The following is a 121,960-nucleotide window of genomic DNA, read 5'->3' as shown; positions in this document are numbered from 1 at the left end:
AAGATATTTTAACATTTTAATTTTTTTACCTGTTACTAAATTTTTATTTCATTACGTAATAGGGTTGATGACTTGGAAAGCTAGCTAAAGACTTCTTCAACCTCAACAACGTAGAAGAGACATTTTCTGCAACAGATTTTCCTAAGCAGATTCATTTTACAATATAATTTCTTTCAATGAGGTAAAGGTCAGCGTGAGGCTACAATAAAGTTAATTTGCATGAGGTATGCACATGAAATGTGAAAATAATATAATATGAAATGTTCATAATTCAAGCTTTAAAAAATCAATCTGGAGGCTGCAAAAGCAATTATGACAGGAAATGGCCCAACACTTAACAACAAACTTTGTGATGCTGGCAACAAATACACTCTCATTCAGATGGACGGAAGAGACGGCCTTGTAGGACAACAAACTCTAAGAATTTGCCACCCTTTGTGTTGTCTGGTTCACATAGTCACTGGTTTTAGCAGTGCTACATGTGACAACCAGCTCCACAAATCTCTGTGCACTTCTACTAGTCAATTACTGTGTTTCATGTCAATTTTCTATTCATGCTCATTATCTCTTTGGAACTCATCACACTTCTACTAGTATTTTTTTAAAGCATGGCAACCGACACACATTGCTTTCCCGGCTATGTCCCATGTTTATTTATTTGAACAGGTTTGAAATTGCATTCTTACAACAGTGTGGCAGACATCGGTTGATGCGTTTATCTTAAAATCAAATTACTTTAAGAAGAGTGTCATAGAATTACAGTCTCGCCTATGATCGCTCAGCTGATTCCTACCCTCTTCCTTTCACATAAGAATAACTAATAATTTGCTCCATTTCTTGATAAAGAAGTCTGATTTTCTTGAACCTTACTGAGCATATAAAAGAGTTTCTTGAGATTCCATAAAGGAGTCTACAAACTATTAATTCAGAGACATGCTCCAATTTCTCTGCTGATCTGAATTGCCGTAATGCCTGTAAAAGCAGCGCATTGCATGGCAGGCACGTGGCCCGGCCGGTTACTTCCTGTAGCATTTGGCTCCTGGTATTAAAAATCTCGGATGCCTCTGCCTCCGGCAGCTCCCTCTCTTCTTCCACAGTCGCCCCCGTCTGCTTGGGTACTCCTGACCTACAGTGTGATTCCTAGTAGTTTGTTGGGCTTTGAAGTCTCTGCCTAGATGAAAAAAAAGGGGTGTTGTGGATATAGTGAGTACTTGGGGCAGGAGACATGGTGATCTGAACCCAGGAAAAGACAATCTTGTGGCTATCTCACAACCAGCCCTTGGCATCTGGAGAAGAGATTGCCAATGCTTCCTTTGGAAGAACAAAACTCAAGCTATGACAAAAACAGAGCATCTTCTTGCATAATTTTAGTGAGCTTCTTTTCTGTGAGCTCAAAGTCGGGTTATGCCACTAAATGAAACCTGGGTTAAGTGCTTTTTTTCCATGATCTTCTTTCTTCAATAGAACGCAGACCTTACCCAGTGGTGGTTTGCTTCTATTTCAGTGTTTATGGTTATTTGAAGAGTTTTTCTTGTTCAGGGCTTTTCTTAGTGTACTGAGAAGTTGAGCAGCATGTCGACAGCCACAGACAAACAGAAGTGCCTCTGAATGAGGACTTCTTTCCCAATTTGTTTATTTACATTCCTCTGGTATATCCTGGAGGGGTTCTAACACAGCATGGCAACAGTGCCAGTTAAGCAAATGTATGCATTTGTGTCCTTTTGGTTTTTCTACACCATTTTCTTTTCTAATAACCCTAACCAATTGAATTAATAACTACATTTATTGAGTGTATATGTGTTAAGCATAGTATCCGATCACGGCCTCGTACCAGGGTTTTGACTCTGACAAGTAATTTCTTTGTGCCTGTTTTATAACAATAAAAAAAGGGTAACAATAACATCACCTCTCTTACACAGTTTCTAGAGGATTAAATGAGCGACTGTATTGGAAGAATCTAGATGAGTGTCTGGCAGAGAATAAGCACTCAACATATGTTAGCTCTTATTCCATGAAACAGGGCAATTTCCCCAGGGCTGAACTACAGGCAGAAAGGAACTGTGAATCCTCTTCCTCTAACCCTGTTCCTAGAAAGAGATGGCAGTGAGGAAACAGTAACAATGATTAAATGAGGATTTTCCTTAATTTTGCCTGTGTGTGTGTGTCACGTTCCTTGGCCTTTATCTAGTCATCATCTCATACTATTTCAGGTATGAAATATTTATTGAACAACCATCATATATCATAAACGTATGAGAAGGGCTGGGATACTTGAACTGATGACAAATTACACGTGATTGACTACCCCTGTTTAAAATGTTGCACCCCAAATTGATCAAATACATCAGACAACTTCAGATCAGTGCAAAGTTCAATGGAACCATTGATCTGAGGGTATACTTTGAGTCAGACAGAGGCAGCCATAGATTTAGAGGGCTACTTATTCAATGTTAGGTCATTTACCCCACAGAGAATTTCTTTGTGAAACGATGTTTTCAGAGAGATCTGTTTCATTTTTCACAGAGTTACTGTGAAGTAGTCCTACAAAGATATTAAAAGTGCACTCTAAGCTTCTTGAAGAAAGCACACTTTGCAAATTCAAAAGAGTACAATTAACTAAAGGCATTTTAATGATCTTATTTATAAAACCACCCTTACCCAAATATATTGCCAACGTGTCCAATTTAAGAACAGACTTAATTTTTAGTTATTTCATCCAATATCTTTCCCCATCTTTTAAAATGTTAGGCAATGATTAGTGCTAGAAGTGAATATTAAATGACATTTTATAGGCATCATTTTAACCTTATTTTCAACAGGCATCATACTCAGAGTTGATTATGGTTTCATAATTTCAAGAGGTATAGTAAATTAAAATACAACCATATATTTGATTTTAACTTTAATATTCACATTTAAAATTATCGAGACAGATCTCAGACTGAAGTATTGTTAACTTAATCACTGTATTATTGTTTTAGCACCAATTTCTATATGCCTCTAAAAGAGACAACTGTTATATTGAAATCTAATTTCCAGTTGCCTGCTGCCATATTTAATAATCTAGGAAGAAAACCCCTTGAGTCAGGATGCAATTAGAGAAGGGAAAAAAAGAACACAGTACAAATAAAAAATAGATGCACACCTTTTCAAAAATCCAGTGAAACCTGACTACAATTTGATTTGGAAAAAACATTGGTAAAACCCTTGCTTTTCATATCAGACACATACATACACACCCATCTGCCTTTAGCTTGAAGGAGAATAGTAAAATGTCAATTACAAGCTACTACTGGTGTTATGGAGTGAATCTCCACCAGAAAGCAGTTGACATTTCTAGAAACATCTACTGTAATTGTGATTTGGCGACTGATACATAGTAAAAACTATTTTATAAGTAGCTTTCATGACACTAAGCATGTGAACTTCTGAACGACTCTTTAATGTCCACTACAATTACTAACATTTTAAATAATTCTATGACCTCTGCAAACAAAAAGACAGACACGAACTGAGGAAGCAAACATCTTTCGTGTAAAGGCCTGTTTCCCTAGTCTTTTTGAACATTATCCATTTTTATCTTGTGACCAAAATGTTGTCTTGCCCACTGTTCCCCCTTCTCTATGGTTTTGCTTTCCATGGTTTCAGTTACCTGCGCCCAACTACAGTCCGAAAATCTGAATGCGTGATATATGTTTAGAAATAAAAAATATTTTCTGAAGTGCTTTTCTAAAAATGTATTGAAGATAGAGGGTTCAGGGGAGGGTATGCTGCTTTGAATTTCAGTATTTCATTTGTAAACTGAGAGTTTAGAACTCAGATTTTCCCAGTGATATAGTTCATGGAGTAGCCTATTTAACACAAAATATACATACTTCTATTCAAATATATACTATATTTGCACTATGTCAGCAGAACTACATACATGTTGTACTGAACTATTGGTAACTGAGTAAAAATGAACCACATTTAGACTGAGGGGATAGAGGTATCACCAGATGTACATATTGAAATGCTTATGTATTTGTTTATAAAGTGTCTCACTTATGGATTTTATATATGGTATATACTTATGCGTTTATATGTATTTAACTGTTTAAGTAGCAGTATCTAGATTTTTTTTTTAATGTGGGTTGCATTCATCTCATTTATCCTTCATTGTTTTTTGAAAGTCATGAGTCAAAATAAACTAATAGATTTATGCCTAGACCAGATGGACTGCAAGAAATCGGTGACAGACAGATTGGACGGAGCAGATAAGGAGAACCCTTTACAGAATAATGACTCAAACTTCTATTTCCATACAAATGAATTCACGTAATGAAGAGAGTGTGAAAGCTTTCTGTAATAGTTACGACTGAGCTAATGACCAATCAGGCTCACAGTCCCAACCCGAGTTCAGCTGTAACAATCAGGTAGGGTGGCGACCTCAGAGCAGTGAATTATCAAGTGTGAATCAGATTATTCTTGCAGTCCAGCCAACACTGACTGGCCCGTCATTACTTTTACTTGGTTTCTCTGCTTTGCGCTCTAGTTCTTTAGTGACAAGTACAGCGCTGTGCCTATAAGTATCACGGCATTTGAATTCCCTTCCTGGAGTACATGGGCACATGTCATGGTTGTAAGCTTTGAAACTGGAATATATGGAAGCTGACCTCAAACCTCTATTCTCGCACTTCATTGCCGTGTGAACCGGTCCAAGTTGCAAATTACTTTTTACTCCTAAATTTTCTCATCTGTGAAATGAAAATAATTATTCCCATTTCATTTTAATTGTTTGGGGGATTAAATGAGGTAAGACATTTATCCAATTAATATTTGTTTAATATCCATTGTGTTCAAAGCTCATAGCCCTTCCTGAGTACAGGCAAGTTCTTTTATTTTGTCATTGAGAATATTATTTTGATTGTGTGGCCTACTTGACATCTCTTGATTTTTGCCTTTGTGATGTACTGCTGGAATTTTTTTCCTGCCTTATCTCAACCCTACTCCCTGACTCGTGAAAACTGGGCAGTGTTTGGCACATACTCCGTACTTTCTATTCTCCAAATAGTGGTGCATATCATTCTTTGAGACTCCCCATCTCTTTTCTTTTGTAGAAATACTACACATTTCTCAGTGTAAGTATAGTGATATCCCCCTTTTCATACTTCAACTGCTGACTCTTAGAAATGCTCTAAATTCTAAAAATGCATTGATCACATTCTGATGCAATTATTCTCTGTACATATTTACAGTTTTTTGCTACATCCCATCACCCTCCCTAGAGGAATGGCTCATTGAAGAGTCTAACTATGGTTTATCCATGTTTGTAACCAACACGGGGTCTCATACGTAGTAGAAATGGAAAACGTTTCGTGAATGAATGAATGAATGAATGAATAAGCTGAAAGTAGAAATTCACTTTTTCAAGACTTTACTCTGAAAACTATTTCAAATATCCATATATATCTTAACTATAAGTACTTTCAGGTGATGAGGGTTGAAATGGGATTAGAAGTCAGATTCAAACTCAAATTCAGAGTTTTTCCAATTACAATGTCACCTCTCCATTACTTTCCTAATCAAAATGACAAATAAAAAGTACAAAGTTTGAAACATTTAAAGCTACATTTATATCACTGATGAAAGAGCTTATTTTTGATTTTTTTAATTCAAACTGTTAATTTTATCTAAAATATTTCACCTTAAATTAATTTATAACCACAGAAGAAATAAAACTGGAACTTAGAGAGAGAGAGAGAGAGAGAGAGAGAGAGAGACAGAGACAGAGACAGAGACAGAGACAGAGAGAGAGAGAGAGAGAGAGAGAGAGAGAGAAAAGGAAGAAAAAAAAGTAATAGGTAATTTCATATGCATTTTCATATATCAAACCCAACATATTTTATGCTCAAAACTTTTATAATGTGGAGATGCCATGATATTCTCATTCAGCTGCCATTCACCACCTGCAGTGCAAAATCCACTCATACTTTTAAAAGCCTCTAGAATTAGATAAAAATCTTCTTCCAAATCAGTTCACCAAACTTCAAATGTCATCCACACCTTTGTTTGGCAGTCGAAAAATGTATCAAAGTGAGAAGGTAAATAACACTAAGATTTCCTTCTGACTCCCTCCAAGTCCACAAACTCTTTTCCATGCTAGCATGATATATTTTGAATGATGCTGAAGAGCTAGAGAATGAAATGGGCACAGGATGAAAAGGTATACTAGAAGCTACCTATATTTTTAGACATGTCTACCTGGAAGCCAGTTGCTCGTCCACAGAACACATTACAAAGACCATCATTTTAGGACTGAAGCCAGCTTGAGGAGGCAGAGTTGATACATACTGTCAGCTTCACAGCCCTGGGACTAGTGAAGCCAACTTCATGCTTACAGAAGTGCCTGGACACTTTTGCAACACTGTCCTCTCAAGGACGACCCAAATGGTGTCCACCCCTCCAAGCTGGGGTAGGTGAGGACCGTGCACACTCTGGGGCCAGCATGGCTATTGTACCCCAAAAGGAATAGCCTGTGTGTTTAGGAACAAAAAGGGACTCGTTCTCTTTCATAGCTATCATACTGTAGGTGCTTCTTCAAGAGACTTCCTATGTCTGGGAGACCAGAAGGGGCAAGAGGTGGCCAGGTCAAGAAGGCTTGGCGTGGAAGCCACAGCAGCCATTTATTATAACTACAGCCCCACCAAAAGTCCACATAAATTAGAAGTTTTGATAAAGATACACTCCACATGTTATACCTACAATTTCCCAGGAGGACAAGTTGCCAAGGAGGGAAGAGCAAGCTGGCCCAGCACACGGTGTCTCCCCTGATTCAACCTTCCAACAGACACATCCATATTATTCCAATAATAATATGTCACTGTCCCTACACACGTGGCATCTTCCTTGCAGTTTAGAAAACTAATAGAAACCCACTTCCTTTCACACCACAGGGGGATTGTAGCACTATATGAATAAGAAAGATCATTTGAGAGGAAGATTTTCCCTGGAATTGCAATTTTCAGAAATGTATCTATGTGTTCCTATGATTTCTAAAGTTCTACCTGTATAAACATGGACTTTTCTTGTCAAAACTATTGGTAGCATATTAAATCAGTGAAGTCCTGCCAAAGGGGAAAATAGTAACGACGAAGAGAGTTAAATCAGAAAAGTAATTTCTTAGCAAATAATCTAATTACGTTTTATACTATCAAAGGAAGGAGCACATCGTTTTCTTTCATTTCAAATATACTCGTATGCTAATAGGCATAAACTGCTGACAAAATAAAGATTTAATACTCTTTCAATCGAAGAAGAATGATTTATTTTTAATCTAAGAGGAAGATATTTCAGCCATAAAAAGACGATAAGAATGACTAAACAAAGAATGAATAAAACATAGGCTGTGTGCACTTGTGAGGTTTTTCTCATTACTACAATTCACAAAACACGCTCAACATATCAAATCAAGGTTGGAGTCTACCTGCCTTCAGAATTAGGAGCTGAAATTTCAGGTTTTGTTTCTGCCTTCCCTTATCCATTGACAAGTTTGTGTCATTCTCTGTTTTTACTGATTAATATGTGTATTCAGAGCAATTACATTCTATTTCTGCCATAAAAGTTTCAGTATTTCAAAACCAAGCTGAATGTGGGAAACCATTCTACAGTCAACCTAACAGGAGGATAATAAAATGCATAAAGGAAGTGTGAAGGAAAACTGTGCAAATAAGCTATCACCATCACTTGTAAGATAAGCATCACGGATATCAGGTTTCGTAACAACAACAGAAAATAAAGGTGTGGCTTACTGTTGAGATGTAGGTCACTTCTGCCTTCTTTCTGGGGTCACTTATCTGCCTGACAATCTTTCTTTCCTATGGTTACCACAATGAATCTCTTGCCACAATGACATGAAAATCCACAGTAAGATGATGTGCGAAGTGATATTTTTGCCTTTGTCTTGAACACCCTGTGGGTATTACACACATGACGTCCTCATTGCTGCAAGACCAGACATGTAAGAAACGTTCAAGACTGTTTTAAGAGCCAGGTGGCATGAAGACATATCTTGGGAGAGTGAGCAGAATTATATAGATGAGAGAGATGGAAAGATGGCATTTCAGACATGTGAGGAAAAGATAGCCCAAGTCTACACATTTGAAAGTACCTGCTTGATTCTGAAAATGGCTGGTACCTTGTATCATCATGGGCCTTGGAGCAAGAGAAAGGATGGAGACTGAGGGGGGCTTCGTGGATGATGTGGCTGGAAAGAGACTGAGGGACAGACTGGAAAGGGAGTCAATGGTTGCTGAGTTTGGGAAAGATAGAACATCTTGGAACCAGATTTTCAATCCATCCGTCATTTAGTAACTATTTCGGCATGTACTACGTACTAGATATTGTTCCAGATGCTCAGATTCAGCAGCAATAAAAAAAAAAAAAACCCATAACGCTTCACAGAACTAGAGTGTGGCTGGAATTCAGGCCATTAAACTACTGATTACAATAAATTTTCATAAATATTTGTTGCCATGCCAATCGGCAATATGAAGACAACTGACATTTGTATGTCAGAGACAGATTCCTGAGGAAATAATATTTGAACTAAGAATTAAGGGATGAATCACAGCCTTCTGGAAAAAGAAAGGAGGTTAGCATAACAGGAGATTATATTCCAGGAGAAATAAAAGAAACTACTACAAAGACAAAAATAATACATATTGACAAGGATGTGGAGAAAGTGGAACACTTGTGCACAGCTGTTAGAAATGTAAAATGGTGCAGCCACTTTGGAGAACTGCCTGGCAGTTTCCTAAAAGGGAAAATGTAGAGTTACCATCTGACATGGCAATTCCAGTGAAAATTATACCTCCACGAGAACTGAACACATATGTCCACACAAATGCACAACTGTCCATGGCAGCACTATTCATAACAGCTAAAAAGTGGAAACAACCCAAAAGCCTAGCAACTGATGAGGAGATAAACAAAGTGCTCTAATATCCATATAATGGAATGTGACTTAGCATGAAAAGGAATAAAGTACTCATTCATGCTACCACAGAGGTAATCCTTGATACCATATTGTGCGGTGAAAGGACACAGACGCAAACCCTAATTGTGTGATTCCATATGTGACAAGTTCACAATAGGTTAGTCGAAATAGACAGCAGATTGGTGGTTGCCTCGGGTTATAGAAGGTAGGGTGGGGAGGAGGGCACTGCAGGGAGACAGGAAATGACTGCCAATGAGTATGGGCGTTCCTTTAGGAGGTGATGAAATGTTCCCAAATTGATTGAGTTCACAATCTGTGAATACTCTGAAATCCCTTGAATAGCACACTTGAAATGGATGACTTGCATAATATGTGAATTCTATGAAGAGCCAAGATACTGAACCTATTACAAAGCTCAGGATGCAGTAAAAAGCTTAAGTCCTTCAGGAAACAGAAAAAAATCCACTATAATTAACACTGGAGACTATGGAAGGGAATCTGAAGTGATGATAGCAGAGTTGTGAGCCAGGGTCAGATATTTCTGGACTTACAAGCCATGTGAAGAAGTTTGAATGCTAATACTCAAAGAAAACAATTAAGTTTATGAACCGGGAGAAGGACATGATCGTTTTTTTTTTTTTTTTTTTCTCGAGAGGTCATGAAGGCTGGCATTGAGGAAAACAGATTAGAGGAAAATAAGACAAGAGGCAGAGATCATTAAAATGCTGTACCGGTAATCCAGGAAAAATGATGGTGAATTGGTCTAATGTATTGGAGACAAAGGAGAGGATGGGTTGGAGAACAATTGAGAATCAGATACAATGAGACTTGGTGATTCCTTAGAAGGCACCGTGAGAAACACTGAACAGTTACAGACTCTGCCTTAGTTACTGGCTTGGCTATTTGGGAGCTAGTAATATAATTCATGGGAATTAAAAATTGAGGACAGAAAGGTTTTGTGAAGCTGGGTAAAAAGAGGCAGCAACATCACATGGGTCAACTTTCAAACACCCATTAACTAACGAAGCGTGTATTTCAGGTGAGAAAATAGCTGCATGGCTCCAGAGCATCTTGGTAAGTACATTAAACCTATAAGATACTTATTAAAAATCCTGTCTTTACAATTTTACTCTTCACAAGAACACATGTATTCAAGTTTTCTTTCATATTTCTCAATAGCATTTTGTATTATTCTTTACAAATAAGTTCTAGGATCAGGAAAACTTTTTCTTCTAGTTTGAAAGCATGTTGTAAATGCAATCCTTCTTTTTGTGTTTGTTGGGTATGCAATACTCTGTAAATCATACCACAAGGTAACATCAAAATGTATCAACAAGGCAATAAAGTAAATAGTTAATATTCAGTATATGTATCCTTTTTTAATACCATTTGTTTTCCTAGAAATCTAACATATATCTATCAAGCTTTTCAGTAACCTAAATCCATATAAAAACCTTGCTTATTTTCACTTATTCAAGTAAAAAATATTGAGCATAGGATTTTACTGAGGTATAATGATAAATTATGTCACATTAAGATCCTGGTCAATTTCATAAATAAAACAGTAGTGGGAAATGTTTTGTTATTTTGATATTTTAGACGTAAATCAATAAGTTGTACTTGATCTCTGAGCCAATGAATTTGAGATTCAAGGGACCGAGTCTATGATCCGAATAGGTGTAGATAATCACCATGTATTATGGTGTCTTAGAAGACAAAAAATCTTTGAATGAAACTAAAGTTTCAAGAATGAGATTCTTGTCTTAGATGGCTAACATTCAAATAAAACTAAAAAAAAAAATATGTTGTTCAAACAAGATGAATTGTGAGTCATTTATGACAGTGATTTGCTAAACTGAAGGCAATGCAAAATTAAAAGCCTAATAAGTACTATAAATTGTAACGATAACAACAGTAGTGACCCCAATGATGGAGCACCTGTTAATGTGCTAAGAATAAATTAGATAATTGATGAATATATTCCTGATGTTCACAAGGATGCTGGAAGAAAAGTACGTTTTACAGCTGAGAAAACTGAATGTGGGGAGAGCAGCAGAAAAATCAGGAATCTAATAAGAAAAGTAATCGGGTCACAATAGCAACATTTACTTACCTTCTCTTCTTCCTGATTTCCAGAAGGCCAAGTCCCCTTCCATAGTAGGAAAATGTTTCCAGGAAACTGGAGTGGGTTCCGTTTCTATTTAATACAAAACAGTGAGCACTGTAATATCTTTTTCTTTCATTTTTAAATCTCTTTTTGTGCTCGATATGCTACTTGAAAAAGTCAGCAGACTGCCTTGTTAACAACTTAAAACTTAAATTACCTAAATACATTTCAAAAAGATGTATTGTATTATGTTTGATAAATCCCTGAGACACATAAAAACATTAAATGGTCAAATAATATCTCTAGTTTCTAATTTTCTATGGTGAGGGCTACAAATTCTTCAACTATTACACATGCTATCTTTTCCCAATTATTAAGAATCTGCTTAGAATTTTTTTTTACAAAAAGCTCAGACCCCATCAGAATAATGGCATGTGTACTAACTACTCTATTAGATAAGTGCAATGAGTTATATTTCATTCTACATTATTTCTCTTTAGTTCGAGAAATTGATAGAGTGCTCTCAGATAGCGTATGTTCCTTTCCACAGGTTAAAATAATTATTCTTTTGAGAACATTTTGTTAACTTCATCAATAGAGATCTAAATTCCATCCAAGCAAAAAAAAAAAAAAAAAAAAACAGGGATAAATGAAAACCTCGATTGGAAAAATAAGTAGGTAGAGGTTTTTACATTGTAGAAATATTTTAAATAAAATTGCAATTCCATAATTTTATTGACCATCCCCTTTGGCAGGGTATGTGTGGAACAAAACACAGTTGTCAGATGGAGATGAAAAGATATATAGAGAAATAGTGGAGTCTGTGCCTGGTCCTGAAGGGACTGACACATACAGAAAAAAAAAAGAATGCTCACAGTGCCAAACATTGCAAATACAATAAGCAGCACTTAACACTTAGAAATAGAGTCAGGGTGTTTAGAGAATGTGAACAGCAGTGCTATGGCATAAAACTCATGCTATGAAAAAGGGTAAACTGTTTATAGGATCTTTTCAATTGGTTCCGAAATCTTCCCAAACAACCAGACCTAAATAAAATGTATTTTCTCTCAGTCAAATACCCTTACACATGTTTCTTTTCATTACAGTAGATTTGTTTTTAATCTAATTTATAATCATATGAGTCATCGCTTATGGTGTAATTTTTTTTTTCCTGTATAAAAATTTCCCAGATATAGCTATTAGTGTCTCCCCAGTGGAAGGATGTATGCCATTTCTCTGGTTGATTTTTATTCTCCTCTTTCAATTTCAAAAACAGTGATTACATTTAGAAATGCAAGGGGGAATTCATCGGAAGCAGACTGTCAGATGATGTAGGTGGAAGAAATTCTAGCGCCAAGCATGATAACATTTATTCCAATTGTTCTGACATTTTACTTGCATCAAGAAAAATGTAAAATACAAACTTACATATCTTTCTCTTATTTTCCCCAACCAAAACAATTTTATTTCTTTACCTCCTTGTTATTATTACCAATAAATCAGAAATGTGAAAAAGTACAGTAAGCTATGATTATTTTTATGAGAGTAACTGTGTGATTAAGTAGAGCATCTGACATTACAATATAAAAAAGCATGACCATCTTTATTCAATGGGCAGAAAAGTATTCATTGTTCTAATCTGGAAAATAACTTTTTAACAAAGTTCTTGAGAACTTAACTTTTAAGCAAAGTTCTTGAGGGTCACTAAGTTTTTGGGTGTACTTGGAAAATTGAATGAAGATTTTAGATGTCGTACCATTAGCCTATCATGCTGAAAACAGAATTTAGCAAGTAGAATAATGAGGACGTTAGTTATTTTCCTTTACTGCTTTTTCATCCATCTTTTAATTCTCAGCAATTCTCTCTTGTGTTTTTTTGTTTGTTTGTTTGTTTCTGTTTCTGTTTTGCGATTATTTGACTCATGTACTATTTATGTCTTGGTTTCTCCAAAAACATCACTGGTGAATGAGAAAGCAATGAAGATTTAATAACTTGGCAAAATACTGATAAAAATGACTTCAGATTTTCAGTCTGGTACGTAAAGAGCTTGGAAGTCATCACTTCCATTCTAAAAACAAGAAAAAAGCTGAATAAACTTAAATTTAACAACTCTTAGACCCATCAGGATTGAAGTCACAGGAAAAACTGTTGCCCCAATAACTGGACAGATGGATACAGATAGTCACAGCTTACCAAAAACAGAAGCTCACAGCTGGAGCCAATATCACTAGGGACATTTTAAACTACAGTTGATCTTTGAACAACAGGGATTTGAACTGCACAGGTCTACCTATATGTGGAATTTTTTCAATGAATATATAGTCAGCCTTCGTATCTCTGGGTTTCGCACCTACAGATTCAACCAACCATGGATCAGAAAGAGTATGTTTGACAGGCAGTTGGGAATCTGTGTACGTGCAGGACTGACTTAAGTTATATGCAAACTTTCAAATGGGGGGGATGACAATGCCCTCACCCCTACGTTCCTCAAGAGTCAAGTATATAATTGACTGATTGCTAGAGGGTCAGTGTACACTAGCGTAAGAGTGAAAAACTCCAAAGGGACCCAGTCTTACAGATGCTCCCACATTTGGCCCTATCATATTCTTACTAAGAAGAGCACAGAATAATTCTCTAGTGCTTTCAGCTCAGGGTACAGAAGTGTAACCATTTTGAATTATGCCCAAAAGTTCCTCTTCCCTTAACAAGGCCTGCCCTGAAAGGTAACTATTTTACCAGAGCCTAACTAACCCACTGGGGTTATACCAAAGCCGAAGAAACCTGGAGGTAGGAAAACATCAAACCCAGCCCCCTCTAGCTTTCCATGTGAGGGAAGGGAAATAATAGATTCCAGCTCACTAAAAGATAGAAACTAAATCATGGGACTACAGAATGCTTCCGCTCCCCATTCAGCTTACCACGTCATCAATGGGGTTCCTGTAAAATAGCAGGGGATAATAGCTAAAAGAACTGCAAGGCACAGATCTGACTGAAGAAGTCTCTAGGGACACCCCAAAACAAAAGAAGAGACTCAAACAAAGCTCTATCTACATCATTTCCTTTTACCTGATACATCATGCCTGGTTTCAACAAAGACTTACAAGGCATGCTACTAAAAATAAATAAATAAATAAAATACTCTGAAGAGACAAATCAAGCGTGAGAAACAGATTCATAAATGGCAGAGATCTTAGAACTATCAAACTGGTCTTTTAAAAATAACTATGATTAATACATGAAGGACTCTAATGGAAAGAGTAATAATGTGCAAGAACAGATGAGTCATAGAAACAAGAGCAATGGAAACTCCAAGAAATAATCAAAAGGAAATGTTAGACATCAAGAAGATTGTAACAGAAGTAAAAAACATAGTGGATGAGCTCATCCGTAGACTGGATGTAGCCAAGAAAATAATCTATGAGCTAGAAGATAATAGCAGTAGAAACTTCCAAAACTGAAATTTAAAGGAAAAAAAAAAAGAATTAAAAAGATGAAATAGCATACCCCAAAAACTGTAATGGGAATACCAGGAGAAGAAAATGAGAAGAAAACAGAAGAAATATTTGAAGAAAATGACTGAAAATGTTCCAAAATGAATGACAACCACTAAATCATAGATCCAGGAAGCTCAGAGAACACCAAACATAACAAATACTAAGAACTCTGCACCTGGACTTATTGTATTCAAACTACAGAAAATCAAAGAGTAAGTGAAAATCTTGAAGAATAGTTGTGCCCATCTTCCTATTCTTCTCACTCCACCCTTTGGGGTTCTCATTTGCATCCCGGGTTCAATTTGCCTCCTGAAGACCCAATTCACATGTGAAAAGCATGCTAAAGATATACGTAGATACATTACTTGACTTAAAAAGCTTCCAGAGTGAAAAACACAATTGCACACCAGAGTAAAAGTGAGTTGACTATTCTTAACACCAAAAGAGTAACCCTTAAATACTGGTCACTTGGTCACTACACAAATGGACTTAAGAACAGAGTTTTGTGGGGGGAAAATCTTCACACACGTAAAAGAGGTTTACCAGTTGCCACTGTTGGTTCTCGACTCTGGTATGGTGAGATCTATTGCTCCCAGTCCAGTGAGAGGCATTTTCTCGTCCCTTGAGCACAGCCTGTTCCAAAGTACCCACAAGCTAAGGATGATTACGAATGAAAATTTGTAAAAAGCTTTGAGCAGTGGCATCATCATTTAATAAATACACAAAATATACATTGTTGATGCTCCTCATTATATTTCATCACTCCCTTTATATTTATCTTCTGCTGTGACTCTAGCACAATGGTACCTTCTTACCTAAGTCCCTGCCTCCCCCTTAGCTGTCTAGGGCTTTCTCTGAATCCACAGGTTATTCTACTTGATTTAACAATGTACCTCCTGGGCTCTGTCTTCAAACAGTAGAGGAAGGGGGAAAATGGTACAGGTCCCAGCTTCCTCATCCTCCAGTGGCAGAAGTGTGACATATGTTTCCCAGAATGTTCCAGTGGTATTGGCCCCCATCTTCCCACAATAGTTACCCACTTTAGAGCACACCCCATTATTGGCTTTTCGCCTTTCCTTAACTATCTCAAGTTCTTCACGTGTGCTTCCTCGGATCACCTCCCATATAAAATACTTACAATCAAATCTTTCTCTTAGATCTCCTTTTGAGGGAACAAAACTAAAAGGGTTGCTACCCAAAGTGGCCCTGAAGGAAAGATTGTGGAATCGGTCCTTTTGCTACTTGGATGACAATGATGACCACGTTACTGGGGGCACATTAGACCCAGTATGCTGTGGCATCACAGGTATTAGAATTCTCACTTCTGCTGGATTGGGGTGAGGCAGAGGTGGAAGAAGGACGAGTTTAGGCAAGAGCTCGAGCACTTCACAATGTGAGGGTTAGGAACCTGTGAGGACTGAGGAGTTCTCTTCCCTAGAAGCCTTTACACAGAAGAATGAGAGGCTCCAGGCAGTCAGCTCTCAAGTAGCAACATCTGAAAAAATTTTACTCTTAAGGAGCATGAGGGCACATTGAAACGGATTCTGTTCACCTATGTTAAAAAGTCCAGGTGCTGATGGAGAAGGAGGGAGACCGTGAGATAGTTGCCCCTTCCGCCCTTTATTTTCTCCTATCTATTGGAGAAGCAGCTTCTTTGCCAGGCCAGCTGGAAGATCTGGTCAATATGTTTTAGCAGGAATAAGGGGACCCTGTGTGAGGGAGACTCTTGAGAGCATTAGACCTACAGTGTGGCGGAATGTAAGATTGGATACAGGAAAAATTACTGATAGGTGGGTCCTGTCCTGAGTCTCTAGTGACTTCATATTTAATTTCTTGGCAAAGCCATTTGGAGTTTTAACAGTTTGCTGACATGCTCTCAGGATCTTGGACGTGATGGTTGCCTGCAGTAAATTAGTTGGGGATGCTGGAAGAGCCTCGAGAGATTACTGAGGTTGAGATTAGGAGGCTCCAACAGGTGAGCATGTTTTAATGATGTATTCCCTGAAACCAGAGGTCCCCTAGATGGCTAAGTTCCCTGGGAGGGCCCAGAGGACCCTCCCTTCACTAAAGCAATGACAGAGTACACAGTGACACAATTGAGAAAATGGAGGTTGTTCTGTGTAGGAAGACTTCGTGCTCTGCGATGCTATCATGGAACTGGGCTCCATCATTTTTATAAATGATGGTATTTTAGGAAAGCAGGGGCCATATGGTATCAGAGGTAAGGTGGGCTTTATGACAATAATAAGCAACAATATCCACATGGCAACTAGGGTCCCAGCCGTGCAGGGCCTGTTGCTGTGGCCTATAGGGCATGATGATCATAAGGGCAAAACAGTTGATGAGCGATTCTATGGAGTCCTGCTTGGCTTCTAACAAAAACAAAAACAAACCAAGAATGGGTGAGCAGAAGGTTGAAGTCAGACCCCACAACAGAAAAACACAAACCCTCCACCAATTTTCAGAACTGAGTCTCATCTCGGACCCAGTTTCCAGAATTAAATCAGAAACTGAGTTCCACCGAGTGAGGTCCATGAAATTCCACTGAACGCATATGCTGTATACAGTAAATATATTCCCGATCCTGGCTATTGATCAGAGCAACGGAACAGTGGGAAAGGGAATTACCCAGTGTGCTGAGAGCCATTGGACATAGGGATCAATGGTTCATCCGTACGGCAATTGAAACTTGTTCTGCAGTGATGTTTTTCATCCTTGCCTCAGTACGACTAGGCAAGTCCTGACAGCTTGACTGGTGTGTCACACTCAATAGCATTCCTTAGACCAAGGAAGTCACTTTATAGCAAAGGAGATGGAATAATGAACACGCACCCATAAGAGTCACCCAGAGGTTCACACCTTGAATTTTAGAAAGAACGCTCAAAGGGTCATCTAAGATAACTCAGAAGAGACACACTATTGGGTTGGATATACAAAGGAAATACGTGTAGTACTATGAATATGTATATAAATCTAACAAAACCAGTTACGTCACTTTCTGTGAGTATACTGCCTCTTCTCAGAGCCCAGTCTTGCTCAGCAGTCATGTGGGTTAATGGAATATGTGAGTCATCATCTGATCCTAGCAATAGGAAACATACTAAAACCCTTCCAACCCATAATGAATATGGACATAATATAATTAGATCAGCAAATCAAGCAGAGAATTTAAAGTCTAAATGGAAGACAATTAAAATGGTTGCCATTATTCATGCTGAGACACTGATCCTGGATAGCACATGTACTACAAGAACTGTTAGGAGATAAAAGAGCAAATTGCCTGCCCAGTCTGACCAATATCACATTGCCCAACATGTTCTTGGAAGAGCTTTGAAGTGAGAAGATTTGAACCTCCAGAATGAAACAGAAAACTGGCCCCTTCTTCTGAAACAAGGAAAACATGTTTTTAAGCTTTAAAACTTAGCTACTTAGGGTTTATTAGGCACCAAGAATAATCTAGATGCTTTTAAATAAGCATATGGACTGAAATATATGCGAAAGCCTAAGAGTTCTCACACTTTGTGGCAACACAAGACACCATATTTTAAATGCCCATTTTCTGTCCACAGACATATCGAGGATCACAGGCTAAGCCTGAAACTCCTAAAGTTACCAGACTCACAACACTTAAAATTAATCACAAATAATTCTCATAAATCAAATGCTGAGAAATGCACTCTTAAAATACATATTAAATTTGTGGTGATCAAAATTAAGAGTTTAGAAAAGTCAAGTAAATGATTTAAATATGTGGTATTTTTGAGTTGTTCTGGCACAATTTAATTTAAAATTTACTTAACAGTTTTGTTTTACTTTACTTTTCTCATTCCAGAGTTTTTCTTTCTTTTTATTCCCTTCGCCACAACAATGACATTAAACAAATAACCTACTCTACTACATTTTTAAGTTGTTTCTTTTGAAATCATTGTGTTTATTTAGCCTCAAGAACTTTGATTTGGTGGCAGGTGTAGTGTGGCTGAAGTGGGAGTAGAAACGGATTTAGATGAGTAACTTTGTTTTGGTACAAACACCACACAAAGGAGACAAAGGAAGGAAAACAAATGTTGAGAACTATACCTCTTCAATTTAAGTTTTATGAGAATTTAGAAAATCAGAATAACTCACTTATAATAAAAATGTAAACTTGCAATCATTACACTTTAAAGTGCGACGTGTATTTTCATTAAAACGCAATCGTTTGAACTAAGTGAATACATTTTATAGAAAAAAGTTACCATTCTCATTATTTATAGAACAAGAAATTTTTTAAAATAAATTATCTGAATTTCATTTGAGCTACTGCCCAGTCACATTTTTAGCTGATATTCATCCCCATAAATATATCATGTAATTCATATTATTTTATGTTTCATATTAGAGAAGGAATAGACAACCTCAGATGAGAAATATAGATTTATTGCTGAATATTAAATTTTATAAAGATTTGAAACTTTTTACTATTAATAAAAAGCAAGCGTCTATAAATGAAACAATTTTTGTTCATAAGAATTATGATGTCATAAATGAAGTACCACAGAGATGGTCTGGCCCACTCCTTGGTACGCAAATGAATAAATCTGCACTTAGAGACATTTAATGACAATCCTAAATGATAGAAAACTGGATATTAGACATCTCCTGAAATCTTTCTACCATACTGCCTGATATATAAGGAATGATCCCAATTTTTTTATCAGACAGTAACCATCTCTGACCCCAAACATTTAGAGAGCAACACCGATGGAAAGAAAAATATATTTTTTAAGGAACAGGAAATATCTTCCCAGTTTTTAGGAAAAGAGCCTCAAAGTTCCAGACCCACCATTAAGTATTATCTAGTTTTCCCAAACATGATTTTTAAATGGTCCTAAGAGCAATCTGTGGGGAAAAAAATTAAATCATGAAAATGAATCATGACACTATGAGGCAACATTACCCATTTTATATAACCTTGTTCCTTAAGAATGCAGGGGTCTACAAGTGTGACTCAACAGATTAGGGGGAAAAAAGGCCATACACACATTAGCTATTATCACTCATGTTGATCTGATTGGGTTGGGCTTTACATTTTCAACTTCTTTAACTTAACCTGTTTCATGATTCACTTTTCACAAAAGGTGATATTTCATTGAGAAACATTCCTATATGTGACCGAAAAATTTCAGGGTAACTGATGCCACAGGTGAAGCCCAAACTGCTGTTATCTGCAAGCCCTAAATTTCTCTAAAGAATAAAGGCAGATTTTCTTTCAGAGTCTCATTCTAAACCTAAACATACGTAATTTTTCAAAGGGGCAAATTGGTTTACCTACCTCCCGTCTATCTTTTCTCTTGGTTCCAATAAAGATTGCTCCAAAGTAAGGGTTATTTCAACAGCCTTTTCTCCTAGGGCAGACGTGCACTCTTCTCTCCTTCATTCGCAAGCCCTTACTTCAGAACTCATCACATGTTGCTTTCTTCATCTGTATCTACTGCACTTGGTAGAGGAGGAAATTCCCACACGCCATGCTTCCAACAATTCATGTATCTCCCTTAACTGGAAGTAGTAGGTAAGCAAAACATGAAAAGAACCTTTAGTTCCCCCCCAGCAAGTAGAAGAATAGTACTTTCTTCTTTTAAAACCAAAAGTAAATTAGGAAAGGTATCACTTTTGTTTTCCTTTTCATATTCTCAGAGAGAAAAGGACATAGCAGATGACCGAGCAGAACCAAGGGACCAATGAACAATAAGGAACTATAAAAACAAAGTTGTTATATATGTGTTTATATTGATATATATGTATGTGCATGTATAATTTTAAAGTGGGAAGAAACTTTTATAATAAGAGATATATAATAACATTTTCGTGTTTCATCATTGTAACAGCTAAAGCCAAGTCACACTAAATTTGATGCAATTATGTTGATACATATAAAATCAACATAAAAATCTTCAAGGTGTTCTGAAGCAAACATGAAAGCATATAAAATGCTGGTCCAATTACTTAGGTACAATGATATTTTGAACTTAATGTCTTACTTGGAGTTGAGATTGCAGAGCTTTAGCAGTGGTTTTAGGTTTTGAAGTGCCGATGAAAAAAAATAGACACATAAAACAACTGTCATGAAAGATACAAAATGATCTTTCTTAAAGGCTTATGAAATTTGTTTATGGCTCATTTCAGAAAAAAAAAAGCGTTATTAGCAATATATTGTCCTCTTTTCATTTTTAGGAATTTTTCTTGTTTTTGGTAAATCTCTCAAAAAACCAGTATACATATTTTATCAAATTGTCACAGCGAAATAACTTAGGGGTGTAAAGCAGTTGATAAACTATTAGAAAAATTCAGAATACCTATGGCGTTAATTCAATATACAGTAGGGACACACTGAACTATAGGAATCAAAACGTGTAATTAGCTTTATCACGCTTTCCAGCCTGTGTATTTTTCACCCACATGTACAGAATTAAGCACGATCATGCAATCTCTACATCCACACAGAAACATCATAGGCCTGAAACAACTTTGCTTTCACATGACTTAGTGTGACGTCTCACTGAACACTTGATCAATATTTATAAAGCAACATCTGCATGTTCCTTTTGAAACATTCTAGAAGTTTGGATCTCCTCAAGAAAGCTGAACATGGAAAATCGGTGTTTCCTTGTTTGATGCTTAGCAAGTTTGGTCCCTGCCATCGTTTGGGGCTGTAGGAGGAAGAGAGTTTAAAATTTCTGTCATTTGTGAGCTTCTCAGTAACTTCCGCCCTGAGCTAAAACCTCCCACATGGAAGTAACGGTAATAGATGAAGGGAGGGGAGTAGTAGAAAGGTTCATTGACTGCCATTCAATTTACCAAAATGGCCCACTTAGAACACTTATTTAGACATCCAAGCTTCACTTTCTCAGGCGTGAAGCCTGCGTGTGCTGAGCTGACAGAAGGTCTAGGGGCCATCGCCCTCCATGCTGCATTTTCAGGGTAAAGAATAGACTACACCCTTGGAGTAAAGAAATGCAGCCCAGGAGGCAGGCGGCTGGGATACACAGCAGCCACGTGGAGATCTGCACCCTTATGTGAGGACCCAGGAGGAGATGCTGGCAGAGGGGGCATTTTAAAGGCTGACTGTCTGTTTCATTCCTACAGGCATCTGGTCCTCCCACATGTCACAAGCCAGATGAAAGGACGTCCGTTCCTCAATGAACATTTTCAAAACGGCCACATTTACTTCTCCTTACAAACATCTTTTTAAACATAAAGTTTCGTTTGTGTGTTGACGTGAGTTATCTGGAAAATGAAATAGTATACGTTGGTGTTCTTAAAAAATAAGACCTCCTTTAAGTTTCAGGCAATGTTTTATTAAAAAAAGAAAAAGAGGATGAAAATCCTCTGTGTGTAACAGAATTTAAAGAACATTATTCTCTTCCCATAGCGCATAATTTTCTAGGCTGATAATTGCTTTTTCTTAGCAATCCAGAGTATTCTGAATTTAAAGGCAGATGTCAAAAAAATAAGAGGTACTTGAAACTAAAAATGATCCTGTTTCCTCTCACCCAAAATACAGGTAGACCATAAATAACAAATATCATTACCTGGGTTATAGAGGGAAATTAGTCTTGAAAAACATAAAGATGCAAAATACACTTTCACTTTTTCTCTCATATAATTGTCATGCTTCCTGTGTTGTGAACGTAGAAAATGTGTTCAGTTTCTCTCGGTTATTAAGCATTCTACACAGCGTCTGATTCACATTTAGGTTGGTCTCCGGTTACAAGCATATGCTTTGAGCTAGCACAAAGAGGTAATACATTATTATTGAATATATTGAAATATTATTCAGATCCCAGATGAACTTATTTGGGCCTTCACCCGAATAAATAAATTTAAAAAATAAAAAATAAAATAAATAAATAAATAAACTTGTTCTGAGTATCCGAGCCAGATTCTGTGGGTGATTTGACACCCTGTCCAATAAGTGAAAATTCCTAGGACTTAAACTGGCTCCATGTCCTTGGATCTATTCAATTCTCAATTTAACTTACAGTCTCAGTCTCTCTCTCTCTCTCTCTCTCTCTCTCTCTCTCTCTCTCTCTCTCTCTCTCTCTCTCTCTCTCTCTCTCCTCTGTTGCCACACGAATGTACACCTCCACCCCTTTAATTTCCTCAAAAACAATCAATCAAACAAAAACAAACTTTCATAAAAGGCACTTTGAGTCGTGACAGACTTTATACAAGTTTTGGGCTCCCCTGGGGATTCGCTCATAGCAGCACTAATGGTTATAAATATGAGATGCCTGTCTTCATGGAAGTCATTTAGTCACACATGCATGAAGCTCACTCAGCCTCTCTCCCTCCAGACTCTCTCCCCTTTGAATTTCCCTTCCTTCATTAAGCAGAATAATTGAGCTCAATGCTTTCCACTCAGCTCTACAGCTTACCTTGGTATAAATGCACCCTGACAAAGCACATGCATCTGTGACTTTCTTCCAGCTCCACTTCTTAAATGGAAAGGAGCCACGTGATTATTTTCTCTGGGATACCACAGGTGGTCATTTGAAAGCAGTCATTGGTGCTGGTCTGAAATATTTCTCATTTCCCTCCTTTCTGGGCACATGGTAGGTTGTACTTCCCGCCCTTCTGGGATTAGATGGAACAATGAGTAGTGAGAGTGAATGTCACTTATGAGCAGAGGCAGTAATAGCCAGTGAGACCCCTCCCTTCCATCTAGCAGGACACCAGCCCTGCCTGCATGTAACTGAGTGCCTACAGCAAAAAACACCTAGGCTGACTGACACATGCTAGCATTACACACATTGTACAGTAGCACCTTGGTGTTTGAACGTCTCTGTGGACAAACATTTCTGTTTATGAACATGATAAACTTGGAAGTAAATGCTTTGGTTTTCGAACACACCTCGGAAGTCGAACATGTCACACGGCTTCTGCTGAGTGTAAAATCCTGAGGCCTCGCTGTCAGCTGTTTTCCAACATTTCAGAACTCGAACAGCCTTCCGGAATGGATTACATTTGAAAACCAAGGTATCACTGGACAAGTAAGAAATAAACCAGTTGGCTTGTATCGTTTGTTGTCACAGAAAACATCATGCACCCTGACCTTACTCACCCTCTCTGTGCAGAAGTACAAAGATGGAGTCCCTCTGGTTTCTATAATGGACTTGAACTTCCTCAAAACCCCCACTGTGCTAAGAAGCAAAAGAAAAGAAAAACAAATTAAACATGCCAAATAATGATATCTAATCCTTTCGAATGTAAATTTTGTTTTCTAGTATAAACAAGTTCTTTCTGGTAGATTCACAGACTGGGGAATCTCCAGCTTCAAGGTGATGAGGGGTTGTCAGCCCCAAATCTGCTGTCAACAGCCAGTGCTGTTGCCTGGTCCCTGAGGGCCCTTCGCAAACAATGCTCCATGGCCACCCATCTTGGGCTTCCCCTGCTGGCCGAGAACCATGTCGTGAGCAATCCCTTGGGAGCATCAAACTCAGAGAAGCATGGTCCTTCCCCCTCAGGCCGTCTCTATGCATTTGCCGAAGGTCTGGGTGTGGTTTTTATTTGATTCTTGCTCAGGGGGGTCTCCTGCAATACCCAGTTTAAGAATCATTTGGCTTCAATATAAAGGGCAACTGCACTCCATTCCCAAACTGGGCAGTATCACTGACCTTGATACATTTCAGATCATTTGCGGTATAAAAGAGATTCTGGCAATCCGTCTCTGCAAGCCTCCACACTACTGTTTTCTCCCTGCCATTGTCACTCAGGATACAGAGGGGTCATTCTGCAAGGGCATCTGCCCCCAGAGTCGCAGGTGTGAATGGGGCAAAGGCCCCTCCTTTTGGCACTTATCTCAATATAATGTAACATATATCTGACTTATGGGACTCAAGCCTGGAGAGAGAAGACATAAGTGGACCATGCTGGTTTCTCCACCTTCAGACTCTTTCTCCCACAGTCTGCGAGGTCTTGGAGAAGTGATCATTCCACTTCTGCTTCTTGTCTGACCCTTTCAATAGACAGCATGGTTCCTCTTCCTTAAGGCTGGATGGGTGGAATGTTTCTCTATCTGTCAACACGATTATGAAGAGTATACTATTATAATATACGCACAATATTATCCCCACCACACTTGCCATCTAATTATCTTTTTGAGGCCAAAGAAAAAGAGTCATTTGGTTTCCTAAATAACCTACCTGAATATCTCAGGGGAAGCAGGAGCAGAGCTAAGCTTCTCAAAGGCCTGGAGCCCAAATTGCAAAGCCATTAGAAATTCTATTTTTCTCTTCTTCTCTTTTCTTCACTTCTCCTCTCTCTCATATTGGCCCCACATTTCTGTGTCTCTGTTAATATACTCCATTTTAATTTTATTTAGTTTTCCCAATGCAAATCTGATTTGTCACACACACTGTCTTACAAAGTCCCTCCCCAACCTGACAACCTTAATTCTCAGTTGATATGAATGAAAGTCAAATAATCAATCCAGACTGAAAACTTCAGAACCACAGCTTCAAATTCCAGGAACCGAATTCTCCTAGCTTAAGTCTCTGTATGTCGGAAAATGTTAGAGGCGTCCAGGAACACTCACTGGGCATAATTATAACTGCCACAACTGAATCTTTTAAATAGGAAGAAAATTCTCAAGTTTGGAAATGTACCATTGAAACACCTGATCAGAGCCAAAAAATAAAAGTAAAAATCATAATAGCAATTCATAATAAATAACTAAAATCCTCACAGCAGCTGCTAGCTGAAGGCCTCGCTTCCTCTCCTACATGGCGTCTTGATCAAATGGCTTGGGTGTGGAAGACGCCATATTAGTGTGTCACTACCACAAACTTTGGGGAGGAATGATCTGAAAAACCGCTGAGCAGGCAGTGGAAGGCAACCATGATCAGTTACCATCACTGCTCACAAGGAAAGAAACCAGAGGACACTGGCTCCAAGGGCCTGACCCCCTCCCCATGTTTGGATCCTATCTCCCTTTCCATATTTGTCACCCTGCCTGTACAAAGCTCTTCTCAACTGCCAGAGAAAAGATTCTCTGGACGCTTCTAGTCACGGACCAACACACGCACACGGAATATGTAGCTTCAGTTCCATTTCTGAGTCATCTGTCAACAGGTAATCATCTCATGCCTATCTTTAATATGTTATTGAGATAGCTTCTTTATTCATGTCATTTTTCCATTCTTCCCATTATGATTCATGCTGTTTATTGTATTGTTCCCTTTCATTTCTATGTCAGACCAAAAAAAATTAGCTGGGGAGAGAAACATTTTCAGCTGAGATGATCATATTTTTGTTAGTTGAACAAAAATCAAATGGGCATCTACTAAGTGGCAAGCCATTGTCTAGGCCCCGTACTAGAAATTATTACTCCATAATAAATATCCTACCCACTAATCTCCATATCAGAATTCGCTTTCCAGGGAATCCAACCCGTAACTGGGTACAGAGTCAATAAAGACAGTTTTGCTCTATGTCATCAAAGGCTTATGCCATACCCATTTTTATCCCTGAAAAACCAAAGATTTATTTCACTTTTGTATGTAATTTCATTCCAGTGATAAAATAACCACTATTTAAGTGCATATGATCTGTGGAATTAACTTTTTAAATATTCTGGCAATTTTAAACTACAAATAATATTACAATCAGAATCACATGGAATGCTTTTTTTCTCTCCTTTTAGTCACCAGAGGAGCAAATTCATTAATAAGTACATTTTGATTTGCAAAAAGGTTGCATTAATATTAATTGGAATGACTGTACCTAAGGTCCTAAAAAGAACCATTTTCCTTCAAAGTTGAACAAATAAAGGACAAATATTAATCTAAGCTTTTCTTCTTTAATGAAGTACTCTCACTTCTCTCAGTACCAGGCAGTAAAAATGCAAAACTTGGAGATTTAACCAATATCACTATTGAAAGTATTTCTGAAAATTCTTTGGAAATACTGTCTTTTCAGAAACTCAGACTCAGGGTAAAGATTTAAGCACTAAAAGTAAATAACAAATAAATAAATGTCTGAAATTAATAATGTTTCTGAAATGCAACAGTTACAATCCAACACACTAACCAGGAAAGCTTCTGCCAGCATAGATTTTTGTTAAAGTTAATTTTACACTTACCTCTAAAATGTATTGGCATCCCAAATCCAGAAATTCGATGTGCAAATTCCACTGAAGGTGAACTAGCCTTCTACAGGTCTGAAAAACAGAAGAGAGAACAAATCATGAATACCATTAGCTTAATATACTGTTTATGACAATTCCAAAGACGGCGGGGGGAGGGAGGGTATGAAAGGACCAGAAACCTCAGCATAGAAATTAGAAAGAAGCATTTGTTAATGAAGAAGAAAATCTGTTTAATAGTTCACTAGTTCAAATAGCTCAGGAAAACAACCAAGGTACTGTAAATAGTGAGGGAGACATTCTTTGGGGAGAACCAGAACATGAAAAGAAATGAATCTTGCCGGTCCTATTACTCCTGCATTTCCTAAGTGATATTGGATCCCCATCTATTTATAAACTTGTTGGAAAGGACTTCTAAACATTCATTTGTGCTGTAGTCAAACTGTATTACGTAAAGTGCTTTAAATGCTAAAGCTTAGAGCGATTAAGCAATGTTGAAACTACCGTGATGCTATAGAAAACCAGTACATTTATCTTAAATAGAAGGAGCCAAGAGCTTCCATATAATCTGCCCACAAATTATAATTCGAGTGTGTGTATGTAGGCTTGTAAAAGAATTTTGAAAGCAAATAAATCCCATAAATGTGTGTAGGAATGCTCAGCAGAATTCATGGCCATGTTACCTTCATCTCAGTTCCCCAGGGCTTACAACAAGGCATGTACTATCTCAGGTATCTTCTCAAAAACATAGACCTGTCCTTCATAACTGCCTGGGTACGCTCGCTGCTTCATAGGTTTCAGATCCTACATTCACCACCAGGTTGTCAAAATCGCTGATTGCTCATCCCATTCAAGGAATGGGTTCCACCATCCTTTTCACCTCTCCAGATCTCATCTGATCTTCAAAACCCAGCTTTTAGTCCTCTTGCAGGGAGCATTCTAACTTTTCCTCAACAAATCCCTTCTTGAATTTCTTACTACATGAATGTCTGTTCCCTACATATCAGCTTTTCATGTTAATCTATTTGTCTTTATCCGATTCTCCCCTTTGTGTCTACTATGTCTCCTTGAAAATAAGGTGATTTTTAAGACAAATGTCATACTTTTTATCTTTGCTTCCCTGACACACACTCGGCACAGAGTAAGGCACCAAAATACTTTTTGATACATTGGACAATCAAAGATTCTTCTTTCATTTATGTAAAGTTTAAGATGTTTTGAAACTAAATAATGAGCTGAGGATCTTTACACATAAGAATTAACTTTTGTTCCCTTTTTAATGGAGCTCATTAATATTCTTAGGAATCCCAAGGTTAAGCTCAGAGATTAACAACAACAACAAAAAGGCACAATTTCATGTTGGCACGTTTAACAACATTAAAAAAGGAGAGTTTTTATCCATGTTTTGTGTCAAACAGTTATATGTTTAATCAAGTCTTACTATATGTATTTAAGTTAGCTTGTAAAGACATGTTATATCACTTTTGATAATTGTATCCTCTCGAATTCTCAGATCTACATAATTCTGCTCCACTTGTCAGCTCGAGAAGAAAGTTTGCTCAGTGACCAGCATAGAAGGTGGTTACTTCATCTATACTGTATTTTGCCGTGCAAATGATACTAGATCCAGTGTGGTGGTTTGTCCAGTGGCACTTGTGTTAATAGAGAGCTATATTTCTCAGATCTTACAAAAGTAAATTGTACAAGGTTTTGGAGAGGGATGAGAAGCAGATGCCATTACTGTATGACGGCCATCATTGGTGGATACAGCTGCAAGCACTGGTGTCTGGCTTCTTTTACTTAACATAATGTTTTCAATGATCGTTCAGGTTGTAGCATGTATCAGCTCTTCATTCCTTTTCTTGCCATTCTATTATAGAATATACCATATTTTATTTGCTCATACATCAGGAGATGAAAATCTGCGCTGTTTCCATTTTTTGGCTCTTATGCATAGTGCTGCTATGAACACGTGTACAAATTTTTGCGTGCACGTATGTTTTCATTCTCCTCATACATAGGAGTAGAATTAGTAATTATATGGTCTCTCTGTTTTGTATTTTGAGGTAATTCCACACCAAAGCAGCCGCATCATTTTACATGCTCACCAGCAGTGAAAAAGGACTGTAATTTCTCCACATGCATGCCAACATATATTGCCAGCCATCTTAAGCAAAGCCAGCTGGGATTTTGATAGGGATTGTTTTGTATCTGTCATTCAATTTTGGAAATATTGTTACCTTAAGTCTTCTGATGCATGAACATGAGACATTTTTCCGTGTATTTAGGTCTTTTAAATTTTATTTTCAAACTTATTTCCTAGTTTGAGGTTATAAGGATTGACGGAGCTTGTTTTTGTTGTTTATTTTTATCGTGTTCACCAGCTTTCCTAGTTTTGTTGCAGAGTAGGTCCATGGAGCACCCTGCAGCTTGGAAATGGAACCTAATGCACTCTTTTATTTTCTCGACTAACGTTGTAGATCTTCGTGTTTTATAACTTCCTATAAGTTCACTTACCTAGTGAACAGCAAAACTGGGATATGACTCTGGGCATTGTACATTGTATCACTACACCATGTTGACTCCCATGTCCAGGAATGTGTGTGTGTCACCTTTACAAATGAAGGACAACACTCCTGCTTTCTTAGCCTTCATTCATTTCTCTGTAAGTCATGACTTACTACCATCTATGTGCCAGGCCCATACTGCAAATAATGACTGCCCAGGTGAGAGACATCACCGCGCAGCTGTGATGCACTGAGATGAGCTGTTGAAGTGCTAGCTATCCATCTTTTGCTGAGCAGGATTTTGCTGTGATGTATCCAAAGACTGTGCAAGACCCTTACTCGATGCCTAGTGGACAGCACGCACTGAGCACGCCCAAAACCTCAGTACTGAGCACTACTATCGGCACTCTGCTTCTACACCTTCTTCACACTCACCAATGGAGTCACCGATTCAGTTCTCAGGCCATGGAAGAGGGGTCATTGGGACTTAGCCCATTCCTGTACCCTTCACATCTCAGTTCTTAATAAGTCACGGAGAGTTTCTCATTGTAGTACAAGGCCAAAGTCTCTACAGTATCACCAGCAAGACACTGCTGATTGTGTGTATGTCACCTTCTGCCCACAAAACAATGGATTCTGTTTTACATTCAAGCTTCCCAAGAAGGTTGTGTGGAGATTTCACCTAAACTACTTCACCAAAGACATCTGGCTTACAATAAACACCAACCCTGTGATTTTCTTACAATAATCATTGCATGTAGACATCATAGATATTCACATGTTTGCCTCAAGTAAATTATTTTATGGATAGAAAGGGGAAAGAAACATTGATATGCAAAGCAGGCAAAAAAGGAAACAGTCATTTACAGAGTTTGGTCATTGATGTTTCTCCATTATATATATCTTAACGCCCTGGTCCAAATCATGGTTTGTGCATACTTAATGTCTTTCAGTGAATGGGAAACCAGCTTTCATCAATAATCCACTTTCATGTCTAACTTCTCTTTGAACCAGAAAAAAATTTTTCTTATGCTTGATCCAAATTACTCTTGCTCAAATTTAAATGAATTTTCTTTGTTCTGTTTTTAGCAGTCAGATCAAGCACTACATTGGAGAATGAAGGTAACACAAAGCATTTCTACTAACCATTTCTCAAATACGTCAAACTCACTTTAAGTCTTAATTCTTTCTTCCCAGATTTTAGCAACTCCTCTCACCACGGGGTCATAGCAAATCTCATAAGAAATACAGAGCACAGGAAACTCTCAAAACTATTTTTAAATATGCTCTTCAACAAAACTACATGCAGATGGATTGACTGGACTGTGTATTTTGTTTTAAGTTGCTCATTATATATAATATAGAAAAATTGTCTTCATACCACACAACAGAACATGGCAACAACTATAGGTTTCTATCCTTTACATCCTTAGTTTCTAAATTTTAGAAATGTTATGATTATGTTGCTAAGCAATGTGCAAATCTAGGGCTCCCTGGAATCTTGTAGCCTTTGGAAAAAGCTATGTTTAACAATTTGTTTATGATGTATTTTCCTAAATGCAAAATATCATCTGTGCTTCAAGAACACCTGGCTTTAGGGTCATCTAATTAAACTCACTGAAAACCTGTCTTAGGAATGTTTACTTTCTAACTACATTTTGTGAAATACAATGAGTGTGTTTGTGTATATACTGGGAGTGCCAAAAACACGCATACACATTTTAATAGACGGTCAGTGTTGCTCAAGCAGTAGTTCGCCATAATCAGAAGTGTCTGGATGCTGATGGGAACGACATTGAGCACCTCTTGTCATTGCAGAAGTCAAATGTGACTTGTGTTCATCTTTTGTTGTCAGTGTATATTGAGTATTACAATTTTAATAAATAGTTTTTTCCTTTCTTAAAATGTGAATACTTTTATTGCCACACTCAGTAGGTATGTATGTATGTATAAACGAGTGTGTATGTGTATATGACATATATACATATACATATCATATTATTTTTACATGTGCATTTATACTACACACGAAGTTTCTGAAGGGTCGGTGTGTCAACTTCCAAGTGATTTACAGGAAGCACTCTGGAACAAAGACAATACATACCGGATATATCACTGTTTTCTGTCAGGTTCTCTTTTGTCTTCATTTCCATCAATATCGTCAGTGTGTGTGTGTGTGTGTGTGTGTGTGTACCTTCTCTTCTTAAAAGGAATTGATCTGCAACACCCATGATAGTAAACAATAAAATAACCAAATTGGAGACTTGAGCATGAAAGTGTTTTCTAGTGGATTAAAAGGAAAACAACCTTAGCTTAGAATATTCTGAATACATTCTTCCCATCAGTAGCATTCCATTTTTTCTCACATGGGAGATAAATAATGAAATTATTAAAAATTAGAGGTATTCTGTAATTCCTCTTACATATATGTGTATTTACATATTTATTTTTTGTAACATACATATATTTTACTTGTACATATACATTTATAGTATACATATCTTATATTTATATTTATATAACTATACATATTTATATTATGTAAAGTATATATATTTCTATTATGTAAGATAGATTCATAAGTGTAAGTAATATATATAAAATATGTACATAGTTTTCTTTTCAATTACCCTAATTAGAAGTGCAGACACGGAGGCTTTGCTCACTATTGTTATTTGTATTATAACCTTAACTACAGTAGCAAACTTTTAAAAGAGAAACAACTTTTGCATTAATAGAATCCATTTCTGCATATGCATTTCTCAAAGATACTTGCTAAACATCATCGTAAACGTGACAATCTAATGTCATGGAAGAAAACATTCGCCCAACATCAAGATAAAGCAAAGCAGGAAGCAGAACACTGGGTGATAACCAACGCGACATCATTATCTGCCAAGTAGCTCCTACTTAGAGACATTTTCCTCTGTCAAATAAAAGCAGATGCTTCTGCTATAGCATTAAACAGATTTTTCAGTCTTTAATCTCACCTAATTTTTAGTACATACTAACATTCAGATTCTCTTCAAATGTCTTGTAAAATATCTAGCATTTTTGAGTCACATATCTTCCAGGAGCACAAATTAAAAATGAATAAAACAGAATAAGTTCATTTCTCAGAAACAACACACATAAATCCAGTAAAAATGTATACTGTACGATCATGCATTTAAAAAGAAACATAAAGTAGTGCAATTAAAAATAACTGAAGATTAACTTCCTTCTCATCAACCTGGAGATGATGAGAAGAAAAATCTCAGATTTAAGGTCTTAGAACATAGATTTGGTGATCTTTCCTTCAAGGAAGATGTCTAAAATTTAATGTCAGTGTCCAGAATATACTTAGATCAAGAAATTAACTTTTAGAAAGTTCTATCTCTTGCTTCAAGACGTTTGTGATCTCATTTGAAAGAAAGTGACAAAATGCAAGTAAAGAAGAAAAATGACCATAAAGCGTGTTCTGTGTCTTAGTGTCATTAATACAGGTGGCGAGTTAATGATGGTGCTAAGTTTTGGTAACATAATAAATTGCATGTTTATATTTCAGCATAAATGGATTATTCTCTCTGATTGCTTTCTATCTAAAAAAGTAGCCTTTTGTTTTTGTGTTCTTATGTAGAGATAAAGTTTTCTTTGATATAAAATCGGTCACTTAGAGCTTGGTGGGTAAGAGACTTTCTGGAATCACACTTTGTTTTGAAACCTGCTCAGGCAATTCCGAGACTAATCTTGAGGAAGTCTCTTTGTGTCTCAGTTTCTTTACCTGTAAAAAGGGCTAATAATAATATTTCCCTTATAGGAGTCTTTAAAGGGTTTAATGAAATAATTCATCTGATAAAAGTTCAGTAAATGTAAGCTATTGTTAAAGTTGTTCAATCTAGTTTAGGAAAGAGATGTGCAAAGATCAAATTATACTAATAGGAAGAAGAAAAGTATTAGTTTTTCTAGCCATAGAGTGGGTTGCATTTAATTCTTCCCTTATAAGTGGTCTTAGGAAAGGCCCAATGGATGGGGGGGGGGGAATTCAGTTGAGCACCGAAGGGTAAGTTTCAGAAAGACAGCTAGGTATAAGGCAGGAGACCCAAGGAATGGGATAAAAAGGTATGGAATTAGGAAAGCGCATGACACACTCAGAAAACATTATACAGTCTTGGGTGCCTGGAAAGCATATTTAAAAATAAACATCTTTCCTTGATCAATGGATTCATTTTCTTTGAAATGGTGGTACTAAAACAAATGAGGAAATGATTGAAAATCATTATGCCTTACATTCCTTTGTTCAATTTTCCTATTTTTTCTCTATTTAAATCCCACTATTAATGAGAAATTAACAACCTCTTTGAGTCGAACAGACAGTCAAAACTCTGGGCAAATCACAGAGACATTTTTCTAGTTAAGAGTTCCTAAACCACCAGGTTTCTGGTGGATGTGCTGACTTAAACTGAACTTCGTCATCCATTAGGACGTCCGGAGCTCGCTCTTGGCAGAATTGGCTAATGATTTCGGTACTGCTCTTTGCAGGATTCTGGGCTGCCTGGGGCCTGCGTCCTTGCGCTTTGAGCTCTGTGTCAGAGAGCATGCATCTGTCTGAGTGCAGATGGAAAACCTGAACCCAAAAGCCTGTGAATTGAGGAAAAGCACGTACAGCTTCCTTGCGAAAGTCGTGCCATATAGATGGGTTCAGTCCCTCATGTAATGGGTCAGTCTTAATGTTGGCACCCACCTCTACAATTTGATGTCGGCGGCCGGGTGTACTTCCTATCCTCATTGATGCTTTAGCTGTTCCCCTGCATCTAGACTGGGGTTCACTCCCATAAGCCATGTTGGGGTTGAGTTAGGTTTGGGACTGGCAGCTTCCATACAAACTGCTGTGTTGGCGGAGACCTGGGTGGCTCCCTGGGATATGCACCCAGGCTCTTCCTTCTGTTTTGTTTTCATTCCTACAATCCCTATCAGCAACCGCATTTTTGTAATCGGACTTAGAAGTGGCCCGAGGATGTCACTGTTTGCAGGAGAGCTATGGCTCTGGTGAGCTGTGCTGGCAGATGACACTCAGCACCTCACTTCTCCACCCTTCTCACTCCCCTGGAGTATTCGTTCACTGTCACCAACTGTCCTTTTCCTCTACAAGTCTGCACAAGCTTCTTACTAGATTCATTCTGAGCAAGGCCTGTGTTTGGAGATAGTATTATCCTCTGTTCAATACACTTTCCTCTGCCATAGAGGTTATCGCTGTATATTATAACTGTTTCCCTACAGATGTTCTTCATTCGTCTGTCAACTCAGGGAGGTGGGGGTTACTTGTCTTTGTACCCCTAAAGCCCAGGAAAATGTCTACCATGAAATAAGTGCTCCTTGAAATAATGAATTACCTGTTTTCTCCAAAATAATATGAGTACTGCTTTAAATGATAATATTGATGAATCATTTATTTATAAATATTATCCGTTTACTATGATCTCTTTTAAAACTATGAATACTTTTTTGAAAAGTGGCACAGTAAGTCTTTAAAACATATCACCCTAAATCCCTTTATCATAACTTTCTTCTAAGATTAGAGTAACTAGGACTAGAAGATGGAGAATGAATGAGGAGCAAACTAGGTAGGACTGGAGAACAAACCCGGCCTGCTCTCCAATTTCTCCAAATATAAAAATGCCCTCAGATCTAAAACAAAAGTGTGTCCAATATTACCATGCCAGCCAACAGTGATTGTGTTAGAAGAGAAACTGAAACACACTAAAATTGTTAAGAGTTTGAGCAAATTCGATTCGGATGAGTCAGCATCCAATATAGCAGATAGAAAGGAGCTCCAAGGAGCTGTTCAAAATGAAAGACTTTTACAGGCGGAAGGGATCCGGGACAAGAAGTTACACTCGGAAAAACAGAGGGTTGGTTATTGCAAGGTTCTTTTCCTTACAGCTGATGGAGGGGTAACCCCCAGCAGGTTACCTCACTACACTGATCAGGTGATTCTTGGTTGGCTGGGAGAGCTGAAACTAAGTTAAGACCTGGTGGGTGACTTAGGGCTTAGCATGTCCTGTTTTTCTTTTAACAGTTGCTACTTGTATCAGGGAGCCAACTGCAACTTCCAGCTACTTAGTGTCTGAGATAGATGGTATAGATTTTAATACAAATGTTTAAATTCACTTAAGCCTCTTTATACAGTGAAGGTTAAGTGACCATTAAAACAGGAAGGTCCCCTATGTTATTTTAGTACACAGACAAAGAAAAAAAAAAAAGCATCTACTACAAAACATAATCCATTAGGTTAATGATCTCTGCTGAAGTAGCAAAAATATATGAGGGTAGTGATTCATTGATTGTGTCAACCTTTCCTACATCAACTTGCATTCTGAGAGAGATGCAATGATCATTTTTCTTGGGATCATTCTGTGGTAAATGATGGCTTAATTTCTATGTCAAAATAGAATTCTCCAAGGCAAGCCCAGAAAAATTACACCAAATAGCATCTTTGTGCAATATATCCTAATCCAAGTACATATGATCTCTTGTTCAGGTGCATTTGTTTAAGTAAGGACAGCTCCTGCATGACAATATTTTGGTGTCAGATATGTAACCCCCACCCCCACAAAAAGGCCAACTAAAACGTGTTGTGTTCTTGAACAGTTGCCATGGCTGCAGTGTTAGGAAATATATTTTTCTAACTCTTCGTTTAAAAACCATTTCCAAACAAGTCATACTTGATCTTGAAGATGAATAGTTTGCACAGGAAAAACTGATCGAAGCCGAAACCAGCCCTGGCTCTCTATCTGCCATGATGAATTCCAGAGAAATACACCAACTGGTCCAGCTCAGATGAGCTCTGTGGATGGGAGGCCAAAGAGGAGAGCTGTCTGAGCTGTTGAAAGGGGTCTAAAAAAGTGTCTACCATGTTCAAAGATACCTTTTAGAGAAATTTACCCCAACTCTGTTAGCTATGTTGAATTTTGTTTTCCAAAGTTAGCGATTATGGGGTTTGGGGCTTTTTTTTTCCACCTTTTTAAAAGCTATTTTTAGGTGTGATTATAGTTTTTGATCTGAGCCCTTAAGAAGCTTAAATAAATCTCATTGTAGTCACAACAGATGGAACTAGGATTTCTAAACCATGAGTGGAAAAAAGTGTGCCTGTCAATGCTTGTCTGACTGGACTCCTGTGGTCAAAGATTATATTTTCAGCAGTTTAAGAATTTCTAAGATTGATAGACATATTTATAAATTAGAAGGAAAAAAACGCCTCTCAGTATGGCGGTTGCTAAATAAACTCCTCCAGTATAATTCCTTGGGAATAAGGAAAAACAAAAGGATTAAAATAAGTCCTCTGTCTGAAATATAAAAGGAAAGTATGCAAGAAGTCAAGCTATTCCCTTCACGATCTCCCTAGAAATGTGAAACAACGTCCAGGCCCTTAACATGTGTGTAGCGCCACTCCTGACCTCTAAACTCTCCTTACAATGGTTTTAAGTGTGAACCAGCCTCTGTTACATCTCTGTCTTTAATCCCTATTCTTCTCTCCTTCATTCAGCTCCAATCCCACAGGCTCCCTTGTGCTTTGAAGGCCCCAGGCATACGTCCACCAGCTTTCCCAGTGGGACTGGGGCCTGGCCATCCCTCTACCTGGAATGATTCCCCCAGGCATTTTCACTGCTCATTTCAGCACCTCCTTCAAATCCCTGCATGACACCTACTGAGTGACAACCACGCTAAATATTACAACCTCCTCCTGTCGCTCCAGACTTCCCTTTCCTAGAATAGTGTGACCCAGACCAAGCGCTTCATAAGTAATTGTTTTTTATTTCTTTTCATGACATGCTTTTATTCTCCTGTTTTTGCTCCTAACCATATACAGTTTTATGCCTAAAATCAATTTTTCATTTTGCAGATTTCTCAATACTTTTCCTGTTGTTACATATTCTCGTCATAGGTACACTTTTTATATTGGACGGTTTTTTATTATTATTGCTATTATTAACTTTTTTTTTATTAGTTTCAGGTGCACAAAACAAGGGAGACACAAATAAGTGATAGAGGAAAAGCCTAGTTCTTTTCATGATGAATCCTAAATAACGGCAATAGTTACAAAGTAACATTCACTAACAAATGACTTTGTGTGTCCTGAAGCCTTACTTACTACGCCCTTGAACACGTTCCTTAGACTTCCTGTGCGTTTTCTGCTAAATGGACACTGACCATGCACAGCTCACAGTGTTGCCATGAACGTCCCATGATGGAAAGAATGTCAAGTGCTTGTAACAATGTCTGCCATTCTTTCCTTATTGCCTTTTCGGTAAGAATTGCTCAGTGACATTTTTGGAATAAATATAACAAGAAGCGTTTGGACCACCAGCAAGGTGATACGGAAACATGGTGTAAAAGAACACCAGACACATGAATTCATTGAATTCTCACATGAATAGTGTGATATGTACGTGTATGCGTTGAGTTTTGCAGATGAGTGAGACGAGGCTTAGGGAGAGTTTTAGTCATAGAGACATGAGGAAGAACGTGTGTGTGTTTATACTTGAAGCAAGTGTAGTGTGAGGAGGAAATAGATGAATGCTTTCAACTCAGTGTGATACATATGTATAAAGTGGACTAGAAAATAGCTAAAAATGGCGTTCCTTAAATTAAATAATGCACAGTCTTGGAGAGTAAGGTTCAGTGTGCTCTATGCAGTTAATAAACCTCATGAGCCAATGAGGTCGGTAAAGCCCAGTTATGTACTGGAATGTATGAGTACATCACACGGTATTATTAATAGGAACACATGTTGTGATGACTCAGGCAATAAGAGTTGCCTGACCATGGTTTGAGGAGGAAGAGATACACAGTTCGATTAAAGAGAAATTCAGTATGACTCATTCAGGGCAATGTGGGTGGTGACCAGGAAATTATTATTTCCTTGATTCCATCTTGGCCCCACAGTTCTTAAGAAATGTCGATATCTTTCTAGGAGCAAGCTGTAGCCTGGGATAATCATTTCATATTTTTAAATAATGCCTCTTTCCATCCCTCTAGGTAAAACATGCATGAAATATAAGATATCTAAAACGCAAAGATGGTCTGAAAATAGTAATCCTGCACATTATCCTGTTTGAGTTTATTTAAATACGCCAGTACATTTGTTGCTTTAAAATTTTTCCTGCTCAGTTGCTACTTGATATACTGAAAGTTAATTCAAAGTTATTTATAGAAGATATAGGAACAAAAATACTTATATAATTAAATTTATATATCTAATTCATTTCTGCTTTAAAGCTGAAAATAAATTTGTAATTTTTTTCTATGAAAAATATGACTCATGTTACTCTTTTTTGACTCTTTGGGTGGCTTTTCCATTTCTCAAAGAATTTACATGAGGCACTGTTTTAAAATAGAGGAGAAAAAGCATATCTAACACTAAATATTTAGAATGACTACATTTGGGGGAAATTGTTATAAGTTTCATCATTTTACCATGAAATTAAAGCAACTACCTTAGCAAAAGAGGGCTGGCCATTGGAATTGGAAGTTTGACCAGCTTCTTCACTTTGAATAGTTTGACATAAGTTACAGATGTTTAGAAAATATACCATTTAATTTAGATCAGTTCAAATAGGGACACAAATTCCAAAGTGCATTTTAAACGTAAGTGCATTTACTTCAATTTGTTTAAATCTAAGGTGTTGTCCAAGAGCTTGCCATTACCAAGTGTCCTATTGCACCAAATCCCAAACCACAATACAGGAAGTATAAACTGCCTGTATTTCCCAGATTCTGTGAAAGAAAAGGCCATGTAATCAGTCACAGTCGAGAGGTAAGTAATTAAAGCGTATTTCTGCCACTTCCTTAGATAAACTGCCAGTGATATGCATTAAGACCAACAAACAAACAAATAAAGGTGATGAAAAAAGAAAAAAAAGAGGGAAAAAGATGGTTTGATAATTTAGGGTTCTTTTAATGCTAAAATACTTTCAGTCATCTACAGTTTGAAACTCCATCAAGTCAAACACTTTCTCTTTTTATATTATAAACCATACATGATGGGTTACGTATTTCACTTTGTTTTTATTACTGAAGTCTAATTCATTCAATAAACATGCACTATCATTTGTCATATTCAAGGAAATATACTTTAAAAAGTAAAACCTACCGATTTCCTTACTGAACCTGAACTTTCTACTTTTCTATTTGCCTCTCTCACATTGTAGATGCTTGTTGTCAAAGAAAATAGTTGATAGTGGGCTTGTTTTTCCTCCTTAATATAATTATATTGTATTCAATGTTTAACAAATGCTATGTGTACCCCATTATAAGGCCCTGCATGCTAAAAATGCATTCTATCATATTTCCAACTACTAGAAGAGCCAATTTTTGAAAACGTGAATGTATTGGCTTGTCATGATGAGTGCAGGGATTGACAAATGGTTCCCCAGCATCTGCTCTGCCCTTCCTCCTGGGTGTACAGCTAGGCTGGACTGCCCAACGTCCGTGGCTGTTCTAAGTCTCTGAAGGTCAGTGTAAGTGATGTGCACGTGCCCAGGTCTCTACGTGATGGGGAAATCACAATGACCTTGAAGATGGCAGAGCTCCCGTCAGCCCAGGTCCCTGAATAACTGGGCTTCTGCTACCGTGGGACGGCCACTCTGGTCTGTTACTTGGTGATTTCCTACACGTATACAATCCACTCCATTTGGGAGACTTCCTGTTACAGCAGTTTAACTAAATATGTTGAGAAACTTGTCAAATGCTTTGTATTCATTTTTGAACATTTAAAACATTCACAACTATCCATTTTAAATGTAGACAGAATACTGTTATGTAGTATAATAATTTTGAAACAAACTTGCTCTCCCTTACCTTTCATGATATAATTTTATTTAAAAAGTTCACATTTCTTTGACAGAGGTCATCTTAACCTCCACCTAAAGTGTTTTAGACCATCCTTTTTTGAACACGTCATGGGCTTCTAATTATTCCTTCCCTCCCCAGCCCTCCGGCTATTACCATAGCGCCCCCATCTGTGGGGAGATGATATTCCACCTCTCCTTTAGTTCTTGGCTCCAGATGTGACTTACCTGGAGCAGTGGAATCTTAGTGGGCCGGAAGTAAGAGGAAGTTTTCATCTGCTGGCAGAATTTGGCTTGTGCTGTGAGCTCTCGTCCATGGCTGCTGGTCCCAGAAGAATGACCAGACAAGCTGAGCAGATCTGAGCTCCACCTGAAGACTGAAGCAGAGCCATGTTAGCCAACCCATAGGTATGAGAATGCTAAAAATAAATGCTCGGTGCTATCAGCCATTAACAAATGTGTTTCCAGGCAGCATGATCACAACACTAGCTGATGAACATACCTAATGGATAATGCTCACTGAAATTTTATCTAAAGCCCAAGTACTAACTTTTATAACACTAGGTTATTTTTTATTTGCCCCCCCCCCCTTTTTTACAGTGATGAACTCCAAACTCTAACAAATGGAACTTGTTTTCCAAGGGCCCTTAAATAGTTACATTGCAATGACATTTTACACTTGCAATCCTGAGATCATACACTTAGATTTAAAATCTGTTATATTCATTTGCCTGTTTTTCTAATTTTTTCATCAGACGATGTCTCTGTGCTTCCCAAACTAAAATTGATTGGAACAATTTCCTGATAATAATTGTTTTCATAAATAGAATATCTTCTTTCAAAAAAAAAGTAGTATGGGGGATTTTTTAGAACTAATTAGAGATGATCCTACTTGAAAGAGTGTTTTTCATAGCAGACCTCACTTTCTCTTTGAGAAATAAGATATTTATTTGGCAAGACTATGTCCTAGATATTGCAGGCTAGGGCTAAAATTGAAACATGGTTTTAAAAAATATTCCGCTCTCAGCAATACTCGGGCTGAGCGGTCAAACCTCTCGGGGTATTCTGAAATAGCCAGTCAGGTTTATGTTTCTCCCTTTTCCTTCTTGTATGCTTGCTGCTATAAATGGGAAATGTGTCCCAGGACAGAAGGAGGTCATCTTGACCAGAAGCAGGGGAAAGAGCCCTTCCTCCTTTCAGGTCACACATGCCGCAAACACACACACAAGCAGTGCCCTTTCCTCCTCCACCCCGTGGCGGGGGGGGGGGGGGGGGGGGGACACTGCAGAAAGACAGACAAGATGGGGGCTGGAAAGTGCAAACACTAAAACCCTACCTCCCCACAGCATGCCAGAGCAGAGCAGAACCCACATGTGGAGAGACCAAATGTATGCCGTGAGTGGGTGGCTGCATGGGCACCCTTCCTAAAACTCCAGGTTCTCAATGGAGAAAACTGCCTCCTGCCTTGAAGTGCAAATGCTACCCGGTCAGCAGAGATCATGGGGGTGACCTACGGGGACAAATGGCTGGAGAGGCTGCAAACCCCTCAGAGTTTGTCTGAAAGATCCAGGGGAACTCCCAGGAAGAATTTCGATTTACAGAGTCTGGGGTATTTTTTCTATCCTTTACTTTGTGCCTGAGCCCCATATCTACTACACAGATCGTTTCCCAGTTCCTAGACATTGATAAGTCTTAGGACAGAGATTCATAAAAGTGAAATGGAGATCATAAGAAAGGAAGCTTTCCCAGAAGAGAGGAATTTGAGAATATACTCCCGCACTGAAGTCATATAAATATTGACCATATGATCCAGCTTGATGGCTATACCCCCTTCCCCCATCCCATCATAAGCCGTAAGAGAAGCTTTCTTCTTAAATTCCCCAAACAAATATGCAGCTTTGTGGCTCTATTTGTTGTCTGTAAGGCCATGTTGTACAGGCACTTCCTTACTCAGTGCAGGTTTCTCTTAGGAAAGGGCAGGGAAAATGCTACACACTGGTGTTAGACAACTGAGATTTTCCAGGCACTTTGCACGTACTCTGTACATATTATCTCATTTGTTTCTTTCCAAGACATTGAGACACATAACTCCTTATCTCCATTTTACAGATAGAGATATCAGGGTCCTGAGGGTTTAATTTTCTTGTCCAAGATGACAAGAAGATGTTCAAATAAATAACACAATTCCATGCTGCTTCACATAAAATAATATTTACCTTATTAGTGCTGTCAAAGACACAGAGCAAGATCTTCTGGCTCATGGCTTTCCAAATTTATCAGCATGTTTTATTGCATTTATTTGTCAATTTTTATTTTCTTGGTTACATTCATAATTCAAGTAAATAAACTTGTTTTTGAATTCAGGTCAGCAGAAAGTGTTTGATAACTGGCAGCTATTATTACTTTTTGAAACAACATGAGAGTGCAATAAAGGAATTCTGGAAGATATCATCTATAACATTCAAACAATTTTTTTTAATTTATAGTCTATCTTTGCCAACATGCACATAATTTGCACACAATTTTTAAACTATACTTTTGATCTTGGCCTGCTGTACAGATATCCCACATTTTAATTTAGCATTTATAATTATAAATACCTGATGGCCTGTTAAAATAATGTGGCATAATTTATCCCACCTTCTCAGCCTTCTTTGCAAATAACACCAACACTCTACATGCTAACCCTGAACAGCTCTAGAACCCAGTGTCTCCTCTCCGCTCCCACTGCCTTGGTTCTTGCCCTCATAATCTTCCCCCTCTACCACTGGAATTATTTAACTTAGTTGTCCTGTTTGTAGTCTCATCTATAAATAAACCACCTTCTGCAGGGCTCACAAAGAAGCTGTCATCCTTTTAAAAAACACAAAAAAAAACAAAAAAAAAAAAACGTGTAAGCTATAGCTAAACAGAAGCAATAGCACCTAATGTATGAAATGCCCATGTTGGGCTCTTAATTTGGCCCAACTGGACCTTTGATCTTCATTACTAAGTGCTTTACCTACGTCCTCCACCTAACTTGAATGATATGTGGTTACTTCATTTGCATTTTATTGGATGGCAAGGTATGCCATCCAATCTGATGCCATAACTTGATGTAAAAAAATGAATCATTGGCTGTATTCCAAAAACATTGAGACTATTTACAAAAGACAGGTCACTTGACTTTGTTTTTCCATCGGCAAATCCAAATAAAAGGTAAATGTCAGTTTCAAGAAAATCCTAAACAGCCCCCAGAACTTGAACAGAATAATCATACATGGAAATAAATTAGATATACAGGGAAAAACTGAAGAAGGCAGGAGCCGTTGAGTGATCTGAGCCCTGAGCCATACTCGCTAATTAGAGACGCCTTCCTCACAAAGGGCAGCAAGGCTCATTGCTGAAGGAGGAATACAAACCCCATGAGATCTTGTGAAGAGGTACACATTCAATTCTGTTTATCTAACACTGCAGTTAGAAAACCTTACGTTAGGAAAAGATGCCCACCGTTACCAAGAGCTGCTACCGAGAAGACTGGCTTCCAGCAGGCTCCACTGCATTTCTTCCCTATGTTTCTTTCTTCATACATTCCCAGTGACCCTCACAGACTTTTCTTAAGCATTCCCCCAATTTCAATAATAACAATAGCTGCCAGTCATCAGACACTCTCTGTGGAACTTATACCAACCTGGACTCAAATACTGTTGATTTGATTTGTAAATGTAGCCAAAAATTTCCCCCAAAGAATAAAATCTGGTTCACATTTGAATTACATGCATTTTCCTTAACAAAAAAGAAAAGAAAGCAATAGATTTTACAATCCAAACCGAGACCAATTATATCTTTAAGGCAGGAGAATTCTACTCTCCAGACAATGACACGTTCTCTGGAAATGTCAGAGCAGCTTTACCCATCACTTGGCTGAACTCCAATGAAAGAGCGTGTGCTCACTGGGGCAATTCCACAGCCGAGGGGACATGATGGCTCTTATTACCCTTCGGCCTCATCCAGGCCTCCTGAACTCTGAGCACATTACAGATGTACGTGCACATTTTATTCAATAAACGCTCAGCTGATGATAAATCATTTTAACAGAAGAGGACTCTGGACTTGGGCATGAGTGTGGCTGCCATAACTTCTATGCATAGTTCTATGCCTTCTCCCCCTCCATAGTCCCGGGGTTTGCTTGCGATGCTTCCTACAATTGATATCTGTATCAGCGGAGTTGCTGTTTGAACAGAACCTAGCTATTATCTCCCCAAATCCCCCTTACCTCAGCTAAGTACCTTCTTTCCTCCCTGAATCTGAGACGGTGCTTCAGAGGAAAATGATTTCTTGGCACAATTTCTTAGGCTAGAAAATAAAAATAAGCACATGTCTAAATACAGCCCTGTTCCCTCTACGCTAACCTGCCTTTCTTGTCCACTAATAATGTTTTAAACACTCAGGACACAACAAATTAGGAAATGATTTTATATTTGGATTTATTTATTTTGATGACATGAGGGATTGTGGTCAGAAAATAATACTTAAATGTTCTAATTGATTCTCCTGTCTTTATGTGAACCAGTACGCTGATTTAAAGTAATTTTATTGAAATTCTGGGCAGTGTTATTAAGGGGGGGGGGAAACTTTCTAGTTGATTCGGAAAATTTTATAGGGAAAATATCATGGATTTTTTTTCTTCAAATGGTTAAATTGGCATTAAAAGACATTTAAAACTAAGTTATAATTTTTGCACCACATGTCTCGTAGCTACAGTTGTTTTTTTACGTGGCATCTTTTTTCTAAGCAGTACCACATGTTTTACAGACCATAAATTACTGATCAAAAGGGTAACTATGCTTTAAATTTGAATATATTTTACTTATCTTAAAGGTAAGTGCTATTTTGAGTTTTCTGGGCTTTCAGATTTTTTTCACCTCTAAAAAGTAAGGCAAGTTTCCTTCTGGATGTAATAAACTGCCAGCAATCAAAACATATTTTTGTTAAGTTTGGGAGCTGAATGAAAAAGACAGGAAGAGGGAGATTACTTTATGAGATCAGACCTTTGGACTTCCTGTGTCAAAATCTTTTGACACACACAATCTGGGGGACAGAATCTTACCTCTGGCAGTGGCCATTGTCTAATGCCTTGCAAGGTGAACGGGACATACTTCTTTGGCATTTTGATGACGTCCAGGTATTCCACATGGAAATAAATTTTGCACTAAATGTTTATGGAAATATGCTAATAGAAACCTGTGAGCGCATGACCGCAATCAATCATATAAATACAAAACCATTCCATGAGAACATGGATTTGTTTGTTTTTTTTTACAACTGCAGAACAAAGTTAAACACCATAAAAATTAAGCGGTCAAATGATTGCCTGCATTTTTATTTTCATGCAGTTTTTCAGCATAGCTAAGACATGGCAGAGACCTAGCCACCCCTTTAGAGGGACAGCACATGTGGAGAGCTTCTAAAAGTTCCTCCCCCAACCCCACAGGGAAGGAAAATGTTCAGCATAATTAATCTAGCGTCTTTTCAACTGACATCCCTTAATTGTCTCCTAAGACTTCAATTGTGTTTTTCTATTCCTGTTGGTGGTGACTTTTTTATGGAGCACAATCCCGATGGCGTCCCAGTCATTTCAGGCCTTTCCATCTGTGAGGCTGGTAACCTCCCGTGTATGTCTTGGATTTCCAGGCAGAAGCTGCCCTCCAATATCTGTATCTCTGTATTGTCACATGAGAGGGGGGGAAAAGACAAAGGAGGTATTCCTTCCTTTTCTACTATTTCTTTTTTTCTCATTCAAGTTAGTTAGTTCAGTGTGTTTGTATGTGTGCATGTGTGGATGTGCGTGTACGTGTGTGTAAAGATATTTAGTTCACCCAGTTACTTTTAATTCATGAGCTTTATCTCAATTCATACTTCTTCTGTATAAACCTTTTAAACTATAAATTAACTAGCAAAATGTAATGACCAAGCTCTTCTCAGTAAAATCTGTTGGCAACACTTATTTTTAAAAATACAAAGTTTTTACGAGTCAAGCTGCAAGCAAACCTCTCACGACCAGACAGACCAACTTCCTCTTATCTCCAGAGTGAGAGATTTTGACATATCCCTAGTCTCTCGGTGTATCTGCTGCAATTACCTAAGAGGATGGAGTCTGATACATTTCTGCGACTTAGCGTCATTTACTAATGGAGAGCTTACCTGATGAGGGGGAGAAAATCAACTGGAGCTGCCTTCACAGAAGGTGAAGAAGGAAAAAATAGTTCAACTAGATCTTCCCGGGGAATGGACACCGAGGGACCTGTTCCAGTGACCTGCAGGTAAGCTATGTTTGTCTCGTTGCCTGAGGGACTTGCCAATTATGTGCTCCCTGACTAGTTGTAGTCTCCAACTGGAGAAGCAGATGAAAGAGTATTAGAACATTTTTCAAACCCAAATGACAATGAGGCATTTCTGACACGGATGGAAGGAATAATCCAGGAAGGAAATAGAAAGAAAAGACGGTGATTTTTAAAGAATAGAGGAGAATAAAACCAGAGGTTAAAGGTGGGTGAATTACAAAATATGTTGCAGAAAAGGAAAAAGAAATCTTCATTCCCAGAGCTGTATAATTAAGTATCTCTTTATGGAGGTTGTTTCTGGTGGTCTCCAGACTTTTCTGAATACTCATTCATATGAGGAAAAAGAAAAAATAAATTGAGCATGCACTCTCAGTATATATACTTATTTCACATTATATTGACATATGATTGAGCTAATAAATTGCACACTTTTAAAAATATAACCAAAATATAATTCTTCAAAAATGACTCAAATACTTGAATAAATCATTTACTGGTTAAGTGTACAGAAACTTTGTTTCTGAAAATGCCTCAGAATATTTATTATAGCCACCTAAAGTTTTGGTTGTTTGATTTTCCCTGAGTATATTTTGGGACTTGGGTTTAGGAGTTGACAATATCATTTTAGCTTAATAAAATACCTTGAAATCCCTTACATACAAATAGAAGAAATGTACCACTGACCACAGTAATAATCATGACACAGATTTTTCAATCCATATGTAATTAGGCTAAGATTTTGTTGAAATTTGGCTTTATGTTATATTTCTCTATTCCTTGAGTGAGTTATTCTTGTGAACTGGTTAGAAAATGGTTTCTAAATCTTTTTTATGTGATTAGCAATGAGAGTTTTTATGGGTGAAATATTTGCAACAAAGTATTTCCAAATATCTATCTTCAAAATGCTCCCTCAGTGGTATGAATTTCTTTCTCACTTACTGTGGGGGAGGGGGGAGTCATATTTACCCAAAAAAAGCCTAATAAAATATGATTATTTTTAAAAATAAATGTCAGGTACCATGCAATAGTACAATTAGATTAGAATGCTTTGGCTTTTACTGACCCACCCAATATATGCCTGGAAAGAAACTGAGATGACAGCTCTGGCAATTATCTCCCATCTGCAGTTTCTTGGCAGGAATCTTTTTAAACAACTTGTCCATTTTGTGAAAATCAGTTTTGTTGAAATGAAATAGTAAAAATAATAAGTAATATAGCTTTAAATTTCACTTTGCACAAACTGAGGCCACCAGCTTCAATCTGTATTATTTTTATATGAAACCTTTGTGGATGTCTCCATTTTTAAGTAAAACTAACGATAAATTGAAGTTCTAATATTCTCTCCTTGGATGCTCTTTAGGGCTCCTCCTATGCGTGCATTCCATGTTGAAGACTCCACACACAGAATGGTAACTATGTACGGTGCTGAACTGTAAACTGACCTCATGATGGTGATCATGGCGCAACATGTACATACAGAGGGTGCCAAGAAAACACATACACATTTTAAGAAAGGAAAAAACTGTATTAATATATATATATATCGATAACAAAAGATGAATCCAAGTCATGTTTGACTTCTGCAATGACAAGAGGTGCTCAGAGTGGTTCCCATCAGCATCCAGACACTTCCGATAATGGCGAACTACTGCTTGAGCAACGTTGACCAAAGTGTTAACATCTCTTAAAATGTGTATACATGTTTTTGGCATCCTCGGTATATCAAGTCATCACATTGTACACCTTTAACTTACACAACTGCATATGTCAATTATATCTCTATAAAGCTGGAAAGAAAATCCACGCTTAATGGCTGAAGAGAGAAGCATACCTGGAAATAAGAAACGACCTGCTCTTCTGCATGTCTTCACTTAAAAAAAAAAAAATGACCAGTTGATGGACTTCACAAAAAATTGTCTAAAAATTAACTAAGTCTAAAAATTAGAAGATTTGCCTCACATACATTCAGTTGTAGTTGGTGAATTTGTTTTAATCACATGACGATTTTAAGTAAGACAAATTATACTGTGCAAAATATATTTTATATGCAGTTTCCCTTCCTATTCTTTACCATCCAATCTCATCAATTAACACTTAAGTTTGAGAAATGTCCGATTTATATGCTAAAGTTTACTACTAGGTGATGAGAAATACTACGAAAGTCTGAAACGCAGCAAAGGTGTTTGAGAAATAGACTATTTTCAGTTACAATCTCTTTATAGTTATACTTGGAAAAGCTCACGCTAATTATACGACTTGTCCATCATCATCTACAAGTAAATGCTACTGCTTATAAAACTAGAGTTAGGTCACTTAATGGCAGTGCTGCCATTGTCCAATTGTCAACTAGCCATTACATGTCATTAATTCAAATTTACTTTTTGATGCACTGCAGAAGGCCAATGCAAAGAAAAAGGGCATTTTGAAAGGTTACTGTTATACCATGCCAAAGTACACGTTGGAAGACTTTCTTTTCTTTGAAAACTATTACCAGAGGTTAAGCAATGGATGCTATTTTTCTCTTGCCATTTGTTCTATTTGGTTATTTGAGCTGATTAGAAAAAAAAGGGAGACGGGTCATGCCTGCTGTCATTTAGTTCTACAGACAAGTCACAGCAGGAGAAAATGAGATGTAGCGTATCATCATAGATGCCTGAAAAAAAGAAATAATCTTTCAATTTCTACATGTTCTGGATAAATCTCTTCAGTCAATGCTTGGTATGATTCTGCACACACAGCAAAGTTCAATTCATAGACACTCGTACTATTCCTTTACAAATCTCCTGAGGATGGAAAAGAAAAAAAAATACTGATTTATTTGTCCATAGCTCATTTGCTCAAGAGTTTACCGTGAAATTCTTATGTGCCAAGCATTTGCCCAGAAATAAATAAAAGTAAAGATAAATAAAAACATTTATCTTTAAAGAGTTCACAATTCAGTTCTAAAGCAGGTGATGAGAAATCCCTCAATAGTCCTCTAGCCTGTTCTCTTCTGTCGTGAGTAAATACACCTCCTGTTACTAACATCTGGAGTAACACCAAAAAGAGGGTTTCTTGGAATAAAAGAACGTTTCTTGAATTAATTCCTGGCATTGTTCAATTGACAGCTCCAGGAAGAACAAATAATGCTGTTTACCTTGTGATTTAAAAAAAAAAAAATCATCCCACCCTGAAGGTAGCAATTAGGTTTTCTGCCTTAAGTGGCAGAACACATCAACACAAACTGACCTGAGTGAATTTTTTAAAATAAATATTTTTTTCTATATTTATATCCATACATCTGTATTTATATCTATCCACCCAACTATCCATCATCTATCCATCTATTTATGTATCTATCCTGTTGCTTCTGTTTCTCTGGAGAACCCTGACTAATAGCATTAGTATAATACGAGTTTATTTTTTATTTATCACGTGGTATTGAAGTCCTACATTTTTTGTTTCTCAATATTTCTTGGAAAATATATAGCCAAGTAATGTAAGGGGAAATTAAATTTTATAATTTGACATCTAACTACACCATAAGAATAGAACATGACATATATTTTATATGATACATATAATTTTATATGATATATGCTGTATTACTTTATAAAATATATAAATCTATATAAAATATGTTGCAAAGTATGTAATATATGAATATATAAGCACATAGTGTTTTAGACAATTTCTAGAAATTTTATATTTTATGTAGCTCATATATGGACATATACATTTTACAAATGGAATCATGTAGAATTCATTGAATTCCACTAATTCATTCAACAAATATCTGTTGAAAACATCTCTAAGCTGGAATCATGCAGGAAAATGGAGGATGTAAAGATAAATTATCCATTTTCTTAGTAAGCATTCAAGGAGATACGTCTACTAAAGGGAGACATAAATAGAGCCAACAGCTCAAAATACATATGTATTGTAGCAAGTTATTGTATCGACATTGTGTGTACATAGAGAACCATGTACTTTGTCAGTTCTTCCTGGGCCAAATTGTGTGGTGGGCTCAGTATATGCTTTAGCAAAAAGGAAAACTGTGCCCATGTTATTTTGCACTTATCAGATAATAAAGCAATAATCTTTTTAAAAAATTGGAAATTACATCTTTATTCAGTAAAATTTGTATCTTCAAAGTTCCATGCATATGTAGGAAAAAAGATATCAATTTATGTAAAGAAGCCTGCTTATTCATATATTTGAAGAGAGAAGTGCACAGTAAAAGTGAGATCTATTAAGCCGCAAATATATGCTAGCATCAATAAAATCCAATACACATTCCTAAACTACTGGATACGTTCAGCAAGATAATGTTTATTCTACCTACATTTTTTTCCTCTAAAAAGAAAAGCCCTTTATAATTCTTCCAGCTGAGACTGCTTGAAGGCAACAAAGTTCCTTTCCCTGGGAAAGATCTTTTATTTCTTGAAAGATTAATCTAGAAGTTCTAAGAAGAGAGAGAGAAAAAGAGTGTGATTTTAAGGGCTGCCAAAAAGATGGAAAGATTCTCCCAGAATAGAAAGAAATCCCAGAAATGCCAAACACGTGCTGAGCACATGAGAGACTCTTGTCCCAAATTCTGATGACATTCGAGGCAGAAGATCCTTACAGGGAGATGGGGATTTCAGACAGCCGGAGCGGTGGAGTCTGGGTCGGCAGGACTCCCAGCACCACATAGATGCCCAGGTCCCATGGCATAGGGACATGGTGCGGGCCAACCGCAGACGGCTGGCCAGCTTACGCAGTGGGCATCTCCATGGCACCCAGTCCATGCCCAGTATTAGAGAGGCTCACCCAACTATGTTATTCAATTTAAGATCCCCTGACTGTTTCCACGCTGGATTGCAGGGTGCTTCTGGTTAAGGAAATGATATATGAATGAAATCAAATTATTCAATGGCCCATTTACAAAACTCACCGAGATAATATTTACAGAATTTTTGAAAAACAAAACAGACAATTGAAGAATATATTAAAATATTTTATCAGTTCTGATAATAAAAGAGTGCTCCAATTATTGACTTCTGGACCCAATTTAGAAGAGATAAATTAGGAATTTACAGCTTTAGAGGCCAGAAAATTATCAATATACTGATGTTGTATCCAGCCACGTGAGAGTCTGAGGCAAAAGTAAAAATCAGTAATACTGACCCTGTCTTTATTTAAACTATGACCTTTTGTCCATCATTTGGATTGTGCATTGATTTTTTTAAAATATTGCATTGAAATATAACTTATCTTTATTATGGAGATATTTTTTGGTCCACCCTTAAATTTTACACCTGAGAGCACTTCACTGACCTCACCCTAATCTCATCCCTCACGACTCCCACTCTGTTTGATTTCTAAAACATTAATCACTATACCTAGAAAAACCATATAAGGAGATAAATATCTCTTTGGCTATAAAAGTCTATAAAATGATAAGAGTATGCAAAACCTGAGCTACCATAATAAATTTCAAATAACTTAAGGCATTCATTTTTTGACTAGAGACTCACCCCAGAACCATCTCCTTCTCTCTCTCTCGCACACACTCACACACAAAGAAATATACAAACTTATTAATTTCTTTTTAGAGTTAGTACTAAAGTAAAAAGAATCGTGAAATACTTTGACATATTTTTAAGCTTTCCCATTATTATCCACTTAGGATTTAGAAATTCTCTCAACAACAGTTTACTGGTCCATTGATTGCAAATTATCTGAATATTCATTACTTTTATTTTAATAATTCATTAAAAGTCCAATTAGCATCTGTATTTGGGATTTTTAGTTAGATGGCAGCTGTAAAGTAGACCACATGGAATTCTTGGTCTTTTTTAAAATTTTTATATTCTTTTTGTTTTATGATAATGCACATATCACATCAAACAGAGAGTGTGCAGGCTGGGATTTGGGAATTTACACCCCATTCTGTTATATCCTCAATAGTCACTAGTAAACAAAGAGTGAAACTGTGAATTAGAACACTCTAAAAGTCACACAGGAGAACCATGCTGGAGTCTTCAATGGAAACCCATCATCTAAATGTATTTAATCACCTACAGTGATGCTATACACTTTAGAGCACTCTATGGTTCACAAATTATACTAATTTTTTTATCCTAATTACATAATAACTTTCAGAGGCCAGCTGTGTGGGTATATTATTACAAATTTTACTAATAAAATGTTCCTTATATGGAAACAGGCAATAAAGACTCCCGAATGTTGTGGGAGAGACACACTGTATTATGTTCTCTGCAAAGTGTGAGTCCACATTTTTATTAGAAGCATGTAATGCCAAGTTTACAAAATCAGTGATTTCAGTAGGTTCAGCCTCGTGATCCAAGCAGAACAACCCACCATTTCGTAAACTAGAGAGAGAAGAGACTCAGTCAACATTTCAAAGTTGAGATGCTCTTAAAATAGCCACTCGATATCCCTCCCTTGTTTCTTTGTTTCGTCAGTTCTAAAACTACCCTCAAGTAGTCTCCATAAGGAATTCACAATAAAGGCATAATTACAGCCCACGGATGCCTCAGGCTACATAAAAATCTTTCATGGAGGGAGGTTGAAGGCACTCACCCCCGTCTTCTATTCATATTAATACAAGATGATGCGCTACCTGATTTCACCTTGAAATACTGAGGCGAAGACCGTGACAAGTGGAGACAGAAGGACTGGAGACTTCCATCAGCTTGGGCGGGAGGGTGGGGTAGGGAGGATAGAGAACAGAGGCACCTGTCTGGGTCTATCCAGGATGAAGCCCATACTAAGCACCTGTCCAAGACGGGACAGGGAGAAGGTTGAAGACAAAGAAAAAAAATAAGGGCATCATCTGCCAATTTGGTTAAAAACTAATGGTGTTCTCGTATTTTGGACAATTAAGGCATAATTTCTATGGTAACTTAAAATATGATTTTATTTCCTTCTAAAGTCTTTCAATGTCTACCAATGCACTTATCCTTCTTTAGTGTCCCCAAGAAAGATACACTGCTACTTCTCATTTTAAAATGCAATTCTTCATCATCTGTACTGTAGCCCACCCTCTCTTGGAAGGTCATGTTCTTATGTAAATGACATATTATTAGCCAAGTTGTGAATGCAAAGGAGAGTTCTTGAAGGAAACTTAAAGTGTTACTACGGTGAACACAGGAATGATAAGAAAGTGAAAGAGCCTTATTGCTGATACAGAGCAAGTTTTAATGGTCTGGATAGAAGATCAAAGCAGTCACAACATTCCCTTAAGCTAAAGCCTAATCGAGAGCAAGGCCCAAACTTTCTTCAGTTCTATGAAGGCCAAGAGAGGTGAAGAGGCTGTAGAAGAAAGGTTGGAAGCTGGCAGAGGTTGGTTTGTGAGGTTTAAGGGAAAAAGTTTTCTCCATAACATAAAGTGCAAGTGAAGCAGGAAGTGCTGAGGGAGGAGCTGCCACAGCGAGTTACCCAGAAGCTCCAGCTAAGGTAATTCATGAAGGTGGCCACAGTAAACAACAGATTTTCAGTGTGGATGAAACAGCCTTATATCGGAAGGACATGACAACACATCTGTTTACATTGTTTGCTGAATATTTTAAGCTCACTGTTGAGACCTACTGCTCAGAAAAACAAAACAAGTGCCTTTCAAAATCTGACTGCTCATTGACAATGCACCTGGTGACCCAAGAGCTCTGATGGAGGTGGTTTTCGTCCCTGCTCACACAACAGCCATTCTGCTGTCCATGGATCGAGGAGCCATTCGACTTTCAAGTCTTCTTATTTAAGAACTACATTTTGTTAGGGTATAGCTGCCATAGATAGTGATTCCTTTCAGGGATCTGGGCAAAGTCAATTGAAAACCTTCTGGAAAGTATTCGTCAATCTCGATGACATTAACAACCTTCATGATTCATGGCAACAGGTCAAAATATCAACATTGACAGGAATTAAGAAGTTGATTCCCAACCTTCACGGGTGATTCTAAGGGGTTCAAGAATTCAGTGGACGAAGTAACTGCAGATGTGGTAGAAACAGCAAGAGAACTAGAAACAGAAGTGGAGCCTGAAGATGGGACTGAAATGCTGCAATCTCATGCTAAATTTACAATGGATGAGGAGTTGATTCTGATGGATGAACAAAGTGGTTTCTTCACATGGAATCTACGCCTGGTGAAGACACTGTGAAAATTGTTGAAATGACAACAAAGGATTTGGAATATCACGTAAATTTAGTGGAAAAAGCAGAAGAGGATTGGCTTCTATTTTGAAAGAAGTTCTACTGTAGGTAACATGCTATCAAACAGCCTTGTATGCTACAGAGAAATCATTTGTCAAAGGAAGAGTCATTGATGTGACAAACTTCATTGCTGTCTTATTTTAAGAAATTGCCACAGCCACCCAACCTTCAGCAACCACCACCCTGATCAGTTAGCAGCCATCAGCATGGAGGCAAGACCCTCTACCAGCGAAAGATTGAGACTCACTGAAGGCTGAGATTGTGGTCAGTGTATTTTAGCAATGAGGTATTTTTAAATTAAAGTATGTACATATTTTTACACATAATGCTATTGCACACTTAATAGACTACAGTATCATAAAAACATACCTTTATTTTTGCGCCAGGAAACCAAAAAAATTCCCGTGACTCACTTTAGGACAATAATCACTGTATTGCAGTGGTCTGAAACCAAACCCACAGTATCTTCAAGGCATGCCTGTATTTAAAAGAAAAAGTAAAAAACACATATAAGATTCCCACACATAAAAGCCAGCAAAACCTTTGTTGTTTCTTCTGATATCCTTCTTCTATCAGGCAAAAACAAAGCAAGACAAAACTAAACAACTCTGTATTTCATTGTATGTCTCTTCTGGCCATAACTTCAAGGAATTTCAGAACAAAGTTGTATGCTTTAAATGACTTGACTTAGTGCAGGATCTTAATTATAATGATTTCACTTCTACCGCAACACCAGAGTCCAATCCTTTCACCCACACATTATGAGAAAAATGTAAATAAGTGAATGAGGAAAAGCATCTATATACCTTGTGAAGAGTCTCAAAAAAATCCTTAATCTGGAATAGTAAAGTGTTTTAATGAAGTGATAGAAAGAAAGTGATAACCAGTATTACTCTGTTAACAATTATGAGAAGACTATTTAGTTCAATTTTCAAGGGAATATTTTATTGGTGTGTAGCATATAAAGTACAGAAATCACAAGTATTTTACCAAGTGCGCATTTCTGTGTAAAACCACCCATCTTTCTAGAGGCCTCCTTCATGACCCCTTATTATCCTCCTAAAGGTGTTGTTTCTATCTCCATAGAAGAGTTTTGAGTATTTTTGAACTTACATAAATAAAAATAAATTGTATTCTTTTGTGCCTAGTTTCTTTTGGCTCGGTGTTTAGGAGATGAAACCATGTTGGGGCATGTAGCCATATTCATTCTCTTTCAGTTGCTGTAGAGTACTGAATATTCCACACTTAATTTATCTTCTCTATCACAAGTGGGTGTTTGGGCTGTTCCTCATGTAAGGTCTTTACAAAAAAAAAAAAAAATTGTTGCTAATGACATTAAGTATCTTTTGGTACACATGTATGGAACACTCTTGGAATTACCAGGTCACAGGTTTTGCATACGTTCACCTTTAAAAGACACTTCCAAACAATTTTCCAAAATGGCTGTAACAACTTACACTCCCATCAGAGCTGTGTAAGGAATACTGTGCCTTTACAGACTTGCCTACACGTGGTATTGCCTTTTTATGTAATCTTAGACATTATATTGTGTGTATAGTGGTTTTAATTTTTACTCCGCTAATGATTAATATTGAAGGTCATCTTTTCATATGATGAGCCATTTAGATATGCTCTGTTATAAACATGTGGTGACTTAACTCTTTTGCCCATATTTTTCAAAAGGGGAGGAACATGTTTTTCTTGATTTGTAAGTGTTCCTTATATGTTCTGCATGCCCAGCTTTCATCAGATTGAATATTGCTAATATTTTCTTCCAATCCATGGCTTCTATTTCCTTTCACTCAATGAGCTTATTTAACACACACACACACACACACACACACAATTATTTTATACATAAGAATAAAAGCAAAGAACTTCTCTACATGGCAACAGATAACCATAGGTAAAAAGAACACATGATATGTTCCTGTGCTAGTAGAAGCATAATAAAAACATCTTGAATTACCATTAACTGATGGCATACATTTTAGTTCTATTCAATGAAATCCTTATCAAAATATTGCCTCACTATTTTGTTCAACATAGTAATGACAATTTTCTAGCAGGAAAAAAAATAATTAAGAAAATTTGAAATAGATCAGGGGTTTGTACATTTCCCACTGACCAAAGAAGAGATAAGCATGGTTTAACCTTCTTAAAAATTCTGGAGAACTGTTACCAGGATTTTAAAAATTATTATGCCATCCAGTATTATTTATTATTTCTCACATCATTTCTAACTCAAGAAGATATATTTAAGGAAAGAGACATATTAAGGGAAGAAATACTAAATAGTAGAAAAGGAGATGGAGAAACAATTGTACCACATTGCAGATATTACAACAAGGCTATTTTATGTCATATGCAATGTTCACAGCCTGTTTAACAGATATAAAATGATGAGTACCCAATTACCATGAAACTGCTTATAATGTTTTTTTTAAAAATAAAACTTTATTTGCAAACCACCTTGGACAGTGTTTCTGGATTTGTTTTTAAGGAAGTTGCTTGAAACATCAATAAAAATCTTCGTGGCAGACATGAATGTGAATAAAACCCTATATATGTGAGCTATTTCTCTTATACATTGAAAATGCTTCTTGGAGGAATATACATAAATCTATATAAACAAAGCAAGCATTTTAAAAAGACATTTTAGTTTTGTGAATGCTTTCTAGAGTTCTTACATATTTCAAGAGTCTCAATTAATTAGGGAATTTACTAACATTTCCTATTGTCAACTCTATTGTGCCATAACTATATGTTACTTCTCAAGGTGAAATAGTAAAAAGGACCATTTAAGAAATGATACGTTCCTTTAAAGCCTAACCTTTTAACAATGGAATAAAACAGGTACAGCTGCAATAATTTCACTAATATGGTCAACCACTGACATCTATTGACAAAAATAAATAGACAAGGTTTGGTTAACTTATAAATACAGATAAAAAAAATTTAATGACTCTAGCTTGAATATTAAATTTTATTTAGAAACCAATGCTTAACTATAGTTTTGGTTAAGTTATGTAAGGACGTGAACATTTTAAATATATATCCCCAAATACTTAAGTGTTAGAAGTAGGCTAAATAACTGTTTAATTTCTTCCCTCGTAAGATTTCAATTTAAAGAGAAAGCCAATTCCATTTTCATAAAAAATTTTAAACATCTGGTTTTAGAATAAGTTTCAAGTTGGGGAACTTTATTTTCTAATTTGCCAAAAGATTAGTTAAGCTCAGCAAATACATGCTATTCTTAACTCTAAAAAGAAGTGTCTTACGTTTTCAAGCAAATCAGATCACAGTTTCATTTTTTGTGTGTGCACTTTCATGGGCTTTTCACTGTCTTAATTTCATCCTTTTCTCTAACCTCCCACTCTCACTACTCCCTAGACATAACCGGACAACTCTCCTCACTGTTTTATAACTTCAAGATAACAATGCATTTTATCAAGTTTTACACTAGCAAACTTCACGATGGAACATCCTTCATTTATACATTCCAAACCAATTTTTAAAACATCTCTAAGGGATACAAACTGTTTCAGGCACTGTGATTCAAAAGTAAACAATACAGACAAAAATCCCAGTTTACCCGGAGTTTGCCACTCAAGTAGTGAGAGACAGAAAATAAACAGAAAAATGAAACAAGTGGTACCATATGTCAGGTGGTGGTGAGTGCTATTACCTGTCTGGATAAGATAATACAGAGAAGGGAAAGAAGGTCATTTCGGAGCAGCCAGGCTCCAGTGTGGTAGCCATGCTAAATAGCATGGTCAGGTATGTCCTCAGTTTGAGCCAATCAGGTGAGATAGTAAGTGATGAAGAGGGCTTGGGAAGAAATGTCCAGAAAGAAAGACAAGCAAGAGTAAAGAAGCTGAAGAAGAAGGGTGTTGGAAAGATGGAAGAGCAGCAAGGAGATGACGAATGTAGCCAGGCTGAAGTGAGCCAAAAGGCATGTAAGAGGAGACAATGTGAGAGAGACGATCGGGATACATTCTTTCCATTCTGTAGGGACGGACTTTCAACCTGCTCTAGGACCTGGCTTTAACTGAGTGAGCCCGAAGCCATGGGAAGGCTTGAGGGGAGGAGGGATGGGGTCAAACTTACATTTTACAAAGAGGCCCCATGGCCAGGTTAAGAGTAGACTGAAGGGAGGGGAGGTGCTGCAGAGACAACTACAGCAATCCAGGGAGAGGTGGATGGTAGCTGGGATCAGTTTGGTGCTGGTGGAGGGGAGTGTGGAAAAACCGGTGCTGTATTTATCTTCAAAGTAGACGGCAAGTGAATGAGAGAGACAAACGAGAAGTCTACAAACTCAACATTAGTCCCTCTCTGCAAGTACCTGAAAATACTAATGAGACAGCACGAGGTTTACCTTTCCTTATTTGCACTGAAATATGTGATCGATTGGTGTAATAAAAGAACCTGATAACATTCCAAAGTCAAGGGCATTACATTGCGCCTTTCATGTGATTTCCATGGCCACAGTAGTTGCAAAGAAAAACATCTGTTGTTATCTTTCCAAGCATATGCCAGACACATAACAGAGCACGTGATTTCAATTTATGGTAAAACCGTGCATGAGCATTTCCTAAATCTGTTCCAAAAGCCCCTTCCTCAAGTCACAAGACATTCATTCTTAGAATCCCCGTTCCAGATAACAATAAAATTCCAGGTGACAGACAATCCTTTTCAGTAGAAACATCATTTGGTTGCCGAATTAATCAGAGATCAGTACTACCTCCAGATTTAGGACATGAACAGAGAGGAAACGTCCAACAGTAACACATTTTCATTCAGTAGTGCTTGTAATTTGAACCCTTGATATGTGTCAAAGGCATCTATTGGCAAAGTTCCCTGGTAGCCACCTTCGCGTCAATTATGAGTTTGGAATATTAATCAGCAGCTCCACATGACACCCTCTGGGGGACACACTCTAATTTCCTCTAACACGTTTCGTTTATCTAAAAATGGCCATAAATCCTCTTGCACGCCCTCCTCTCCATGCACTTTCTGCAGACCTTCTTAGGGAAGGTTTTTAAAAATTCCATCCTTCAAAACATTTCCCTGAAGTACTTGGCAAAATAATTTTTATTCAAATACCTACTTTAGTGTTTCTATTGCACTTTTTTTTTTGTATAACATTGTTTCCTTAGACATTTATTCCAAGTTCACTCTCTGCTCTTCAGACCACTGTATTCATTTGAACTTCAAGCACTTACTCTCCACTCTAAGTGCAGCTATCTTGGAAATAAAAACACCTTTTTAAAAAAGAATCCATTAGTTTACAGAATAATTCAAAATGAAGATAGTCCTGTTTAAAACTCTGTGTGTGTGTGTGTGTGTGTGTGTGTGTGTGTGTGTGTGTGTGTGTGTTCTTAAAAGGAGCTTTACTTTTTTCTTTCCTGGACGCCGACCTTCCATTTTCAATATCCTTTTCTTCTCACTGGATTGTGAATATGCCCTTTCTTTATGTCTGAAAATCTTTCAACCTTCCTCATTCATCCTGTGAATCAGCAATACGTTATGTTTTTATAGACCCTTTCTTCCAAGGAACAGAGAGTGTTTCATATATATTACCACATTCATCCTTAAAATGTCTCTCACAACACCCATAGCCCTGGCTAAACTATGCCTCGCTTGAAACCTCAATCCATATCTTTAGTTCTTCCTTCCTTGACTGCCTTTCTCATAAACTCGGGAATCACATTTTCAGAATCCTGCATCTGTAGAAAATAAGCATAATTCTGTCACTCAAATGACTTTTCTTTCTAACCTAGTTCTCGGGATTCACCATTTTCATTTCTAAACTTGACCTCAGTCACCTGGTAGGTGTTCAGTTACTAAGGTCTTGCTGCTTCTCTCTGGCACTTCTATTCCCCCTTATGGAAGTCTAACAAACCTGACTCGATGACGTGGGGTCCCTGCTTTTTTCTCAACCATGTCACTTATCTTCACTCTAAATTACACTTGCATCCTGTATCAATTTACTGTGTTTTCTACTAATGATTAAAAATAATATGCTAAGTTTTCTTTGATTTGTATGTTCATACTGAGTTTACATTTTAAAATGCACATAGTAATAGCTACTGTGTTTCCCCGAAAATAAGACCTAGCCAGATAATCAGCTCTAATGTGTCTTTTGAAGCAAAAATTAATGTAAGACCTTGTATTATATTATATTATATTATATTATATTATATTATATTATATTATATTATATTATATTATTTTATGTTATACCCTGTCTTATCTTATAGTAAAATAAGACCGGGTCTTATATTAATTGTTGCTCCAAAAGACGCATTAGAGCTGATTGCCCGGCTAGGTCTTATTTTTGGGGAAACACGGTAGCATTGTTCATGATTACCATGAAGCAATCACTTCAATAAATGCTCAAGTGGATTGCCTTATTTAATCTTTACTATAAGCTTAAGGGTTCAATTCTATTTTCCATACATTAGAGACAGAAAAACGAAGCTTTTCAAAAGTTAAATAACTTGCCCAAGGACGTACATAGTAAGTAGTTGAATATGGACTTGGACTGAAGTTACCAAAATATATCACTATGTATCACTCTACATTGTCTATACACAATTATTTTCAATTGAAAGTATAAAAAACAACAATATTACTTTTTCTCAGAATTCACCAGTTATCTATAAAACATTGTATTGGGGGGCTAAGTTCTGGGGTCAAACTAGTTCAGAAAATCAGTCTAAAATCTGGCTATTCACTAAGACAAGAATACCTGTACCCAAATGTAAAAGTTTTTTCAGACTTACGCCATTATCTTTAATCAGACTTAAAACAATTACTTCTAATATATATTTTTAAATGAAATAAAACCATCAGAGAAAACTTAAGAGGAAAGAGAGACTCTACAGAGGATATATTTCCAATTTTTATGTACTGAGCTACCCAGTCTGCCATTTTGTTTTGTTTTTCTTAATGAAATGGCCTACTTATATTAGTTAAAGCTAGTCTGTTATAAATGACCTACTTCATTACATGGTATCAGCTGTTCCGTTTGACTTCTTAATTCTGAGGAGGTAATCAGCATTTCTCAGTGAACTGGTTTGTTCTCATGCAGCTCGTTTCTCTTCAGTCTCTACGTATAGCACCTTAGGGATATAAGCACCATGCTATGTATGCAGACACTGAGGCAGAAGAAAAAAATTAATAATATAACTTTAAGGATCATTGGGGCAAAGCTAACGATTATGGTAAACATTTTATTGATGTATCTATCATATTTCAAATACTACATACATAAGATATATTTAGCAAATAACATACCAAGTGAACTACCAAATAAAGGAATGTGAATATATTTTCCCATACACTGTCATACTTAAGTAATATTACTTAATTTGAAGGTATGTAAAAGAGGAAAGAAAGAGTTAATTATCTGAACTAGAACCCCAAAATGTCAAGAGTAAAAATGTGACAAACTAATCTATTTAGCTTTTTGATGTAATATCAGTGTTACAACATAGAAGATAAACCATATTGCATAAATTTATCATGAGCGCCTCTAAAATCTTGAATAGGATGGATATTAAAGATAATCTCACTGCAGTAGCTGATAATTTAATTGATACAAGATTCAAAAGATCTAGCCAGACGAAGGGGTTGTCTCTGTCCCTTTCACCACTCCCGATATATCTGTCCAATTTTAGGCTCATTCCTTTAATAAAAATCCTCTAGTGTAACAATTTCCCCTCAAGTCTATCTGACTTGATACAGATGGTGTTTGTGCATTAAAAAAAAAAAAAAACATTTCCTAATTAGCTGAAAATATAAAAATAGTAGTTTTTAAGCATTTTAAATATCCTGCAGATAAGCTTTGAATCACTGACAATAAAGGCTGTAAATCATGCAGATGTAAAATAAAAAAATAAATTTTCTATGCAAACATTTATACCATATGAAAGCCATGCAAATGTTGCTTTCAGAAGAAGAGAAAATAAGGGCTGTGTTATTTCTCAAATTAAACCCTTTCCTCAGAGTGCAATTGCAAAGTAAAGATTTACATATATTTGACTGAAAAAATAATTTACATATCACAAGGTAAGTGACTTCACAATGTGAAGACTTCAGGACACGTATACGTACAAGGTCATTAAAAAAAGAGATGCAGATAGTCCAGGTTATCATTGACCTTGATTATCATACACTTGGTAGAAACACCACCCAAATCCTTCAAATTAAAACTAACTAAAATCTGAAAATCTTGAGTATGGAATGGATTCAATGGTGGTTAGATATTAAACTTGATCTCAAAAACAATGCAGTTATATGAAGACTGTGTAGAGAGAATATATATATGTATATATTATGATAGGGAATATGTCAACATAGAAAAGTTACCATTTGAAAAAAAATTCATCTAAGCAAAGCACAGATTATCTCATCCATCCTGTAAACAAGGAAGGAATCAAGAAAGCAACAAGGTAAGTGATTTCTCCTGCATTTCATTTGTGATTATAAAGAGATTAAAAGTTTGTTAATATCAATGAACTTGCTAAAGATTAAAATGATGACACGTAAAGATGAAAATGTCAACTATCAGATGTTATTCAACAAATTCAGCAGGTTTACAATCGTAAAAAGAAAAACTTTCTACTAGCTATTCATTTGGTCCCATTTACACAAAATAGTATACTGCTACATATTGTCAGTGAACTGATAATACTCTGCCAAGGAGACTTTGATTCAAATGTGTAAAAAGAGTAAGATGAACAAAAAATATCAGGCACCACAGGGAGTCAAAAAAAAAAGGAAATAAGACATATGATCACAGAACCCACAGAATTTTAGAGCTAGAAGGAATGTAAAGCGCTATCTCATCCTTTTCCTCCATCTTGCTAGAAAAGCTACTAGAACAAGTAATAACAAAACCTTAGTCAAAGGCTCACAGTTCATAGATGGCTGATTTCTATATTCTAAATTAATGAATTATATAAGAAAATGTAAGAAGTTATATATAGCACAAAAAAGCATACTGAATATAAAATTACTTTCTATTTCTGTAGTTACTCCAGGGGGTGCCAAAAAAAGGTATACACATGACCTGTATTCATCTTTTGTTATTGGTATATATTGAGTATTACAATTTTAATACAGTTTTTTTTCCTTTCTTAAAATGTGTATACATTTTGGGCACCCTCTGTATATAGTTTAAATAACTTACACAGAACTTGAAAAAAATAAAATTTCTACTTTTACAATGTTTAAAGTTTTAAAGATAAATTTAAGTTACTATTTTCACTATTCTTGCACTATTTATTTTAAAAATAATTTTGAGACCTGCATCTTCATACCATCCAAAGTAAAATACTAAATCCTACAAAATATTACATTCTTTCAGAGTAGTTTATACATTTTTAATGTGCAGTCTAGTAAGATATTTGTAGTTGGTCTGCCCATCCCAAACTCAAGAAGTGGTGTCACCATATTTGTACATTATCTAGAATATGTATCATACTCATCCATAAGTGCATACAATTACGTATTAGTAGTTTGTAGCGTGTGCTAAAATTCTATCAATAAATATTAATATCTCTACCACACAGCAGCCTTTAAAAGAGATCAATGCCGTTATTTCCAAACACTGTCAAAATATTACATTATCTAAAAACAGTCATTAAACTTAAAAATGTCAAGTATGCCTTTAAGTTGGTTAAGGGGACACTACAATTTTCCATTTGATTTGAAAATAAATCAAGCACCCGTGGCGTCCTTGAAGTAACACTATTAATTACTTCTGCTAATTACCTCTGAGCCAAGGCCAATGAGTTCTTTGTGGGGCGGCAGTAAAGCAATCTCCTACGTGGTTGGATCTGGGGGACTTCACAGCATCTCACCACCTACCTGCCTCTAACTTTCCCGATCCTTGTGACCCATCCAGAATAGCCAAATCTGTGAGAACTCTTGTGCTGGGTTCAACCCTCTGCTTTGGCCCTTCGGCAACCCTGTCCTTTCCCAAGATTGGTCTTCGAGCAGAAATACGGGAAGAAAAGTATTACTAACGGAAGAGACACTACTATGCCAAACTACTGACTTCCCAATTTTGGCTTAGTTCTGTCTTTATTGATGGGATTTACCATTCAGGAGACATTCTAGTATCTAAATGGATATTGATTCACCATCATTCTCATCACTGCTCAGGCTCAGGAAAAAAATAAATGATCTATTGAAGAATAAAAAGATTTTTGTTCAATAATTCTTTGAAAAAAGATTTTGGAAATCTTCCTTCTAAGAACTAAGACAGACCCTTCAAGAATTCCCAGTCATAATCACCATGAAGATTCGCAGGTCATTTTCACTTAGAGGTCAGTGGAAAACAGAAACGGTGTCTTAACATAGGCACAGGTATGCAGCTGTACCCGGCAAACACAGAGGGAGGCAGGGTTCAAACTTCCTTAAGGGTACAACCAGATTTTCAATATGAGAACCCACTTCCAATACGTTGATCAATTTAGCTCCAAAATGTCTGCTTTCTAGGAAAGCGAATCTCGATTTCATACACAAAAACTTATAGTTTGTGCTTTTGCTGCTTCCTGTAGGTTATTTAAAAATAAGAACACAGACACACAAATAGAATTTGGTATCTGGAGAGAATTTCACAGGAACCTTTGCAAAGGCTGACTCTGCATGCAATTTGCCAAAATGACATAAACACCTGGGTAGTCAACACACTTGCCTCCATATTTTATTGTTACTTTTAAAGATTGCATTCATTAAAATGAGACATTGTGGTTGAATAAGATAAGTGTGAGCTCTGCGAGCTGATCCGTAGTGAGTAAACTCGCGATTTGGCCACTGTACATTGTGAGAATTCAAGCTAGTTGTCTGATTTGTTCCAAGGGGGTCATTTCAGTACTTCATAGGGCACCTAAGTCGATAAAATTAATTAGTAAACATAGAATTTCTGCTACCATGCCTGACACACAGTAGGCATTTAATAATGGGTGGTTCCCGCCCCACTTCAGTTTTGACAAGAGCTCTATAAAATAGCATTTTTAGCTCTTCATTACACCCTATTGGCTTTACTACAAAGCGCACCGAGTTCAGATTCCTGGATCCGTCACTGAATTATTCTGCTGCAGCAATGTCCTAAGGTCAAAGTCGAGACCCGCATAGTGGTTTTGAAGACAGCCGTCTGGAATAATACACAGGACCAGGCACTGCATCTGGGAGCTGACTGCTCGAGTTCTAATCCCAGCTGTGCAATCCTGGTAAGATTACACAACTCCCCATGCCTCAGTGTCCTCTTGGAAACAATGGTGATAAAGGGGGTTGTAGGAGGATGTTCACTGAGCCATCCCCGTGATTTCTGGGGGGTGAAGAATTCGATTAAAGGGGAAGATACAGAGAAAAAACCCAATGAACTATATTCCAGAAATTAGAAGGAAAGGACACAACAATAAAGATACATCTTTTAAAAAGGGCAATGCTGCAGGAAAGACATCGAGAAGCAGAATAAATATATCAGATGACATGATTTACGTATTTACATTAAAACTTATTTACACAAAATAGCAATACACAGTTTGCAAGAATTTTGCACACAGATTGTTTTGCATTACAATGTTTGCCGGGGAAGTTGAGAAGACAGGACAGCATGCAGTAGAAACTTCGTAAGTGTTTAATTCTCAGACCATAAAAAAATGTAAAGGACCGTGAGTTTGTGTGAGAGAGTGTGTTGTAATAAGCCCTTCAAGCTTTTCTGGTAAGAAAAACGTTTGCAATCTAAAACGGGGCTATGAACAGTGGACTACAAACCTCATCAGAACATGGTATTTTTGATGTGCTATATTATGAATTTAATTTCCTACTGCTACCTTAGTAGTTTCAGAAAAAAACCTGAGAATAGGAAATTGTATGAGAAGAAACAAAGCAAATTTAAAATTAGCTAATTGACTAAAAATACTGAATCATTATTTTTTAGCTGGCTGATTTTTTTTAATTTTTATTAAATTTATTAGGGTGATATTGGTTAGTAAAATTATATAGGTTTCAAGTGTACATTTATCTAATATATCATCTATATAGTTCATTATGTGTTCACCTTGAGTCAGTTCTCTTTCTATAACCATATATTTGCCCCCTTTTCCCTCTTCTACCACCTCACCCCCAGCCTGACTGATTTTTAAATAAATCATATGTATGCTTTTAAATTTGGCCAGCAAAAAAATTGTAAAGGTTAATTTTAATGCTTTAGGACTTAAAAAATTTTAATCTCCATGTCATTTATAAAGCCTGCAATTAGCACATTTTCAAAGAATAGACTGTATAACAGATATTATCATGAATCTCTGCCTTTAATTCACTAAATTAAATATTTATTTTAAAATTGAAACCTTATATAATGATGAAAAATCCTAATATTTAAATGCTAAACTAAGGCTTCACATCATTATAAAATAAGTATATCCGTTTATTAACAAAGTCAAGTCAATATTCATAACAAACTTATTTTATTCTTTTAAATTTAGGTTTCTATTAAACCCATTTTTCTACAAACACTTATTGAGAGGAGAGAACAATACCTTGATTTTCTAAAAGAAATAAACTCTTTAAAACTGTCCATCAACTAATGAAACCATGAATTTAATTACTTTTCCCAGTCTCAAGAATATAAAATGATCTAATTCATAATAAATGTTGTTATGACAAGTGCCTAATAAACTTATAATGATTTGACATTAGAGCTGAATTTTCACTGGAACTAGAGGAAAGTTTTATGACTTTAGGCTTTTCTAATCCCCAGGCATATTGACGAAATCCCACTCTAATGAAAAATCATCCTTGACCCTTGCTGTTTTCTAATTATAATTTTAGATACTGACACTAAAAATATAAATGAATAAGAAACTTACCGACACTTTATGAAACAAAGAGAATTCTTATGGATTTTATTTTTATGCATTGTTACTTTTATGAATTGTTTGCATATTCATGCATATTATAAACATGATCATAAATTAAAAGACTGTGCTATATGTCTGTACCATTAGAATAAATCGATGGATTTTCTCATTAACCTTACCTACATACACTGATATAATATCAAGGAGAGCCTGATTTGAGGATGATAATATGCTTTGTGGTATAACTTTTTTTTTCTCAATACTTCAACAAATCCTTCATTTTGAGTAGCACATTAAATTATCTTGAAATGGAAAAGTTGACTCTAAAAATTAACCAAAACAAAAACCCATACCCACAAACCCTTTCCCCACATATGCAGATGATAGCAAGTAAATTTTTTGTAATGTCTCATTTTTAAAAAAAGTATTTGATGCAGATTTTTCTTATTGTGTCCTTGTAACCACACAATATGTTCCCAGGAAATTAAAAGTGGAACAGCTAATCCAATATCCGGCCCCTCGTGGGGGACTACAACTGATGCTTCAGGGAAGTTAAGAACCACACAGATATTCCCCTCAGGTTGCTGTGTAGTTGACTTAGCCTGAAAGTTCTATTTGCTCCCTTAGAACGTGAGACCATTCATGTGAATATAAAAACATGACATTCAAATACCTGAGGTCAATAGTAAATTTTTATCAGCTGAAGAAAATCCTGTCATGGCAAGACAGTAATCAAACTAGTCACCCCAAACCTCAGAATATCTTGACTCACTCCCTCCTACCCCCCCCCCCCAAACCACTATCCTCTTCAAAGGCCACACAAGAATCTTTGAAGAAATTTGTAAATTTGCAGAACTGGTCAATGGTACATATGCTTTCTTTTTTTTTTTTCCCAAATATTTTCCCATTCTGGGTTTTGAATCATAACGATTTGATCTTTACCAATATAATCAATAAATATTATTCTCAAACAAACTTGTAATTAAAATCTTGGTTTATAATGATTCATTTTGCTCCTGTATTCATTCCTCCCTCCATTTTGCATCTCCTCAATCAAGTGTCCCCAGGGTGTTCCCAGGTTTCCGAGGGTCTCCCACCAATGCCATATCCCTCCCCGCCTGAGACCCAACACTAGAGAACACCACTCAAACACCCCGACACACTCTCTCCAAATTTCACCGCCCGTGTCCACTTGTTCCCTCTTCCAGCCCTACTCTCCCACCATTCCTTCAGAGTATAAAAAGTGATGGTTAGTTAATCTAAAAAATTGTCATAAACTAAGTTGTGAATAAATAACTGCATTTAATTTTCTTTATCAAATTAAGTGTTGCCTAAATGCACTGCAATATTCTGGACTGGATCCCGGAACAACAAAAGGCTATCAGTAGGAAACCAGGTGACATATGAATGAATTGTGGAGTTTAGCCAACAGTAGTATACCCATGTTGGTTTCTTAGTTTTGATAAACATACCATGATAGTGTAATATGTTAAGGTGGGGGGAGGGCCGAATAGATGAGGACCTGCATGAACTCTGTGTTATCTTTCCAACATCACCATACAACTATAGTCCAAAACAAATAATTTAAAATAAAAACAAGTATTGCATTTAAAAAGGAGACTTCATTGTATCCACACAAAGAATAGAGAAGATGGAAATTTCATCTAAAATGATGGTACTGCAAGAAAGAGAAGTTTGAGATGAAGAAACATCAGGCACTCCTCAGTTTACCTCACGGAGGCAGCTGCCTCTTTCTGTTTTTGCATGAAGGTTGGCTGTGGAGGAAATTGCATTCATTTGCATGACATCTGCTCAGGCGAGGGCATAATCTCATATTTACTTTTCAGAAAGATGAATCCTGCTGTCTGATAGAGTGTGGCCTTTAGGAAGACAAAAATAGGACACCGGGTGAACCGAGTTTAAAGGGCTGTTTCAGAATTGTCAGGCCAAAGCTGCACTAGACTAGTGGACACCAAGACAAAGTGAAGTGAATGAGTCAAGACATATTAAGAAACTATACTGGATGTAGTGAGAGAGAGGGAAGAGCCAAAAATGACTCCCAGATTTTTGCTCAGGTCACTGAGTAGATGACAGAGAAATTGACCGAAAAAGAAATCGCAGAGGAAGGAATCATTTAGATAGAAGGCAACAACGATAAGAAAAAAGGTATGTTGGTATGTTTGTGGAAATTTTAAGTAGAGATGAAAGGATAAGGAGACCAGGAAACACATCTGACCTGCAGACAAAGGTTTGAAAATCTTCTGCCGTTGGGTGGTCAAGAGACATTTACTAAAGGTTATCCACATAGTTATTGACATGATGCAAACAGAATACATATTTAGAAAACAGACACCTCCCAAGCCATAAAAATGCACAAGTTAGTTGTAGACAGATTAATAGCCTTATGCTAAGGAATTTATGCTAAAAAAAGTAGATTTCAGGGGAAAAAATTGAGTTTTACAAACTAATTTCGCCTCATGTAAATTGTTTATATTATGTTTTATCAGTCATGCCTAAGAAATGTGATTGATAAAGGAAAGCAAATATATAGCTGAAAACAGATAGAAATGACATATGTAAGAGATATTAACTATTTTCACAGACATGTGTGCATTTCTCTACAGTCATAATGCCAGGAAATCAGCATAAAGAATTTTCTTTAATATTAAAAGATCAATGAGTCTTTTAACCAACGATATCTATAGTTAACATTTTTATTAAAATGAAGTTGGTAAAGCCTTAGGATGATGACAGATTCTACCAGAATAATCCTCCAATTATTCTACTTAACTAATTTTCCCACCAGGAAAACTTTCACTTGAGTTTGGTTATTGATCTACGTTTGGTATAATGTTTCCCGTGTTTAGGTTTCTCTCTGAAAGAAATCTATTTCACAGAAGGATAAGGCAATAGTAGTTGTATTAACAGAGATTTCATGTTGCCCTGGTTGCAAAATTGAACTAAAAGTCAAAAACATGATTTGCTGTTCCCTTTGGAATCGTATTTCTCTTCAATGTGAATTTCACATTGGGAAAGTAGAAATAATGATTATGTTGCACTTGGAAATCTGCACATTAAAAAAACAATAACAAAAGTATTCTCAGAGAGATGTAGATAGATAGATAGATAGATAGATAGATAGATAGATAGATAGATAGATATTTAACATTTAAAAATCTCCACACACAGAATAAAATTATATCGGCTTTATCCATGTTTATTAAACACCACTTATCTTTTCTAAGGTTTATGTTAAAAACTAAGTTGTATTGAATGCCATCAAAGGTAAGTAAGCCCACAAGTCTATCCCATACCAACAAATGTCTTAGCCACAAGGCAATCATTCAAAAGTTGAATGGAAATAATAGGAAACTGATGTTTCTAAGCGTAGACTGGGAAAGTAGCACTACTTCAGCAATGAAAAACTATTTCCCAAGAGAATGAGAAAACATGTTACAAACTGGAAGAAAATATTTGCCAAAGACACATCTGATAAAGGACTCCTATGCAAAACACACAAAGAACTCTTAAAATGCAATAATAAGAAAACAAAGCACCTGACAAATAAATGGTACAGAGATCTTAACAGACTCCTCACCAAAAAAGATGAGTAGATGGCAAATAAGCACGGGAAAAGATGCCCCACATCATATGACATCAAGAAAATGCAGCTTAACAAGAGATACCACTTTTTAGAATGGCCAGAATCCAAAACACTGATACCACCAACTGCTGGTGAGAATGTGAAGTAACAGGAACTCCCATTCATTGCTGGGGGGAATGCAAAATGGTGCAGTCACTGCGGAAGACAGTTGGGTGTCTTCTTACAACACTGAACATACTCTCACCACACAATCCAGCAATTTGGCTCCTTGGATTTACCAAAAACAAGTTAAAAACTTACATCCATGTAAAAACCTTCACATGGACGTCAGCCTTCTTCATAATTGCCAAAACTTAGAAGCAACCAATGTCCTCCAGGAAGTGATGGATAAACAGTGGCACAACCAAACAATGGAATATTAGTCAGCACTAAAAAGAAGTGAGTTACTAAGCCATGAAAAGACATGACCGAATAATAGTCCAAATAACACATTTTCTTATTTTATATATTTATTGACAGACACTTAAGTCATTTCCATGTCTTGGTTCTTATGAATAATATTGCAATGAACATGGGAGTGCAGATATCACTTTGAGATCAATGTTTTATGTCCTTTGAATATATATCCATATCACAGGATAGTTATGTTTTTAATTTTTTGAGGAAACTCCATGCTCCATAATGGCTGCACCAATTCACATCTCCACAAAGAGTATACAAGGGCTCCCTTTTCCTCACATCTTCATCAACACCTGTTATCATTTTTTTTTATAACAGCCATCCTAAAAAGTGTGCGGCGATAGCTCACTGTGGTTTTGACTTGCATTTCCCTGATGATTACTGATTTTAAGCACCTTTTCATGTATCTGTTGGCCATTTATACCTTTTCTTTAATAAATGTCTATTCAGGTCACTTACCCATATTTTTAATCATGTTTCTTTTTGCTATTGAGTTTTATGAGTTCTTTATATATTTTGGATATTAACCCCTTATAAGATAAATTTTCAAGTATTTTCTCCCATTCTGTAAGTTGCTTTCTAATTCTGTTAATTATTGTCTTTGATTGCAGGAGCTTTTAAGTTTGATGCAATCCCATTTGTCTATTTTTTATTTTGTTGCCTGTGGCTTTGGTGACAAATAAAAACAACAACAACAACAACAAAAAAAGTAGACATTGCCAAGATCAATTGTCAACAAGCTTTTCTCTGTTTTTTTTCTAGTTTTGTAGTTTAGTTTCAGGTTTTACGTTTAATTCTTTAATCCATTTTGAGTTGATTTTTTATATGGTGTGAGATAATGGTTCAATTTCATTCTACCACATGTTAATATACACTGTTCAGAAAATTAGACATACTTAAATACCTAGTAAGTGGCATAAACGAGAGTAAGTATTAATAATGAAGGTACAAGTATTTGATCCATACGTGACATCAATAATTTGTAGGTTAACTATTAAATTCCCTGAAATAATTCAATTCACGGGATAAAAAAATTATAATGGTAGGAAGAAAAATGAAAATAATAATTTAAGATATTCACTATTTTAGAGAATTTTTTAAATTACATACAAAAGTGTCTCTTTTTTGTATAAAAATAATAGATTGAAACACACTTATCTCCCATCCCTCAAGAGATCATTCCAAAATAATATTAAAGGAATAAATATTGCATATATACACAATAACAAAGATACATGGAGAAGGGTCTTGAATAAAATGCAATTTTTTTAAATTTGAAAAACTTATCACCCCAATGCATTTTTTAAAAAAAGAAAAGCTTATATGATGCAAAAAAGGTATCATGCAGCAAGGCAGACGAAGCAGATTCTTAGACTAAAGGCACACAATGGGGAAAAAAGACCAAAAATGGAAGTAAATCTCAAGAAGGTCATAGTCTAATTGATAAATTGAAGGTGCAGAAAAACAGAATTGAAAAGATTATTGAAAAAATAATGAAAGATAACTTCCCATATCTGAAGATAAAGCTCTATATTAAAAGGATCAATCCAGTATGTCCAGTTTAGTGAATGAAAGGAACACAACAAACTATTTCATAATAGCAGCAATAAAAACATTAAAAATGAGAATTATCTAGATCAATCATAAGCAATACTGGATGGAAGCAGACAATGGAGCAATACAATCAAAATTATAGGGGGAAATGGTTTTCAGCCTAAAATTATATTCCAACCAACCTATCAATTGTATGTCTACAGGGAAAAAAAAAAAAAGAACCTAGATCTAAACTTTCATCTTATGTAAAAATAAACTCTAAATGGAATGTAGGTTTAAATGTAAAACATAAGATTCTAAATTTATTTTTAATATAACAAGAGGAAATTTTTGAGATCTAGGACTTGGGGAAGTGTTCTTAAAAATAATACAAAAAAAAAATATCCATAAAAGAAAACAATCACAACATTATATGGGACTTCACAAAAATTAAAAACTGCCACTCTGTGAAAGACCCTAATAAGAGAACAAAACATTATTAAGACATAATGTTGGTAAGCCATATATAGAACAAAGGACTCCTATCTGCTATATATTAAGAATTCTAAAAACTCAACAGTTTAAAAACAACATAACTAGTGGACCAATTAGAAAATAATGGGCAAAACACGTGAAGAGATACGTCACCAGAAGAAATGGATGGCAAATAAATACATGAAAAGATGTTCAACATCAGTAGCCTTTAGGGAATTAAAATTAAGACCACACAATGACTTATCATTACATACCTATTAGAACAGATAAAGTGAGAAAAAAAAATGAAAAAAAAACTCAAAGCTGGCTAGAATGTAGAAATACTGAATCTCTCATACATTTCAAGTGAGAATGTAAAATAGTAGTCTCTGTGGAAATATTTGGCAGTTTCTTATATATGCCGGGGGTGCCAAAAAAATGTATACAAGTGGACACTTTGGTTAAAGTTGTTTGAGTGGTAGTTCACTGTCACCAGAAGTGTCTGGATGCTGATGGTAACCACTTTGACACCTGTTGTCATGGCAGAAGTCAAACATGACTTGTGTCCATCTTTTGTTATTGGTACACACTGAGTATTACAAATTTAATAAACTTTTCCTTTCTTATAATGTATATACATTTTTGCACCCTCTGTATATGTGTGTAAATGTACATACACATATATATGCATGTAATACACATATACACACATGCACATGCATTTACCATATAAACCAGCAAATGCAATCCACAGCATTTATTCTACATAAAGCATATTTCCACACAGAAATCTACAAACACTTGCTCATAAGAGCTCTATTTATAACCAACAAAACAACCAAACGTCCCTCAATAGGTGCATGGTTAGACACAGAGTGGTACAGCCATACTACAGAATAGTTCTCAGCGATTAAAAAGGAATGGACTGTTCACAGACACAACTAGGATGGATCTTCAGGACTTCTTGCTGGGTGGAAACAGTCATTTTCAAAAGGTCACACACTGCATGATTTTATTTATATCATATTATCAAAACAACAAGAAAAATGAAGGCATGAGTGGTTTCCAGGCGTTAGAAATAATGCAGAGGAAGTGACGATAAAGGAAAAGAATGAGGGAGATCACTGAAGTGATGGAGTAGTTCTGTACTTTGGTCATATGAATCCCCACCTGTGATGAAATGACAGAACTAAACACACATAGACCAGTGTCAATTGACTGCTCTGGTATTTGGATACAATTATGTAAGACGCAACCGCGAGGAAGACGGAGTGAAGTGTATATGGTACCTCTCTATCTTGTTTTCATACTTCCCTGTGGATTTATAATGATGTCAAAAGAAAAGCTTTAAAAAGTAAAATACAACATACTGTATGGCCTAAAAAAAGGATAACTAAAAATCATATCAGTAATCCTGTGGGAGAAGTGAACCACTTTAATATACGGCTCCCTAAACATAGTGTGCCCATAAGAAGATGGACATCGGTAGCCGTACGGTTGTCTGTGGCTCTGCATGTCCTGTACTAATCTAGGCTATATTTTTACAAAGTAACTTACTAAGAAAACCCCTGTAAGAAAGTAGGTAAAATCGTAGAGTCAAATTAGCGCAAGAATATGTGTTTTATATCCACACCCACACACACCACCACCACCATCCCCTTCTCTTCTGTTTCTTTTCTTTCTCCCGCCACGATTACGTTGACACTAGGGTAACACTTCTTTTAAAATAAGTTAATCTGTTTTCCATTTATGTCATTACAGGGCTTGAAAGCCTGCCTAATGAGTTTGCACAAATCCTATTTTTAAGTTGGATTTCACATACTCTTCCAATTCAATGCTTATTACCATGTCTGGACCCACAAATAACAGTATTAAGATGTGATCCTGAACAAACTTCTTCATTATATTATTTTCACAGACATAAGTCTTCTATTGAAAAAAATTCATAATGCCCGATACTTTTGTTATTTCAAACTTATGACCAATACCTTCACATCAAAGGATGAACATAATTTGAAAGTTTAAATTATTTGCGAGGAAAGAACATAGGTTTTGGAATCGGTTGAACCGTGTTTAAATTTTTGCTTCACTTGAAGTGACTGTTAGGCAGAAGGAACTGACATTGTTAGCTTGTTTCCACACATATATAATGAGAATCTCAGAATGTGAGTAAGAATGAAATTAAACACTATGCCCAGCTATACACAGTGTTTGGCATAAAAGAGGAGCTTCCTCATGACAATTACTATCATGGATGGTTTTATTTATTAACATCCTCCTTATCGTTTTATCAATACTTCCAGTATTCCTTTAGTTCTTCATATTGCTTTCTGACCGTATTCATCTCCTTTGATTTTTTTTTTGTACATATTCACTGGGCATTCTTAGAATGTAAGGTACTGTGCCCTGTGCTACTAGAGTGAGATGCACAAGCCTCAGACAAGAAGATCATGCCGGACAGAGTGCTGTAATAGGAAAGACTGAGGAGGGTGGCAGATGAGGGTAGACGGGGTCAAATCTGTGGTGATGGAAGGAGAACTGACTCTGGGTGGTAGGCACACAATGTGATATACAGATGGTGGATTACAGAATTGTACACCAGAAATCTATATAACTTTACTAACAATTGTCACCCCAATAAACTTTAATTAAAAAAGAAAAAGCTGGTGAGTAGCAGCACCACAGTGGTACCAACTAAAGGGGACTGGCAAGGGTTCTTTGGACAAGATCGAAGCTTCTAAAGAGAAGGCAACTTTTAAGCTATGCTTTGAAGGTATTTAGAAGTAGAAAAAATTCCATGAACTAGTGTGTTTACAGGACAGAGGTACCTACCTTCAAGGAATACCATGCAGCCAATTTGTCTGAGGTGAAAAAAATCTGTGTTTTAGAGAAATAGTTCACATACTGTCATGCTAAGCACTCAGGCCTTACTAGGTAAGCAACAGGAAACCAGGGAAGATTTCTGTTGCTGTTTAGACAAGTATAGTCATTATAAGTGTATCTACATTGAACAACTGTGTATAATATCCTTCTGGGTAAAACATATTGTCTAAAAATCGATTGATTGCAAATTAATGCATGTATGACATTCCTAAATTTCCTGTAGCCAGTCTATCAGTCAGCCCTAAGCACTCTGATCAGATGATTAAAAGGCTCAAGTAGTCACAGAATGATAAATTCAACGGAAGACATTGCCACTCGGATTCCAGGCAGCGAGCACGTATTTGATGACTTCCTGCCTTCTTTATAATGTTGAAAAGAGAGTTCTTCCAGCAATGATCTACCAATTAAGAGAAGCTCATTGAGCCTGTCAAAAAGTTAAAGGATTGACTAGCCCTGCGAATCCAGCCAGATATTTTACTAACACTTGCTAAAAAAGAGTGAATAGTTTTTCATTGCCTATTTTCCCTCTATATTCAGGAAAAATAAATTTAAAAGTTAAATATATACATATATTAATATATTATGGCTTATATTTTCATATATATATATATGAAAGCAAAATTATTATCATACCTTGTTATGAAGAAAAGACATGAAAATCATCTTGCCATATTTTGAGAAAGAAAGGTGATTGGCTTGGTAAGAATTTGATGTGCCTTTTACCCTTCCCATTCTGGATAACTAATAAGTAGAAAGGGCCAAGTTATCTCTACTTAGAATTTGGATCTGGCTGAAATAACAGAATAAAATAAACTTTACTTTATATCATAGCTTAGATAACAAATTCTAGTAATACATAATAAAATAGAGGAAACTTTAGAAAACAGTGAAGAATATTATATGCTATGCTTGAAATGTATTTGGATGTAAAAGAGAATTTCAATGTACCTGGATTTGTGTTCCATATATATATATATATATATATACACACATACATATGCTTTTTTTAGGGATTATATATATATGGAGTATATATATATATATATATATATATATATATATATATATATATATATATATATACTTTTTAATCCCAAATAAAAGGAGGACCTTCACATCTTTTCTCTATTGTATATTTTTAAAAGCTACAATGTACAGAGAATAATTCTTCTCAATATGTCAAAATCCCACTACCCAGACTGTGGTATTTGTTTTTTTACTAAAAGATCTTGAATATTCGGTTGGGCAACAAAAAGTGTACAAAATATTTTTAGTCAAAGACATACAGAGATTCCAGTTGAAATATCCTTTTAAAAATGATTTTACTTAGTTATATAAATATCTCCCATGACTGCTACCCTTCCTTACATATTTTTGCATTGACTAATGAGCTCTTTACCAGATATAAAGAAAGGAAAGTTTAGCTCAGGAGAAAATCAAATAGAGCCTGTGTGTACAGGATGGTAAGACACAAAATTGAAACATGGGGGAGAAAAGTGAATTAAATGGTTATTTATCTCTAGGTTGTTAAAATACTCATCTACATTAAAGAAAAACTATGAGGAATCAGTTAGTAACAGATCATGAAGACTATGAGATTAAAATGTGGAGTTAAATACTCTTTACCAAAGAAAGAGAGAATTTGAACTTTTGATTTGATAAATACTTTTAGCTTCACTCATTCCTATCATACTATTCTAATTTAATTCTAATTAATAGGTACATGAATCTATGAAAATGTAAAATGGTATTCAACTTTTAGAACATAAGAAAAGGTTTTTGCTTGCATCAGAAAGCTTGTTAAAGTTCTAAATATTACCCTTTACTGAGGCAGATGTCTCTTTTACTGCCAGTGATTTAGTGTTCTGAGATAATACAGAGAAAGTAATACAGTCAGCCATGAGATGTGACCGGCAAGTAATGTGACTGATTTGTCAACAAGCATACTAAGAAGTAAACATCGAAATGAGCATTCTATTTCTAAGCAGCCACTTTGGGGGATTAGACACATCTCAGTGGTGTTGCCATTTCTCAAAACATTTCAAACTTCTTTTTTAGAATGTTCTCAGAAATAATTCGTGAACCACACAAAACTCGGGCTCACTGCTTTATAAATGGTACCTCATGTGGCAGTAACCTGAAGCAAAGCAGATCTGAAAAATATAATTTTCTCTTCTCCTTTGTTTATTAAAAAAAACCTTAAGTTTTAAGTTACTTGGTCCCAAACTAACTACTTTTATAAGCCTGCTATATAAATCAAGAAAGACAAAGGTAAAAAAGAAAAATGACAACGGTTCTTCCTTCTCCCTTATAATTTGAGTAGGGACAAAATACGGACTAATAATCAGTGCAGCTTTGGGGTGAACTGTCTCTCCACCTAATCTCATTCTTGCTGGTCCTGTTTGTTTTTCCAGTGACCACCTCGGCCAACTCTGCAGTATGTCATCTGCCCTCATTCTCTTTAACCCCTTAGTTATCTGACATTCTCTATCATCGTTTCTTTTTCCCAAAAAGCTATGAATAGTTATCTTAAGGGAGATTCCACACCACTCTGTATCATCAGTCTTTTTAGGCCTTGTTATACTATCTTCTTCCCCAGGTCATGCAAGTGTTGCTCTAACTACTGAAGTTACTCAAGTATTTAAATACTTCTGAAGTAAAGAGTTGCGCCCTTGGTTCTCTGCTCCTTTTTTCCGTGCTGTTTCCCTTGTTAAACACAATTTCACAGGTTTCACTCTCACCACTATTGAGTTTCCAAATCCCGCTGATCATTCTTGCTCCGTTCCTACCCCTTTCTAGCTATGCAGTCTGTAAGCAAGTTACTGAACCTCGCTGAGTCTTAGTTTCCTCACACGTGAAATGGGGATAAAATGATTGTCTCTCTCATAGACTCACGACCAGGGAGCTAATGCTGAGGAAGTTTCTGATACATTTTAAGCATTGATTATTTTAACTATTATAGTTTTTCCATCAAATCCTAACTCGGATGCCATACAATCAATTCAACATGTTTTCTTTTAATTATGAACATTATCTAGAACTTGCACCGAGATCAAATGTTATACTGTCACTTCAATTAAATTATGCAAGTCCAGAATTTAATTCTCATTTAATTATTCCTCACCCATCTTAAGTAGTAAAGTGTAGACAGCGATGGTTGTCTTAGGATCACAGAGAAGCATTATATAGATTGAAAAGCAGTGTATTGTTTTTAAGTAGGCTGTCAAAATGCTGTGACCTCTGTGACAGGAAAGGAATCAAACTGTCTAGTACACGTTTCTGTGCATCTCAACTTTCTTTTACCTATCGCTTCCCCAAAGCTGCTTTTCTGTTGTTACTACCATGCTCACCAGTGGGGACACCATTCTTCAAGTCATCGGGTTTGAGATCTGTTCCTGTGACCTCTCTAGGCTATCCCTTCTACACAAGCACCACACTGCGATGTGTCCTTTCCATCCCTCTGCCATTGCGAACCCTGGGCATCTCATGCTTAGGCCACTACACTATGCTTTTAACTCTTCTACCTGCCTGTATTCTCACATTCTTCCACTTCATGCTCACATAACCTCGTCATGTTAATTTTCCAAAATTACCAACTTCATACTGTCTGATTCAAGTTTGATATTCCTATACCACCTATCACGAGTCCTGACACAATATAAACACTCAAAAAATAATTATAGGATAAATCTTTACAAGAAACCCTCACTGATTCCATGTGGATGGTATGGTCCATAAGAGTCCAACATTTCATCTTAAATATGGTTCTGTGAATGTCAAATTAGGGGAAAAGAAGTAAAAACCAAGCATATATAAATAGCACTACATAAGGTGCTTTGGCTTAGGTATTTCCACGTAGCCTCACACGATACCCTGGGAGAGAGGTACTGTCTCCATTTCAGTAGCAAATAGGCCCAGAGAGGTCAAGGTTACGGTTGAGCAGAAAGGGTCCACACTTACATACAAACCCACAGCTCTGCTCTCAAAATGTATGCCTATTGCATTCCATCCCTACTTTCTTTTAAGCGGGGTTTTAGAGACTGGAGTTCCTTAGAAGTCTTTGTTTTCTAATGCTGCTGTAACAAACCACCACACATTTAGTGATTTAGAACAATATAAATTCTTACCTTAGAGTCCAGGAGGTCAGAATCCAAAATCAGTCTCGCTGGGCTAAAATTAAGGTGTTGGCAAAGCTGGTTGCTTCTGCAGGCTGTGAGGATAGAATCTGTTTCTCTGCCTTTATCAGCATCTAGAAGCCAACTTCATTCCTTGCCTTTCTCCCCTTCCTCATTTCAACCTCTTGTTTCTTTCCTCGCATATTCTATTACTGGCTTTGACCCTCCTGCCCTCCTCTTGTAAGGACACTTGTAACTACACTGGGTCCATCTGGATAATCAAAACAGCATTGCCATGTTGGGTAACATATTCACAAGTTCCAGGTAGTAAGACCCGGACAGTTTTGTGGGCTATAATTTAGCCTATCACACTAGACATGAGCTCTGAGAATGGAACCTGAATCCCCTGGGACGAAGAGCTGGCGATATTTAGATGTCTCAACAACACACATACATGTACGATAGGTATTGTCAAGATGTACTGAACACAGTAATCATTCAGCCTAAGAAGGCAGCTTGTTTTACTCACCTGCTCGTTTATTATGAACCTTCATTTTCATAAATAAAATCGACTTCTTAGTTTTTCCCTGAAAAATTAAAAGAAGCATGTAAGGAATGGGAAGGGCACATTAAACAAATAATACTTGTGTCTGTTGTAGAAAGATATGTGAGAAAGAGCATGCTGGTCACTGCACTGAACTCAAAATAGAAATTTCCATTTTTGTTTCAAATTTTTCAGATAAAATAAGCCCACTGCTGGCTTACATTTCTTACAGACGTAGTATGGTTTTTATCAAGAGGGTCTTTCCATTCTGACAGTTTATTTTTCCAAGAAGTTCAAGCATGTATTAGAAAGTCAGTAGTTCATTATCCCCCCCTCAGCAAGACAAAGTCTACCGTGTCCCCCCAAAAATAAGACCTAGCGGTTGTGAGCAAAAATTAAGACCCGGTATTATATTATATTACATTACATTACATTACATTACATTACATTACATTATACTATATTATATTATATTATATTATATTATATTATATTATATTACATAAGACCGGTCTTATATAATATGAAACCAGGTCTTACAGAATAAAATAGAATGGAATAGAAGACTGGGTATAATATAATATAATACCAGGTCTTTAATATAATACTGGGTCTTATATTAATTTTTGCTCCAAAAGACACATTAGAGTTGATTATCCAGCTAGGTCTTATTTTCGGGGAAACACAGTAACTATATTTAATGATTCAGTTTTTGCATATCATAAGAACATTACTTATGGGTGCTGAATTGAGCTAATTGATGATATCCCTTCTTAATGATACACTAACTTTTTAGGTCATCTCTTCTACTTCCATCAGGCCCATTAGCCCAGGGCCATGGGCATATGAGGGACCCTCTCACATTTCTATAGATCAACAAAACAAGGATGTTTCAATCCTAAATCAGGGAGAAGCAGATTTCCTGCTATCTTCTGACTCCTTTGTTTCTTCCACCTGGGAAAATCATCAATCTTTCAGGAGTGATTGATTTACACTGAGGGCCATAAATATCTGCTAGTAGGATTTTACTCCCAAAGAACTCTGTTATAGTGAGATAAAAGCTTGATGAAGCATGGGGTTATAGGTATAAAACTTGGACTACAAATAAAAAATGCCAATAGATGGCCTATATTTCGATGGCTATATTCAAGCATTATTGACTTAAATATCAGCATTTCATAAGGAAATATTGGCATAAAATTCCATGAAATTCATGCGTAAAAGAGAGAAATATTTACTATTAAGCTGTAAAAAAGTACATAAATTTCAAAAAAAAAGTATAATGCCTTGTACCAGAACATTTTGGTCCATGAATAAAATCATAAAAATACTTAAACATATATAGTTGTTTAAGATGAGTGTATTAAAAATAGAGTCTCCCTCACACTTTCTGAAAATCAAAGAAAAACAAAATGATTGGCAGATTAAAGACCTAAAGGTGAATATTACGTTTTACATGTATTTTTTCTGAGTTGATTTGACCTCATGTGAGCAATAGCTGTCTTGTAAACGGATGTATATGAACTTTAGAAAGCAAACCTTCAAATGAAATTTATTTAATTTATGCCACAGACTCTGAGAAATGTCGCATTTATTCAGAGAGTTATTTGTTACTTCGAAGTTTAAGTGTTTTGATCATTGAAAATTAACAACAAAAAGCAAAAGGCTGAGAATCCAGTGATTTAAAGAACGCTGATTTGTGGCCCTGGGGATGGTATTTGCATACTAATGGGAATGTTCCTGCTGTCACATTACCTTCAGCTTGAAGATCAGTCAGAAAGAGAAATTCTGCATCATCTGTGACAGTCAGACAGTGGAACGAAAAATGCCAGTGAAGTGAGTTGCTGTTTAAAGCTATTTTTATCTCAGAAGAGGTACAAATGAAACACTTGAGTCTTCATTAGTCTCGATGTTTTGTTTCCTTCCTTTGTGATAAATATGCTAATTGTTGTCTTTCTTCCTGATCTATTTCTTTCTCCTTTCTCCATTGATTTCTTCTTCATTTCTAAAATACGCGGTCAACTCGTTGCTTGCATTTACAGTCAATGCTATATACGTGCTAAGATAAAGAAAGGTTGTAAAGTAGAGAAAAACCACGGAACTCTCTTTATGTGAAGCTCTTGAAATTTATTAAATGTGAGACAAGATATATATGATCCCTGCGAAAATGATTCATTATCGCAATGTCTATTTAGAAATTTAAACATGGAAATTAAATGCTGGGTAAAGAAGCAGCTGTCGCTTCTCGGGGCACATGGACTCCATGCTTGAACTTCCCATTCTCCAGCACACTGCTAATTGAGTGTGAACACATAAGTTGTTGGATACCACATTTTTAATGCAATACAACTGGTTCTAGCTGGCACAATTAGCAAGATAACTGGTAGCTTTCACGCAGTTCCCATCTGGCCTGGCTCTTCTCCGGACACAAAATATGGGGACTGCTAGCCTTGATGGCTCTGGCTTAATGAAGGAAACAGAAAGGAAATCAGCCAAAACCCCATGAAATACTAAGTGCGATTTTGGCTCCAGATACATGGTGAATTTTCATGACAAATCATAGACACATGAAAAGTTTCTCTGATTATACATACGAATTATACAGGAAATACATACACAATGAGATGAGCTAGACACAAGCTCTGTAAAAGTCACAACTAAAATCCAAATAAAAGGACGAAAGAGAGAGAAAATGACAGAGTGGCACATTGTCCACTTGTTCAAAGTAATACATGTTCAGTAAAATTCAACGAAATCAGTACATTTTTATCATTTTCCCCCAATTTTAATTCAACAAATTTCTTTCTTAACATTTATATAGTTGCATCTTCTTACACATAAAACATACTTCTCACTCACCTCTAACATAAGAGATGTTCCATTGTCATCTGATAATATACAACATGTAAGAACCTCTGTCTTCTGAAAACTTTTTATTGAGTCGCCAATTTCCATAATTTAATTATAATACAGGAAATATGTGTGTGAGTGCAATAAAATTTTATTTTAGAAAAAGCACTCTCAAAGTATTTATAATAAATGTTCTAAAACATAAACAAAGTACAAGGATAGACGTATTGGTTAAACCATTGTAGGAAGAATTATAAAAAGTATTCAGGTTGCAAACAGATACACCTATGTTTGAATTCTAACTGCCCGTTAATATATGGGAGATATTATACCAATTATTAGCATCTCTGAGTGTCTTGATGCATGGGTAACGTGGGATTAAAATAGACTCTGTTGTGTTCAAGATTAAGTAAGGTTAAATATATGACACGCTTAGCACAATGTGGTAAAAATTGTAAACACTCCATATGTGGTTGTTCATTAAAATATTATTATAAATACTACCTTTTAGTTTACTCATATACAACAAGAATTTATTCTTCCACAGAATTGTAAATATACAATCAATCCAAAATTCAGACATCAAATTAACATTTTGCTTTAAAATAGTTGCATTTGTCTACCTTCTAAAATGTAAGTACTGCACTACCGCCAACCCAATCATATCGGGTAGTGAAAATCAAACCTTTCCGGTCAAACTTGAAGTCAGTTAGAAAATGATGATCTAAGGGCATTTCAGGCATTGGCACGCATCAGCAGGGTTATCACTTCAGAGTTGAAGGGCAACTTTTTCCTTTATAATAATGTCAGCATTACGGAGACCTTAAATAATACTAGAATACCCCAGTATCTCTAATTCCATTACCGATAATGTTCTACATGTATAGACCATCTGGGAAATGTTAGTGTGTCTTCCAATTCAAAACATTAGAATTTTTCTTTTGTCCTTGGTTTTACATCATCTCCCAGATGTTGCTTCTTTCTGGTTTTTTTTTTTTTTTTTTGGTTTGCTTGTTTGTTTTCCTACATTGGCGAACATACTACGTAAGAATAGCTACCATTTACTTGAACACTTCCATTCCAAAAAGACTCCTTTACTCCCAATAAGCTCTTCACTGAATACTAATTTTGCTTCTGGCTTAAGCAGAGCCTGGCTCTCCCAAAAGGATAGGACCTGCCTCGATACCTTCCACAATGGAGGTTGTCCATTGTTTCCAATTTCACGCATCTCAGAGCTGACAGGGAGGTCTGTGGTCTGTCACTCCTTGGGGATGCTTTCACATAATTTCTCCTCTTTCCTCACAGAGAACATGCTTTGAAGCTAATACAAGTCAGCTAACACCTTGCAGTAGCCTTATCACTGTCATCTACCAACATCTTGAAAGCCACTGCATTACTTTCAGTGAAGGCTTTAATACCAGCCACTATTGGGGGATCGGTCATTCATTCATTATTTGGTTATATGTTCTACAAATATTTCTTGGACCAGACACACTGGTCTTGGAGCTGGAAAATAACATTTATTCCTGTCATGAGAGAATTTACATACCAAACGCTGAATATATGTTCATGGTTGAACGATGCCCAGATTCTTTTCTCAGGGTTTTTCCTTGAAGGTTGTTCCTCAGAATTGGTGTACGGTGTGGCCAGGCTTGGGCTGAAAACATCTCTCTACCCGATTCATGACCATACATTCCACAGTAGCTTTTAACTCAAATGCCCTTCTAACCATCAAATTTAATCTACAAATACGACATTTTTCTACAGATGCTTTATAAGTGACTATGTGATCATTTTAATACTATCTATAGAATTTCTACAAGTCATAGGATTTATACCATAAGCTTATTAAGAGTAACAGGTTTTACAGTGCACAAAACCCCTTCGATATAAAATTAAATCTAAACTTGGGTCCCATTCTCCATTAATGAATGATGAACATAGAACAACTCAATTAGTTTAAAATACCCATTTGAATATATAAAACTACAGTTTCAAATGGCGTCAGGGGAAATCTTGTGTCCCAAAGATTTAGTCAATCAAGGGAGAAAGGAAAATCAGTCCACCATCGGGGAAGAAACTTTGAGACGGGAAATGTAATGAATGGAAGATAGCAACATAAATGCCTGTCACACAGCCCCTTCTACGCATCCTCTATGAGGACAGACACTAAATACAACTGAAACAGCCACAGGAGAAGGGAGCACAATTAACATTAACACAAACAATAAAAAACAAATTACAAGAAGTAGTAGACCATACAAGCTTTGAGATGCTTCACACTAACACATTTATGATTAGTCACCTTGATAGGCAAATGTAAGATTTTGTTGGAATGACTAGATATGAGACTATTTTATTATCAATCATTTTAAAGGAAACTTTCAATAAGACCATTCTTTTGCATAATGAAGTCATTTGCATATCATGACTACATAATCCAAGGTTTTTTGTTTTTGTTGATTTTCTTTTCCCCCTGAGCAGCAGATACTTTCTATGGATGCGGCTTATTTCATCATAATCTTTGTTTATTAAGAGGAATAATGCATGATATATTTGTATCTCAAAAGTTTATATTTTAAATCTGATTTATTATTTGTACATCATATCCCCCCAAAGAATATTTCCTTCAGATGGCTTATGTCTATAAATTTTTTAACTGCTTTGGAAAAGATATTGCTCTATCCTGACAGATTTCTAGATTTAAATAAATCAGCCCAGAACTAGAAGCATACCAGTCTAAGGAGAAAAAAAAAAAAAAAAAAACTGTCTCAGAGTGGGATAAAGATTTCTCACAATACGCTAACATTTTCAAGATTATTACATGTTAGAAATCCTTAACAAAAACTTTTTAAAAACTTTTTTGACATATATAATTATGAAATGAATAATTTCATATATTGTGAAAACTTGGCAAATAGTTCATTCCTCACTACTGTTATCATGACAACTTTTCTGGAATAGACTAGTAAGGCAACATGAATTAACTAATATAATCATAGTTGAGAAGACATTCACTACGCTCCATGGAACCATGAGCCATCTCTCTCTCTTTCATGCCTTTATCAGAATTCAAGAATTTTCAAATATTATTAACACTGTCAGCTGGATTAATAATTTACTGATGTCAAATTACATTTAAATTTGGTGTTGCATGGCTGTCCACTGTGGGAAAAACAATATGTAATACTTATGGATCTTCTGCAGTTTGATTAATGGTGCAAAGCTCATTTAAATGAAGCAATTCAACAAATACATGTAACTCAAATATTACTATAGGGTATAAAAGAAAAAGATCACAATGCTATCGTCAAGGGTAGATGTTGTTTCCACAGGTCATCAACGACAGATGCATTGGCGTGGTCTGAAAATATGGACACACTTTTAACCAACCAAGGTAAGAACCAAGTAAGAATAGGTTTAAAAATCCAATACTTAACAGTAAATTGTTAACTCCTGCAAGTTAGAGACACAGTATATAGTATGACTTAGATCAATTTTTGAAGTAGAAGTTTCTCCACCATCGTTCAAATTTATACCAGCCCAAAGTCTAAATGGAATTAGGTTGAGTCTAAAATAAAACAAGATTATAGAAACAGCAAATATTAAAATAGAAGGAAAATTCCAAATAGCAAATCGGAAATTTATCATTTCCTTAGACACACTATCATTTGATGTGTATAATAACTATCTTTGTCACAAGTTGAAAGAAACATACAAACTTGAAAAGTTAAAAAGTTAAATGAATCACTGCCCTTTCATGTCCTGTAGGCTAAAATAAAAAGTTTTAAGTATTTATTTTAACTGAACCATTCTCATGTTTAGTAAATGGAAAACTATATTTATATGTATGTGCCTATATTAATATGTACATATGTTAATACATATTTACATCTGATATGATGGCTCAATAAGGTAATTTTGGCCAATTATACATAAAAGGTACCAGAGTTCAATACAAAATAGTCATTTACAAAGGTATCTAGAACTTCGGTTCTTATGAGAAATAATCCTGTTTTGCTGCAGCTCTATCTCATATGGGAAACATGACACTCGGGAGATACACATAGAACAAATTTTAAATGTCATATGTTTGTACTAATACAGTAGTATTTCCATTTTACATCCATAAATTATATATCAGAATATTAGAAAAGTTAAAAACATGAAGCTGATTATATTCTCCATAGCTGTTCATTCATATATAACGTTAGCTTGAACTAGATGAAATTACACTCTGATTTTATGATTCTTAAATAAGTAAATCCTAAAGCATAGGGTCAAATAATTCACATTATTCCTAGAATTCAACCAAGGAGAGGCATGAAAGACATCAGGATATGGAATTGCATTTTGTAAAGTTTAAATAGCATTTTTGTTTTCCTTAAATACAGAAGCAGTGGAACAGGTCAGGTTAGCTAAGGACAGTATCTCTTCCTTATTCACTGGCTCCAGAGTGGAGCACGTCTACATGACCGCCCCACAGATGGAGATGAAGCCTGGGGTTTCTATTTCATGCCCACGGAGTGTGGGAAAGCTGTACATTCATCTGCACAGCGGCTTAGTTCTTGCATTTTATAACACCAGAGAAAGAGCGTCTATGCTTTGCAATACTCTTGACAATTCAGGGACTCACCACAGTATCTAATTGTTTTGTTGACTTGAGGATATGCCTTGCGTGTACTGGGCACAGGCATTAGAACAGATTTCACCCACTACTGCTGACTCCTTCTTTTGTCAGCCCATGCGTGATCTACCCAACAGCCATTTCATCCCACAAAGAGGGATCTCGGATAAAAGGATTTTAATTGTAGGTAGCATATTATTCCAAAGTCTCTTGACATCTTTCAAACATTCAAATTGAATGTATAAAATAGTAGCTCCGGAAATAGTGTGTCCAAGACAGAGATAACTAGCTCCAGTGTTAGTTGTTTCCTCTGTTCCACTGTGTTCTACATTAACTGGTAGTTCAGGTAAGTCACTGAAATTGCAGGTGGGAGAGAACAGTAATTGTTTCTTCATCTCTCTTCCCATCTCTCTAAGATGTATTTAGATAATCCTCGTGGGAGTAAGTTTCATATGCTTTAATGAATCCATAATATTCTTTCAGTATTATTAAAGTATTGTTTTATCTTCTATATAAAATATATTTTATCATACATCCTGTTTAGAACTCTCAAATTCATCATTGTTTGGGCTAAACTCATAGAAGAATTTAATCGTTACTAACAAGACTTTTACAACCTAAATTTGTGTCACAGAAACTTCATGGATGTATTTGTAAATTCCAGAAGCAAGCAGTTAATTGAATTTTATAGTGCTCACATATTAACGACATCCATAGTCTCCAATATTTCTACTGAGAATTTTAATTGGTACCCAATAACATTTTGCCATGATTTGTTATTTCCATTCTTTTTCAAAAAAAATGTAAAAAACATTGTTAAATCTATTTTAATGCAGTATTTTTAGCGCTTTGATCTTCTTCCGTGGCCCTTGTCTAGTTTCTCTTACTAATTTCTCTGTACTGCCTACCTGCCCAAACCGACAAACACCTGACTTAAGCCCTTTTCCGTCAATGTTTCTCTCGCATTTTTTTCCTCTAGTCAGTTTTTCTTTCCCTTAGTTCTTCATAAACTTACATCTCCCGCCTTTGAAATGTGAAGGATCTATGCTCCATGCCTGGAGTCAGGGAAGAGCTGCTTTGAGCACATACAAGGGGGCCATCCTGGCAAGTGGAGGAGAAAACCACCCACATTCTAGAAGGGAGGGCCCTCTGAGAGGCACAGAGCTGATGTGTTTTCATCCTCAGAGAGCCACAGGGTCTCACTTATGAACAGATACATTGCTGTTGACAAGGGGGGGGGGGGTCAACGGGAACAATGCCATGAACTGACAGAACTGGCTGAGTTCAGCCAACCATGGGAATCGAACCATGATCTTTCTAACTGATCTACCTAGGGGCATACTCTTAACATGCTCTGCCCTCAAAGATTTAGCAAATATTCCCTTCTCAAACGAGCTCTAGATATACCAAAGATCAGTATTTCAAGGCACATTTTAATGAGGAAAGTAGAGAAAAGAAGGCTCTTAAACAGGTCATCACCAATTCAAACATGTAGGAGAGAAAGGAACCGTAAATGTATAAATTTGACTGAAAGTAAGATAATGGGGAGAAGTGGGACCGATGGGAATCTCAGACTACAACAAGCATTGCCTGTTGCTATTAAGTCTAACAGAAATGCATACACTCATACTAGGCAAGGAAATATCAATGAGCCTAGAAGTAATGAGCCCATTTGCAGTTCCTGGTCTGAAGTTTCTGGAGAAATGCACGCTCAGGGGGATACTAAAAGCAGGAAGAAAACACTGTACACAAGCTAACCTAGAGCAGCTTCCACGAGGGCAAAAGGTGGGGGACATTTGCCTTAGTGAACTAAAGTTGACCATCACCACAAAAAGAGAAGAAGCGTTCACACCGAATGCTTTGCCAGTTACTTTCTTTGCTTAGAGTTGGCCAAGATATTTACCCAACAGTTGAGCCCTTCCTCAACTGTTTTAAGCTCAAGCAAACACAATCTAACTCCTTCCCATCAAATTGTGTTTTCTCACCAACTCATGGCAACAAGGACATTTTTACCCTACATTAGTAACATCATTAACTTTGTGTGTTAGGTCTAAAAAGCAAAGTCCATCAGTTTTTGTACAAAGTAAATGCCATTAAGACTTTCCCCTAAACGTAACTCCTAGACTTTGCAGATCTAGAAAGATAAAGTACAGGTTTTCTTGGTTAATGAAGTTAATTATAGAAATATAGATAAGCTACGTGAGGTTTATGATTACTGATCCAAACAAAGTTTCTAAAGTTAACAACTAAAATGCATAAGTGTTATATTTAGAGGGACAATAAATATTTGCTACTGCTGAGGAAATGCTCACACCATACAATGTACTTACTTAGATCATATTACTGAGCTAGGTGACGTAAAATTTTCTCTTATATATTTTATAGCTGGTCTAGATGCCTTTCGAACATTTCTAAAATCAGAGTATAGTGAAGAAAATGTTGAGTTCTGGCTGGCCTGTGAAGACTTCAAGAAAACAGAAAGTGCAGAAAAAATTGTTTCCAAGGCCAAGAAGATTTATTCTGAATTCATTGAAGCTGATGCCCCTAAAGAGGTGAGTAAAATATTCCAGGATAACGAATATTCATCTGCTAGCCAATCTGCCCCCTGTAAAAAGACGCTAAACCCACCTAACAAGAAATCAAATTGTTGCTATGTATTCAAATAGAAAATGTTCGTAAACTTCAGTAGAGGTTCTTGTGCTCTTGGATTTCAAGTTCACTTCTGTTTTTCCTTTTATAAGCCATGGAACTCAATATGGAACAGAATACTTGAATGAATTTTTAATTTTTTAAAAAAATAGTGTGGGGTGGGGTTCCTAATGAACAGTAGGCAGTCTTCATTTTTAATATTTCGGAGGTCCGCACTATGACACGTAATGTCTTACTTTCCAAAAGGAAGGGTTTGCTTACCTTTATTTCTTTGACGGTGAAAACGATCCAAAGCTGTGAGGCTTTGTCTCAAGGGATCAGGACCCACCTGTACTGATTTAAGATCAGAAAAACAGAAGAAGAAAAAAACCCTTAGAGAGAAACCTGGGATAACAGCCCCCAAAATGTATTGTATATGTGTAATATCTCATTTGCATTTAACTTTCAGAACCAAAACCATGATCATGTCCATGTACTGCTTTAATGTTCAACTGTAAAATGTACATTTTAAAACCACCTTGATTATTCAATGAATACATCATATAAGCAAAGAGTTTTAGTGCAGAAGTAGCAAACAGGAAGTTACTTTCAATTACTAGTACGGAACATAAACTACTAGCACAAGTCCTCTTTCCTTCAGAGGTGCCGTACTGATATCCTCAGTCACTATATTTTCTAATCAAAAGTTAGGATTCTTGGCATGAGAAGGGCTGGTGTCCTTATAGGGACAAAGGACAGGATGGAGGAAATACAAACACTTTCAGCATATCTAGGGCATAAATTTGCCCCATCAGTAGCTCAGGTCTAAATGGACATAAATTACTGCTGCATATATTGGCCTAGTATGTCATTCCAGAAATATGAACCACTGAGCATTGCCTGGAATTTGTAGGGGGAAAAAGAAAAGAACTTTAACTCCTATGGAACTATATGAACATTCATTTCCAAGTCACCATCTAAGAATCAACAAATAATTCTAAAAAATTAAAAATAGCATATAAGATTTATCAAGTTGATTAATGTGTCATTCTATAAAAAGGCTTTGAAACTAACTCCAAAGATGTTTTATTTATTGTGATATTGATTTCAAAGCCAGATTTTTTTTTTACTTCTTTATGAATCCATCTAATCAACAGTGATTGCGCAAAGATAACATTTGTAAACATTATGCATGAAAAATCTTCTAAACAGCAATGTAATCGTTTAATTACAGCTGAATTCAAACTTATAATACATAATAAATTATCAATTTTGACAAAATAGTTTTATTTTCTTAATCTTTCTTTACAAAATAAATTTCTACAGTAATAATTTAAATAAACATTATTTTAGGATATGAACTTTTACAGCTTTTTTTGTAATTTGTCCATCTGAAAATCTGGACAAAGTAAAATATCATTAAATTTATGGCTGCTTTTCAAGTAATAGATTATATGGACACCTTGAGTATCTAAACATGTTAGCATTGGTTTTGACAAAATTCACTGAAAATAAAGAAGTATATGTACATTTGAAAATGGTCATTACCCTTCCTATTATTTGTTATTGTTTCCAATTCAAATAATTAAAGGATATTTGCCTCGTATATTACATACCAATTGCACTCTTCAAGGTATTTCTCTAAAGACCACCAGTCATAAGTTAAATATAATACAATTGCTATTATGTTGATTCATTAAACCAATTTTTCGAGTGGCTGTCCACACAATGAAGTCACAGAGTAAAAGGAGAGACTGAACTGTAATAAACGCCATCAAATATACACTAGGCTACATATAATAAAACCACATTTAAAGTTTGTGATTAGCACAGTGGAACAGAGTGATTAAATCTCTCTGGAGAGTTAAGGAATGAATTTGCAGAGTGGTTCATACTCGAAAAGGTATTTAATGAAAAATAAGTAATATTTATAAAAAGAACAAATGAAAAATATTTCAGAATGAGACTATAGATAGCATGGAGGGACAAAGCCCCCTACTGTTTTCCAGAAATTATAAGCGATTTGGTATTGCTCATGAGGTTGGATAGGCAGCAGTAAAGATAAGAAAGGGTGACAAGTATTCTAGATTTATCTAGTCGGCAGATTTAGTAAGACAAGGTGATACATTTGATTTGGATTTTCCTTATGAAAAAATAAATCCTTATGAAAATAGGATTTTCATAAGTAGAAAATTAATTGGAGAATGAGATCCATAGAGATATTCTCCATTTTCCGTATTCAATTATTGCTGCATAACTGACTCTTACAAAGAATCAAAATATAACCAATTTCCTTGGGAGAAAATCCTAAAGAACCATTACAAGATCATGTTATCCAGATGTCTATTAAGTCCTATTTCCTTTCTTCTCAACTTCTCGTGTCTTTATTTCCTCATCTATAAAATGTCTAGCATGACTTAATTTTCATTGATGCAATTAGACAATTTACAACTGGATTGTACTAAACTTACTAAATGATCCTTGTCTATAAATTGACATTACCAATGGTTCTCAGTTTCCTGTTCTAGCAGCGAACGACTGCACATAAAAATTGAACTTTCAGCTCTGAGAGGATAATAATTGGAACTGGACTTTTAGCCTTTTCCCTTACAGTGTTGTCTTCCCTCTGGTTTCTACACTAATAGAAAGTTAGTGTGATGTAGGAAACCTAAAGTTGGGAGCTACCTAGACGTAAATTCCAATCTTGAAATCTTGTGGTAAGCCTTCTTTTCTCTCTGAGCCTCAGTTTTCTTACCTGAAAATGAATCTCTAACAGGACCAACCACAAAAGACAGATGAGAAGGGTGAATGATGCCACGTATCTGGGGTTTACATTCAGCAGAACAGCTTCTAAGAAATTTTAATCCCTTTCTTCCTTTCAGGAGCACTTAGTCCTTCTAAGTGCCACTGAATCCACTGAAAACAACCATTAACTAACTTCTAAGTACATCTGAAGACATGATAAATGGATATACATAAACACATTATAAAAACATGTCAGTGCATCGTTAGTTTCAGATACAAAGAGCTACTCATGGAACGAACTGTATCTAGAAAGATTCAGAAGAAAATACTGCAGGGGAAAAAAATAGGTGTGAGTCAGGTATTTTGACTAAGTGATTTTTCTGAAAAGGAGAAAATTATTAGACAAGCAATGTATAATATTTGTTAAAAAGCCTCTACTTTGCACACAGTAAGAACCTATGGGTAGCAAAGAAAAAAATTATTAAACTTGTATTTATTATTCCTTCAATTTGGACCACTAATTTCATAACATGTGAAAATTTCCAAGAAAATAATATTACTTCATTTCAAGAATATGTGAATCTTCAAAAAATTTAAAACACTATGTTTGTATTCGACTTAGACACTGACATGCTTCAAATGACATTATATTTATATAATTTATATATCATATTTATTTCATTCTTCCCTTATATTGAAAAGAAAATGTGATCAAAGAGAAAATTATTTATGTTGATTGTCATTCTGCGGGATTATAAAGTTTTCCAAACCATACCACAGTTTAAGGTTTAAAAATTATATAAATTGAACTTCATATTCTCACCAATCAAGGAACAAAAACACTGGCAGTCAAAAATCTTTGTGCAAAATATTAAATTCTTAAATGTATTTATTAAATGTAAGGACTCCTTAACTCATAAAACAGAGAAGAAACTATAGTCATAAAGGAGAAGATATTTTAATGGGTCTGTTCAGGACACTTTTTGAATCTCAGAGGCAGTGGGGGTAACAGCACTTCCGTAACCCAATGATTTCTGCACCCTTATTTATTTCATCCTAAAATACAGGTATCTCTTAAACGGGGTGACGAGGAGAGAGAGAGAGAGAGAGAGAAAAGGAAGAAAGAGGAGGGAGGGAGGAGGAACAGGAAAGTGGAGCTGATGAAACTATAAGCAACGTCTGCATAGTGTTTTCACGGGGACTATCTCATTCGATTGTCTCGGTCGCTGTCTCAGGAAGGTATGACAACCATCGTCATTGCACAGGTGGAAAATGAACTGAGCCTTAGAGATAAAATAGCATGCTCTGCAGTCATTAAGATGCAAAGATTATGGGAGGGAGGTCTACAGCCATGCTGTTGGGTTTCAAATTCCTTTCGCTGGATTTACTACTCATTTAAATGTTTATGATCCAGGCTGGGCCCCTTGATGTTTATACTAAACATGAAATTTTTATTTAGGCAAAAGCATGAAATTATCTCGTCACCGAGAGTCTACCTTCCTTTCCAAAGCTTTCTCTTCGTATACTCTCTCTGATTGGTATAACTTCATAAACTTTGAAGCCCTGCTTCAAAAATGGCACGTGGAGGGGGAAAAAAAGTGGCAGGAGTATTTCTTTGAATAATTTGCAGTATCACTTTGGCCCTGTGAAAAAAATGGTTGCTACATTTCAGCTCAAAACCAAAACACTCAGGTGTTTCTAAAACTTCCACACATCCCTGGCCCATGTAAATGAATGTTGGATGAGCATGTTGGGTTGGGGAAGGAACCCAGTCAACCCCACTTCCTTTCATCGTTTGCTTATGTACACATATTTTTCGCAGTCCTTACTGTTGTATACGTTATGATTGTATAAGTATTTATCTTGCCCAATTTAATGTGCTGCCTCCCAACTCATGTCATTTATTTCTGTCTCTAAAACCAATGACAACAAAAAAATGCAGTCCTGTGCATGGTTGGATTCCTTCCAGATGTTACAAACTTTGCCATTCTCCACTTTCATGGTTACCCTTGGGAATATGTTTCAGGAATCCATTCTCCTTTAATGAGGCCAAAAATGAAGAAAGACTAGAGGTGCTGGTGATGACGAAATAAAATTATGTCACCAAGAATGTGACGATAGGTGGCTTTCATTTGAAGGGTCATTTTTAAATTGTTGTGACTGAGGGCTGAGGTGCTGCCCACCCAATTTCAGTGGGGCGTTTGACACATGCTTACACCCTTTGCATAATGACAGTCTCCTGCTACACTGTATATTCTAAGTGAGGAAAGTCTATCTAATTTGAATGTGGGAGCACAATGGAAAACTTTTCATTCAAATTATGTAAAAATATATAAAGCACAGTGTCGGGTCACAAAAAAAGTCCAAAGGGACACTTTAAAATGCATTCTTCTGCTAAAACAATTTGTGGAAAGCCAGAAGAATTTAAAACCACTGATGCAGAAAAGAGGAATTTGGCATGCGTAACTGGTAGTTAACAAAATCACATAAGTATTAAAATATGCTGGATCTTTATAATAAAATTGTTTTTAAACAACTACCACAAACATCATTCAGAAGGCAGTCATTTTAATGCAATGGACTGTTATCACTGTCAGTTATGTCATAGAATTTTCAAAGCTGACAGGATTTAAAAGCCTCTAAACAGTCGTGGTGACATTTCAGTTGCCATTCTGTAAGAATCACAATCCTGCATCTTGTTTTCTGAGGTTGGCAGCACAGTGGTCTGATACCTACGACAACTTGTGACCTTTTGAAGAAATAAGCAATTAAAATACGGTATTTCTTCAGTCTTTGAAACTAAAGAGTATCCATGTAAACAAAAGCTGAATCAGTAAATGAAATAAATCAGCAAACTGTTTATTTCATCAACTGATGAACTTTTCAGTGCAAGCTCTGGATCTACTAGTTTGAGAGGCTAAGCAGAGTCTAAGCTCAGTAGTTCCCCAAGATTACACAGGTGGGACGCCTGTCTCTCTAGGTCCCCTCCTAATAGGGTCCCGCCTTCAGTGTACTTCAAGCTCAGCACCGCCTCTGCCTTACTTTTTGAGATGGAAATGTACCCCTGTATCTTCTCATAGAACCCAACCAAAATCAAATTTGGAATGAGTGCAAAGTCATGGGTGCAGTTTGCCAACATACCCCCAGAAGTGATTCTATTGAATGAATTCATGTGTCAGAATACCAATCAGGCCTAATGTTTTCACTTTTTTCCTGATACTGATTTCAGAGGAGTCAAGAGGAAAAGACAGGCATTTTTGGTAGCCTATTCTCACACGTCACTCAGGTTGACTTCTCAGGAGCATTTAACAAAACTGATCACTCTCTCTTAGCTGAATACTGTCTTCAGTAGGTTTTAATACTTGATTTCCTCATCTCTTACTGACAGCTCTGTAACAGTTTATTTTGCTATTCTGACTCACAACCCAAGACACACTATAACAAGGGAGGCGGTCCTCGTTTATTTTCTGCTTGGGCATAACTCTCCTGGTAATGCCTTCCAGTCCCAAGACTTTGAAATGGCATCTCAAAGGTAACAAATTCAAATCTGGGTCCTGATTTCCTTCTCACAACTTTATTTTACCTGAGTCTCTCCATCTCAGTTAAGGGCAACTCCGCTTTTCTATTTGTTCTGGAGAAATCATTGGTAGTCATCCCTGATTCTTCCCTCCTGCTTACAGCCCACATCCAATCCATCAGCACTTCCCTCCATCGCATGCTTTGGAATCTTCCTAAAATTCAGTTATTCTTAAAGATTTTGTTCCTCCTCCCAGCTTATCACTGTTCAATAGTTCCATCCAATCCGCTCGCTCAATATCCTTGAAATCGATGGACTCCCCTTTATCTATCACCCATCTGAACTTGTGGCACATGCTCCTAATTCTCTTCCTTTTCTCCACACTTAGCTACTACTCCATTGGTCATCCATGATATGTCCTTTCAAACATGTGTTTGTATCAGTCCCTTACTTATAATCCTCCTGACCACTTTCAGGTTAAGTGAAAATTCCTTAACAAGACCTACGAGGTCCTACATGATTTGTACCTTCACTCCTCTCCAGGCTCTTGTCTTTCTTCCCTCTCCAAACTCACTGGGTTTCTTCCAGTTTACCCTTCCATGCACCTCTCCCTTCCTTATTTGTAAGAATGCTTCGAAGATCAGCTTCAAATCTCCTTTCGTTCAGAAAGAATTTTTCCTTTGGATCACTTTTTCCAAATCTGTCTTTTCGGTTGACTTTTCATCTTAATCACCCTTATCTCTTCAGGTGCATACAAAATTCCTAAACTCCCACTCAGGAATACTTTAAATGAATAAATTCCAGGAATAACTACAAGCAAAATAACTACTTTTTCATATATATGTATTTTTTTTCCAGAAAAACAGGGGGTAATAATACTGTTCATTTTAGAGTTCTGCATATGATATAAAGTAGCCCTCTAAAGAGTTAGCACATCAGGACTAATATTTAATAAATATTAACTATACTTTTTTTACTGTTAAAATAATCGTCTTTAAATACCCTTATGATTATTTTAGAGATAATACCATTGCTCAGATATTTGTCATAGAAAGAGTCACCAGGAAAAAAATCTAGGGAGAGAAGATAGGACAGAACTTGGAGAATACATACCTCCTCTGCTCATAATTTGAGGGATATGTAGAGAAAAAAGGAATTGGTGAAAGAAATAGGGGGAAAAAAGGGCAGATAAATCCAGGCCATGACCTACTGAATTCCCTTTGCAGTGACAAATTTTTTTCTCTGATAATCAGACTGAATACTTAACATTAAAAGAAGACTTTGCATTCAAATGTGTATAAGCAACAAATCAAATCTCTTAAAATTTTTAAATGAAAATAGTGTCTAATTATAAGGAAATTATCCTCCGGGATCAAGGAAGGGTTCTGGGAGGATTTCAACTTAAGCTGAATCATACAAGATGAGGAAAATCTGTGCAGAATAAAACTATGGGGGAAAGAGGGATTTCACATGATGAAACAGCACTAACGAGGGCCTTAGGTGCAACATTCACTTTGGGAAATGAGGGCGGATGGGCTGTGTGGTCACCGTGGTGGGCCAGTAGGAGATGGTTTTCACACAAAACACTGAAGTCCAGGTGTGAGGAAGTTCAAAGGCCAGAGTAAGTAGTTTCAATGTTGTTATAGAAAATAACGGGTTTTCAGCTGGATACTTGTACGATGAATGTGGTATTTTGGTGAAACTGATAAAGCAATGCTGTCAATGGTGTTCGGAGGGAAAGGCACCCTGAGAAGAGGAGTCTGATAAGAGGTAAATTACGTGGTTTAGAGAAGAGATGAGGGTATACAAGACTAAACTGGAGAGAGAAAAGTGAGAATGAAAATGGTCATTGTGAAATTACAAAATAAAAGACGAATAAGGAAAAATATATATACAGTGGGTGCCAAATATATATATATATATAAACATTTTAAGAAAAGAAAACTGTATTAAAATCATAATACTCATTATATATCAATAATGAAAGATGAATACAAGTCACTTTTGACTTCTGCAATTACAAGAGGTGCTCAAAGTGGTTACCATCAGCGTCCAGACACTTCTGATTACGGCGAACTACTACTTGAGCAACGTTGACCAAAGTGTCCACTTGTATAAATTTTTTGGTACCCCCAGTATATATAATATATAGCTATATTATGTATATATTTATATGATAAGAGAACAGAGAAAAAAGAGGTGTCAGAGATAATTCCTATGTTTCAAGCTTAAAAAACTTGGAGAAAAATAATGACATTTATACAACATGTGGGCATGACGTTTTGTCACTGACATTAAGCTAAGCTACCAAACCACATCTTCATAAGAGCACTGATTATCTTCTGAGAACAGCGTATCTGCTCCTTATAAGCTATCAATAGCTGTTGTTGGCAGTTCTTTGGTACAAAAATAGGCAAGTCAGAAAAATGACAGGGATTAAGTCAGAAGTACAAATTTACTATATTTCAGTAAATGATAGTAACTCCAGTATTAGTATGTTGAAATGGTTCTCTTTAAAATTTAAACAAGATTTTTAACAAATATACAAATATTTTTTAACTTTATTTGTACAACATGTATTTGTTGAGTCTACACTGTGCAAAGCATAGCGAGGGATGAGCAAACTGCAAATATTGTCTGAGTAACATAAAATCCTTTGAGAGGTCAAAAAGGAAAAAAAAAATCCACAGGTAAACTTCACACGGCAGATGTCATTTAAAGGTAGTCTTAGAGACATAAAAGATTGTGGAAGACTTGGAAAAAGGAATGACTTTCAGCTAGACTGGGTTGGTATGGAAACATGGTCAGAGGTGGGAAAAGAGAAGAACTTGGAGGGGAACTGTCTAGCTTGGTGGAGATACAGGGCACGCAGAAGAGAAAAACTAACTTGGGACCATACTGTAAAGACCATGAATTCTAAGATAAGAGCTTTGGGCTAAGATAAAGAATGAGGACTTATTGCAGGTGTTCAGCTCTGCTTAACATAATAACCAGGTAACACTGCGCCGTGGGAAAACACTGGCCCCGCTGTCAGTGAAAGTCACTCAATGAATGAATGCTTCAATGGGCTAAGTTGCTGTAGTTACCATTATGGGGGATATAAACTTAAACAAATTGCAGATGATGCTGTTAAATAAATAACAGCGTAAAGGAGGAAAACAGGAAATATACAGTCATTCTCATGTCCCCTCAACACAAACAGATTCTCCTAGATGTTCAAAAACCTCTACAAGATCTTGATAACAGCCACCATTCACTGATGTCCACTATAAGGCCAGCACAATATTAAGTTAATAACATGTTCTCATGCCACTTTTCTGCTGAAAACCCTCAATGTCTTCCTAGTGCTTCTGGTAGAAAAATAAGACCTCCTTACCTAGCACCTAAGTTCTACAAAACTTGGCCTGCATCTCCTCTCCCAAATTCATCACAGGAACTTTTTTTCTCACACCCTGTATCCCATCCAACCAGACGTAGTGGCTTTTCAGAACATAACACGTTCTTTCTTGCATCAGGGACTCTGCATGGGTTGTTTTACTGCCAGAAACGTTTTTCCCCAAGTTCATAGAGGACTGGCTTGACTTCTTTCCATCCTTCAAGTTCAAATCTAAAAGAATACTATTTATTTAGTTGTTGGTTGTCTTTTCCCAAATATAGAAAGCTTTAGGCACATAACAGACACTCATAAATATTTGTAGAATCAGCGAGTGTATGGATCATCTCACTTTAATTCTTATAACAACTCAGTCAAGAATTACCCACCTTAAAGACGAGAAAGCAGAGCTCAGAAATATTAACGTCACTCACCTCTGGTCACCAAGATCATAGGTGTCAGAGCACAGATTAGAAAATTCTCTCTAAGTCTTTCCAGTATCCTGCACCATGTTCCTGTATGAAGATTTAAAAATTGATTCCAGACTTTGAGGCCTTTCCAAGAACTGGCGCATTTGATCTGGAACTTTGATGGAGGACTTAAGAAAGAAAAGCTCTGTGAGCAAAGAGTGGCCTTTTGATGATTTTTCTTAAGTTAAATTTTTTCTCCTCTTCTCTTCTTCCTAGAATAATAATGTTGAAATAGTTTGATATTCCTTATTTCATTTAGTCCTTAAAACTCTTTAAGATAGATGCCATGAAAATGGCATTTTACACCCTGAAAATTAAAGATAAAAGGAAATCACAGAACTTGCTTCCCTCAGACGAACAGCAAGTAAGTAGCTGAGGATGGATTTGACTGCAGGTCTGTCTGTCTATCTTATAACTTCAATTCATCGATTGTCATGTACAGTCTTTCTTTTACCAGACCCCAAAATTCTGGCATTTTTACAATCTCCCTCATTTTTCCAAGAGACATTTTAATTCGATTCAACAAACAGCTATTAATTGTCGATTACACATTAGATATTCTGCTAAGTGCCAAGAAGTAGAATGGTAAATAAGATATACAGCACCTGCCTTTAATGAGCTCTCAATTTTAAGATTCTAATCTCTTTTGCCCTTCATGAATATTTTCATTTTAAACAAAACAACTTGAACTCATCCTGCGTTATATGTACAGTTGGACAAGTCTCCCCACAAGACGGTTTGGGGCATTTTACATATTGGCAGGTGAATGGTGTTTCCCTATGATAGATCTGTGTGTGATGACGGTAATGGGACAGGTTATACACACACACACACACACACACACACACACACACGCATATTCTGTGGGAGGCTTGGGGTCTGTGTAGCGGGGGTCCATTTTGGCAAACAAAAAAAGTACAAATGAGAATGAAAAGCAACATTGTGGCAAACGCACAGGAAGTATGGAGAATGGGAATGGATTAGTGGAGGCCAGCCTGGTTATTGTTCTAGTTATTGTTCTGCCTCTGGAAAGTACATTTTAGGTATGAAGGCCAAAGCACTAGACAAAAATAAAGGATGGGAGGGAAAAGAAATTTAAAATCATAAAATATTTGGTTTGCCTTTTCACTTTGCCAGTTTTTATCATCTCAAAGGAAGGCTTCACCTGTGTTCCCTGTCCATTCCAACCCAGTCGACCTGAGATAAATACACCAAACATGCGTTGTACCTCTGACAATGAACGTTTAACCTTTCTGCTGCTTTGCATCTGATTATCGTTGTGTTTAGGGGGAAAAAATCAAATAACATGCGAATCTACAATCTGCATAAACCGTGTATTCTTTCATTAAACTAATCTAATGATATGCAAACTTACTTCCACAGATTAACATTGATTTCAGCACCAGGGATCTCATCTCAAAGAATATTGCAGAACCAACTCTCAAATGCTTTGACGAAGCTCAGAAGTTGATCTATAGTCTCATGGCCAAGGATTCGTTTCCTCGATTTCTCAAGTCAGAGATTTATAAGAAACTGGTAAATAGCAAACAGGTGGGAAATCATAAAAAATGGCTCCCTTTCTTCTAAGAGGGTAAATGAGAAACTAATAATCAGCTTCTAATTTGGGAGGGAACAAGCGATAGGACAGATCAACCCTTACTTCAAGGCAAAAAATGTTTTAACGTTTTATATCTACAAACACAATCTTACGTCTTTTAGGGTTTAGAAAACATTGTTTTACTCCACCAGAAAAGTAATAGTTTATATGTGAAGCCTAAATTTCTAAGTCATTTGTTTAGAATTTATTCACTTTACCAGGTCCTTAAAAATCATCTACTGGGAAAATACAAAGGGAATTTAGAGATGATATACTCTGAAACCATAAGTGGATATTTTTATGATATTATAAATTCAAGGAACTTTATATTTTCATGTTGCTGAGGGGGAGACTGTTTAGAATCATAGACATAATTCTAAATACCATCTGCATTATTCAAAGCCTCACTTCTGTAAAAAGAGAAATTCGGAACCAAACACAATCCCTCATTTAGTGTATTTAACTATTTCTTTCCAATCAGGGTCTGCTGCATAGTGATGGGACGGTTATCTAAACTGTTGTGGCGGCCCTCAGATTAATTAGAAAAATTGCAAAATGTATGATACATTTATAATCTGTCTAATAATACCACTGACCGAACTTTGTCAAAATATATCACTTGGTTTAATACAATGGCATCACCTGGGCATGTATGGAAAGGGCCTTGGGGGTAGAGATTGATTTTCTTAGATTAATAAGAAGATAAAGAGAAGAGAATGAATAGGAGTATGGATAAGTTGTTATATGATGAACGGCATAGCAGCAATTGTCCCATAAAATAAAAATCATTGCAACATTATCTACTCAAATAAATATAGAGTTAAGTATCTATTATTCATTTAGCACAGGAACTTGTTTATAAAACTCAAAGAAAATTTTTGAATGCATTTATTTTGAGATGTTCCCAAAACCATTTCTATCTGTATACAAATGTCCTGTGATAAGTGTGAATAATTTCATGTCAATAAGAAAATCTATTAAGATTCAACACATCTTCTATCTTTCCATTTTGTTCACACAGATTTATTTATCTTTGTTGATATCTCTATTTTGCAGATTATATGAACATTAAAAAAATTAAAGAAAAAAACAGCATGACATTTTATATTTCCATAAAGTATTCATTTGATAGACAAAACTTTGTCTGCCCTTTGTCACCAAAAATAAACATTTAAACACATGCAAATGGAATATTCCCTGTACATTTGCAAATTTTTTTAAAGGAAGACATAATATAAACTGTGAAGTGTTCATTGCACCTTAAAATACACTTGGTGGAAAATAGATACATACTTTTGGACATTTATTCTGAAGTCTCCACCCTTAATTTTGTCTCTATTGAAATAGGAAACTTAAAAATTATTCCCAGAGATGAAAAAGACTTTGGAAGATAGGACACTTAGAAATCAAAATCACATCCCATCATTTAGACGTGAACAAAATGGGAACTCAGGTATTCCCAGAGGTCACATAGCTGGCAAGTTGCAGAGCTGGTAAGAACAGTGCTTTCTTTCCCAAGGTGCCCCCCGAGTAACTGACCACCGAGCAGCACTGGATTCTCCTTCCCAGTGAGAACTGTGCTGTGGCCTGGAATCTAATTCCTACCAATCCTCCAATAGCCAGGCACTGCTCCTTCTACTGAATATTCCAAATGTCCTTTTACAGCCAGTTTGCAATGCTGCATTTTTAATGACTGCCTCTCAGGTTTGCCCTAACAGTGCCCAGGGAACCTCGGAGCAGGAGATGGTTCGTAGGGGTAGAAAGGCAGCAGGTGTCACAATGGTTTGCTAAACAAGCAGCTGCTGAACGACGTTTTATAGACACCAACTAAAGACCCTCATTAGCAATATTTTTCCCATCCCAACTCATTCCCATTTCAAGCTGTAATTACAGGATTTCTGTCTTAATAGGACAAGAAAGGAAGCACTTTCAGGTTTGGAGGATTAATTTTTTTTTTCAGGTTTTTGGGATAAAAACACATTTCAAGGTTTTGGAATACTTGGAAATGAGAATGTGTACCTTTCTCATGTGGTTCTTTTTATGTCACTTTCACTCCATATGCTACTTTATTTCATCACTGATCATTGATGAGTGAGTCTATGGAAGGGATTTTGAAATAAAAAGGGCTACTTTGCAAAAAATGAATAACAATATTAACATTCCTGGTAAAATAGTTAAATATTTAATGATCCCATAATGTTATTTTCTAAAAATATTTGCACCGTCTTTAAGAAATGAAGTGTGTACATTAAAAAGTAAGCTGTGCAGTAAAACAGTAATAAAGTTATAAGATATTGACATATATATGTCAAATTATAAGGTGAGTTTTCCCAAGCACAGTGTTTTCCATTTTCTGACAGTTCCTACAGGATATATTTTAAAGCAATTTCTGTCTGCCCTCCATTCGACAGACCTAAAAAAATCAAATGGCATATACCTAAAGGAATCTTAGCTTCCTTAACAATCCAAAGTGGAGCTATGACATGAATTTACCTAAAATTCTTTTGAATTTATTTGCATATCAAATAGCAGTAATTCATCAATAATGAATACTGATTCCTGTAAGTTTACGCAAATAACGTTTCTTCTATTTGCCCAGCAAGGATCTATTTCAGTCTCAACTATACTCAACAGATTTTTTTTAATCTAATATTGCCAAAATCTGAAAGCTTTAGGGCATTACAAACATGACCTAGTGTCAAACTTTACTTTCCCAAACTTTCCTTCAGTCTGTCTATATATAGGATTCATTTTACTCACCTTCATTGTTTTACTTTTCTCTAGAGTTTTCTAATAATTTCACATGGCATGTGCAGCCATGGTATTCTTCCTGATGAGAGCACATGTTGATATAATAAAAGCACAGAAAAACGTTTCCCATTTCCTTTCCAATATCCTTTGTTTTAAGCTTAACATCATCTTGGCTTTTATACAATCGTAGCATTCTAGCTTATAACTTTGGAGAACAGTCTAGATTTCTTTCCTGGAATTTCAAGAAAAGTTCAATTCTATTAGACCGGACTAGAAATTTAGATTGACTAGATCTTCCCTTTGTTTAAATGGAAGCTGATAAGCTAATCTTCCCAATCGTATAGGCTATGTTGTAATATAAGCAATCAATAGCAATCATTGTTGGAAAACTAAAATAAATCCATTATACACAAAGAAAATCTCTTTAAAAACAAAACAGACAATTGGTTCCAGTATCGCTGACCTTCACACATTTATTTCCTGTGAAAAAATTCTGTCACTAGGCTTCACCCATGCAGCCCTAACAGTTTTATCCCAATTATATTTAATGTGGGCCTAATTGGCTTCCCAACCACACACTTATGTAATTTATTTCATGGTGACACCAATTAATGAAAAGTGAACTTTTTTTACAACTGTGTGAAAAAGGTGGCATGATGTCAAAGCAGTAATCAATTATTATATGGATAGAGTCACTTGCTCTATGTACTTCTTATTGTTTTGTCACATTTGCCATTGCATTTTAATGGCAAAGCATCAGGAATGAATATTAACTGACAACTATTTACTTCAGCTATGCCATTCCAGAGGAATTTTTTTGTTTTATACAATTACTGTTTATAGTGTGTATTTCACTATAAAATATGTATGCCGAATTAATTCAAATAATAAGTGAACAGATATTGGTGTGTTTCCCAGTATACAGAAGACGGAAAAACAATATTTTCAAAAGAACGCATTTCTTTAAGAAGCCAAATCATTTTTTTTCTCCTTATTTTGTTTAAAACGCAAAAACAGGATTGGATGTCTAGTAGAGAAAAAAAAAGGAAGTTTAATCATGTTATTATTTAGCCGCTGAATATTTATGCCTTGTTCTGTATGTAAAGTCAGCTACGCATTTTTCTGAGAAAACAAAACTGTCTTGTTCGATTCACATTTTTTTCTTGGATGACAATTGTTTAATTAACTATTCCTGGATATCGCACATGAAACATTATTTTATTGACATATTTTTACCACTAAGAATTTTGAAGCAGTTAATTCCTTACGTATATGATATGGTGTCCTTAATCTGATACTTTTTTTCCTTTTGTGCATTTAGAAAAATAAGTTGTAATATTTGAACAATTAAGTTTGTGAATGATGATGGATGCCTTACATATAAAATTTAATAAGTGACGGCACTTTTTAAAAATTGATAAGAAAAAAATTAAATGTTTTATAATGTAGGTGCATTAAATATTCTTGCATTTATTTTACATAGATTTTAATTGAAATGTCTTATTTTAAAAGCATTTGTTCAGGCTTTTAAAAAAGTAAATATTTTTTCTGAATGATGACTGTGAATTATTGTTTTTGTCTTACTTTCCAAATATGTCATGTTTACCACAAAAGACACATAATGATGAATTCAAAATAATAAGACTGGTTTTCCTGTTTTCTTATAAACAGAAAACGTGCGGGAAATTCCTATTATTTAGTAGGAAATAATAGATTTTAAAATTAATCATTCAAAGTGATGTTTGTTTAATATGTGAACATGAATCTTTTATGATATCATTCCAAAAATCTATTATTAAAAATGAGAACACTTCTAGAGAGATTTAAATGTTGAATTTATAATTGATCTACTCAAAGTTTGCTTTTAAAGTATTGTCTATTGTCCAACAATTCCACAGACTCTTTTAGAGGATTCCCTTTTTCCTAGAAGAAGTCTTCTTAAATAGTTAATAAATCCTAACACCGGATGTTCCCATTTTACAGAAGGGCTTTCCATGCAGGACTGGTGTCGGCAGAAGGAGGGGGCTTCCAAGCAGAGGCCTGGTCATGACCAAGTGCACCAACCTTCTGTGGAAGCTTCACCCACACTTAATTGCACGGCAATTAATTAAATGAATTAAATGAATTAACTTCAAACACATATATCGCTATTAACATCATAATTATTACGCAATATTCTTAAAATCTACTAAATTTGCATAATGAAAAAGAACTTGCACTTTTTAGGTAACTCTAAAACCTAAATAACAAAATTGTTATGCTAAATTACTTTTATTAAATCTACAGTATGAAATAAAAAGGTATTTGATTTCTTATGGAAGTGCTTAATGAAAATTTTTATCTTAGGAAATGCCTATATTATAAAACCATACTTTAGTAACATCAAACTGTTGTTCATATTAGGTTTCTTGAAGATTTTTTTAAAATCCTACCTAACTTATAAATAATCACAATGTTCTATGAATTGAAAACAATATTTCATAGTAATTAAACCATACCAGCTTTTAAATATAATTGTATTTGACTGTGAACAAAGAGATTTTTGTTAGCATGACTATTTCAGAAACGTGTCTTGGGCAAAATACAATTTCTTAAGGGATATAAAATATGAGAAAATAATTGAGGAACTTTATGGTAGAAAGTACCTGAAAAAATTTTAACTGTTAAACTCTTTCAATTTAAGATTATCTTCCTCTGGAGATTAAAATGTTAAGCTTAGGAAAGTAGCAACTTTGGGACAAAGCACACAGTATACTGTCTGTCAAGAGCTATGTAATACATTATGCAAATATAATTCTACCTTCATTGTAACACTGAATAGACGCAAGGCCTGGATCATAATGAAACATTTCTTGTTAGCACTATTCTAAAGTTACCATACAACTCAGCCATCAGTAAAATGTTAGTTAATGTATGATGGGAGTATGTGTTAAAACCAAAGCTTTCATTAATTAATTCTATATCACAACACTTTAAATAATGTATCTTACCTTACTATTTTCACTTCCTGTGAAGGATATGAGCTGTAACCCTATTTTCAAGCGAACGAGTTAGATGACCACAATTCTATTGTTTTCAGCAGAAGACACAGGACTCTGAAATCGGAGACAAAATATGTTGTTACTCATAGCAACAGCAGATTATCAGGATCCTTGAGTCCCACCTCGAGCAGGTAAAGTCCCAGGGCGATGGGACCTGCATACTCGATGGTTTGTGTTACAAGAGAGAAAGCCTGAGCTTAGGGAACCTGAAACTTTCATAATGGGCAGATATCATGCTTATCTTTTCACCTGGAGAGAGTCACTCTATTTTCCAAGCCTGTTTGCGATATAACAACCGTGAAAATTTAAACCGGAACAAAAGTATCAGTGCCTCTGCTTGCAAGATGAGCAGAAATGTGAGCGACCCATGGAGCTGTCTTGCAAACACCACCCAACGACTAGACAATAACTAGTCTTGTCACGGAAAACATAGGGAAAATGCTCAGCCATGTTTGCTCTGTGGATTGTGAACTCGGAGCTGCATTTGAACTTGCAGGAAGCCATTGCCTGAACAGGAGGTAATCATCAGTAGAGAAAGATAATAGTCATCTTTTGTCAGAGAAGGTACTCTCCATAAAAATATGCCAAAGTATACGACTTTGTGAGATGGGCTTTTCTCTTTGGAAGCTCTTCAACAGGCTGCATACAAATGAATAAGAGAAATCCCTAGGTGGGGGGAGGGGGGAGAGGCCTATATATTCTACAGATGGCAATACTGAGATGAGCAGACTGCATGTAAAATAAGTGTGATGAGTGAGATGACTCAACAGAAACTTCAGGGCTCCCGGATCTGCTGTTTGCTATCTTTTGAAAGGAAGTCATCGTTGCCAGTCCTGTTTTCCCACAGACGGTGTTAGTTGTGTCACACTACTTGTGGCCCCACATGGTATTCTGCAATATGGCAAAACAATACTGCCCACTTGCAAGTCGGCTCCATGTTCCATGTTGCCACGGTCCTGAAATCACTGTGCAGTGGGCATCAAAGCCTTCCTTCCATTCCCCTTGAAATCCACTGGCATATGTTGGCAGTGATACTATATTCTGGTGTTACCCAAATCTTCAAAATAATTAAACAGTTTTCCACTGTGAGTGGCATGGGACAGCTCCTTTTCAATCCACAGAGATATCCTCGTAATATAGGCTTGAACTAAATAAACTCTAACTTTTGAGGAAAACCATAATCAAAACAAAGCACTGAAATTACTGAGTTTCCTTTCCTTTTTTTGGTCTCATTTTTAAAATTATGCTATCTCTACTCCAACCCTAATGAAAATCTTCACAGAATGGGAAAATATCTTAGGTAATTTGACCCATTATTGTGTAATGCAAATGTCTAAGACATGGCACCAGACTGCTTGCAGTAAGTTTTTTTATATGAGTATTTTATTTTGCTTATTGTTTTGCTATTAATTTCTTTCTGCAGAGTTTTCAGTCTGGTCTGCTTAATCTATTGTTGGAACATAAGGATAATAGAAGTTGACAAAAATGCAGTTACTGTCAAGGTGTGAGTAAAATTCTGTAACCAGTTCCTTAAAAATACCAACTAGCCACTCTCTTGTCCATTCCCTTGGCCCATAGTCTAGAAGTGTAATGAGAAAACAGTGACCACTTTTCACAGACTAAACTCTGATGTAAATCTCCAGCTTATCTCCAGATGAGTTTCCCAGTGGGACCCACATATGTATTTTAGAAGGAAAGCAACTTCCGCCTGATTAGTTCCATTCATTCCATTAGGGAAAACAACTCTTCTCTAAATTTGCATCTGGTTCAAAGTCTAAATATGAGAGGAAATGACAAGGGAAAGTGCTCACAGCTCATTGGGCTCTTCCACAATCCCCAAGGAAGGGTGGCTAGCCAATTAAGTTCAACTGCTGAGTACCAGAGCCTTGGGGATCTGGCCCCCCAGAAGTCACATCTGTAGTTGATGGACTTCTTTGCCCAGAGAAGGGTTTCTCAAAGTAATCTCAGTGACACTTAGGATCTAGTGTCACACATCTGAGAAAGAGGGCCTATGTTACCTTTAGCATGTTGCCATAGTACTCCTGCTATACTTTAACAGTTTTCTCTGATAGTCAAATGGCCCTAAGGTTTCTGATTCTCTAAAATTGTGAGGTTAGGGTCTCTCCCTGTTAAAGATTTTGCTTAGTTCAATCATCAATTCAAATGGAGACTAAAGCCAAGAAACCAAGAGAAGGCGAGACTCAGAAGGGCAGCGATGGAGGAACTAGGAAAAGTCACCAAGAGCACAGATGTGTCATTAGGGACCAAGGCTGAGACCATCACCCCCTTGTGTTCCCACTCCCTATGTACGGACACCGAGATTGGACTGGGAAGAAGGTGGATGGGAAAGAAATTGGTTCATTTGCACTATGGTGTTGGGAGGAGCTCCGTGGAGACCCTGGACCACCAGGAAGATGAACGAGTGGGTCCTAGAGCAAGTTAAGTCTGAACATCGCTGGAGGCAAAACGCCAAAGCTGCAGCTGTCCTACTGTGGGACATCATGAGAGGGTAGGGTTCTCTGGAAAAGATAAGAGTGCTAGGAAAATAGCAGGGAGCAGGAAAAGAGAGAGACCAAATAGGAGATGGACTGACTCCATAAAAGAGGCCACAGGCTGAGTCTCCAGGAGCTGAGCAGGGCTGTGAGGACGAGACATATAGACACCAGTCAACCAGTCATCCTGACTCAACAGTGTGCGTGTGGACACACACACACACACACACACACACACACTTAACCAGAACTTCTCATTCCCTAGTTTACTGGAAAGCCTTTTGGTAACATAAACTATTAATATTCTGTCCATTAATCCACTTATCCAGGACTTATCACCACTGCTTTTCATATTAAACACAGAAAATGTAGCTGAATAAATCCTACAGACATTGTAAAGGCAAGATTGCAAGTTTAGCACTTTGAAGTTTGAAAACACTGCAAAGTAACTTTCAAACACAAGAGTTTCTCTGACAACTAAAGCAAGTTTTTAAACTGAACTCCTACTTGTGATGAGACTTTACAACAAAAAGAATAAATTGCTCTACTTTCCTTCTGAATAAGAAAACCCGTTTGCTATAAGGAACGTTCCACAGAGTTCTATTTAACCACAGGCATTTGACTGTGTCTGAAGTACTTCAGCATCTCCTAGTATGTCATCATTCCGAACTCGTTCAGAATTCACTGAAACATCACAGAGCATAATATATTCATTTGGTAACCATCTGGATGTCACATTTATTTCTATAGGGGTTCAATTGTAATTCAGCATTACTGGACACTCAGGAAAAGCGTTAGCCTTAATTTCTACAGTTGCCCCACTGTTAGAATAACTCCTCTGCATCTAAATCAGCACATTTGCATATAACATTTGTTCTTTATCTGAGCTTTATATTGTAAAGAATCTCCTTTTCCTGATTATCACGTTTAAATGCAAATGGTTCAATACACTGCTGGTCTGTTACAGTCATGAAGAAATTTTAAATATCTCTACCTTTAATAGCAAGAGAGTCCAAACGTTAAGTAAAGCTGCGAGAATAATACACACCTGTGTTATTATTCTTTTAAAAAGTACAATGTGCCTAAATAATATAAGCATACTTCTGCCATGTTTTCCTGAGCTAAACACAACAAGGCTATGTTAAAATATAAATACCCTATGGGAAAATAGTCTTAAATTGTGTGTGTTTTGAGGCACGCTATTCCTCTTTTTATTTTTGTAAAGGGAGCTGAGCAATAATACAAGGGATTGGAAAATGGTTCTGGAAGTGGGTAGAATGTTCCTGTTCTCTGACTCTCAGAGGCTTGCGTGTCAGCCCAAGAACTGAAAAGTGAGAATGAGAAAGATGTAGACAAAAAAAATGTTCTAGTTTGAAAGACCAATATAAGATGGAGATATGAAATCAAAGTTACAATTGCAATCTGTTGAACTAATTCTACAGGGTCATGGTAAAAAACAAATATGTGTGTATGTGATAAAAAAATATTTTTTCCATGCTTCATCATGTTGCAATATTAAACAAAATCATAATAATTACAACTATATGAACTGAACTCAAAAATATGATATATAAACATGAATAGAAACATGTATTATTTTATATAGGTAGATTAGAAGTATTTAGTATTGGTTGTGTAGCAGTATTAGTCTTAACTATAACATAATTAACCATAACTAAGATCTAAAATACTTTCAAAAAGAAAATCTCAGACAGCACCCCAATACAATACCATATCAAAGATGTAAGAGAAAGTTTAAACCCTACTTTATAGAACATGAAGTAGAGGTTGATTTGGGGATTTATAATATAGTGAGCTCATCATGAATAAAAATGGGCTGACTCTCACCAAACATTTTTCAAAGGGTTTTAAAAATGTTCAGTTGTCTTCAATTCTCAACGCCAATATATTCCCTACTGAGAAAACAAGGGGAAAGGCAGTAAATCCTTCCCAGATTAATTAAGTCATATTTCTTGAGGCCTTGTAAAAGCTGAATTGTAACTGAATGAATGAATTGTAAACAGATACACCAGTAAGTACAAATATCCAGTTTTAGATTCTGGCGAAGCCATCAACCCATATTTAGAAAGACCCCCAGTGTCCTGCATAGACACGTGGCTATTTCCTGTGAGGTAATGCCATCTTTCCTAAATTGACCCACACTTTAAAACTGAGATGCTGGATCCCTGACAAGACTTAAAAGGTCTTAACTGAAACATGAATTGTCCCTTTTAAATAGTATACCAGTCACATCACAAAGAGAAAAAACATGTGATCATTTCGCATGTATAATGATTCCAGCTGATACAAAATATTTTTAAAAAGAAAGATTTAAGAGGAGTGAAAAGCGTGAACTTTTAAGGAATCATGGATTCTTCTTTCCACCTAATATTCCTCACCAAAAATGTCTGTGTTTACCATAAGTTTGCAGATCTGATGTTTAAATCTTTTAGAATTTAAATCCACCAAATGTTATATAGCTATGTCAAGCCCACATCATTTAATACAGGAAAGAATCTTTTGGTTTTAAAACAGCATTTTCTGTTTTAAATTTCTCAATGATAGCTACTCAAAATTTTGCAAGGCAGTTTTCACTGGGAATTTTTCTTGAGAGAAGTTATTCGTCGGTATTCCTAAATCTCAGAAAAAGAAAGACATTTCAATAAATTGCTATGCCATTAAAAAGAGCTAGAATTTGTTATGACACTTAAGTGTCTCTGAAAAACTAAATAATTTGTCAACTGTATCAAACAAAGCAGCCTTTCTTGTCTTTCAAGAATGGATTTTCTTCTTTGACCTTGAGATGATGGCCATAACACACGAAAATTTTTCACTTTATCAAATGCAATGCTATTGGCCTTCGATGCTATTTAAAACACTAAAACTCTCCCCCAGATGAGAGAGCAAATAGCATTTCTCGGTAACAGATATTAACCTTTTGCCTAATGAGATTAATTTGTTGTCCTGTGTGTTACAGATATCTATCCAGAACAATTTCTTTTCTGCATTATCAGAGATTTCTGCTTCATCAGAGATAGCAGACAAACATTTAATCAGCCCCTCATTTTTTTTCCTTCCCTGCCCCACCTGTTTCCTGAGAGGGAAGGCCGGTTGCTGAGCAACAGACTTTCTGAAAAGCAGACAGGTCTCCATCTCCCTTAGTCAGGGAAGGGCAGGCAGGAGAAGCTAACCTACCTGAGGCTGGGAGACCAGGGAAAGCTTCTGGCCTGGCCACCTTTCCCAGGCTGCTACAGCACTGCAATCGGTCATGGAGTTTGGCAGCCATATAATTGCACAGTTCCAAAATATGAAATGCTTTTGCAATCACACTTACTAAATTAGAGTCAACTAAATGTTTAAGAAAACTAAAAATAATCAACTTGTCTCAGGACATTCCATAAAGCAAAAAATGTTTAGTCCCAAGACAATAACTTTTGTGTTCTTACGGATGTGGGGCAGACTGGAAAACCTAACACCTCATTTGTGCATTTGTTGACTTATTTATCTTTATGTCTGTTTATCTATTATTTATTCATTTACATTGGGAGATAGTCTGTTAGTAAACACATGCAATGAATTTCATCTGAAGGTTATTCATCAGATTTTCCGAGACTTCAATTGTTCTGTCCTGCAGTTTACATAATTGATTTTAAATTCAAAATTCACTGCGTGTTCCAGGAATTAAGACAGTTCTTCTTGCTTCTATGAACAAAACAGTAATTACGTCTATCTAATCCCAAAATTATGTAAAATTTTAGCCTCTTTTTGTCATCAAAAATGCATTGCTAAGTCTTACTTCTTCAGTCAAGTTGCTTCTCTGCCCACACTTTTAAAGAAATCAACAAGACTCCACAGACTTGTCCTTGCTCTATTTTAGAACTTTATTGAATCAAGATGTTATAAAAGATAGATTTAGTCTCTTTGTTTAAAGTAAAAGATATGAGAACCATGCAGAAGTAGTATATTAAAGTAGCTAAAGGAATGAATTCTTTCCACCAATATTTACTGAGGTGCGAAGTATTTCTCCGAATCACTGGAATCAACCATGATAGAAGCAGGCAGTCTTGCCTTCATGGTGCATATAGTTGAGTAAAACTGACAGACACTTATTTTTTTTTTAATTATTCTATGTGTATTATGCTTCCTGCTGAGGATACAGCCATAAAGAGAACAGAGTGACATAATGTTAGCTCTCAGGAGATCACAACTGCAGTGGAAGGTACAAACAATAAACAAAGGCACAGTTATATGTCAGACTGTGACCAGTTCCATGAAAATAAGAAGGAAGGAAGGAAGGAAGGAAGGAAGGAAGGAAGGAAGGAAGGAAGGAAGGAAGGAAGGAAGGAAGGAAGGAAGGAAGGTAGGAAGGAAGAAAGAGAGGGAAAGAGACAGACGACAGATTACAATGCCTGTAGAGATGAGAAACATTATCAAGGGCCTGATTTAAAGAGGTCATTTTTACTGCTGTTCCAATAAAGAGTTGGACTCCACTTTTGACATTTGACCACTGACAGCTTGTAAGCCCCATCTCGTCCACTTTCCCTCTTGCCCCACATCTGGGCAACCAATAAGAAAGGCCAGCTTGCTCCTTCCCTTAGTGCCAAGTCCCCTTAGTGAAATTTCAAATAAGGCAAGTCTCTACTCCTCCGGAGAACCCTCCCCGCACCACCCCTCGCACCCTCAGGAAAACCCAAACTCTTTGTCTGTCCTACCCAGCCGTTTTCAGACCCCTGTGGGAGCCTGCCCTGCTTTCCCCAGAAGCCTCTTCCTGTGAGTCATATATCTCTTCATACTCTCCTACTGTACGTGTGGTGCCATCGGTCTGGACGTCCAGACCAAATCTGGGGTGGGGAAAGCATCCCACCTTCCACAGGGCAACCGTGGAACAGCTACCTAGATTTTTCAATTAGCTGTAGGAATTTAAAACAATTAGAGAAATGATTTGAACACTGTACATGAAATGACACAGGCATTAATGGTTTAGTAGTTACTAGCTAGGCTTTTTAGTAGCTACCAAAATATTAACATTAAACAAACAAACAAAAGAAAAAACAGACATAGAAAGGTCTAGAATTTCAACGGAGAACAGTTGTCCTAACATCTACCTGCACGTCTTCATAACTGTGTACTAGTTTCTTAGGAACCACTTGAAATTTTCGTGAAATGACACTAAGTGAATAAATAATTACCATCTGTAAATTGCAGATATTTCAATAGAAATCACATGGAAGGAGATAGTTTGCCGCGAGGTCAGCATGTCATGCTTTTTTTTTTTAAAGCAAAAGCAAAGTTCTAAAATAAGAACAATAACAGGAGAGAAATGTGGCCAGGCCACTGGGAATCTCTGATGATCCCTCATGGAACTGAGCAGCATAAATAAAAAACCAATCGCACGTCAGCTGTGCTGACATGATTGTCTTGGCACCTTTCAAAACACAACGAAAATTCCCTACTACTACTTCACCTTTTTCTGCCAGTGTAATCTGATCTAGCACTTTCACAGTATTTTTGTTTTCCAGAAATCTGACCTGTATCCAGAGCTTTCTTAACTTCAAAGCAAGAGGTCTGAATTATATCTCAAACCATAATTATTTCGGGGATGATAATTATAAAATCAGGGATTTAGTACGAAAACCATGCTTTTCTGCCTGGTTTCACAAGTTCGGGGTGAATTTATTTGCTTCCCTGCCCCTTATTCATGAGCAAAAAGAACCCCATATTGTATCAATTCCAACAGAGTCTTAAAGAAGCTAGAAACAGGACAGGTTATTGTGTTCTCATTCCATCACTTGAAATGCCATTTTCTTTTTTTTTCTTTTTTTGTCCAACCAAGAAAAAAGAAGCACAGTAAAAATAATTAGTTCAAAATATGAACTCATACCAAGGAAAAAGTACTTGAAGCTTCTCTCTCTTCTTTATCAGACCTGTCCCCAGAGCTGGGAGTACAAGGAAAACCTATATTCGGATGGTGATATCGTGAGGTATTCCCCTTCTTCACAGTAAAGCCCTAAGAGGCTTTACTAAGAGGCTTTTGTCTTCTGGTTAGTTTGTTGTTGTTGTTGTTGTTGTTTTTTAACTCTGAAAATCTTGATGCAGGCTCCTCCTTTTCACAGTGCCTTTTTCATTGAACGATATTGTGCTTTTTGAGGAAAGGGTTAAAATGTTATGTGGAAACTTGAATATGTTGCTCTTATTTAACCTCAAGGACTAATCTAAATTATTTTGCTTTCGTCATTCCATGTAAATGTGCTTCTCAACGTATATTCTCACGATATAGTATGATTCCTAGACTGTCTATTCTGTCAACTCGAACAAACCGTATGCATTCAACCTCAGACATTCTAAAACTTCACACTTGCATATACAAAAAAAAGAAAGACATCTGATATCTCTGATGGAATATCTATCTACCCATTCTTCAGTTATTTTTCATTCTGCTCCCCCACCTACACACACACACACACACACACAAATACATAAATTAGGATATCAGAAAAAGGAATCTTTTTTTCATGTGAAAAACTGGCAGCCCTGCTAATACCAAAACTACTTCCCCAGACCTTTTAGAATTCCTCCAGGACAATTTTGACAGAGTTTTCATCTTAATGACAGAAAGTTGCTGCTCAAGAAATCATTTCCTGAAACCAAGGGGAAAGAAAGACAGCTATTTCAGGCACAAATCAGTCCCTGGCTCTTTCTTACCTGCTACTCACAGTGGCCATTCTTTATAAGCGCGAGGTTCCCTAAGATAGACACAAATCTTAATTTTACCAACCCGCCTATTCTTTCCTCATAAATCTGCAGGTTCCTTGGAAAGACACAAATTTCTCTTTCATACATTCCATAATCAAAACTCAGAAAGACTTTAATATTAGCTAAGAATCATTAATAATCAAGTCAGCTGTTTCCGTACATATGAATGGATCCTGCAACAATGTTTAAAGCTCCCTAAAAACTGAAGTGTATATTTATATACAGTTATATGCATCTATAATAAACAAGTTTCCTACAGTTTTGTCCAGTTTTATATATAATATTAAAAAGCATAAGTAGGATACATAGTTTTAACAATATTTTATTGACATTAGTTAGCCAATTGTGAAGCAATATTTTAGTGAATTTTTCCTGCAGTGCTTAATTATATCAAACTGTGTTTTCTTTAATATTTATTTAAATTAATTCTACTTGTGCGTATTGTAAAATCTGGTTCTGTTGAACTTAACTCCCATCTATTTCAACGATTCCTTCAAATGATCCAAACAGGAATGGTTATATTTAGCTCCCTTGTGGATTTTAAATGTATTTGCCTGGAGGGCCCTAAAAGTAACCCTGTAGGATCTCGTGCTGTCCATCAAAACCAGTGCCAGACATTGTAATAACTTACAGCTTTGAGTAAAAGAGAACCTTTGAGCAAAAGAAAACAATCTATAACCCTTCTTATTAAACTGTATTCTCTATAACTATTAACCTTTAGTTTCCTTAAATTCTCTTATTCATTTATCAACTAAAAGTTTCTTTTTTCCACTAAGGTTTTGAAATATGGGCATTTATTCTGTCACTTCAAGATTTTTGTAGGAAAAAAAGGTTTCCCTTATCCAGGTGGCTCATGATATTGTATATCTAGATTTGATTTCTATGCAATTTGTTCTTTAAGATTTTTAAGCCTAAAAGTTTCTACCCACCTCTGTCCATTTCATAGCATTTTTTGTTGCTGCATCACTGTAAGTTAACCCTTTCGGATACCATCTCTGAATCTAAAATGCTTTTCCACTACCTACATCAATACCTATTAAATATTTAACTGCTTTAAAATAATCTGTAGCTTTACCATTTTGGCAAACATGACACTAACCTGACACCTTTCCACTGAGGTAACTGTTGCCAAAGTCAGAAGTCAAGATGGCCAAAAAATGATGAAGCAATCTCAGAAGATGTTGGAACAACAAAGGAAATCAAAGATCTTTTAATACCATACCTTTATTTCACCTAAGGGAAAACACAAGTTCAGGAAAAAAATGAAAGCCCAAGTTTAAAGAACTAGTTAGTCACGGAACCGAGGATTAAAACCAAGTCTCATTTTCATTTTGATGTTTTCAATCTCATGTCCATGAACTTCAAGGGAAACAAACACATGATTTAAACTTTCACAATTTCCAATTTGCTCCACTACAAATCCCAAGCTCCACAAATTTAGGGTTGCTTCTCTAGATCATTATTTTATCTACCACAGTTTTCTTTTCTACAATCACAAATACCAAATAATATGTATGTGAATGTGGATTGTGAAGTCCAAGTTCGTTATTTTGAAAAATTACCCCTACTGGTGGATATCTTACTTTACTAATATTTACTGAAATAATCATTTTAAAACTTCTACTTAGAATATTTTTAACTGCCTCTTGTTCCTTCACAGCCTGTTTCAAAATTCCACAAATTTATCGGCAGAAATGAGCTTTGATTTGGATTAACTTTTGCTTAAACAGTGATAAGCTCATCCATATGATCCCCTCCAGCTTCCCTGGCATGGAACTTCTCAAGTGTGCTATATCCAGAAGAAGACAAAATGGCAAGATAATCTTTGGTCTCTAATTAGGTTCACGCCTATCATTCCAGCATTCAGACACAAACGAATTGGCAAACCTCAGTGGACTTCTTTTAAAAATGAACACACTGATTGACTTTTGGTTGGTGCTTAAAAATAAAACATCCTGAGGAAAGATTGGCATCTTTTGTACCTGCAGATTCCTGATCTCTGAAGAAAACATATGTTCCCAATAGCTTGCAGGTATTATCTAGGACTTCTGAAGAGAGCAGAGCCTCTTAAAAACGCACACGTGCCCATAATATCAGTACTTCCTCCGATACGGTAAAATAAAATGGATAAATGAATAAGAAATGAACTATCACAAATGTGTTTGCCTCGTCCTCACATATAAATTGCGATGGGACAAAAGTCCCATCATGAATTCAAATAACTAAACATCAGTGTTAGGAGGGGGGAAAAAAGATGACTGCTATAAAGGACTACTAGAAATGCAAGGCTCATTTCAGACCAGCATCTGGAGAGAATCACTAATTGATTTTACCTATGACTATCCTGATACAAAGGGGTTTTTGTAGTACCTGATATATTTTTCAGTCATTTGGAGCTGTAACTTCTACTTCTAATAACGCTTGAACACTTGGTAGCCACAATGTTTGGATACCAGAAGCAGAAGAATAAAAAAAAGTGACTTCAAGTCTCGAAGGATCACAGAAGGGTTGTCTTAGTGTAGAAGCAGAAGCTAAATACCTTTCAAAATGATAAGGAGCATTATCATATCAATGGCTTTGCTTCTGATGATGCTTGGCCAAGCATGTAGCAGGCCACACAGTAGGTGCTTTCATTTATATCTCATATACTCTTTGCAGTAACTGTATGAATAGGCATAGTGATACTTACTTTACAAAATAAAGAAACTGAGAGTCCATGAGATTAAGTAACACAATGCACACAACACAACTAGTAAGAGCAAAAGTGTTTCCTTAAAGAATTCCCCTCTATTATTTCTTTGCTCTTCAGCAAAGGTAATAGAGTGTGTTTGAAATTCCACTGTCATGAATTCAGTCTTTGCAAAACTTGAATTTTTACTGTTCTACAACTGAATGGAATTTGGCTCACACTTTTTTCTTTCACCAAAAGAATTTATCTTGCCAGTTCAAGGTAATACAGATCTTTACAATATAAAATTGAATCAAATCAAGTTCTCTTTCTCTCTCTCCCACTCCCCTCCTTCCCTCCCTCCCTCTCCCCTCTCTTACCGCTCTCATCTATTTCCACACCTTTCTTAGAGGCACAGTAAACCTATAAATCTTAGAGACACAGTAAACTTATAAATCTTGCCTCCACCTGTCGGGCCTGGATGTTCAGAACTCTATGATATCATGGTCCATAGGGTACTTCACTCAAACACTGATAACCCACAACTCTGATATTCCGAGATACTTACCATCTTGCTTAGCTGTGCCCTGACACTCATAAGTCATGAGCTCTGTGATTCCTCCAAACTTACCTGCTGTCTCCAGAGTTGAGCATTAAACTGCAAGAACTTTTCTTCTAGTCTCTTTTCTGCCCCGTGGTTGAACCCATCATCTTCAAGAATGGCTCCTAGTGGGAGGAGGGATATAGGGAAGTCACTCTGGGAAACAAAGAAGCTGGTCTAGCCAAACCTTGTAAACATAATGACAGTTCTTCTGATACACAAACTAATGGTATTCTCTCCCAGGAGAGTCCTCATCCATGAAAATGTTTTAGCAGAAAACACTTGGTTTGTCTAGGATTGTTTGTATGAAACAAACCCGGAATCTATAAATTTATAGCACATGGCTCCCTGGAAAATGTCACATAAGCTATACAACCATCTGGAAATAAAATGGCAATATGTCAGAGTAAAATGGCCCTCTTTTGTGTCATTTATGTAGCCATAAATATCACAGAGAGACTCAAATATCACCTGAACCAGAGCACATCCTGTCTGGCAAGGTGTAACCTGAGGAACTGCCCTGAAGATCTTGGATCGTCCCCTGGTTGCTATGCCTATGACTATATGTCTTCCCGAAAAGATTAGTAAAGCTTGTTATTGGGTAAGAGCTCTCCTGTGAGTGGGTCTGATTTAACAATCCAGACTTCTGTGTCACCTCAACTCATCATCAATTTTCTCTTACTGGTATAAACCCTCTGAGTTCCAGATTTGGGCTGTTGATATTTTTAAATAAGATTATGAAATTCACTGCATGCATTTCCCTTTAAAGCACCTGACTCTGACAATTGAAAGGAGGGATCTTT

The 121,960-nt window shown here is 36.3% G+C and overlaps 1 protein-coding gene across 1 annotated transcript; it reads left to right on the top strand.

The window, feature by feature from the left end:
• Positions 1 to 58,311: 58,311 nt before the first annotated feature.
• On the top strand, positions 58,312 to 102,841 carry RGS21 (regulator of G protein signaling 21; the record flags this gene model as incomplete). Its single annotated transcript, XM_081039179.1, has 4 exons — positions 58,312 to 58,494; positions 87,174 to 87,291; positions 90,907 to 91,073; positions 102,638 to 102,841. The coding sequence occupies 4 exons, from the start codon at positions 58,312 to 58,314 to the stop codon at positions 102,839 to 102,841; spliced, it is 672 nt and encodes a 223-aa protein (XP_080895305.1).
• Positions 102,842 to 121,960: the final 19,119 nt, after the last annotated feature.

The sequence above is a fragment of the Rhinolophus hipposideros genome (assembly GCF_964194185.1).
Source record: "Rhinolophus hipposideros genome assembly, chromosome: 26".
NCBI classification, from domain to species: Eukaryota; Metazoa; Chordata; class Mammalia; order Chiroptera; family Rhinolophidae; genus Rhinolophus; species Rhinolophus hipposideros.
The sequence above is the reverse complement of the archived record's forward strand: the minus strand, read 5'-3'. Positions and strand labels throughout refer to the sequence as shown.